At 35.3% G+C, this 119,493-nt stretch overlaps 2 protein-coding genes across 3 annotated transcripts; both read left to right on the top strand.

The window, feature by feature from the left end:
- The first annotated feature begins 2,830 nt into the window (after positions 1 to 2,830).
- On the top strand, positions 2,831 to 74,249 carry LOC124367896 (kinase suppressor of Ras 2). The gene is given in 18 exon segments (XM_046825093.1): positions 2,831 to 3,161; positions 16,904 to 17,044; positions 21,314 to 21,458; positions 22,247 to 22,483; positions 24,967 to 25,135; positions 29,094 to 29,230; positions 30,477 to 30,617; positions 33,043 to 33,168; positions 48,588 to 48,688; positions 55,462 to 55,626; positions 57,300 to 57,431; positions 58,557 to 58,730; positions 61,686 to 61,871; positions 63,634 to 63,767; positions 64,522 to 64,565; positions 64,568 to 64,658; positions 66,512 to 66,641; positions 71,536 to 74,249. Coding segments are annotated over 18 exon segments (2,556 nt in total). The 5' UTR covers positions 2,831 to 3,011; the 3' UTR covers positions 71,689 to 74,249.
- A 7,960-nt stretch (positions 74,250 to 82,209) lies between these two features.
- On the top strand, positions 82,210 to 96,444 carry LOC124367895 (lys-63-specific deubiquitinase BRCC36-like). 2 transcript variants are annotated; one of them, XM_046825089.1, is made up of 6 exons: positions 82,210 to 82,468; positions 82,691 to 82,907; positions 84,221 to 84,309; positions 88,721 to 88,858; positions 94,707 to 94,812; positions 95,877 to 96,444. In XM_046825089.1, the coding sequence occupies exons 1-6, from the start codon at positions 82,364 to 82,366 to the stop codon at positions 96,050 to 96,052; spliced, it is 831 nt and encodes a 276-aa protein (XP_046681045.1). In that variant the 5' UTR covers positions 82,210 to 82,363; the 3' UTR covers positions 96,053 to 96,444. The 2 variants fall into 2 exon arrangements, with proteins under 2 accessions (XP_046681045.1, XP_046681046.1); XM_046825090.1 differs by having other exon boundaries at positions 82,214 to 82,317.
- The last annotated feature ends 23,049 nt before the right edge of the window (positions 96,445 to 119,493 follow it).

Below are 119,493 nucleotides of genomic sequence, written 5' to 3'. Positions count from 1 at the left end.
TGTACCAAATTACTGAAATGTGTTTAATTCAGAGTAGAAGCTAAAAACACAGTGGTACATTTTAAGAGGCTTGTCACATTGATTGCCTGCAATAATTAAATTGTGCTGCATCCTGCAACATCCAGCTTTGAAAATGTAATTTAAATATATGTATGCTGTACTAAACTACGGAAAGGGGTTTGAAAATACAGTGATACATTTTAATAGGTTTGCCAGGTGCTGAACTAAATTAAATTCAGATGATTACAGATTCTGTAGTTGGCAGGAGGGGCCCTCCATCCCCACTCTTTCTCTCCGCCTCGGTTGATCACCCCATTAAATTCCAGGCGTGAGGAGCTCGTTGTGCAAGCAAGCCCAAAGTTGATCCTTTTTATTATTCTTCTTTGCCGTACGCTTCGTTACATTTACATTTACATATAGAAAGTTCTGCGGCCATAGACGTGATATTCTGATTTGGTATTGATGTCTGCTTTGACTCAGTTACATAAAAACGAGAGTACATTTATGTTTTAAGAAACGCAACATTTTGATAGCAAAAGAACTAAAATCTCTTTGTTCTTACTGTACAATAATTTAATATAGAATAAAAATGAATGCATCTATAGTAATAGTAGTATAGTAAAGTTTTCAAATAAATATTTTTCTTTGAGTAATTAAAAAACTCGTAATTTTTGAGCAGCCATAGCCTCTTGGGGAGTGACTGGACGGACTGCATCAATTCTTAAATAATATGTATATTTATTAAATATACATTTGCGCACTATTTATAACACCTCAGATTCATATGGCGGTGATAGTTACGTTCTTATGTGCTTTCCTAAGAATTTCGCCAAGGAGTAAGTATGACTTACAAATGAGCAGGTCGCGTTTATTACTTCTTCTTGCTGTCCAAATTCCTAATCAACCAAGGAAGATGGTTAAACATTCTTACTGCACAGCCGAGTACAATCTGTCGCTTTAGACAGTCCACTTCGTTTACTGTTTAATTGTCTTACATTTCTGATATTGAAAGATTGTAGCTGCCATTCTTCACAATCACTTTTCTTGCAGCTTGATGTGCCAAAGGCAGCTGAAACTGCATTGGCTGAACAAAATTTGAATACCCAGTCTTCTGAATAAGAGCCAACAATGTTCAAGCCTACTTGATGTTGTTAATAAACTATCATCAAGGTATGACAAATCGGAGGTTTTAAATGAGGCTGAGCGTAAGTTTGAAAATTGATGAAGTAACAATAATTAGGTAGTTAACATGAAATATAAACTGTGAATGGTTTGTTGGCTTTAAAGTGCTCGTTAAACTTATTCATTAAAATAATAATTTGGAGATTAACTTTGGTTTGGATGTATTGGGTTAGAAAATTGTTATTTATGTACAGTATGTATATCTTTATATCTGCCTGTCCGCTCGATAGCTCGAAAACGAACTGATATTTGAATTTGAAATGTCGCATGAAGCAATTGCACATATTTGTAAGAATGATTAGTAAAACTCTTAGATTTAAATTTTTGATAATAATAAAGTAAGTAGTTACTGGTAACTATGATTTAACAGTTTATGCTATTACATTATTAACTTCCTTTTCGTATTTGACCACAGTCAAACATTTTACTCACAAAAGCAGACAGAATTTCTGCCAAAAGACAAGTTATCACCAAGGTAGTTGAACGATCTAACATAAAATCATATTGGACGTTGGAAAATAACTTATGCCTTTCAAAATAGTTAATCATATCAGACTTTAGTCTGGACTCAAAAAGCCTCAACAGAACAGGTAAAATGGCTATAGGTATGTAGATCTCTGGCATGTTAGAATCGCTCTTTTAAGAATGGGAACAGTTCTTATTACCTTTAGTTGGTTACGGAAAATTTCTTTTCTTGAACAGTCATTCATTACAATGAATAAAGAAACAGCTATATCATTTATTATAATCTTCAAGGTATGAACTGTTACACCATTTATGTCAGGACTGTGAGAATTGCTTAGAATAATTTAATTTATTTAGTTTAGAATAATATCAATTATGTTTACTGAGCTGAGAGGAATCCAGATGGATTGAACCATAGTATTCCGAAAGGATATCAAGAGAGTCCTTTTGTGGGGCTGGAATTTCATCCAAGGTGCATTTTACCATATTTACAAAAACTTGCAGGTGTGAGTACTGATCTTTCCAACAGTTATACAATTATTACGGCAGAAATGTATTTTGTTCCAGGCTGCCTTACACTTGTTTTGTGAGGTTGTTATGCACTTTTTTAAAATTTATCTTGGCTATCTAAACTGAATTCATAACGTTTCTTAGCTCAAATGCATAAATTGTAACATTCAAGTTTTCATTCGTATATGTAATAGCGTGGGAGGCGCGTACTGCGTTGCTGGTATTTGAATCTGTCATTGAATGTTTTAACAAAATGTCTAGTTTATTGAGTTCGGGATTGTATCAGGTATTTAGAAAAGACTTATTCCTGGCAAAGTTACGCTCTGACATGCCTCGGGCACACAAACCCTACTTTTTAATGGTAAATTATTGTTAAAACACTCTTTGTGCCTTAATCGATCGAATTAAATTCCGCTTCAGGTTCCAGGTTCAAGTTTAGTAAGCGTTTCCAGACCACCTCTCTGATTAATGAAATAAAAAAGTTTATTAAATGAAGTTATGGCCTAAATTATAATTAATTAAGAACCTTTTCTTACGGAAAAAAGTTAGCGAGCTATACCAATACTGAACAGAGCTTTTAAGTTATAGGGATATTTGTCAGAACTGCATGATGTCACCGGGCCAGCCTGTCCTTTACATCCCCCTCATACCTCCCCCTCTCATCACCGCCTTTCCCTTTCCACTTCCAAAATCCAGTTCTTATCCCGTTTTCATGATGGCTGCTGTATTTGATAGTTGTATTTTTGCTGGAAATATTTATTTTTGTGTCGGCGTTTGTGGTTTATTTCAGTGTATCACTGTGAGGAAATTGTGTTTTGAAATGTAGATATTTACTGTGGTTATTATCTACTGTTATGGCAGACGAAGATCCAGAACTAGAAGTTCGTCGTGCCCTAGATGTGGTCCAGTCCATGATTGACATTTCTGCAGATAGATTGGAAGGGTTAAGAACGCAGTGTGCAACTAGCGCAGAATTAACACAACATGAAATTAGAACTCTTGAGGTGAGTGTTTTCTCCCAAAACTATGCTATGTTAAGAATAACTCACATAGTTTCTTACAGTTAGGCCTATGCTTTAATTTTCTGTATTGATTTAATTAATTTGACCACTTTATTTTAGCCTAGCCTATCTTTCAATATTATAGTGATTTAGATCCATAATATCTGCTGTTTGTATACATTCTTGATAACCCATGTTTAAATATATTCTAAATTAATATTAACTTTTATGGCTGCTGTATAGTAAACAGCCACCACTAAGAAAAAATCTAATCAGGGTATCAAATTATCAATTAGAAATACCCGAACTATAGAATATTGAAACATGCTAATTATAGTTAAGTTATTTACAATAAATTATTGTCAGCTTCCTTTTTAATCTATTTAATGGCTAGCAACATTGTTTCAAGTAAATTCGAAGTAAAATCATTTCTATGGTATTTGAGTAACGGCCCCAAGTAGAATGGTGATGAACATGCGTTGTGTATGTCTCAAGCTTTCAGATACGTTTTTATCTCTAAATAGTAAAATATTAGGCTGCAGTAAGCGGCCAATACCACAATCGAATCATGATTATCAAAGTTCAGTATTCATGATTATCTAAAAATACTGAAAATAAAATGTCAAACCAAATTACGTAATAAGTATTTAAAATAACAAAAAAAAATAACAATATAGTTCTGCTGGTTTTTAGTCTTAAAAATTAATAGGTACTTTGGGATTATACCGACCACACCAGTATGAAGAACACAAAAATATAAATTTATAGAAACAAACATGATAGAACGAAAAAACAACTCTTTAAATACAAAATTACAAACACAAGCATTTCCAGGTATTGTGATCGGTATTGTTGTCGCTGTTATCTTATCTTTCTCGAGAAATCCCGATTACGGCAGGCCGTGTGGCATCACATGATTATTTAAGTTTTTGCACGGTACATAATTGCCTTTCCATTACAATTCAATTTATACTTATGATCAGCCTCTTTAGAATTTGATATTTTACTGATAGGTACTATCTCGAGGGATGTTTTTCTTTCGTTGACATCAGCGCGGCGCAGCACCATGCTGCCGAAGCCCGCGCTGATGGCCGGAGGCACTCGCATTTTGGGTGGCAGAGTGTGATCAAGAATAAAAACAAGTTTTGAGTGTTTTTTTCAATAAAGAGTTTAATTTTTGTTTGGTAATGTTTGTTTTTGTTGAATTTTTGTGTTTGGAGAAATGTAGGGGTAAAACAGGGAAGTCACAACAAAGCGACGCACCAGCTGAACGGGCGGCGACCCTCTGCAATCACGTTATTTACTAGACCGCTCGACTTTGACCTCTGTCTGAGGATGGGGAGGGGTTTGCGATAAGACAATTCCTGTTTTATATTGACGAAATATTGTTCTATGCTAATCTCTTAATCAGTAGAAGCAAAATGTCAAATAACGATTCATGTCTGGGTGTGGTCGGTATAATCCCAAAGTACCAATTAATATATTAACATTGAATAAACACTATCTATTCTATCTGTATTTATAAAATTTTTTTAAACAAGACACGGGTAGAGTATGGTAAGTGGAGCCAGTTTTTTTATTTAACAATTATCAAACGATATTTTAGTTATTATACCCATCGATATAGTCAGCAATAGTAATTAATTTGAACAATAAGTAAATCATCTGCACCAACTGTACAAACATTTTCGTATTCTAAACACAATTTGTTCTATAAATATCTTCTTTTCGATTAAAAAAAAAGATAGTTACATTTAAAAAACTACAACATAACACTAAAGGATGATTTACGGTTTCTTTCTTGGTTTCAAGATGTTTTATTTGTTATGTAACTTTATTATTTAAATGACATTTTCCTGTCATCTGTCTTAATTTTTCGTTTGATTAGGCTAATGGTTATGGTATTTTTATTATTTAATGACATTACTTAATTATTTAAACTATTTCAATTAATTTGAAACACGTGACTTTAGGCCTAATTTCAAGTATTTTATATACTTTGATATCAATTGATAGTTCTGTTAATTCAATATATATTGTATCGATGATTGTAATAAGCGATATAGAAACCAGGTTCGCTTATCTCACTCTGCCCCAAAAAACTGTATCATTTACTTAAATTTTACTACTTGCAAGGATAAATGTGTCTGACTCCTTGTGACACAAAGAACACACGTACATCGTCATTGTACTTGCCGCTTTAGTCAAATACCAAACACATGATTTTACTTTGAATTGATTTGGAGCAACAATGTCGAAATGAATTACGATTTAGGTTCTTAAAATTGTACTATAGTGAAGCTGTAGGCTACTTTAATATTAAAATTTCAGAGTGTTTGTATTTATTTTAGATTATATAAAATAACTAAGCTTTATTTGAACTATGTTTTATATAAATATAAAAATTTAACACATGTTCACGTGATTTGAGTTTAAATTTAGGTGATATCTTGAGGGATAAGTAGTTTACTTTTGTTGCCAGAAGAGCAAGGTAATGCCTCGGCACCATCCCACACTTCTGGTTACAAAAGAAAAAACCTCCTTTGAGATAGTACCCAAATTCCAGCTCAGAACACGTGAGCACTTGTAAAAATTATCTATAACTTTGGTACTACTAGTATCATATAATAATCTAATTCATCCTATAAACTCTCACTACCACAGTACTATACCTAGACTAATGAGAACTGGTAATGCCGTATGTCCTGAAGTTTTTGGTTCCTCTTTTGCTGCCTTCAAAAACAGATTAGCTACTATAATTATGATTGAGTAGTTGTCCTCTAAATCTTGGTTCATATAAAAATATTATGTTGTTATTATTATATATACTGTTATGTTGTTATTAGGTATAATTTTCTAATTTAATTTATTGTTATTGAAGTTGCCTTATGTTAATGATTTTACAGTACATAGTATTATTTTGTTATATTTAAAACTATGTGCTACATTGGAGTATTAGTATTTATTGTTATATCATTGTATCTGCATGTTAATCAGCCATTCTCCTCAATTAATTAAATGTAGAAAAGTGAATTGCCATGTACAAATAAACAAATAATTTAAACCTACTTATATCACAAAATAACAGTAGTAAATAGGGACAAAGTGGCCTCCTTCTCACCGACATTGCGTCCTTTTGGGAGGCAGAAAACAAGAACCGATTGTCATAATGACATGTAATTTTCACAGTAAACCAAATAAGATCTGTTCTTTCTAATAACGCATTTTGCAGTTTCCCGATAAGAAAAACTCTTCCAAAAACAGTGGCCTCCGAATAATTTAAAGTACCAAATGCCTCAACATTTAAGTAATTGTTTAACACATTAAATGTTGATTCCATAAATAACAATTTAGGGGTAGGGTGCCAAATGTTTTGATATACATTTTTACAACTTTGTGGAGTTTTTTCCTCTTTACTGAGGGACTAATAACTACAATTTGATCATTTATTTATCAATAACATGTTTATAAAGCTTCATGTATTTAGCCCAACACAACTGTTGTTATGTAAAAATGTGACTAAAAAAGGTAACAATTGGGCCACTATACTCGACGCCTTATAATTAGAAAATTTAATTTTTCACCTGCTACAGATGCATCAGCTGTTGTCACGTGATTATTCTACAGCGAAAAAGTTGTTAGTCATTCTCCAAACTGTTTTTTGCCATTTTACGGGTACCTCACATACAGTGTTTTCTTTCTGTTAAGAGATGTTACTCTGATTGTACGTGTGAAACCGTGGGCAACAGCTAGTAGTAAATAATAAAGATTTTTTATTTACTTTAATTTTGAATTCACTAATTTGTTTATCTTTAAACTTTAAGCATAAATGTCCTTTGATCTATGCCCTAATTGATCAGATTGAAAATTACATTATTGTAGAAATTCATGTAAATACTTCCATTCTGCCCTTAACCCTAGAACACTACCGTGCATAAGTTTTACGTATATGTGTCATGTTTATAGTCACACCTACTCTCCCCCCCCCCCCCAACCTTCCGGTTTAAGCTTTGGGCAGTGCTTCTACTGATCAATGGTCGTTCGTCCTTCGAAGTTTTAGGGTGTGTGTATTCGTAGTTCTTTTTCTTATCTCAATATTGATTTTATTTAGACCGTGCGTCAATTTTACGTAGCGGTAGTATTGCTTGATAAAAAAATACGTATATTTTACATATAAGTGTGTATAGTAAAATAAGTAACTAAAACTATTTTAGGTTGTTTTTGGGTAAATAAAAGTCTTGGAGTTAGTAGAAAATTTGTAGGCTTTTTGGAAAGGATGATTTTCTATGGTATTGCAGATATGAAGATAAGGTTAGGAAAACACCATGTATCACACATGCACGCATTATACACACGCACACATGCTTAAACACACACATCATCACCTTAAATAAGCACATAGGCAAGAAAATACACAAAACACAATATACTGGCATGAAAATAAACCTTTACATAACCTAAAACACAAAAATAAACATGCTACGTAAAATTTACGTATCGGTAGTAACAAAGGTATATCAAAACACGGTAGTGTTCTAGGGTTAAACACTTGACAATCCTTCCTATTTAAATAGTCTTCAAATTCTCTTTTTCTAAGGATTTGTCTTCCAAAATAAAATGTCTTTAAATAGGGCAGACTGTGAAAAAATTAGAGGCTTTCTTATTTGTATAAATGTTGCACAAAGAACCGAGATAATTAGTGTCCTTCAGCCAAGGTTTGTAGTTTAGATTGACAAGCACTACACTAATCTTAATTGACTAATCGCACCAACATACGTGTTATCAGTGAGAAATTACCTGTCGCCAATGTCGAGGTACAGGGTCATGTTTTGCAAATGTTACAATGAGGTCCTTACAAGGCTAACACAGCGAGCCTGCAACACGGTCCACAACCTTTCCACCATTCCCTCCAGCCAACACCAAATGCAATTCTCAAATAAAAAGCAAAAAGTACAATTGCTCTTAGGCATACCCATAAACTGTATGGGACCGTTAAAGTCACAATTTCAATCTTTAATAATATTATATTTATGAAATACAACATATTGTGTGAGCATCTTAACTACTGTGTTTTCTGGTGGTTCAGTTTTTTTTGTTAGATTTTTATTGCATTTATCGCCCAATTCTGAACTTCACTCCTCTAGGTACGTTTTTTAACATTGTTTTCATCTTTTTCCTGTTTAAGTGTTGACGTACTTAAGAATCACAAAATGCCAATTTATGGAATAAATTACACTCAAAATCTAATTAGCTTTACTGTACTACGTAATGGAAATTTAGGAGGGTTTGCTTGTAGTTGAAATACGTTTTTAGGTATATACATTTAACCAAACGTTCATTACGGAAGCAATGGCAATTTGATGTAGTTACATCAAAGTGCAACAGGAAGCAATGGCAATTTGATGTAGTTACATCAAAGTGCAACAGGAAGCAATGGCAATTTGATGTAGTTACATCAAAGTGCAACAGGAAGCAATGGCAATTTGATGTAGTTACATCAAAGTGCAACAGGAAGCAATGGCAATTTGATGTAGTTACATCAAAGTGCAACAGGAAGCAATGGCAATTTGATGTAGTTACATCAAAGTGCAACAGGAAGCAATGGCAATTTGATGTAGTTACATCAAAGTGCAACAGATAGTAAATACAGACAGGGTAAGCCAGATAAGGTGTTCTAAACATATATATGAGAATGGTTAGAGCTATAGCATTTCAAAGAAACAAAATGCAGCTCTCCTAAATCATATGCCGGGAAACTATTTTAAATAATTTCATCCAATTTAACGAACAAGATGTGTCAAAACAGGAGGTTACGGTTTCAAATCTCAAAATTTTCAAACTTAAACCCATGAAATATAGTATGTTGTTTTAATGCTATATTTTAAAGAAATGAGGGTGCACCATGTTGCACCTACTTGAAACGTTTTTGAAAATGAAATATTTTTACATTTAAATTTTGTTTATACCACCAAACATTTTTATGTTTTAACTAAAAAAAACTGATTTTCAATGTTAAAAATGAAAATGTATCCAGTATTGCTGTGGATTATATATAATTATTACTTTTTTTAAAACACAGTTCTATGTCACATTGTATGTAGACTTAATAATACCTTTGTAAAAATAAGCATTTTTGTGCAATTTTTTAATCATTTCACGGTGGCAGGCTTAAACATAAAAAAGTTTCAAGATTAAAAAGTATCAGCTATTTCTGTATTTTTTATCTTCTTCAGATTCATAAATAAATTGCTTCTTTTTGCTCCACTAACACTTTTAATTTTTTTTTTTTCCATAACAGTTTATCATTTTCATTTTTTTACCTTCTTTATGTTTTAGTTTTTCTTTTAGCTCTTTGATAAGTTCGTCTTTTTTAATTATTTCCTCTTCAAGTTCAGATTCATGAGGTAATTTCCTATTTTTTATTTCGTACAATTCCTGTTTCAAATCCTAATTTTCATTGAGTAGAGCTGTTCTTATTTCCCCTGCCACCAATGTTAGGGAATGTTCCAGTTCAGGATTATTTATTTCTACCACATTACTGTATAATAATTCTCCTTTTGTTCATTCCAGCATACAAGAGGGAAATTTCCACACCTCTATTTCCCTCTTGCTCAAACTTTTAACAGCTGAGTAAGGCAAATTTATACACACCTCAAATGTAACCATTTGTTACAATTACCAATACAAAATACTTCTCAATACTTTACGATCCGTCCACATTATCCACAACTATCATATTTAGGATCAGCACTATCATATTTAGGATCAGCTTGATCCATTGCAGTATAAATATTAATTATATAATTATAATCACTAATTATTCTTCTCTTCACAATATTACAATTTTGCGTAGCACTTTATTTTTATATATAATAATGTATTTATTTATTTTCTATATTGAAAAATGAATTAGTCAAATGTAATTAAAGATTTACACTCAGTTCATTCTACTTATATGTGTGTATAAATACAAGGTGTTTGTAAAGTATGGGTACGGCTTAATATTTTAAAAACCATAGGAGATAACATCTATAAACTTTGCACAGTGTCATATGGCTATGTAAACTATTTTTTCTTGCTATTACCATGACATGCCAACCATGGGGGGACGGCCCACATAGGAAAACATGGAAATCTTAAATGAAAGCATGGGTCGAGAGATACCTCATTCGAAAGAGCTCACTTAGTAGAGTTGAATGCCGCAATCCGCATCTCAAAAGGTTTATCCAATCAGAAATAGCGGGTTGTTTTAGGTACACATTGTGAAGTACATTATGCGCTGCCATTTCTGACTGGATCGTCATATTCTGATGCTGTACGCGGCGTTTCACTCTACTAACCGATGTGTTTTCACTGACTTTTTGTTAATTAGCAAGTTATGTCATAAATTTATAACACAATAAATAAAACTAAAATGAATTCGTGGTCTTTATGTTTATGAATTAATTAAGTTCTACTATTGTTCTTTGTTGGTGAAATAGTTAACTTACCACTTAATTTTTGAATTAAATTTTTGTGTTATTTTTTTATAAATACTAATCAGTGAAACCATTAGTTAGTAAAACGCAGCTTACCGCATCAGAATACGACGATCCAGTTAGAAATGGCAGTGCGTAATGTACTTCACAATGTGTACCTAAAACAACCCGGCATTTCTGATTGGATAAACCTTTTGAGATGCGGTTTGCGGCATTCAACTCTACTAAGTGAGCTCTTTCGAATGAGGTACCACTCGACCCATGCTTTCATTTAAGATTTCCCCTCATGGTTAGCATGTCACGGTAATAGCAAGAAAAAAATAGTTTACATAGCCATATGACACTGTGCAAAGTTTATAGATGTTATCTCCTATGGTTTTTAAAATATTAAGCCGTACCCATACTTTTCAAACACCTTGTATATATTGAACCAGGAATCTTCAAAGTAGAAGTCCTCAGCTTTATCACTCAGCTATCAAGCCTGATATTCTGATACTTGATAATGTGCATTAGACTGATTACTGCAATGATAATGTTATGAGATAAGTTTAGTCAGATAAATGAGGCAAAGGTCAGTTCTGATCTATTCACATATCAGTCCTTATCTCAAGATCCTTTTTATCTGCTTTAAGATATAGATATCAATGTGAAAATAATTATGAAAATCTTAAATTTTACATCTTCTTGTGAAATTCTTCAAAATAAACAATGTATAAATGATGTGGATAAGACTATATGCTTGGTTAAAGTTAATATGTCGTTCCAATAAAATATTGATTACTTACCCATCATGTATTGGTCGCTTGCTTGTCAATTGTCATGTATTGGTTAGTGTGAGCAAAAGAATTGTGACCTATGATCTTTAGCTCAGTTTATAATAAGTGCCATTACTTATTAAGTGTATATGAGAAAGTTTAGATGAAAATTTGAATGATATGTTTTATGCATCAAAATATACCATTTTAGATAGCGCTGATAATAAATAGATAGATGTATAAAATAAACAGATTTTACAGCTATTCTTTTAATTACATTTTCACTAAATTGATTTTAGTGATTGGTCCAAACTTCAGAATATTTATTCACTTACAAATATCATGCAAATACGCTTATTCTGTGTATTATTAGAAAAAATTTGATGTTTTATCCACCAAATTGGTAGTTTTTATAAAACAATACAAGGTTTAAATCAGATCGTAAAATTTGTTGTGTCTTTTTATTTTATACTGTTCTTGTTTGTATAATTAATTTCTTTTCTCTTGTGTAGTTTAAAATTTTACATTGAGAAAATGTGTGCAAAGCCAAATATAACCTCTGGTTGATGTAGCATCCTACTCATTGACATCGTTTGTAAGTGATTGTTTTGATGTTTCAGTACAGGTTTTGAATATTTCATTGGTGGTTTGAAATACTTTTGAAATATATCCATAGTTAGTTTGCACCCTTAACAACAACAATTAATGTGACAAAACAAAATAACAATAACAACAACTTAATAACAATTAATTTTTCTTTTCAGTGGCTATACAATTATTTTGATATAAATAAAAAAAAGTAATCTACTTGATTTATCAATTAAATTGAATTAAAAATTGTCATTCAAGTTAGCAACAATTTAGGCCAAAAATACAGTTGTTTCGCTATCTAAAATAAGAGTTTAGAGGTTTCCATTGAAGCTAAGTGTAATTCAAGTCTTACAATAGCCATAGTTACCAGAGATAATTTAGCTCTAGTGCCCTGATGACCTCTGACCTCATTAGCTGGTGACACGTTTGTCTTCTTGGTAACGTGTCAGGTCAGGTCTTCTAAAGATATCTGTGACTTTGAAATTAACTTATATAACACTTCTATATTACACACTGACGGTATGTACCTCAGTTGTCAGTCACATATTCAGGAGGAGGGTCCCTTTGATTATTAGTCATGATTGAGAATATGAGTCATATAAAAATCTGAAATGGACATATTTTTATTAATAACTTTAGTTTTCATTTAAATTTCATGAGTTTAAAGTTTTAAAACTCATATAAAACATTATGCCAATGTAGGAATGATAAAATCGTATTTGTTACAGCCATCCAACACAGTCTAAAACACCCGAGGTTGTGTTTTGGTGGCAAGCGAGTTTGTGCTTTTTTCATGTCACCTACCAATTGCGACACTGTTGTAGTTAACTCTAATATTTGTAGTAGAGTAATTTAGAGTAACAATTTCAATTGTTATGGTTAGATATCCTTTTCTTATGATTAAAAAAAATGGTTAATTATATTAAAAAGCTGTAAAAATAAAATTATTGTTGTAAACCTTCAAATCTATTGCCGTCTTGAATGTATATGAATCTGAATGTTATTAAATGTCCAGGAATCGTATTTGGGGTTTTTCCTGGCATGATTGCCATTCATACAAGTTTGTGTATAGGAGTAGGAAAACCAAACGTGGTATCGTTTGAGTTAAGATATTGTACAAAATAGATACGGACAAATGCCACTCAAAAGTGAAATGGGACATATAAATTAGAACAAGCTACTAACAAATTTATAGTGCAATCTATTTTAATATTTTCATAGAGTTTTTGTAAACATTCTGAAAAGGTGTGAACTATAAAAATGAGTTATAGCTGAAGGTAAAGAAGATGACTTCTTGTCAAGTTTTAACTCCTTCAATTCTACTCATAAAGAAGACACTTGGATAATAAGAAGGCACTTGCTCTGCACACGATTAACATTAATTAATTTAATTGCTGTTTATTGTATTTTACAGATCAATAGTTATTTCCTTATGGTTGCAACATGTATGTCGTACCTCTCTTGACTCATGGTTGATAGCAAACAAGTGAATCATACTAAAAAAAAAAAAAAAAAAAAATGAAATCTGTGACAATTTTCTATATAATTATACTTAATGTGCGTTTTTTGAATGTTACTTTTTTAGTGTAGTACTGTAATTCAGATTTAATTTCTTATAATATATATATATATATATATATATATATATATATATATATATATATATTGTATTGACATTTAACTAGCTGTCATCCTTGGATTTGATCACGTTATCCATGGTATGTTTGTGGTATAGCCTCATTGACAATACATTTTTTATTGGATTCCACTGAAGTATTGATTAGATAGCATGGCCTTCAAAGGTATTGTTGGGAATTCCCACCTTGTCACCGAGATAACCTGACAAATTGGGTTCTTAATAATCATTCTAAGAAAGATGTCTTTACTAATGAAATCCTCCCATTTTGTTGCACCATGTTCAGGACCTTGTGGTATCCAATAGACAACCTTCAGCAATCTTTTATTTGTAACATTTTAATGTTGGGAAGCATGTCTGATGTCAGTAGCATTACAGGCCTGTTTTTTCCCAGTTGCATAATTACCAATTTTAGAAATTCCAATGACCATAAATCTCCAGGTCCACCTTTTCAGATCTGGATGCCGTAGATTTTAATAGACATCCAAACACAAGGGAGTTTGAATGCCTTATGTACCCAAGCATCATCTCCGAGATTAGTAATTAATCATTGGATAGCTTCTAATATATCTAGAAGTTTAAGGCCACCAATAATATGAATGCTTATTATACATAAAGTATTGTAGGAAATTATAAATTCAGTTTTCTTGAGATCAGTTGTAGCTCTTGTGACTACTTGTCGACATCTGCTCTGCTTGCACCAGAGCCTGTTACTTTATGAAGAGTGATGCCTAGTGGTTTGTGGGATCCTTTACTAATTAAGGAGTTGTCCAAAAGACTAATTTCTTTATAGCCAGAATCTCATGGTCTCCAAAAAAGATCTCATGATAATCCTCATTTGAACTACAAAACATACACTCAGTGACATATTATTTTAGATAACTTTTACAGATTGTTTCTAATAATTCAAAAGTTTCAAAGTTTTTATTTATTGAACGTTGTATTTAATATTCTGCATGTATTTGATCTTTTCTGATTGGTGAAATAAATTTATTTTCATCAACTCCAATGTACTATTTTCGTTTGGAAACGATCTGAAGCTGAGGATACTTTAATCCTATAAGGATCCCAGTACTGCTTCTGGAGTGACAGGATATTCAGGATGAGTGAGAATGGGGTTTGGGACCACCTCCTGTCGAGATTTCTTGTTACATTCTACATGAGAAGTGATAGGGAAACTATCTTAACTCTCTCCCGCTCGCATTGTTCCCAGGCGCTCACGGTGCTTCTAACCTGAATTAATTCGCTCTGCCGGTCGCGCTCGGTCAAAACACGCGGCGTCTCAACTTACATACGTTCTGTCATTGTAATTAACTATAATTGTATATATTAATTATTTCACTATATATTGATTCAATGAAGTTAATTGTACGAGACCAGGGAGGGGGCACACGGACAGCTGGGCACCGGGTTGTTTGTTGCGCAGTTACTTGGTGAAGGTCATTGTCTGGCTCGCCGTCACTGCCCCTGCCACTGTGATCTCTCCGAACTACATCCGCAATTCCAGCAACCACTTCACAAAAGCTCTGGTACATCACTACACTCACTTGAATCGTCACAATCACTACTAATAACGAGATAGATTTTACTGTCACAAAGTGCACGACTACAACCCGCCATTGTTTCCGCACAACTAATATAAATAGCAAAATAATGGAATAAATCTACTGTAAAAGTAAAGTAAATGGTCAGGAGCCCTTAAATATGATTGGTTTTTGCAAAAGCCTCGGTTTTTGAGGGCACAAATTAAAGTAAGGGAGGCGCAAAGGTCCTTTTAGGACTAAGTGCGGGGACAAAGTGTCCTCTTCCCTCAGAAGGGGAAAAAAAAAAAAAAAAAAAAAAAAAGTAAATGTTCTCCTGATAGCAAACAACCCGTAGTAGTACAAACTATTGCTACTCGATCGAGAGCAGCACTTATCGGCTCTAGTAGATAAAGCAGTGCTTGCCAATCTGTGCCGTTTAGGCTGCAGTGGCTATGTTGTGGCCCTGCCGATTCATGCCTTGCGAGCGGGAGAGGGTTAATCATACCACCTTGAAATAAGGGGAAGCTAGCTCTGTTTCAGCTTCTAGTAGTCAAAGCAGGCAAGGCGAGACTATCCCTCATGTTTAGGCTCGCTAAAATCTTACACTCTCTGCAACCATTCTTCATTAGTAAACTTGACCTAGTGATTAATCGTTTTTCCTCTATATTTCAACATTTGTTGTTAATGGAATGCTGCTCCTGGACATCTATTAGTTGTTCAGTTGTAAGTGACGAATTAGTTTTTGCTGTACCCATTGTGGGTTCTACGAGCCAGAAGTAAACTTTTCTGGAAGATGACCAAAACTTGTATGAGGTAGATACTCCAAGTTAATCCACAACTGGTTCCATACCCTGACTAATATAAACAATAAGATGTGTACTTATTTGAAGAAATGCACTGTCAAACACAGTTAAATGTTTTGCTAAACATAGTTTTGCTAATACAAAATTTCTCTTTATTTTCTTTTTTTCCTGAGTCTAAAACATTCGATATGAAGAACGATAAAAAAGAAGTTCTTACAGAGTCCAAAGATAAGAATAGAGGAAATACTAGAAGAATTAAACTTATGAACTCGGGAATTAGCTGTCACTAGTAGCTAAGTGGATATTGTCATAGTTGATTATACCACAGACATGGGTTGAATTCCACTTTAAACACTGCACTTTCACATGTAGACAAATTTTCATCTGGCGCAGCCTGAAATAATGTGATAAGCAGTTACAAAATAGAGCTTCCAATTGGCAAAATAGACAAAGACCCAGTTGTATAAACTAGAAAGACAAGAAGGAATTGGGCACATATGCAGATATAAACCACATTTTTGTGTGATGTACATTTCATTGTGTAGTTTAAAAAATGCCAAAATAAAAAAAATGAAAAATGATTGTGGAATTAAGGCAATGTGATTAATTTCCAATATGAATTTACAAAATAAATTTACCGTAATCAGTGTACTTATGATAATAAACCGTAAAACTCAACATCACAAATAATATTTATGTGTACTAAAAAATCTGTTAGAAAAATAAATTTAAAAGCGATTTGTATGTTTTATGATGAAATAATCATTTTAAGAACAAAAATATCATAAATGGATTAAGCCCAAGCAATATGTGCCATTTGTCTAAAGTGAGCGGACCAGATTTAAAAATGTTTAGGTACACAAGCTTTACTCAGTTTACTAATTAAAAATGTGTGTATTGTTTGATGTTGGTATTACTGACTTGTTTTCTCTTATTAAATAAATATGTGGTGTCCACAGGGTAAACTCATTAAGCTGTTCTCACGACAGTTGATGCTCAAGGCAAGGCTGAAGGATGACGGGACGCCGCCAGAGATCAAACATGTGCCGTCACTGCGCCAGTGGCTACAGGTCGTCGGCCTCTCTCCTGACTCGGTCCAGGTATCTCATTCATTTAAGTGATGTTTTGTGTTTATGTTCGCTTTTAGTCGGCAGAAAAGCTACGTTAGAGATGCAATGTGGTGATTGATATTTTCGCATTGTCATAGTGCTAGAAGTGTCTGGCGTATATGAGTTGGATAACAGATACCTTCATATAGGGCGAGTAATTTTTGTTGATTCTTAAGTTGATGCAAGGCCTTGACATCCTCAGTTCCTCAATAACTTATTACATACATTATATTTCAATACACTGTATATAGCAAATCTTCGATCAAAACAACAAAATTCCACTCTCCTTAGCCCGGATCATCTTCAAGAAGATTATGGACTGGGTGACATCTGTAAAATCTAATTTTGTTTTTCTTAGTTATGTTCTGTACTGAAGACTTTGAAACACCAGTTTCAAGTTTCAAGTTTAACCTTCCTTAGTGATTTCGGTTTACTTGGAGAGCGGAGCTTAAATGCGCATACTAGTACTTCTCTTTCCTCATTTGATCCTCTAGAGTACTTTTTTACGACACTTCCAGTTAAAAAAAAAAGATTTTTCCACTTAGTTATTGTCGGATTGCAAGGTGGTTCAACTCCTGGGTAGGCAACCTGAAATTTGTGTGATTGCTTCTGTATGATTGCTTCTGTAATGTTGCCAACAGCAATAGCCCACTCACAACACTTCACTTTTTGTTCAACATTAAAAGCCATTTCTCGAACTTCAATATCAGTAAAACTGTAATGGAGAAGGTTAGGTTATGTTTTTATAGTACAAGCAATATTCTTCAATCAAACAGCTGTTTTCAACAATGAGAGTTATTAAACAGCCGTTCTTTAAAACTGCAGTAATCAAATGAGGTAATTCAAGAAAAAAAATTGTTATAGGAAGCAAAATGGTAAAATTTTCAATATGTCACCATTTTGTTTCTACAGTTGTTAGGGACCTCAGAATATTTTTAAAACCTACTTTATTAATTATGTAGAGTTTGAAAATGTTGGGTGCATAAATTGGCAAGTAATATGAAATCAAATGTTTAAACCTCTTCGTGGGACACTCTGTATATAAACATGTTAGTTTCAAATTGTATAATAATTTCTGAAAAAAAAAAAAAATAAAAATAATGGTATACAAATAATTAAATAACCGAATTAAATTTTAACACAACTAAGTTTATTCTAAATAAAAAAAGAATATAAATAACTCAATTGTTTTATGTAACAGGAATGTAAATGTAAAGACTCGGTTTTCAAAGTAGCTTTTAAAATTTACAAAATATGTTTGATAATGCATTTGTATTACACACATCCTTCAACACTGTGTGTTATTCTGTGTGTATAAACTTGTTGGTGATTTATTCCCATATAAAAAGAATCAATAGTGCCAAGTGTTGTGAACTGCAGGCCAGCAGAGTTTTATTAGTTAAGAGTAAAATAAGCTGTGTTCAAATTTAATTAACTTTTTTACTTATTTTTATATGATTATTTTATTTTTAGTTTTTATAAAATTTGAAACTAACATGCTATTTTGCTAATCAATTACAAAAATGTCAGTAACAGTCATATTTAGATTGACCTTGTCTGATAATCTCTATTTTTTTACTAAACAGCTGATTCCAACACTGTGTGCAGTGAAATATCAATCAGGTCTATCAACTATACAAATAGCAGAATAAAAATTCCCTTCAAAAACCCATACAAAAATGAGATTTTTAGATTTATTTTATAAAAACCACAAGTATAACATATATGGTATTTTTGAAATTATTAAAAAATGTACTTTCTTTTGATTCATAAAAAATGGGTTGTTGCGTTTAAAAAAATCAACTCAAATCCTACACCTCCTGCTTGCTGGTATTAAAAAATGTGTAATTATAATATTTAAAAACTATAATATTTAAATGTCTTGCAAAAAAACATTTAATATAGGTACTAATAAGAGAGCTGTAACCGTTTGAAAGTTGTGACCAACCTCAGCGAGTGAACGACGCAACCAATAATCAACTTGACCACATTACTTTGTATATATACATATAAAAAAAGATATCTCCTCTATGCAATAACTGTTTACAAGAAGATTGTGGACTAGGTGACATTGAAAATTGATACACAACACTTCATAATGCATAATATTTTGGGATTTTTGTTGGCACACCAAATGTTAAACCATTACTCACTAAACATTTCAAGAATGTTATCACTTCATTGTTGTGACATTTATTTGTCTAGACCTTTGTTGTTCCAGGAAAGTTGAGACAGTTGCTATTATCTATTAGTGGAGTTTATCTTATCTTCAATTTCTGTTGCTTGATTACATTGTGTCTGTCTGAAATAGGCCAGTTGATGTATTTTAAACTGTTGTTTATGATAAGGGTCTATTTTTGCTATTAAAATGTATAACATTTCAATAGTAGTAATGATAGTATCAGTAGTTAGTTTGAACATTCTGCAGATACATTTCTTAGTCAAGTACCAAGTTGTACCTTTTAAACATTTTGTTTAAAGTTTTGTTAAAAACTTTTTAAAATATGATTTAGTTATACAGCCCAATGAAACACTCAAATATTAACCCTCCAGGTGCTGACATCGCGTAGCGCGATGTTAGCGTACCTGTTTCCAGTGCTGACCTCGCGGAGCGCGATGTCAGAAACGCGATCTCTTTAAACCACGCTAGTGGCTATATATTACGGAATATCACGAAACTATTTTATATAGTATTAAACTAGAAGAAATGCGGAACTCGTTATACTCTATGGAGCACGTCTTTGCTCAAAGACCGGCGCTATACGACAGCTGTTTCTAAGCGTATGTTTATTTCCAAGTCATACGGTTCGGTCGTTCTGTTTATTGCTGTTCCGTCGTTGTTTGCATCATACCTTTGGTGTTGTAGTTGACTATTACTGTTTTATATTGTGTTTTATTGTAAAAATGAGTGAATTAAGTAGGTCTAGTGCAATAAGGAATGTGAAAGGTGTTACAATGTAGTACACAATGTTTCAAATATCACTGATTTTTTACGTGTTACAATTTATCGTTTTTTGCTCTGAGTGAATTCTGTCAATATGTAAACCCATAAGATGTATATACTTTTGGGTTCATTATTAAATTACCTACAACTTGTATATCTTGGATTTTTATTTTCATAACTTTGGTGAAATGATATCTAAGCTCAAAGTGAAAAAATAAAAACTTTTTTTTTTTTTTTTGTCAAGATTTACATTCAGCAATATTTTACCATGTAAAGGTAAGTCATATAAGTATTATTATCATATTCTGTGATCTTTCCTGAAAATAATGATATATAATATGTAGTATTTACATTAAGGTAACAGTATATAAAAAAAAAACTTTCTAAACGCTTGCAAACATACTGAAAAATGCCCAGCACTTAAGGCAGTTCTAACCAGCACTTGGAGGGTTAAACTTATTGTATGCATAAATAAATGCATAAACTTTCTAAATAAATAAATAATTATGTTATTTCATTTGGTGTAAAAGAAATAGTGAAGTGTATTACTATGTAAAAATCAGAATAGTTTTATACTTTCACTTATATTAATTTTAAACTAAGAAATACCTTATTTTTCATCAATAATGCTTTAATCTACTATCCCTCCCAAGTCAACCAATTCATCTTCATTGATGTGTTCATCTTCGCAATTATGGTAGTATCTAGATATTTTTCTCTGTTGTGTACAGGTATTCACCAAGACGTCATCATCATTGTTGTTATCTCTATGTCCTGTGTCGTGTTGTTTGCTCCTCTAATATGTTTCTTCACTCTTAATACTGTCCAACATCTTCTTTCTCACTCCTCCCATCAACCTTTTATTGAGCCTTCAACAAAATATTCTAATAATTTTCCTATTATGTATGTCATTTTCCTTTTCTTTGTATCTCTTTCCTTCACCACTCTCTTCAGAACTTGAGAATCATTATGGACATGAGCGGTCTAAATATATTTTAAATAGAAGTTGTAACTCGTAATCTACACCTTTACAATTGTATATTATTTTATAGGATGATTAGTATTTGTTTGGTATTCGCTTGTAAAAGAAACAAATCTATCATATGAAAAGTAAAATAAAATGCCTATATTAAAGAGGCAGAGATAAGGCTCTAGAACTCTCTCTACCACTCAACCTCTAAATTTTTATTCTCTTTTCCAATATCATCACTTCCATTACCATCAAAAGTCATATACCCATTGCTTCCAGTTTCTTTTCATTTTCTCTTCTAAATGAATAGAATGTTGCTGAGGCTATAGAAAACTGTGGTTTGCAGATTGTGACGTATAAAGTTCGCTCATTGGAAGCGCTGCAGGAGAAGACTGAGAGGGAGTTGCGCACCTGGCTGTCTGAGAGGCCGCAGAAGGACGAGGAGCTGCGTAGATTGAGTCATGCCCTACATAACCTCAAACGTTACACAGGTCAGTTATTGTGTAATTTTCACTGGAGTTATCAGCGTAACGAAGTACAAAATAATCTTAGTAGTTTAATAAAATTACTACTGTAAGAACAGTGGTTCTTAAAGTTAATGTTACAACTAAGTTTGTAATGCGTGGCTCTTTGAAACACTTTTGATAAATTATTAAATATTGATATGGGGCAGTAGTTTATTCTGTTTTATGCCCATTCTTATAAATAGATCTTATTTCTCAATATTTCAACCTGTCTGAAAATATCCCACAGTAATTTCAAAACGTATCGGTGTTATCATGTCAGCATATAATTTTATTGATACTATTGAAATTTCATCCTGACCAACAAAACTGTTCAAGGATCACGATCAAATGTAACACCTTTTTGGCGAATTCATAAAATATTAACTGTATTTCTCTCAGTTATTTTTTTTAATTAATCCAAAATATGAGATACAAGATGTGTTTTTTACCTATATTTAGCCATATTTTTATGCTTTTTAAATATTTTACTTGAAAAGGTGTAGGTTTGTTTAAAATTTGACATAAGCACAAATTTAAAATATTTATTAAACAATCAGATATTTAGTGAGTCACTAGAAAATTGCAAATGATTCATTGGTGATATAGAAAAGGAGAGGAAAAGATGTACACTATTCAAGAATTGTAAAAAATACAATGGATAGGAATTTTTTTATATAAAGGAATGGAGTAAGCAAACGCAATAAACTTAGAAGGAATGGAATGTTATTTTATTGTGTTATCAGACAAATACATGTTCTCTTTTATATTTGTAGACATCCTGGTGAGAGGTGACAGTGAGACAGTAGAAGCACTCTATTGGGACTCATGGGATCGCCACCGGCTAGTAGCGGGAGGTGGGGGCTCGTCCCCTCGACCGCCGCGTTCCAGGGCTGGACGCTGCTCCGTGCCATCAGAGGAGTCACTACATCCTATGCCCCCCTTGTCACCCCCACTGCCTCCTTACCATACCACCACACCACCGTCCACCCCGCCAGTCGCCAAGGGAAAACGTAAGTCCTGCTTGTAATCAATTACCTCTGTACTAAAATAGAAGTGGCGGTTCTGCAGATATTTATATCACGTTTTTCATTGATCCCAAACTACTTTTTAAGTAGGAGTTTAAAATCTATCTATATATTATAAATGAATGTTTGTATGTTTGTCCTTTATGGAATCGTGAACTATTGGACCGATCATGATGAAAATTTGTACGTATATGTATTTTTCCACGGAGAAGGTTTATAAGCTATGCCCATCCCTTTCCCGATTCAGGATTCCGCCCCACTGGTTACAGAAATACCCATAAGAAATGCATTGCAGCAAACATATGTTAACGTCTTTTCAAATTTTTAATCAGCTGTTCTTTGTAAACATATATTACACTTATAGTTTTAAAGCATAGAGTAAGCTTAAGAGAAACGACAAATTTTGTTTAAACTGTTTTTGCAATCACTGTTAAACATAGACTTTACTATCCAGATAATACAATTCAAATTTGACGTAAAAATTCACCTTTAACTGCAATATTTATTTAATATAAACCATGCTCATGCTTGATCAGAAGAGTAATGCAGATATCATAATTACTATCTTACGTTGGCTACAAATATAAAGAATGTTATAAAATCAACCTTAGTTGTTTTTTTTGACAGAAGTATGGTTCTCAAAACTCCGTGTGTACATATTCTCTCGATTGAGACAACAAAGCAAGCTCAATCGTGGCATCGGAGATATAACTAATTTAATCTAAAATTTATTATAGTAAAAAAAAAAATTTACTAAGTAATATAAGGACTTCGGTTCTTAAGATTTGCGTGCGAAGCCGTGGGTAACAGCTAGATAGAGGCAGGAATATGGTACATACCTTCATAATACGCCCAAGAGGCTCACGATGGAACGACTATCAATTATCTCAGCAATGTTTAGAATGTGATAGAAAAAGAATAAGTGAATATAGTGTACTGTTTTCAACGGGAAATTGCGTGCGAAGCCGCGGGCAACTTTTGCAAAAAATTATTGAAATGCGCAGCAAAGCGCGCCGGGCCCGCTAGTATATAAATAAAACAAAATAAAACATTGGTATAGATTCCACAGTAAAGTTTGCACTTGTTGCATATTCTTTTTGTATAATATCTTCTTTAGTTTACTGTAAATGACACCAAATATAGTTAGGTGTACAGTTTGTAACACATTTTACTAATTTATGTGTTTTTGATCACAACCCCCCCCCCCATGCTTCTTTACAGATTTTAGAAAGAAAGCTTGCAAAACTGGGGAAAAACGGCTTTGCATTTAAGGAAAATACTAAGGGCAGTCAGAGGGTTAAAAAGTCAAATTAAATCATTCTCACTGGTAAAGATTACATGGCAATTTGTTATACATTGCCACAATGGAAACACATTATTGTACAACTCAATGTTAAGAGCAATGCAATCCTCCAGTTCAACTAAAGTTCTAAAAGAAGCAATGCATTAAATAAGTAAAAAATAAATTAAAACAAACCTTTATAACACCGATTTTACAAAGAATTTACTAATATTACAATAATTGTTTAATCCATCACTAATCCCAAAAAATTCATCCACCTCATAAAATGGTGTTCCGAGAAGAAAAAACCAATTTGTCTTTTGAATATACCAAATGGCAGTGATCTTAATCTATTTGGCAGTGCATTCCATAATTTTGGCCCAAGAGATAATTTTGGTAATGAATATTGTATGGAAGTAAGTTTTTTTGTTACAATATTGTTTGCGCTCCTTGTGTTATAATGGTGGATGTTTTGATATGTTAAGTTGTTGTGACGTAGCCATATAAAGCAACAGTTTATACACAACTAAACCAGGGACTGTCATAATATGAAGTTCTCTATATTTTTGTGTACATGAATATTTTTAACCAATACCAGAGATATAGTGTACTGCTTTTTTGTATTAATAAAATTTTATTAGTCTTCTTTTTAAATGTATTTCCCCATATTTCAATGCCATAAACCAATTGAGAGTAAAAAAATGCATAATATACCGTTTTAAGAGCTTTTTCAGACAGCTTTCTAATCATAAATATTGCTTTAATAATAAATACTTTCAAAACGTGGAACTTTAGATACGAGTTACAGATAGCGCAGGTTCAAATCCTGTCAGTGCCCGTACCATTTTTATCAGTACCATCAACCTTCTACTGTATCGACTCGCCTCCTTATTATGTTTGATAAGATCTTTGCATCAGTGGCTCGTGAGGACGAGCAGAATAAGGCTTAAAAGGGGATAGGCCGTGAAGAAGATATGTAAATTTTGCTCAAATAATACATTTGTACAATTAACAAAAGTAGTACAATATGGTAAGTACAAAAGTCAATCAAAATGAACTAATCATCTAAATTCAGTCAATATTAAACCAATCAATTAAATCAAAGATTCTGAATGCTTACAAAAATTACACATTATGCCTGATGATGAATTTTGTATACTACGCTAACACATTGTGTTGTCTACAGAACTGGTCATGGCCAGCGAGAGAGTGAGGTTCCCTACTACGCCGCCACCACGCCGGAAGCACCAGACAGGGTTACCAACCTTGCTGCCTGACCCACAGCCCCTCACTAAGTCCAAGAGCCATGAGTCACAGTTGGCTAACAAAGTGGATGGGGAAACCAACAGTATAGGGTAACTTTCAATGCAGTTTTTATACGGGGGAAACTAACAGTGTATAGTAACTTTCAATGCAGTTGTTATACAGGGGAAACCAGTTGTGAAGTTGTTATACAGGGGAAACCAACAGTATAGGGTAACTTTCAGTGCAGTTGTTATACGGGGGAAACTAACAGTGTATAGTAACTTTCAATGCAGTTGTTATACAGGGGAAACCAGTTGTGAAGTTGTTATACAGGGGAAACCAACAGTATAGGGTAACTTTCAGTGCAGTTGTTATATGAGGGAAACCAACAGTATAGGGTAACTTTCAGTGCAGTTGTTATACGAGGGAAACCAACAGTATAGGGTAACTTTCAATGCAGTTTTTATATAGGGGAAACTAACAGTGTATAGTAACTTTCAATGCAGTTGTTATGCAGGGGAAACCAGTTGTGAAGTTGTTATACAGGGGAAACCAACAGTATAGGGTAACTTTCAGTGCAGTTGTTATACGAGGGAAACCAACAGTATAGGGTAACTTTCAGTGCAGTTGTTATACGAGGGAAACCAACAGTATAGGGTAACTTTCAGTGCAGTTGTTATACGAGGGAAACCAACAGTATAGGGTAACTTTCAGTGCAGTTGTTATACGAGGGAAACCAACAGTATAGGGTAACTTTCAGTGCAGTTGTTATACAGGGGAAACCAACAGTATAGGGTAACTTTCAGTGCAGTTGTTATACGAGGGAAACCAACAGTATAGGGTAACTTTCAGTGCAGTTGTTATACGAGGGAAACCAACAGTATAGGGTAACTTTCAGTGCAGTTGTTATACGAGGGAAACCAACAGTATAGGGTAACTTTCAGTGCAGTTGTTATACGAGGGAAACCAACAACAGTATAGGGTAACTTTAAGTGCAGTTGTTATACGAGGGAAACCAACAGTATAGGGTAACTTTAAGTGCAGTTGTTATACGAGGGAAACCAACAGTATAGGGTAACTTTCAGTGCAGTTGTTATACGAGGGAAACCAACAGTATAGGGTAACTTTCAGTGCAGTTGTTATACGAGGGAAACCAACAGTATAGGGTAACTTTCAGTGCAGTTGTTATACGAGGGAAACCAACAGTATAGGGTAACTTTCAGTGCAGTTGTTATACGAGGGAAACCAACAGTATAGGGTAACTTTCAGTGCAGTTGTTATACGAGGGAAACCAACAGTATAGGGTAACTTTCAGTGCAGTTGTTATACGAGGGAAACCAACAGTATAGGGTAACTTTCAGTGCAGTTGTTATACGAGGGAAACCAACAGTATAGGGTAACTTTCAGTGCAGTTGTTATACGAGGAAACCAACAGTATAGGGTAACTTTCAGTGCAGTTGTTATACGAGGGAAACCAACAGTATAGGGTAACTTTCAGTGCAGTTGTTATACGAGGGAAACCAACAGTATAGGGTAACTTTCAGTGCAGTTGTTATATAGGGGAAAACTAACAGTATAAGGTCACTTTCAGTGCAGTTGTTATACGAGGGAAACCAACAGTATAGGGTAACTTTCAGTGCAGTTGTTATATAGGGGAAACTAACAGTATAAGGTCACTTTCAGTGCAGTTGTTATACGAGGGAAACCAACAGTATAGGGTAACTTTCAGTGCAGTTGTTATATAGGGGAAACTAACAGTATAAGGTCACTTTCAGTGCAGTTGTTATACGAGGGAAACCAACAGTATAGGGTAACTTTCAGTGCAGTTGTTATACGAGGGAAACCAACAGTATAGGGTAACTTTCAGTGCAGTTGTTATATAGGGGAAACTAACAGTATAAGGTCACTTTCAGTGCAGTTGTTATACGAGGGAAACCAACAGTATAGGGTAACTTTCAGTGCAGTTGTTATATAGGGGAAACTAACAGTATAAGGTCACTTTCAGTGCAGTTGTTATACGAGGGAAACCAACAGTATAGGGTAACTTTCAGTGCAGTTGTTATATAGGGGAAACTAACAGTATAAGGTCACTTTCAGTGCAGTTGTTATACGAGGGAAACCAACAGTATAGGGTAACTTTCAGTGCAGTTGTTATATAGGGGAAACTAACAGTATAAGGTCACTTTCAGTGCAGTTGTTATACGAGGGAAACCAACAGTATAAGGTCACTTTCAGTGCAGTTGTTATACGAGGGAAACCAACAGTATAGGGTAACTTTCAGTGCAGTTGTTATACGAGGGAAACCAACAGTATAGGGTAACTTTAAGTGCAGTTGTTATACGAGGGAAACCAACAGTATAGGGTAACTTTCAGTGCAGTTGTTATACGAGGGAAAACCAACAGTATAGGGTAACTTTCAGTGCAGTTGTTATACGAGGGAAACCAACAGTATAAGGTCACTTTCAGTGCAGTTGTTATACGAGGGAAACCAACAGTATAAGGTCACTTTCAGTGCAGTTGTTATACGAGGGAAACCAACAGTATAGGGTAACTTTCAGTGCAGTTGTTATACGAGGGAAACCAACAGTATAGGGTAACTTTAAGTGCAGTTGTTATACGAGGGAAACCAACAGTATAGGGTAACTTTCAGTGCAGTTGTTATACGAGGGAAACCAACAGTATAGGGTAACTTTCAGTGCAGTTGTTATACGAGGGAAACCAACAGTATAAGGTCACTTTCAGTGCAGTTGTTATACGAGGGAAACCAACAGTATAAGGTCACTTTCAGTGCAGTTGTTATACGAGGGAAACCAACAGTATAGGGTAACTTTCAGTGCAGTTGTTATATAGGGGAAACTAACAGTATAAGGTCACTTTCAGTGCAGTTGTTATACGAGGGAAACCAACAGTATAAAGGTCACTTTCAGTGCAGTTGTTATACGAGGGAAACCAACAGTATAGGGTAACTTTCAGTGCAGTTGTTATACGAGGGAAACCAACAGTATAGGGTAACTTTAAGTGCAGTTGTTATACGAGGGAAACCAACAGTATAGGGTAACTTTCAGTGCAGTTGTTATACGAGGGAAACCAACAGTATAGGGTAACTTTCAGTGCAGTTGTTATACGAGGGAAACCAACAGTATAAGGTCACTTTCAGTGCAGTTGTTATACGAGGGAAACCAACAGTATAAGGTCACTTTCAGTGCAGTTGTTATACGAGGGAAACCAACAGTATAGGGTAACTTTCAGTGCAGTTGTTATACGAGGGAAACCAACAGTATAGGGTAACTTTAAGTGCAGTTGTTATACGAGGGAAACCAACAGTATAGGGTAACTTTCAGTGCAGTTGTTATACGAGGGAAACCAACAGTATAGGGTAACTTTCAGTGCAGTTGTTATACGAGGGAAACCAACAGTATAAGGTCACTTTCAGTGCAGTTGTTATACGAGGGAAACCAACAGTATAAGGTCACTTTCAGTGCAGTTGTTATACGAGGGAAACCAACAGTATAAGGTCACTTTCAGTGCAGTTGTTATACGAGGGAAACCAACAGTATAGGGTAACTTTCAGTGCAGTTGTTATACGAGGGAAACCAAACAGTATAGGGTAACTTTAAGTGCAGTTGTTATACGAGGGAAACCAACAGTATAGGGTAACTTTCAGTGCAGTTGTTATACGAGGGAAACCAACAGTATAGGGTAACTTTAAGTGCATATTTTCAGCTGCTCAAAAGTGTTAACCTTGTCCCAACATTTCCTTATTTGGTGAACCTAAGTTGCCTCAGTTTAGAATTATTTACCCATTTCAGTATGGTATTACAGCTGGAAATATGTCAATAACGAGAAATGTTTATACCAAAACAGCCACTTTGTGTTTAAGTTTTTAACACTTAAATGCTGACATTTTCATGAAAACCATTCTTTTTTACCTTAATGATCGCAAAATAAATATTTTCAGTATAGCAATTTTTTCATACCGTACAGAGGAGAGATTGGAAAGGAACAATATACTTCAGGTACATGATGCAAGTTTGTTGCTTGTGGAAGAATCACTCTTGATGATTCTAGGAGCAGCACTGTGGAGAGGAGAGGTAGACTGCCGACGGAGCCGGGCCCAGGGGGTCACACATCCCCACTGCTCTCCAGCCCTATCAAGTCTCCGCCTCCTGTACGAGATCCACCCCAGGAAGATATCACGTATAAAAGTAAGTTAGATGAGCTTTTCGTAATTATAGGGCTCTCTAATAACTTCAAGTAACCATTTGTACTTACCATTTGTTAACTTCCATGTTGAATCACTCTACTTAGACTAATTGCCAACTAGGAAGGGTAATTAAACTAACTATACTTTAAATAGGTCGGGCATAATGCAGTCTGTTAACCAACATTTTCCTGTTGGTAGCTAAGGAAAAGGAGTAGTACACCCATTAATTTTATTTTCTCTCTAAACATAATGCTGTGGAGCACACCTTTTGTATTGATATTACATTTTTATTTGTGATATGTAATCTGTGGTTTATTTTATTATTGTAGACCTAACATCTTGTAACGTACAGGAGCCTTAAGTCATAAATTCATACAAAATTCATGTCTCGTATAAGTAAAAAAATTTATGGTCCTTTAACTCCAAAATTTTAAATCTATTTTACAATATTTATTAATCTTAGTTGTTTTCTGTTGGGGAAGAATAAGTTACAAACGAATAGGAACAGGACATCCTCAGCTAAATGCTGGCAGCACAAAACTCCCAATGTCTCCTTATTCCAATGTCTGGTATGAATCCGTAGGAGCGGCATAGATGAAGTTTTTTATTTCACTGGTTTTTCTGTATTATTAACACTGGAACTGACAAAAACCATTAAGACTTTCAATGATAAGGGTGACTTTAAGATCAACTACTGTACCTATGAACTAATTCACTGCTAACAAGAGTACTTGGCCACTAATGAAATTGGTCCCATTCCACTTGGTTTATTCAGTCACTGTTACAGCCAGCCTGCGGGTACCAAAGTCTACTAGAACACCAACCATCTCATGAGCCATCTTACTCGGCGTGATTTGTAACCACAATTGTCTGTTACAGCCAGCCTGCAGGTACCAAAGTCTCCTAGAACACCTACCATCTCATGAGCCATCTTACTCGGCGTGATTTGTAACCACAATTGTTTGTTACAGCCAGCCTGCAGGTACCAAAGTCTCCTAGAACACCTACCATCTCATGAGCCATCTTACTCGGCGTGATTTGTAACCACAATTGTCTGTTACAGCCAGCCTGCAGGTACCAAAGTCTCCTAGAACACCAACCATCTCATGAGCCATCTTACTTGGCGTGATCTGTAACCACAATTGTCTGTTACAGCCAGCCTGCAGGTACCAAAGTCTCCTAGAACACCTACCATCTCATGAGCCATCTTACTTGGCGTGATTTGTAACCACAATTGTCTGTTACAGCCAGCCTGCAGGTACCAAAGTCTCCTAGAACACCTACCATCTCACGGGGCATGGGGCACGTCATCGCTCACCGGTTTACCAAAACATTCAAGATGATGACTACCTGCGATTACTGTGACAAACAGATGTTCATCGGCACAGGTAATGTCGTGTTTACATATCTCATTTCATCTTTCTTTTCACTCCACTCTACATAGGAACATCGATCATTTGATGATGCCAAAGCAAGTATAGTGCCCATTCATCATAATGTTTGACACAACCGCAATGGACTTGTGGTTCCTTGAACTACACGAGTGGTAGTTTCCAACATGTAATGACAGTGGGCTAGGACACGGGTTTCATTGGATATGGAAAATTTCATCTTCCACTGGTCTTATATACGATTTTTAGAATGCAGTTGATCCGATAATACCTGCATAATCTAGTTGACGGACAAACTGAACCTTATTGTGACACAGTATTTAAAGGAGTACAGAGTTGGTTCAGTTATACAATATAAATTAGTATATATTGTTGTAGTTATAAAATGTGTATGTTAAAGGTGAAGCAATTAATCCAGTTATCATATATTATAACTAGTGATTTTGGTCAAAGTGAATAATAATTCTGTATTTATCCAGACATTATACATGTTATCTGACTGAATTTGATCAAGGTGATTAATCAGTCTGTATTTAATATTTTTTTATCTAACCACTATGCATACTGATAAAAATATATGTTAACCTAACCTAAAAACCTAACATCCTATCATAAGTTAACCTAACCCAAACTAACCTAACCTACCTAATCTATAATGCTAGGCTATTGTTATTTCAGCCAAATCGTGTTAGCTATTTTGTAAAATTAATGACTGGTTAAACTAATTAATTTATCACTGACTATATTTATATAATACCTATTACATAAATTATATATTGTATATACAGGGTGTTCAGTAAAAGTGTTCCAATACTTTGGGATTTTGTTCTACACATAAAAATGAGCAAAAAAAGTTCATACAAGTATCCTAAAACCTTTAGTTTTCTATCAATCTGTCCAATGTGTTTTTTTGTTTAAAAAATTATATATTTCAATCCGTTAATATAAAGTTAATAAAACTTCAGAATTGTAATAACTTTTAGTAGACCTTTTTGAAAATAAAATATTAACAAAATCCTTGTATCCGATTTAAAATGGCAGATGTTTAAATTATTCCATAAAAATAACTCAAAACAGACTAACGTGCAGTTGTTTTTAGCTATTAAATAAATACTGCTCTTTTTTTTGTTAAGAGCTCAGGTAAGGAAAGGTTTGGTTTGACTAGAGAAGGTATGAAGGGAAGTTAATGAATGGGACACAACTTTTGTGAACCTTATCCTATTCTTATCCATCTTTTATATTCCGTCTATCTAGAAGTTGTACAAAAGTAATCTTAAGTTATAATGTAAGGGTCAAGAGCCAACTTGCATCACCAAAATGCACACAACCCGGTTATATTTGAAATTGATAAGGAATTTCTTCTAAGAAAGAAATTGAACATCAGCCATTAGATCATCATTAGAACATCAGTAGCTTTGGTAATTAGATCATATTTTTCTTAGCTTGACATACTTGAAACCGATCGTCATATACGTACATAATAATATCTTTATTGTCCTGTTAATATTGTACAAATGTTGACAAAGCCAAAGTACAGCAAATTAAACAGAACATGCTAAATCAAAATATGATCTCCGGAAGGCATAATAGATAACCAAATAATCAGTTTGTTTATGGTTAGCTGATGCTGATTTAACATTTTCTGGCTGCTGATAATTGTAATATGAGAAAAAAATAATTGTTTCGTATTTTTGACTCTTTTGAAACCCTCCCATTTTGACCTTCACCAAAAGTAGCGTGGCTGACAATTCATTTCTTTTTAAAACAAATTTCTCCATCAATTTAAATAAAAATCATTGTGTGCTTATACAATGTGAATCGTCTCTCGTTTCTTGGAATTTTACAATTTATCGAGTATTCCATTTGAAATAGTCTAAAACACGGGTTAAAATGTGAATACGTTTGGTTTATGTTGCAGGATTAAAATTTGAATACGTTCGGTTTATGTTGCAGGGTTAAAATTAGTATATGGCACTCTATAATTCTGTTTCAACTATACCTTTTTTTTTTTCTGTTTTTACTCGCCTTTTTTTAGTAGTACTTTGTTATATATTATAGTCTTTGCATTGAAATTGTTCGATATTGTTGTTGTATTTTATAGTTTATTGATTATTTCATGTACATGTATGTAATGGTATTGTAAAAGTGGCGATTGCCGTGGAAATAAATAAAATAAAATAAAAAAATAAAATACGTTTGGTTTATGTTGCAGGGTTAAAATGTGAATATGTTTGGTTTATGTTGCAGGGTTAAAATGTGAATACGTTTGGTTTACGTTGCAGGGTTAAAATATGAATACGTTTGGTTTACGTTGCAGAGTTGAAATGTGAATACATTTGGTTTATGTTGCAGGGTTAAAATCTGAATACGTTTTGTTTACGTTGCAGGGTTGAAATGTGAATACGTTTGGTTTACGTTGCAGGGTTGAAATGTAAGGAGTGCAAGTACAAGTGCCACCGGGACTGTGAGCCCAAGGTGCCGCCGTCGTGTGGCCTGCCACGGGAGTTGGTGGATGAGTTCCGGCGGACGATCACTGGGAACCAGGACGGTAAGATAGGATTAACCCTTCCCGTTATGATACTCCCTGTGTTCCCATCTCAACAGATTTAATGTAAATTGGACCAACCATCCATGTTGCAAATCCCGCATAATATTGTTTTAACATATTCGCTGCTAAAAAAGATTTGACAGGTCATTGTAAATGCAGGAAATTTTTATTTAACTTCCCCAAAATGAAGGCAGAGCAGCCAAAAAGGTTGTACAAGGTTGTCCAGGTAACCCCACTGCAAGATTTGGTGACATCATAATTGTGACAACAATTGTTGTCAGTCGCACCTGGTGTCGGTCCCCGCTTAGTCAGTACCGCAGGACTCTGGGTCTATTACTCCCGAATGGCACTGTCACTCGTGGAAGACATTGTCAATTGCACAAATAGTGAGAAAAAAAAAATTATTTTGTGTAAAAAATTTAAAACCGTCCAGAAACATGGATAAATAGTCAAAATATAGCTTGAATCGGAATCGTCCTGTTCACTCATAAAGTCTTTCACTAGTTCATTGTCATCGACCATATTGCCTGAATACATTTTTTTTTTTTTTTTTTTTTTTTTTTTTTTTTTTTTTTTCCTTCTGAGGGAAGAGGACACTTTGTCCCCGCACTTAGTCCTAAAAGGACCTTTGCGCCTCCCTTACTTTTATTTGTGCCCTCAAAAACCGAGGCTTTTGCAAAAACCAATCAGATTTAAGGGCTCCTGTTCTTTGATGTCCTTGGGCTGAGGAGGTATGCTCCCAGGTATCTTTTCCTAGTCTCTACGATGGCAGGACAATCCAACCAAATGTGCTCCGCTGACTCCTCCTCCTCTCCACAGAGTCTACATTCGCTGCTCCGACTAAGGCCTACCTTCAAAAGGTGCTTTCTCAGAGGGCCATGTCCTGTCAACATTCCTAATATCAGTCCTTATATCCTCCTTATTCTGGTCTAGGAGAGCTGTCCATCCTTTTGCATAAGGAGAGATAAACATTTTGGATATTCTTAAACCCGAGGCTCTGCTCCAATTCTTATATCTTGTCCTCTTTTCCCAATCTTTAACCAAGAGCTTTAATGCTGGAGAAGGATATTCCACATCCTGGCTCTGGCTCCACCAATATGGATTCCGCTCCCTTTTTGGCGAGGATGTCCGCTTTTTTCGTTTCCATGAATTCCTTCATGACCCGGCACCCATCCGAGTGTTACTCTATTACTTGTTGCTAGCTCTGCTAGGGCCTTCCTGCATTCCCAGACCGCTTTCGAATCAATCGAACAGGTATCCAGTGCCTTCAGTGCAGCCTGACTATCAGAGAGTATAAGGTATGATAATCCTTTAGTCCCCAACTGTGTGAGTCTTCTAGAACATGAATCTATTGCCATGACCTCCGCTCTGAAAAACTGAGGCATGTCTTCCCAGGGGCACAGCCATGTCAACTCCAGGTCCATGTATTCCATATCCTGCCCTTGAGTCTAGGAGTGAACCATCGGTTGTAAAACTTCAGGACTTCCTTTTTTTTGGGTAGGCCTCCCTTTTAATCCATTCCTCCCTACTTCCGATAGAGACCGTGGTATGGTTTTTCAAAGGAGTATTTCTTAACCATAGTATCAGATTACTTTGGTTAGCATTTCAGCCTCAGGGAAATTTTCCAATATCTTCATATGGCCTTCTAGGGAGGTAACATTTTATTACCTTTGTCCCTAGAAGCTTCATTGCGCTCATCGCAGCTGTTCTCATCACTTCCTGGCCAAGAGGAGTATAACCCAGAACCGCTTCCATTGCTAGTGTTGGGCAGGAGCTCATTGCTCCCGTGATGCTTAAGCAAGCTAACCTCTGAAGACTCTGTAGCCTTTTTGCAGCTGTTGTTTGTTCGACCTTCGGCCACCATACTAAAGCAGCATATGTGACCATTGGTTTCACTATGGTTTTCGTAAATCCCAATAAATCATTTTGGGTTTAAGTCCCCATTTAAATCCAAAGAGTCTCTTACAGGCCCCAAGGGCCATTATTGCTTTGGATATCTTGTTTCTAATATGGGAGTTCCAAGTGAGCTTCTCATCCAAGATTAAACCCAGATACTTCACTTCTTTTGTTTGGTTTATGCTGATTCCCTCCAGGACCGGTTTAGCTAGCTGGAATTTTCCTTTTCCTGGTTAAAGGTAATCATGTTTGTTTTTGATGGGTTGATCCGCAGACCTTCCCCATGACACCAGTTGCTTATGAAGTTCAGTTCTGTTTGTAATTGGCGTTCCAGCCTGCCAGTGTTTTTTCCCTTTAATCATAAGCACTAGGTCATTCCGCATAACATAGTAGCCTTATCCCCCTCTTTCTCTGCTTTTCTTAGGAGATCATCCACTACCATCGCCCACAGGAGAGGAGATAAGACTCCCCCCTGGGGGCAAGCCTCTTTGGGCCGTGATCGCAGCCGATTCGTCCCCGTACTTTGGCTTTCACCTGTCTGCTTTTTAGGAGGGCTACTATCCATTTGACTACGTCTGAGGAAACTCCAAAACGTTCCATCGCAGTCTTCAAGATTGATATGCTACTCGGTCGAAAGCTCCTTCAATGTCCATGAAGACGCTGACTAGGGCTTCCTTTTTTTCGAAGGTATTCTCCACCTCTCTCACTAAACTGTGGAGAGCAGTGGTGGTTGATTTTCCTTCTATGTATGCGTGTTGTGTGGGACTAAGTGGGTGTTTTCCAGTAATATTGCGTCCCTTATGTGTCTTTTTATTATTTTTTCCATAGTTTTCACCATGAAGGAGGTTAGGCTTATGGGTCTATACGAACTGGGTTTGTTGGATCCCTGTCATTTTTTCCGCAAGAACACCACTAGTGCTATCCTCAATTCTTTGGTATATATCCTAGGGCGAAACTGCTTCTAAATAGAATGCTAAGGGTATTTAGTAGAATGTCCAGCCCCTCTTGAAGCAGGGCTGGAAAAACTCCATCCGCCCCAGGAGATTTAAACGGCTTGAACGATCTTATCGCCCATTTAATTCTTTCGTGTGTGAATAGTCTGTTAGACACCTGTCTGGCTTTTGCCACCTCCCGACTGGATCCCCCCCCATATAGAGAATAAGTATCCTCATTACGAGTTAGTTGACCCCCCGGGAAGTGTGTCTCCAGAAGTAGTTCTAAGGTCTCCTTCCTGTTCATTGTTAGGTCACCGTTGTCCTTTACTAGAGTCCCCCATAGGATTTGTATGCTCCGTTTGGAGAGTTTTTTGAAGCCTGGATGCCTCGGGAAGACTGTTGATATTTTTACAGAAATTCCCTCCAGGTTCTTCTTTTATTTGTTCTTAGTTCTTTCTTATATTCATTTTGGGCCTGTAGATAAGGGAGCCAGTCGTCTGTCCTTTTTGCCCATTTTAATAATTTCCTCGTTTTGTTTCTTAATGTTTTCCAACCTCCCTGTCCACCACGGCACATCCCTCTTCAACCGGTTTTGCCTGGGAGGACAGTTTTTCTCGTAGGCCTTTATTATAGCTTGCTCTACTATTTGTGCAGACCTTTCTAATTCCAAAATTCATTTCTCTGCAAGGGTCCTATTTCTTCCAACTCTTCTGCCAGGGACTCTCTGTAACCTCTCCAGTTGGTCGATTTAGGAACCCTGTGGGTCACGTATCTTTCCCCTGTCTCCTCTATGTCGAAACCTAATTGGACAGTGGTCCGATAGTGAGGCCTCCTTGGAGACGTGCCACCTTACTAATATTTATGTTTTTTAGTCCTGTAGATAGTGTTATGTCCAGGACTTCTTTCCTATTTCTAGTTATAAAGGTTGGGCTTGACCCTCTATTCTCTAACACTAGATCATTGCTGAACATAAACTGTAGAAGTTCCTCACCTCTCTTGTTTGTGTTCGTACTTCCCCAATACGTGTGGTGAGCATTGCAGTCGCAGCTGAGAATGAGGGCCGAGCCTCTGTCTCTGCAGCTCTGCAATAGTCTTTCTAGTTCTTTTGGTGGGCAGCTTGTTGACGGGTTGGGGAAGTAAGCTGAGGCTATAGTAACCTCTCTGTCCCCCTTGCAGTGAAGTCACCTTCACTGTAGCCGCCACCAGATCCCTTGTTATTAGATCTGTAATCGGAAAGACTGTTATTAGTTTTGAAGTTAGAATACAAGTTCTTGGGTTTTCAATTGTTCGATCATAAATGAGATTACCTACCTGAGTTGTCAGTCCTCTGATGCAACCTCTATAGATCCAAGGCTCCTGGATTAGGGCGATATCCAGGCCTGTTGAGATAAACCTTCTTCCAAGATGTCAGTTGCGCCCTTTGCATGGTGTAGGTTTTATCTGTATTAGGCGCATACTTACGCCTTCTTCCCCACCTCCCCCAGGTTGGTCCATCCCCGTCTCTTCTTCTGGATTGCTCGGAGACTTTTATCCCCTTTTTCTTTCCTCGAGCCGAGACGGATGGTCCTTTGAGTGAAGGTCCCTTCTTCAAGAAGAGAGAACAGGTGGGTCTTTCTTCTTCGACCGCTGCTCTGGCTTGTGGAGTAGACCTTTTAGGTAAGGTATGTACAGATTTGCTCTGACACCTTCGTGGCCTCCTCCACTTCCATCTCTTCAGCGGTCATTTTTTCTGTAGTCCCCTCTTCCCTTGTGGGTTGTTCTATGTTTTCTTGATGTTTTTTTCTTCAGTCTAAGCTGAACTTTCCCAAACTTGTAGCCGATCCATGGACCTTCCTTCTCAAGTTTGTTCGCTGTAGCGCAGTCGACTGCCAGGGTGAGTAGGACAGACTTCCCCTCGTCGCTTCTCCGCAGAACATTCCATTCTCCGACAGATAGCTCTTTGTTTTGTCCTTTTAAGAGCTTCATTATCTTTTCGGTTGTGTCAAGTATGCTGTCAGGAAGATAGACAGTCGCGATTCTCGCACGAGGGATTTCTTCCTCTGGTACTATCCTTAGACTGGCCTCTTCCCAAGGCTTTAGGGAGTCTTGCTTTCCTTTAAGCCATTCTGCTGTTTCAGTGTTTTCGCAGGTGAAGATTAGAACCCCTTGTCTCTGTTGATACCGTTAGAATCTTGGAGAGTAGGGACCCTCCTGTTCCTCCACGATAGCTTCCATGGATGAAGCTCTGGATCTTCTCCATCTGTTCGGTTGTGAGTAGTGTCTCGGGAAAATTGGAGTGCAAGACCCCTACCCTTATACCAGCTACCGCTTGTTTGTATGAAGGTTTCTGGGGTTGTCCAGATTGCTCCTTGCGTTCCCCTTGATTTCCTTCGTTCTTTGTTTTCTTCCTCTGATGGGCCTCCGGAGTGGATCCATCAGAGTGAGGTCTTTTCGGTTTCTTTCCCTCTTTTTGTTTGTTCAGTTTCTTATTTCTTTCTTCTGGGATTGGTTTTAAGGCCAATTCCCTGGCTTCTTCTTGGGAGTACCCTCTTTTTTCGGAACCAGACCATGCGTTTCCTGGCGGTATCCACATAACTTAGGCAGTGCTGGAGCTGTCTCTCGACTTTTGCTCCCTCTTCCTTCTGGTGATCGCCCTCCAGTATATCGCATCTTCTTCATCTGTTTCGACTCTGACCGAGTCGGAGGCTATTGGACTTCTACTAGGAAGTCCGCCCTGTTTTTTTGGGTTTGGTCAGGATTGCTAGGGTCAGGAGCCCATCATCAATCCCTCTGTGTTTCGTGAATTTTCATCCACTTTTTTGAGTGCTACAAGAGCTCTCTGGTTTTGTTTGTTTTCTTGTAAATTCTGTACTCATTGTGTTCCCACGAGTAGCGGAGATCTAAAGGTCACCCCAAGCATTGTCCCGCTCTACTTGGGGAAGGCTAGGTTTAAACTGGAGGTTGCCAGGTAATCCAGAGTTCGCATATTTACGACCAAGCTCTCCCTTGATCACGCAACCCTCGGCATATGCTGTTCCACCTTGGCTTGGATTAACAGAAGGAAAATTAGAATTAGAATAGCTTAAGATAGATTGTTGGGAAGATTACCCGACAGGTGAGAGTAGTGGGAAAAGAAAGTTAAAAATTTGGATAGTTCACAGAAAGCCCGCCAGATCAGCTCAGCCTGATCGGAATTATAAAAGAAGACAAGATTTGGATCAGGCAGTTCCCAGGTGCACGCGCACGAAAAGTACAGCACTCAAGAAGAGAGAAGGTGGCTGTGCGTGTGCTTCGTGGACGCTCTGGCTTGGCACATGTGTTGGGGTATGAAGACCCCGCCACTTCGCACCCGCCTGAATACAATAATAAACACACATACACTACACACAATAAACAATACAGCACAACCAGCGAACGAATATTGCGATCCACGAACGGATTGCGAATAAACAACGTATGAAACAGGCACAACATGTGGCAAATGACACAACGTCCACGGCTACTGCTAGGCTCACACTGTGGCAATGGTGGCAAAGCAAGCAGATGTCTGCTATTGTTGACATCCGCATGGCGCGCAAATATTGCATGACAACAATTGTCGTAACCCTCAACGAATGTGTTAAAGTGTAATCATGAAGTAAAACCTAAATAATCCAAAACTCAAGGAACGTTAAAAATTTCAAATTACTTAAGTGTTCTAAAAAGGGTTGAAACTTCATATGATATTGCAGCTCGTAATTTCGAATATCGTAGTTGCTGTTTATTAGATGTATTTATTATACTGTAACGAGTAATAAGCAAAATGTCCTGTCACACATGACAAGAAAATCTTTACAAACAGCTTGTGAGTATCATCTTGAGTAATATCATAATAATGGAAACAGAAATTGTGATGAGGGAGAAAAGGATTGAATACAGACCTTTAAAGTAGCAAGGACAGGTTCAGATCACCCACACTGCTAAAACAGCTGATCTCCAACATGTTAGATGGAAACGAAACGAGATAAACAACATGAGATTTCACCCTTATGCAGCCATGCCCTATTTTTAGTAGTCCTAGATAAAAAATAATTTACAATCAATGTAAAAAGCCAAACTAAACAAAACAAATTTGAAATAACCTAAATAACCACACTGTTATAACATTATACATAATACAAATTGTAAAGAATGGGTGATATGTTCTAATGAGGTACTGTGTTAAATTAAAAAAATTTTATTTAGGGCTCGCTTATTTATAGCATAACAATGGAACATTTTACAATTATATACTCACGATGGGAGACGGCTTGAAGAAAGAAATCAATGACGTCTTTTATGTAACATGGGTTATAGCTGTACTTGATTTATATATCTCAGTCAATAGAATTTTGCAGGGATTGATCCACTGTGAAAGAAAGTGGACATCTCTGTGCCAAAACTGCTTCTGTTTCTCGAAACGTGAGGGTTGAAAAAAATGAAAAGGCATTGAGCATATGGATAGAGAATCAAACCAAGAAGTTTCCCTAAGCTCTTATACCATCAGAGAAAAAACTAAGCAACTGCACAACCATTTTTCGGAATCATTAGGGGAGTGCACAAAATTCCACATCCACCACAATTCCTGGCTAGTAAGGGAAGGTTTGAAAGGTTTAAGCTTCGCTTCAGCCTTCATAATGTGAAGCTCGTAGGAGAGACAGCCTCTGCAGACCACAAAGCCTGGTCCGTAGAAGAATTCCCAGCCAAGCTCAAAGCAGTCTTATAGGAGGGAGAGTTCTGTGCTGAACATGAATCAATGCTGATGAAAGTGTGCTCTTTTGGAAAAGGATGCCTTCAAGAACATTTCTGGCACAATAGGAAAAAAACAGAGCACCGGGCTTCTAGGTTAGTGCCAATTAAGGTGGATTCATGATTAAGACTATGCTTGTTTATCAGAAATCATAAATTCTTTATTGATAATCCTTTAAGATTACAAGTAGCGTCAATTAACAAAAAGTTTACATAGTTATAAAATATAAAAGTTCATGTTTGTCTCTGTCAAGTTGTCAGTCTCCATAAGTAAAATTCCTCCACTGTGTAGATGGTTCTTTGCAAGAGCCAGTTCTTTATTGCAGTCTTCATGTTAATGTGATTGTTTCCATTTTTCTTAATTTCTTCTGGCAGAGCATTAAAAAGTTTTTTTTCCCGGCATAGGTTGGTTTTTTTTTTCTCAAAATACAGCTGTTCTGTGAAGAGGTAGTGGAAAGTCTTGACCATGTCTTGTGTTAGTTTCATGAAGATTACTATTTTGAGGAAAGTCTTTTAATAAGCAGTACAATATCATTCCAGAATATATAGAGAAGTCACTGTCAGTATATTCAATTCTTTAAAAGTAGCTCTGCAGCTTTCTCTAGGTCCTAGCTTCCCCATTAACCGGATTGCTTTCTTCTGAATTTTGAGGACTTTTTAGTAGGTTAAATTGAGTTGTGCCCCCCCATGCTGCTATCCCATACCTGAGATGACTTTCAAATAGGGCATAGTACGCTATTTTGGTAGATTCAAGAGTGCTTGTTGCATGGGTCCTTCGCAAAGCATAGAGTGATGAATTTAGCTTCAGGCATAAGTTGTCAATGTGATTTGTCCATGTCAATGTATTATTTAGTGTTATTCCTAAATAATTCATGTCCCTGTTTCTTGAATACCAGGGATTTCGGACACATAGTTTTTTATTAGTTCCTAGAGTGAGTTGTTTAGTTTTCAAGCTGTTTAAGACCAGATCATTGTATTTGCAATATTGTTGGGCCATATTGAATGAGATGTAGGAGTTTATTTTCTAGCTGTTCAACATCCTTCTGGGCTGAGAGTAGTACGGTATCGTCTGCGTACATGATGGAATTTTGTGTAGTTTTCCAAGAATATTGGCAGGTCATTGGTGAATAAAATATATAACACTGGTCCTAAGACGGAGCCTTGGGAACCCCTCGAGTCATAGGTAGTTTTTCAGATTTAAAACAGTACAGGTCTCTCCCATTCTTCTCTGTTTAACCTCTACAACTTGGTATCTTTCGTTCAAATAACTCTCAAACCATTTTAAAGGCTGACTGTTGGACGCCAAGAGTTTGTAGTTTGGCTAGGATGAGCTTATGGCCAAGACAGTTGAAAGCTTTGCTCAAGTCCCTAAAAAGATACTAGTGATGGTGTTGCCCTCTTCCAGGTTGTCTGTAATATATTCAACAAGGTCTATTATTGCAGTTGATGTAGATCTTTCTTTTCTGAAGCCATGTTGATTATTGGATAGGAGGTTATTGTCTTGTAGGTGAGTGAGTAGTCTAGAAAGAGTGATCTTCTCTATTATTTTTGAAACAGTTGGTAGTAGTGAAATGGGACGGTAGTTTGTTGCTTCATCTTTGTTTCCTTGTTTAGAGGGGAGAGTAGGGATACTTGAGCCCACTTTTTAGTATTTGATTTTTATAATTTTTCTTTTTTTGGTTTATTAAATGTGTTGTCATTGCAAAATGAACTTTGATATTTCCTGTATACATAAAGTGTTATGGGTAAATCAGTTTGTACATTCATATGTGGTGATAATTTGGTTAAAAGGTATCTGCATTGTGTCTCAAGTATCCCTCGTAGAGGGACACTTGAGACACCCCATGGGGATACATGAGACACACCAAGAAATAAAACACAAACTTTCTTGGAACATATTTATGTACTCAACTTTAAGAACTAATACACTGTGTGTAACTTACTATAATCTAATAAGAATAAGCAACATTTTTAACAAACAAACTTGATATTTTTGACATATTTAAAGGTAAAAAATATTCATTACTTGTATTGAGTCTTAAACACCAGAAAAATAGAACGTTCATTCAATTGAAAGTCCACCAAATCCAATTTTTAAAAGAAAAGCTGGTCACCCGATCATTTTTTGTTATGGTTCTTGGAGGCTTTCAACATGATTTCAATTTGAGATTCATCAATTGTGGCAATGTCTTCTCGTGGTGGCCATTTAAACCTCGAGCCTTCTATGTGCCGTGCAAACTTTACATGAAAACCATCTTCTGTAGGGTTCATTATCTGACCAACAAATCTTCTAAAACAGATTTCTTCCCCTCATATCTCATCAAGACCCAGTCATTGTTTTTGAGGTCGCCTGGACTGGATGCTTGCTTCATCATCACTGTCTTCAGTAATACACATTTCCGAGCTAAAGCTCTTCACTGAAAAGGTATCTGAGGCACAAGATTCAGAATCAGACCCACTAGCTTGCTTTTGCCTTTTCTTTCCAAAAGATTTTTTTTTACTACAATATTTTTTGTATTTTTTGGCTTATTAGTTTTATTTTTAAGTTTCGCCTTAGTTTCTTTTTTCAAAGCTCTCTGGATCAACTCTTGCTCCAATCTAGTTTTCTCTGGTGTTGATGTGAGAATACTTGACTTTAATTTTTTTTCTTCCTCCTTTTCCTGACCCGAGGTAATGCCTTTTGGGGTACGGTCGAACAATTTTCAGGAGACCACAATTAAACTTGGTTTGGCATTAATGTTTGTATCTTGACAAGATGGCCCAGGTTGACAAACTTCCTGTGGTGTGGGGAACATGATGATGTTTCTGCTGTTGAGGGGCCAGTCTGCAATACCTCAGTTGCCTCTGCTTCTTTTTCAGCATTACCCTGGCTTAATTCTTGTATATCAGAACGATGCAGTTTCTAAACCTTCACTAGGTCTATCTGTCACATAAGAACTGAAAAAGTCCTCTTCTGTGAATTTATGTTCATCCAAAGGCACAATACCTGTCACTTCAAAGCCTTTGCAAATATTAGAAACTTGTTAATGCACGTGGATATGCTTTTGCCCAACAATCTCTGCAATGTCATAAAGCGATATGGGCCGTCCTGGATGAGACAACATCCAAGAATTTGCTGAGACATTGTGTAGTATGTTTTCAAAGGGCCATAAACTGTCGATCAAGTGGCTGTAACCTGTGGCTTGTGTGGGGTGGGAAATGTTAATAAGACAATCCCATTTTCCTTGGCCATTTTAAGTGAAGCAAGGGAAAATGTGAGATTCGTGATTATCAAATATCAAAAGGACCATGTTGTTTGTACTGCAACGAACATGTTTGATAAAGTGTTTTAAATAAAGTTCAAAGTTAGAGGCAGTCATCCATCCACTAGGATTTGCTGCTCCATCACATCCTGTCGGTCCATTTTTTAAAAAAATATATCTTTCATATGAACTCTGGGAAAGATAAAAAAATGGGGGAATAGAATTGTCCAATTGCATTGATACCACAGCACATAGTCACAAGTGTTCCCCTTTCAGCTGATTTCATTTGACCAACCCTGTTTTTCTTCCTTTTAACGCCACAACTTTACCTGGTTTGTGTACAGTTGTGATACCAGTTTTCGTCTACATTCCATATAACTTCTGGAGTAAACTTATACTTTTCCAAGACCTGTTTGTAGTTGGAATAAAACAGGTTCACATTGGTCTGATTAAAACTAGTTGCACGGGACAAACTAGTTGGTTGGGATTTCTCTAAGGGAAAGTGTGGGATTTCGCTTCATGAACCCCCTGAACCAATCAAATCCTGCTGAACAGTTTCCTGTCCCAGACTGGGGGAACATCTTTATTATTAGCAGCAGCAAAGTCATAAGCCAACTTACAAACTTCTCTACGGGATAGACCATAGCACAGTTTAGATGCTTTAATTAAATAAACTTTAAGCATACCCTCCTCTTCTTTCGAAAAGATTTGTCTCTTTTTAAAATCAGGGCAAAGTGCATCTTTGTTGACTGGATTAGCTTTGTATTTCACCAAATACCTTGAAAGTGTAATCCTGTCAATATCATATTGCTTTGCTGCACCTCTAAGGGTATTTTCTCCCTTCGGACACTTCCTTGCAGGCTTGGTGCATGATGTCAGGAGGAACTACCTGTCGTGGTTTGGCACCATCCTTCACTTTGTAATGCTGCGGCATGTCTGTAACGAAACAAAATTGCTGTAGCCTAAGATTGATAAACGTCAATTTATAGAGGTGCAAGCTAGACTCAGTTTGTACAGAAAACAAATGCCAAATGCATGTAGCCTACACAATGCTTAGGATTTATGTTAAATCATAGGCTACAATAATTCTCAGAAATATAAGCTTATCAAGCTATAAAATTATCTTTTTTTTGTTTTTGATAACAATTTTTTAATGTAATTTTTATAAGTTTAAGTGGAAGGTATTCAGTTAAATATGTCAAATATTATAAGTCTATTTTAATATTTAGCTATTTTAAGATGTATTTATTGTATAAAATTACTATATAAATCCTGCTATCTGCATAGTATAAATAAATATCTTAAAGGATTTATAATGGAGGGATACTTGAGACATGTCTCAACTATCCCATTTTGACTGTCTCTGAAAGTATCCCTGCTGCTACCATTTTAATTGTTTACAGAACTGGCTACATTGTAGATGAGTATTTTTAATTCCTTGTAGTGTCAAATTAAAGTTTAATTATAACTCTTTTTTTTCTAAACTATAAACATTATCAATAGACTTTCATGTAACTTAGTAAAAAATAGAAGTTTACTCACCTAATTTTTTACTACAGATGAAGGAAAATGAACTTTTGATGATAGACTCCAGTTGTGACCATCTAAGCAACTGGTGTTTAATGTAGGAGCTGAGAGAACAAAAAAACCAAGTCAGGCTGCCAACACCTTGCACTTAAAATTCCCCCTCTGTCAGCTATAAATGGAAGTGGCTCATGTATCCCATATGCTCAAGTATCCCCACTCTCCCCTATATTTAGGGTATACTTTTGGCCTGTTTTTAAGTTTTTTGGAAATATGCTCTGTATAAAGGATATGTTAGTGATGTGAAGTTTCAGAAGTTCAGCTTCGCAAAATTTTAATGATTTTCGATGAAATCTCGTCCAAACCCGAGGAGGTTTTTACTTTTCCAATGAACGGATTGTTTGTTTAATTTCTTTGGCTGTGGTTGGGGTCAATTTCTGTCATTGTGGTATCTATATTGTAGCATGGACTATACAGTAAGTTGTCATTCGATATTTGGTGTTGCTTTAGCGTGTTTTCTGCTATATTTTACAAAGAAGGTGTTAAGGTGGTCAGCGATTTTCTTTGGGTCCGTTTCACAGAACCCCTGTCCTGTCACATAAGTCACAGAATCCAAGAGCTCTAAAAGTAAAGGATTTGAATCATCTGCCAGTATTTTGAATGTCTGACAAAAAAGCTTGGGTCACTGCAGATTTGTTTTGTGATTTGTTTGCCAACTGTTTCGTTCCTGAGGTGAAGGCCTACCTTGAATCCAAAAACTTGCCTTTCAAAGCCTTACTGGTGATTGACAACGCCCCTGGACACCCTGTAATTCATCATCCAAACATCCTAGTCATATTCCTGCCTACCAATACCACATCGATCCTACAGCCATTAGATCAAGCTGTGATAGCTGCTTTCAAGGCTTAGTATGTGATTAGAACATTTCAACTTCTCTAAAATCTATGGGTGACACCCCTGAACAACATTGCAGATTGACCTATTAACATTAAAGAATCCATCGATAAAGTGAAGCCATCAACCATAAATGCAGCATGTAGGCAAAATTTATGGCCTGAAGCTATAAGGGTGATTGATTCCGAAAACAATTTGAATGGAATATTATATACATCAGTGGTGAATAACAATTTAGAAATTGCACTCAACGTCGAGAATGAAGGTTTTTCTGAAATAAACCATCAGGTTCTTGAAGAAATGATCCAAGGTTATGATGAGGAACTAACAGTGTAGGAGTTAACGTAACATCTCCAAACGGGGTAGCCAAACAGCCTAAAGACGAAAATAAAAATCCCAATAATCCTGAAACGAAGCTATGATTTTTCTTAAAACTGCAATGCAGCTCACAGATCACGAGTAGGAGAAGTAGGAGACGGATCCCCTCATGGAAAGGGCCCTTTGGTTGAAAAGAGGACTCCAGGAACTAGTTATCCTATATGAAGAAGTCCACCAGGAGTTCGAAAAAAAGAGTAAACAAATGGATATAACTAAGTATTTTGAAGCTTCCAAAATTTTGCTTTCATGTACTTTACAGTGTTCCTAAAATTGATAAATACACACTTAAGACAACTATACTGTGCAGTTATAAACACAGTATAGCAACAGTTATAAATTATCCCTAAGAGCCTAACCCCCAAACTTTCATTTAAATAAGGTACCGTTATCGGTGATTTCATGACCTGCGGCAAACCTCCAGAACGTAACCCCTGTGGATTCGGAGGGATTACTGTAATATGGTTAAACTGCCAGCTAATGTAAACTGTTACCTTTCTTTCATGTGGTAGCATTCTTCTTCTATGAGGTGGCCCTATTGCCATGCACTTAAGCCTCAAGGGCCTTTTGCGTACTCCGAAAGTACACCATGAGGCCTACTAGTCTAGGCTTTCAGCAGTTCCACAAACCATCGAAAACAAACTATCAGGTCCTCCTGGGGAAATTCACCACCCTTGTCCAAACTACCAAAGATGGCATACTGCTCCCTTGCTATTGCAGGACAATCAAAGAGCAAGTGTTCAGCAGTTTCCTCCTGCTCATCACACATTCTACAGAGCGGATCTTCCCGAAGGATGCCGACTCTGTGAAGATGCTTCCTCAGCTGGCCATGTCCTGTAATCAGACCTATAATCCGAGAAGTCATCAATCTACTTAGTGAGAGAAGGTCAGACACCACCCTGAAGGAAGGCGTCTGTAGTATCATTCTGCTCATTCTCATTCCCGGATGCAACCTCCACCTTCTCTCGTGTTCAGCACGAACCCATTTCGAGACAGCCCCAAAGGATTCACACCTTGAAATACTGCAGAACGGTTGAGGACCCAACATAATTGACACTGAGCCCCGGTTGGCCAGAGTATCAGCTTTTTCATTCCCAGGGATCTCCTCATGACCAGGAACCCAACAAACAGTCACATTGTTGATTCTGGCAAGGGAAGAAACGACTTGATAGCAATCCCAGACAAGTTTGGATTTGAACACACAAGAGTCCAGCGCCATCAGTGCTGCCTGACTATCCGTGAAAATATTGATAGTCTTACTCCTGTACTGCAGACGAAGATTCTCTCAAGCACACTCCATAATGGCTGCGACCTCTGCCTGAAAAACTGTAGGACAAGAACCCATTATCCATTTGGTAGCATTAAAAAACTATTATGTTCCATAGAACATGAATGAGAGATGAAAGTTGTGAATTTTGTTATAAACATATATATGGTATATGGTACCATTTATGGGAGCAGCAATTCGGGAAAGGGCGTAGCTACAATCTGAAACTATCAAACTCTGCCATTAAATTAATTTTTCATCATGTACCTTTTTTCATGTATGAATAATCTGTCTATATATGATTATGAATATGTTACATGCCAATTGCATCAGAGCTTACTATGGGAATGGCATTGTGGCGCTTGAAGATTTTGTTTGTATTGTTACAACAGTAGTTTTTATTTGTCTGTAGGATTCATACAAGTTACTGACAATATCAAAATTACAAATGTAATGCTATTGTTAAGAAAAGAACTCAACCAAATCATGTAATAAATGTTCCAAAAGGCACATAAATGAGTTCCTTGAATGTTGTTGCAGTGTTTGTGCCGAGTCAATCTCCCAGTCTGAACAGGCCGTCGCCCAGCCACGGGTTGCTCAGTCGACGAGAGAGGAAGACCATCAATGTACCACCATTTCCAGTAAATAATCAAAATGTATCTGTTCACCCACGTCTCTCATCTATTTTCTATCTCTAATCAAACGTGAAGAAAACTTCTTGTTGAAAGTAGAGCTATAAATAGAGATTAGCAATTTGCCAGAAGTAAAATTCGAACCCGAAACTTGTTTGATGGTTTAGAAAAACGTTATTATATGTTGTCAGTTAATTAAGCTCTGCAGTGCAACCTGCTCAGTGTGCACTTTACAAAAATCTGGACTTATAAAACTTAAGTGCCAAGTTTTTTCAATCATGCTGTAACATCTTCTACCAGGTATATTTTACAACACACAAAATTATTACTGATATTTAATTCATTACGATTGGTAGTTTCGTAAGTATGATTGATTGGATCCATATCTCCAATTGTCACTTAACTCAAAATAGTTCTGAATTGTTCCGTACTCAAAGCCTAACTCAGAATTGGACAATACTTAATTTAATACTATATCTTCATCACTATTAATTTTTCAACTAATCATTGCTAAATCAATGAAAATGTAAAGACAAAACACGTTATAGAAACTGTGTTTATTGTACAATATAAACAACCATTAGTTGGCTTATAATAGCTTCACAGATGCCATTCAGTGAGTGATAAACATAAATGGCTAGTCACTTAGATTGTTGCCATTGCGAAATTATTATATTAATCAAATATACATCTTTGTCTTTGAAGATGCTATTTAATCACTTATTTTGAAAAACTAATATGCACATATTGAAACTTATTGCCTTGCCACGCATGTTTTACTTCATTGCATGAATATTTGTTCATTTTCTTATTGATGAACCTCTAAAAAAATTATGATCAAGCAGAAGTTTTCTTCATGTTTTTGAAATAACTACTGTATATTAGTTTATCTTTTGTTAAAGTAGGTTGAAATGTTTTGGTATGTGCTCTTCTCTTGTGTTCCACCAAATGTTTTGGTGTTCTTTTTTTGTTCAAAAAGAAAATCATTTGAATGTTTAACTAATACTGAATTCAGATTAAAATAGAGAGAGAAAATTTTGACAAGTCCAATGTATCACCAATAAAGAGGAAGATAAAGAGCCTCGCTAAATTTGAAAACAAAATCAAAAATATATATAATAAATGCTAAAAATAAAAGAGTTCATTTCTTTTTTCTGACCATTACATGTCATTACTAAAACTGGACAAAGGAATAAATAAAATATAGTACTCATTAATGTTAATCATTATTTGCATTTCTCATATCAGCCTGAATATTTTTCAGATACCTAAACTTTTATTTCTAAGGTAGATTTTGTAAAATCAAGGCTAATTATATTTAGGTGTTTCTAGTGACATGACTAAGGGAGTTGATCAAGAGATAAGTCCCTCCCTCACAAAGAATCCTAAAATAAAGTTATAAAACAGCAATATAACTTGTTTTAAGTACAACAGTTTTACAGTTTACTTTTAACAGTTTTTACTTTTAATTGGGGCTATGTAATCTATCCAAATTTAGATTTATTCATATATTTTTCCCATACCCTTCGTTGTAGTGTGCTCTTCAATTAGATTCATACCTCCCCCAAAAGCCAAATCCTTGTTACACCACCACCACTAGGTGTTTCATATTGATATCAAGAAAAATAAAGGGATTAAGAAAAATATTTTTGGTCATTATTGAATTCTTATAAACATTGTTCAGTATAATTTATTTTAGTTCAGTAACATTTCATGGAATTCTTTCATTTGCATTTTGCTTAGTTATTTGAATTCCGGTTCATTTTCTTTTTGCTTTGTTAATTGAATTCTGGTTCATTTGAATTTTGCTTAGTTAATTGAATTCTGGTTCATTTGAATTTTGCTTAGTTAATTGAATTCCGGTTCAGACCACACTCCTCATTCTCACTGTAAGACTTCATATTTTTAATTCAATTAACAAAATACTGCAACAGTCACTTGTGATTTTCTTGGTTTTTTTCTTCATTACATTGTTTCCCATGTTTAATCTTTCAGAACTTGTGTAACAGAAGTTACCTCCGAGAACAGATTTATTTCTTGTTACTTAGATGCTGTGTACAGTCAGCAATATATTTAGTTATAGTTATATTTTGAAAGGGATAGAGAACTCCTAGTTTCCAATGCTTCAACCTAAGCTTATTGCACATCTCAGGTTCTACTAGTAGGACACGAGATGCAAGAGTTTCTGCCCATTACTGATGCTGAATTCATCACCTGGCCGTGAGGTTCTAAATGAGGTTCTTCTGCTAACCCCAAGTCTCTCACAATCCAAAATAAAGTGTTTAACAGTCTCCTCCAACTGATTACCTAGTCTACACCTGAGATCTTGGTAAGCAGTTGATTTTTTTATACCACAAGCCGGTTTAGTTCAAAGGAAATGATTCTTCGAGTTATTACTAGCAAATTTATTAGTGAGTTCATTGCCTTTAAAACCGGCATGTCCAGGAATCCAGTTGAGATTTATTGAATTACGACTAGCCAGAACGGATAGTCTTAATGGATTCCCATAACACTCTTGAAGTAAATTTCTGTGAAATACTTTCACTATCCGTTGATGGACAAAGTTCCTAGTCAATCCTATATTGGCGTCAGCTGAAATAGTGTAGATTTCATCCCAAAAGACTGTGCAATGCTCACTTAGACTTTCACTGGGTGATGAACCGCACACCTCTTATCTTTAGTTACTTCACATTTCTCTTTCTTAGAAGATTCATCAACCCTCAGTTGCTTGGTTTAGTTTTTGCAGTGTTTTCATTTGCAGTGTGTATAATCAAGGGAACCTCACGTTATGGAAGCTCTGCATATACATATATTAATTGTATACTTTCATTCACAGTAAGGCAAGTGCACAGAGAGGTGCTCACATATCCTGAATGGTTTTATTTTAACCCTTTAAGGAGTAATGACGTTCTGGAACGTCACTACATCATTTGTTCATAGGAGTAAGGATGTGAAACATAATACACTCCCAAAATAGTAAGAAAAATTATGTTTGATTTTTTAATGAAAATCAGATATTATTACTTTAAAAAGCTAACATTTACTTTTGTTGAGAAAACAAAGGCTAAAATTTGTTTTTTGTGTAAAAGTGCTTGAAACATGGATGTATACACAGTGGCAAACCACACTCTTTACATTCAAACGTCGTATCTTTCCTCTTCTTTTCTCTGCTTGAGGAATGAGAACAGACGTAGCATCTCTTTTGTGTCTTCCTTGTCTGACCTTCTGGCGTCGGCAGTGTGCGGGGGAAGTGTCTGCCGGTCAGGCGGAGCGGATGTTGGTCTCTGGTAGCGGCTGGCGGCGGCACGACCCTCGGCGCCACGGCTACCAGCCTTCCTTCTCTTGGTTGATCGAGTGTGATATGTTTCCAATATTTGTCGGATGAGGTTTAGTCTAAAGTCACAAAACCCACTTTTCTTGTTTTGTTTGATTACAATCCTTCACTCCACTCATACAGCCCCCTTCTTATGTCGTCACTATGTAAGTTACGTTCTGGATCCATTTCACAACACAAAAGGAAACTGACTTGAGAACAATAAACTACACTATTTCATCATTGTAGAAGAAACTGCACAAAGTTAATGTTTACAGCGTAACAACAGAATGCGACTGTAGAAGTTGTTAGCGCCAATTGCTGTTGACAGTAGAAATCGCGGGAATCCGTGTGCCGAAAAAACCTTTACAGCCGCTCTATAGTTGAAAGTAGCTGACAGTATTTACGCGGGAAACTGCGCTCAGTTATTTAAGGTTAGGAATAGTGGGCGGATTTCTTCCATAGAGGAAAAACATAAGAGCTAGTACTTGTAATACAAGTCATAATTCATTGACGTTCTAGAACGTCCTTACTATTTTCACATGATTTTTAATATGACGTTCTGGAACGTCAATACTATTTTGTAACAAACACCTATACTCGTTAAAGGGTTTTAGTATTACTGTTAGAATTAAATCAATTAAGATGATCCTGCCCATATTCTCGTCTGTATTTTACTAACTATCAGAAACCTCAAAAATACAGATTAATATCTTGCAGACATGAAGTGCTTTATGCTTCACAACATCCTCAATATTTTCTAAACAAATAATTATGTCTCAGCCTATACATAAAGTTAATACGTACTTAAAGAATATAATGTTGTAATTATGGATTCAACATGAATAAATTAAATTAAATCTTGATTTAAATCCAAACATCAAATATTGCGACAAAGTAATAATTTAATAAATATCAACAATAACTACTTAAAATATTATAACTTAGTGAAAAATGTATTGAACTTGACATCATATCTGACACAAGTTTTGAGTTCACATAGACACAAGTAAAATGCGGTCATATTATTTTTGTGGACACGTTTTTTAGCATACTTATTGCATGCATCTGAGAGTTTTAAATATGCTTTACAAGTACTTGCAATGCACCATTTCATATTTCACAATCTTCTTTCTGTCATGTTCTCTGTGATTGTTTATTTCGTACTTTAAATTAGTAACCACTTTTATTTGTACAAACATAATGCACCATACTATATCTATGAGGCGCGTCCAGAAATTAAGTGTACTCAATTTATGTAGGGTTAAAAAAATGTATTAATGAAAAACATACTTGTTACACTTGTACATATGTAAGTTATTTTTCGACATAGTCACCATCCATCTCGATGCAAGTGGTGAGCCGCGGGATCAATTTTTTGATGCCTGCCTCGAAGAAGTCTCCCACCAGCTCTTTCGCCCACTTCTCCACCTCCCCCTTCACCTCAATTTTTTGGCAGAGGGCGACAACGTGTGAAGCCATTGCTGAGACTGCCTCTTAGTTTCAGGCGTGTAGTGAGCAACCCAAGTTTCGTCTCTACTAAAAATAGAGTAGAGAAAATTATTGCCTTCGAGTTCGTAGCGTTCCAAAAACACTGGAGCTCTGCACTCGATTCAACTTGTGCTGCTCTGTCAGCTGGTTTGGGACCCACCTCGCAGACAATTTCCGATATCCGAGAGTTTCTGTGATTGTTTCGTGTATCAGGGATCTGGAGATTTGCGGAAACATCGCAGAAAGTTCATCTATCGTCAATCTGCGTTCATCACGGACCGTAATCTCGATTTTTTCCACAAGTTTGTCAGTCACAATTGAAGGTCTTCCGTTCCTCTGATCGTCATGCACGGAAGTACGGCCATTTTTAAACACGCGACACCACTTGTACACACTTGTACGATTCATAGCTCCATTACCATAAACAGTTTTCACCTCATTATAAATTTCAACTGGAGCTTTTCCCTTCACAACGAGGTAGCAATTGACGGCACGAATTTTGCACTTGGCGGGAGATACGATCAACATTTTTTGTGAGAGATGCTATTGCGTCAAGAGTTTTCAACACACTAACCTCGGATTGGTCCCGTTTTGGAGGGGAGGGGTCAGGCCTGCGCGGCAGTGTTGCCAACATGTTGAACAAGTATTTCCTTCAGCTGTGAGAGTACCAGTACACTTACTTTCTGTACGTGCCTCATATTTACTGTAGTGTATCATTGATTGTATTGTCTCTGTTACATTTTTATTATTACTATTTAATTGAAATGTTGATGTTATAGACTATAAAAAAATACTTAGTATGTAAATTATACACTGCTTTAAGAGGGAAAACTAGACAGCTACCAACTGCACACCTGAGCCTTTGTTTTTTTAACATGGAGCTGAAGTTTAAAACTGCGTTATAAATAAAAACTCGACTCACATCCACACGTTTCACTTCAGAAACAGATTTTACTGTCTCATCTTAAAGAATTGTTACAAATATGATGTGACTACTGTTACTACTAATTGTTTATCATTTATATTCATTGAAAGATTTATCATATGAAACTCTGTTTTGAACATAAATTATACACTATTTGTATCAACAGATAATCGTATTTTTAACAACTCATCAGCATTGAGACAATAAAATCCAAGTTTCTGAAGTGAAATATTTAAATGTTTGAAAAATATTTAATGACACGATATATATAAGTGAAAGATATGGGTTATGTAAGCATGAATGTCAAGGGACTCAGATCTAGAATTGACAAAAAATAGTACTTTGGTATTATCTGGAGGCTACTAGTTTTGCAAAAGTTTTTCTTACCGGGGATGTAAAAAAAACAACATTATTAGAAAGAAAAGTGTTGATGTGATCTGAGCTTAAATTTGAGCATTATCTCAAGGAATGTTTTTATTTTTTTCACCAGAAGTGTAGGATGGCGCCACCAAAACCACTGATAGCCAGGGGTGTTTCCAATCGGTACTTTCCCGATCTTAGATCATCCAACATGATCTGACTTTGGAAAAGTCGGTCGATCTGAGGTTGGGAAAGTACCATTCGGAAATGTCTTTGGCCATCAGTGCGGGCTACGTGACTGTGCAATTATCATTTCTCAAGACAGTACCCAAATTCAAGTTCAGATCACGTCATTGCTTGTAAAGGCTATCCTTAACTTTGGTAATATTAGTAACATATTGGTGATAGCCCAATCTAAACCTACTTGTATAGCCGAATGATAACTAGTAGATATGGACAGAGTGGGCTTCTTATCGCCTCATTGCTACCTTTTGGGAGGCAGAGAACAAGAACTGGTCATCATCATAATATGTAATCTTCAAAGTAAATCAAATAAAGACTGTTCTTTCCAATAATGTAGAAAGAAAGTGCCCCAGTAAAGCCAAAGTATTCGAATAAAGATCATAGCTGTTTGTTATTTGTGATGTTTGTAAATTGATTTTAATGATAAAAATGTGTTCATTTGTGTTACAGGGGGGTCTGGACTCCAGCTCCAACACGTCCAGCTGTAACAGTTCGACTCCTTCCAGCCCCGCTCTTGTGGCTAGTCACACCCCTGCTGCAACCCTCACCAAGCATCAGCAATTCCACTTCCCTGATGTGGTTACGCTGCAAACACATCCACTGGAAAGATCTCAGGTATGCTCTTGATCACTTATCTAACATATACCCTGTTCAGCTTTGTTGCTCTGTTGGTGGTTAGAGAAAATTCATGGAGTGACTCAGGGATCAGTCCTAGAGCCAATTAACTATCATATGTCAACGTTTAAACAATTTGACTAATATTTGAATCAATCAAAAGGGAATAAAAAAGATTTTATGGCACAACCTTTTGATTTAGTCAAGTCCACCATAGAAAAGCTTCATATCAAATTGAGAAATCCAAAATTCTTTTTATGAAACATTAACAAATGTAATAGTGTCGATTTGGTCACACTTTTTTGTGCACAAACTAGAAAAAAAATTTTGAATAAGTTTTTTTTATAATCTGTAGTGGTGGATATAATAACCTGTTTTCTCCATTCCTTAGATAAAAAATACATAGGGCCTGTACAAAGTCATGCCATCTCTATCTGTCAGTTACCACTAATCTTTATTTCAGTTCAAACCTTGCCCATTTTTCTCATTTCCTTTAGTTTACATCACCGAATCTCTACTCGTGTAAGCAAAACAAAAAAGGTTTTTTAATCCTCTCCTCGAATGTCTCGGAGGATTCCAATCTAATTGTGTCTAATCTGTAAAGTAAGGAAACCTGTTTTCTCCAGCCATATCCTTCGCTTTCTAGACCATTTATATCTGTCAGTTATCACTAATCTTTATTTCAGGCTAAACCTTGCCCATTTATACTTTACATCACCGAAGTCTCTACTTGTGTAAGCAAAACAAAAAAGGTTTTTTAATCCTCTTTCAAATGTCTCAGAAGGAAAGATCAAATCTACTTTTTTTTTCTCTTAGGACAAGAAGCTTATAAATTGCACTTAGTCCTGTAAGAACCTTTGCGCTGCTTCCGGAGTGACAGGATGGGTAAGGTTAGGGAGTAGGTGCCGCCTCCTATCGAGATCCATGAGGAAGAATTAGGGCACTACATCTCAAAGTCATCCCGGAAGAAGGTGAGGCCAGCTCTGAACCAGCCTCTCCAGTCAAAGTAGGCAGGGGGTGGCACACCCTTGTTGAGGTTAACAAGAACCTCTGGGGTAAGGGAACAAACCCCACCAACTCCAACAGTCATCTTCCACAGTAGACTAAACTTATTGAATTGCCCATGAACCCCAGAATCTCAACATTTGCGGTTAGTGATGTGCCGCTACTGGACATCCATAAGGTTGCCCAGATTGAAGTGGCACATCGGCTTTTGCTGTGCCCAGTGGTGGGTTCAACTGGTAGGTATAAACCAGCCAGAAGTGATCCCTGCTGGGTTCAATCTAGACCATGGTTGTGTCTAATTAAGTAAGGAAACTCCACTCACTCCAACAGCCATATTTCGCTTTGGACTAGACCTATTGATCAACCTTTACACCCCAATATCTCGACATTTGCAGTTAGTCATGTGTAACTACTTACATACATAGGGCTGCCCAGATTTTAAGTGACGCATATGGTTTTTGCTTTACCTAGTGTAGAGTAGAAAGTACAAACCATCTAGAAGTGAACCCTCCTGGAGCAGTCGGGGTAAGTTGTTCACCCTCCACAATAACGGTGTACAATAAAGTGTTGGAAACTATGTTGAAAAATACTTTCGTTATGCTCTTGGAAGTAAAGATCAAATTGACTTTACTTACTGGACACAGCTGATGTGGTTGTATCTGCTGTAGGACTCAGACCGGACAGTGTCGGGGAGTGTGAGCACGGACTCGGACCACACCCCAGTGAGGGTGGACTCCCAGGACAGTCAGGTGTCTGACAGCGAGATCGTGGACAACCGTGCCTGGCCTCGCCAGAACAGTGTAAGTATAATACTATCATCCTGGACCTATTAATTCACAGCCATTCTCCAGAGCCAACTTATGATACTTCCTTGAATTCCAGGGCTTTATTGGTCTATTTGATTTCTTTTAACTCTTCGCACACTACTAATAAGTCCATTGATTTTCCCTATAACACCAAGACATCACTATAAAATTGTTTTTTTAAAGTTCAAAGCTAATTTCTTATTATTAATATGCTTTAAGAGGTTAATGCAAAAAAATATTAAACTGGGAATTTTAGTTAAAATTAGCGTTTTGTATTGATACAAATTTTAAAATAACAATTTACCATACTGTGAATTGAACTTCGCCAAAAGTGTAGGGTGGTGTTTTCGGTTCGAGCAACTTCTGGCCGAGGGCATTTCCAATTGGTACTTTTCCATGCTCAGATCACATTTCATTGGTATGGAAAATACCAATTAGTTAAAATGACTGTAACATATATATAGAACAGGCAAATCTTCAACTAATCGTAAATAAATTTGTACGACTAGTTATCTTCATATCTGTAAATGCTTATGTAGTATTTAAAAAACTTAAAGATGTTAGATAGATGTGATTTGGAAGCCAGCCAGGTTTGTCAAAAACTTAAATGACCACCTGTTTTTGTAATGTTATCAATTTTTATTATCTTATTGTATGTGTTTCATTGAGACATTTAAATGTTAAAAACTTTTACGTTGACGAGGTGAACAGTCAGTGATGCACAACACGGTAGTTGTTTGTGTCCAGTGTTCATCTGTGCAGCATTTAATTTTTAAGAATTAAAACCATTCAAAACGTATTTCCATACATAACAGTTGAAGCCATAGATTAATTCATTTACAATGATAATTGTTAGGTTACTAACAGTCAGTTGATATCTTTATAACCTTTGAAACATAAATAAGTAAACATCCATATTGTTTACAGTGATAATAACAGTCTACTTAGTTCAAAATTTAAGGTTGAACTACCAACAAATTGTTAGTTATCTGGTAGTGGACCATGAAGAAGGTTGCTTGAATTAGAAATATGTAATACTTTTTTTCAAATTAAATCGTTAACTGCAAATATTTTTCTTTGGAAATCTGATAGTGGTACAGTATTATGCTTGATTTACAGCTTTCAATGCGCGAGTGGGACATTCCATTTGATGAGCTGAAGATGGGCGAGCCTATCGGTACCGGACATTTCGGTACTGTGTACCGCGGCAACTGGCACGGCGACGTGGCCATCAAGGTGCTCAACATGAACTACATGGATGACGACAAGACCTTCGAAGCTTTCAAACTGGAGGTTAGTGGAGGGAGTTGTAGTTACCGTAGGTTAGTGGAGGGAGTTGTAGTTACCGTAGGTTAGTGGAGGAGTTGTAGTTACCGTAGGTTAGTGGAGGGAGTTGTAGTTACCGTAGGTTAGTGGAGGAGTTGTAGTTACCGTAGGTTAGTGGAGGGAGTTGTAGTTACCGTAGGTTAGTAGAGGGAGTTGCAATTACCCTAGGTTAGTAGAGGGAGTTGGTTACTCTAGGTTGGGGGGGAGTTGTAGTTACTCTAGGATAGTAGAGGGAGTTGCAGTTACCCTAGGTTAGTGGGGGGAGTTGGTTACTCTAGGTTGGGGGGGGGGAGTTGTAGTTACTCTAGGATAGTAGAGGGAGTTACAGTTACCCTAGGTTAGTAGAGGGAGTTGCAATTACCCTAGGTTAGTAGAGGGAGTTGGTTACTCTAGGTTGGGGGGGGAGTTGTAGTTACCGTAGGTTAGTGGAGGGAGTTGTAGTTACCGTAGGTTAGTGGGTGAGGGAGTTACAGTTACCCTAGGTTAATGGAGGAAATTGTAGTTACACTAGGTTAGGGCGTTATAGTTAGCTGTGAGTTTTTGGGAACAGTAAAGTCAGGAAATTACTGTAACTTAATTACGAATATAGTTTAGATGTATTTGATTTACAATGTAACAAACCTGTATGGTTTGTATAGTTAAAGTTTTTATTGAAGATTACTTTGAATACAGATTAACGATTTATTATTATGGTTTGCTTTACAAGACAAGATTATAATGAATTTATAACAGATTTATATGTTCCAATAATCAATATTCAATAACACTAAAATATAAAAGACAGATTACAAAACGTTACATTACAAAAGGTTGTCTTCACAGTTAGTTTCCATTACAGTTTGTATGCTATTTATTAATTATTTATTTCAGTGTTATATCCTTATTTTGATTTTTTTGTCATTTGGGTCTACACTATCAACCTTAATTTTAGATAAACTGATGCTATGAGGGTCATTCAATGAGTAATGAGACAAATCATTACTGCCGAAAAATGGCTGAATTTATCCATATGAAACTTTTAGGACATAAAGTTGGCAATCTTGCGATGACATCTGATTAGCTGGTCAATCATATTTTGTAAACATAGCCTCAAATTTACTCAGTAATTTTCTTGAAGGCTAAAGAACAATCAACAGCCAGTACTACAGTGACATGCTGGACTACAAGATAAGACTTGCTGTTCAATGAAACACAGCGTGTTCTTGACTAAAGGCGTGATTTTTCTTCATGACAACCCCCTTCTACATACGGCACAGCTGACGAAAGAAAAGTGTCCGAAACTTGGGTGGGAGATCCTTCCGCATGCCACCTACAGCCCTGACCTCATCTTATTAGACTTCCATCTGTGTGGATGAGAGTTTCCTTAAAGAGGGTCTACGAGGGAAACATTTTAAATCCAATAAGGTGTCAAAAATCAGGTGCAAAAGCGGCTTCGAGATCAACCTAAAGAATTTTATATAAAGGTATTTATAAATTAACAGAAAGATGGGAGAAGTGTAAAATGTGTTCCTGGGGACTATGTTGAAAAGTAACCAAAGTTTTGTACCGATTGAATAAACCGTTTTTTAGCAGTACTAATTTGTCTCGTTACTTATTGAATGACCCTTGTACCTTAATATGTATTAGAGTATACTAATTTGTGCCAAACATAATTTAAATATTAAAATTCCACAGTTACATAGTGAAACTTTCCTAAATAATTTATATTTCATCAAAAAACTAATTAGCCCAGGCAGTGAGCTGACTTTTAGGGTGCTTCTGAATTTAATAAAAGATTTGTTTGCTTTAAGCTATGTCAAATCAGTGGATGATTTTATAGGAGTGCTATTTATTACTTTTTTCTTATTATACTTGTTCTCAGGAAGTATTGAAAAGCTATAAGGTTTGTAATAATATAATTACAAAATGCAAGGACCACATTGAAGAAGAAGAAGAATTTGAATTTATTCCAATAGTAATATGTACAGTTATTATTATGATACAATCTTTGGAAAGACTGGCCACTTTTACAAGTAGCGTGGCCAGTGAGAGTACTTTTAATTACAAGTGTCTTATCTGCATCCAGATAAAAGTTCAATTGTTTCAGCAGGGCTGCTCTCTGTGGCACAGTAACAGGCACAGCTAATAAGGCCGATATCACTATTGCCGATCCAAAACACCACCAACTTAAACTTTAACTGAGAACTACAACTTGTACCTTTTACTCTAAAATACTTTTTTTATTTGCACAAAACTACTTTTCCTTTATATAAGATAAAATAAGTTTCTTTTTTGAAAATTAACTACATAAACTAAAAATAAAACTTAGCTAGCATTTCAAATGAAATTAAAATAAACTTTATAAACAAAAATAAATCAAATTAAATAATAAATAATAGTAATAAAATAAATTGCATTACAAACTTAAAATTTAACACTTGCTTATTTACATGATTTTTAATTAGTTTTATTTATTTTATTCTTTACTCTATATTTTTATAAGCAATTTTAGTTGAAAAAGAATATACAATCCGCTATTGACAGTAAAAAGTCATTGTGTCCTTAACACTCCTGTTGATGACCATTTTACCTGTAAATGACAGGGCCGTTTTTTTTTAATTGTATTTGAGCATATTAGAAAAGTATTTTTGACTTGTACAGTATCCATTCGTAATAATCCTTGGCTTTCAGCACTAGTCATTCAAAATGAATAGTCAATTTTGTGTAGATGATATTTTTACTAATATCAATATATTAAAAAAGGAAACTGTAGAAAATATTTGTTTAAAATGATGACAAGCACTTGTTTCTAGAATTCAACATAAAAACCTCATATCAACTATTACCACTGTCCTGATAAGTTGCAAGTAATTTTTAAAACTCCAATAATGCTTTTTACAGTAGAAGCGAATAGAAATGTATGGGCGTGTTTGCACTGTGCAGGTGGCGATATTCCGCAAGACCCGACATGAGAACGTGGTGCTTTTCATGGGAGCCTGCATGAAACCTCCCCGGCTGGCGATAGTGACCAGCATGTGTAAAGGCATGACCCTCTACACCCACATCCACCTGTGTAAGGACAAGTTCAACATGAACAAGACCACCTCCGTCGCTCAACAGATCTCTCAGGTCAGACCACCAAGTGTTGCGTAAAAGGCTCTGCTGAGATTGGTAATAAAATTTAAAGCCTGTAGCTCATTTCAGTCTCGAGATGTCCTGTGGACAGATAGCTCATTTCAGTCTCGAGATGTCCTGTGGACAGATAGCTCATTTCAGTCTCGAGATGTCCTGTGGACAGATAGCTCATTTCAGTCTCGAGATGTCCTGTGGACAGATAGCTCATTTCAGTCTCGAGATGTCCTGTGGACAGACGATTGTTCAGAAGAGGAAATTTTACATCCTCTCAGCAAACAAAGAGAAATTGTGTCAGCCTAATTGAGTGATGAACTAAAGTGACACCCAAATTCCATGGTTGGTCATACACCATCATAAAACTCATCCTTGTCTATGAAAAATGAATTTACGTGCAAATTTTAAAGTCTACAGATTACATCCTTTCTCAAGGCTTCACTACCAGCCAATAAATTAATATAGAAAAACGGTAGAGCTTCCTAAGCTAAAAGTACAACTTGCAAAACATTTTATCAGGAAAAATGAAATCATTTACTGTCAGTCATATTTTAAATTACGATCAGGTTTTCCCCACATTTAAAAATCGCTAACACAACTACATTTTGAAATATTTTTCTCGCTAATCATGTTTGGTCACTGTACACTAATATGAAAATGTCTTTTTTTAAGTTATTTTATTTCTTAATATTTTCCAAGGTTTCTCTTATTAAAGTATGGAACTTTTGTTTTGTCGAATTCTATTGCATGTTTGTTTGTATAGTTGAGTTCTACTATGGTCAATTTCTGTATCCTGTTGTCTTATGTGCCTAATGTGTTCACAAACTTGTGTTGATACTAAAAATTGAGTACGAACAAACTTTCATGATGAAGATGAGCAAATTGATGAGATATTATCACTCGATACAGTCCTGTATTGGAACATTACTTTTAGATACATTTTGTTTCCCCAAAATAGCTTGAATATTTTTGTCAAAAAAACTTAGAAAGTCATTATGACACCTTGAGTTTAAGAACTAAGCATTTTTTTTTAATATACAACAATTATCAATATCTATTTTTTTTAAATAACAGATATTACTTAAATTATTACGTTTTCAAGGTATCAATCTAATTTTTTTTTTTTCTGGACAAAAAGTTCTAAAAATTTATTTTGATTCAATTGAAACACATAGACAGAAAGTAAAAGAACGTTTTGTGATTAAAATAAATTAAATATTTATAAAACATTCTTTTGAAACCAAACTTTATCTTTTTCACTTTTTTGTAAATTTCTTGGCTTTTAGTTTGAAAGGATACAAATTGTTTAATGCTGATTAAAATTTAAATCACCCACATAACCCAAACCAATTTGAAGTTATGCTTACTTCTGTGCTACTATCATATTTTGAATAACTATGTTAATTATTGGAACAGGTAAAATACACAATGTTCCAATACAGGACTGTATCAAGTGATAATATCTCATCAATTTGCTCATTTTCATCATGAAAGTTTGTTCGTTCTCAATTTTTAACATTTTACATCATTATCACACGGATAACTTTTTCATTTTTTTATGAATTTTATTTTAAATGCTGAATAAAACTAGGGTTTTGAAATTTTGCAGACTGACCATGGAAGAGAGTAATTGATAAAAATCCGAAAGAGGATCTATGCACAGTGTAGTGTGCAAACGTTCTTTACTTTTTGGTGAACCCTCGTAGTTAAATCTGTTACTAATTTTATTTTATTCATATTGCTAATTTGTTGTTTGTTTTAGGGAATGGGATACCTGCACGCCAGGGGGATCATCCACAAAGATCTAAAAACGAAAAACATTTTCCTGGAAAATGGAAAAGTCATCATAACAGATTTTGGACTGTTCAGTGTCACCAAACTGTGTTTTGCAAACAGGTAAATCTCTTGGTCCACTTGGTGTAGCCTTGTTTCAGACTTAACTCTTTGCCTCTTAGTTCTAAATAATTTATAAACTTGTTTACCATATAAAGACCAAAATAGTGGTATTACCAAGATAGGACTATCTACCTTGTTCAATAATGTAATGACCCGTTTTAATGATCATTACAGAAACTACTGTAAAAAAACATTGGATTTAACTTTTGCCGTCGTTTTGATATGCATTAATAATTTTTAGTGGAATTCTTTACTTGCAGTTTCTCAGCCCAATTCTTTGTCCGTAACTGTGAAGGTACCAAGACTTTATAAGTTCAATTTTCAGGAGTCAGTACAAATTTGCAAGTGGATTTGAACAGTTCTTTTGTTAAAAATGTATATCAAAATCAATTAAAATTGTATTGGCGTAAGTAGTATAATAGCTAGTAACCAGTACTATCCAAATTTTCTAGTACTAAAAAAATGTTGGTCTTTTTAAAATTAATTCCAAAGTATAGGATTTCATTGTTAAACCTAAAAATGTTTAAATTCTTTTTTCTAATGTATTTATTGTACTATTCATTGAATTTCAAAATATGACCATATCCTAAGTTAATCGGCTTATCCTGATACAAACATTTTTTTAAATAAAAAAATTCTATTTACCAGGAAAATTTATCAATACTGTAATACTGATGTTATTTTGTAGTGTTATTATTCTGGATTTGTGTTTTACATGTAGTTATTGCATTGTTCTGTACTGTCATGTTAACAGGAAGGTGGATGGCCTCAGCATACCCAAGGGGTGGCTTTGTTACCTGGCCCGGAGATCATCCGGAGTCTGCGAGCTCACCAGAAACCTGACGACGAGGAACTTCCGTTCTCCAAATCCTCAGATGTGTACGCTTTTGGGTGAGTGAATTCCCTCAGTTTTGTCTGGGAATACAATGTGTAAGAAATCCTCCAATTACACTACAGGTGTTTATATAACTTCTTAGTTTAAGATAATATTACAGTCCTTATAATAAACTACTAAAAAATTTTAAAAAAATATTTTTTTTTAAATCTTCAATTAAATGTTATTTTATCTTTTTATTAGTTCATTATTGTTTTGGTTTGTATCTTAGATTAAGAAAAAATTATATCAAATCTTAAAATCAATTATTTATTCCCCATGTTATTTACTAATCTGGGAATCATCTAGTATAAGGGAAAGGAAAAAGATATCAGTAAAATTTTGTTGAATGCCACCTAAAGTAAGTTGATTAGGAGTTTGAGGATATGACTGATATTAATTAATCATCTCCCACGCACAATGATTCCAGCACTCACAGTATTGTGCATTTTTAATTTGCTGGACAAAGATTAAGCATACATATGTGGCACAAACAGCTTTGATTATTTCACAATATTGAAGCTAACCACTAATAATGTATCATTAACAAACATATTGAAGAGAAAGGCGACTAATGACGATAACCGTTTAGAATCTTTAACATAAAACATTTGCTGTGTCTTTTTAAACAGCACCAGTTGCTTTGTTCCTATAACAGGCAATTGGAACATAAAACATTTTTGGAAAAGCAGTATGTTATGGATTTTGATTTGCCATGTACAAGTGGAGTGGTACCTTAGGAATATGAGCATGTCCATGAAAATATTTTCTAATGGCAGGGAGGATAATTCCATAGTAGTTACATTACTACACTGCATTTAGTCATTCTTTAATGTTCTGGGAAATTAAATTAGTTTGAAAAATAGTATATGTTTATCATGTGTTCTGAACAATTAAAAACTGGATATTCATTAGATACGTATCTTTAAATAATTATACCATTAACTGCATCAGGCCATGTTTTTAACCCTTTGAGGACCAACCGTCTGATTTATTGCTGGCGGTTAACTATGCGAAAATAACCAACTAATTTATCACCAGCTTCCTTTAACATCCTTTAAGAGATATATTTATTTTCTATCAGAGTAAATATAATATTTTTCTGTTGCATGTATATCCCTTACTGTGGTTTCAAACTTTAAACATCTTTGGAATTGTCAGTAATGAGAAACAAATATTTACGGCAATGTTGCTTTGCGTTTGTTTGCTTCAGGCGATGTTGAGTTCGAATGTAATTTGTTGTTTTGTTTTATTCAGTGAAGTGACTGTTCTAATGTGAATAAGTTTTCATTTGAAATATGTCAGAACTCTTATTTAGGTACAATGAAGTTGATCGGAAGTTAGATAAAGAATTGAAATCAAATATTTCTTTTGATTAATTTATTTAATGATGATAGTAATGTAGACCCAACATACGACTCTTCAACTGCTTCTACTTCTAGAAGAAATTCATTTGTTGGTAGACCTAGTATTAGGACCCATTAGTAGCCTTCTGATTTATCTGAATATAGTTAGTTATATAGGAGAGGTTGGTTCTAAAAGGCATATGCTAGTTAAAACTCAAACTAGGCCTAACCTTGCTGCCAAACAGACAAGAAAAGTTTTGAGTGAGAACTCTGATACTGAGGACGAGAATATCAATATAAATAATCAGTCTAATTATGATAAAGAATTGATACCCTTAATGACCCTCTGATATCTTTGCTGAAAGGTCGTTGGGGAATGATGTATATCTATCACTTCTGGGTTATTAACATCACAATTTGGTATTCACACTATAGTTTTATTTCATGTAATATAAGTTCTCTTGTAGTATGTTTTATTCAGCAACATCAGTTATGGTTTCTTAAGTACGGGCTCATGTTGGTAGCACTGTTTGGTACGAGCTGTTGTGCGGGGAATGGCCGTTCAAGGGACAGCCCCCCGAACCCATCATCTGGCAAGTTGGTAAGGGAGCCAAGCAGCCTCTGGCAAACCTGCAAGCCTCCAGGGACGTCAAGGTACATACCAGTTGAAGTTGTAGTTCTCGAAAGCAAAATCTTTTAACATGCTTGTCTTGAGGTTTTTAGTGACTGAAATCTTAAGTTTCTAAGTTTTTCACTTCTTTCATTGTTAAAACCTGCTACGCATAATTTTTATGAAATTTTGATATTAAAAATCTGTAGATTCGTGTAAAGTATTTTTCACACATTTTATGCTTGACTCCACTATGATGATAATTTGTTGAATGAAAGATAAATGCCTGGTACTATGCACAGTGTATTGCATTTGTTTAAAAGCTCTTCGAGTTCAGATGATACCTAGTTCCTCTCTACATTTCCAACACTATAAAATGTAGTGTGTATTTATGAAGTACCGGGATTTCTTTGTAAACAACTAAACTATTTCTTACATTTTTCAAAACATTGTCTTTTACAGATGTAAGCGTTTTGCTAGGTCTGTTTAGTTACGTAAAGTAGTCTTTTTCAAGTTTATGGTTCTTCCTGTTGGGCAAAAAACTGAGAAAACACCAGTAGCATTAAAACCAATAGGTCTTTTAAATTTATCCAAGAAGGGCATTCAGGATGAGTTGGAGGAAGGGAATTGGGGCTGTGTCTTGTAAAGATTCCATGGAGAGCCTCCACAGGGAATATAAAGTACTCTATGCTTCAGACACCTTGGAAGAAAAATAGGATAGCACTGTTTTTTAATTCACCAGTCAGAACAGGCAGGGAAGAAATGTTTCCTTTGAAGTTTCTATTTTTCTGCAGGGAAATGCGTGTGAAGCTGCAGGTAAATGCTAGTTGGAGTAATATTTTATAACTGCCTCAGAAAAACTGCTCAGACCGTAAACATAAAACCTCTACTACATTCAAACTATTTAGCAAACACTAGTTTTACTTCTTGGAATGACAGAGGAGATTCAGTACCTCGGCTAAACAAAAGGATAATCGCACTTAGAACAAAAGTGGCCTGAACAGCTTAGGGAGTCAGACTGTGGACAATCAACACAATGTTGCATGATATTGTGGTTTGTCAACATCCTTATTTTGCTGTGCACATATTGGTTCATGATTTTTTTTATTAGATTTTTAACATGCTAGGACATATGATGTTAATAATTAAATGCAATTTTGAATAATGGGTACAATTTTATAATTTACATTTCAGAATCCATTAGAATTAGCGTTTTAAATGTTTTTGTTTTATATTTAATCTTTTGGAAAACTTTTCAAGTTGAATATGCATTCTGAAAATTTGGGTACCCAATGCTTTTAATATGAAAAATAGATTTTTTAATCTACTGTTAAGTTATATTTTTGTATGGAAATTTTGTTTACATGTAGACTATTGAGAATGAAATAAAGTTTTGTTGTTAATTTAAGTAAATTTAGATTGCTACAGATATAATTCTTATGAAATCTTATCAGCTTAACTGGTAGACAAAGAATAAATATATACTACATTAAGAAATACTTATAATATTTTGAAATTTTTTGCTTAATTTAAAGGAGCCAATTCAGGTAAGTGTGGCGTTTTTATACTTTAAATGTGTCCAGATTCTTGTACATATATGTTCCACATACGAGGGTCATCCGGAAAGTAATGTCTGTTTTGCGATAACTATTCGAGCAGTGAGCGAACAGCGCAATGCACATGTGCAACAATTCACAGCCTGCCTTGCATACGAAATGATGCCATTTGTAGTGAAATCATTTTAGAGTGCTGTTTACTGTGCGAATTTGAGATGTTCAACAAAATTGATCAACCCGTTGAATGCAAAATACGTTCAGCTGTGTGGTTTTTTCCACCAAAGAATGTCCCAACAGTGGATATTCATAGACATTTAAGCAAAATGTACGGCCCTAATGTGATGAATGATAGCAAAGTGAAGAAGTGGGTGGGAGCTTACAAAGATGAAGATGAACCAGAAAATGCCATGATTAACCGCAATCTGGCCAGCCATCAGTTATCACGGAAGACTTAGTCAATGTTGTTGATGAAAAGATTCGTGAAGATTGGCAATTTACCATGTCACCATTAGTACTGGAATTTCTGACCGTATACTTACGGTCATTTTACTAAATGACATTGCACAAAATTGTCTTTGAACATTTGAAATTTTGAAAATTGTGCTCACGTTGGGTTTCCAGGCTGTTTACTGAGGAACACAAACAAAATAAGAAGAGTGGGTTGTGTTCTTGAGTATTTGGTCCGGTAGCATAAGGAAGCTGAGATGCTTTTAGAGAACGATGTCACAGGTGACGAAACATGGGTTTCGTACATAACCTCAGAAACTAAACGCCAGTCAATGGAATGGCGTCACAGGTTAAAGTCAAGGCCAAAGAATGCAAGGTTATGGTGACCGTGTTTCGGGATAGACATGGAATATTGTTAGTTGAGTTTATGGAACGAGGAAGAACAATAAATGCAGTCACTTATTGCGATACTCTGACTAAACTTATACGTGCATAAGTGACATGGCCTATTGACATCTGGAGTTCACTTGTTGCATGACAATGCCAGACCCCACTCTGCCATCCAAACCCAAAATCTCATCATATCATTTTGTTGCGAACAAATTGACCACCCACCGCCATACAATCCAGACTTGGCGCCGAGCAGCTTTCACTTGTTTCGCTACCTAAAAGTTTCTCTGCGGTAAGCGCCTCAACACTGATGACAAGGTGAACGGAGCAGTTGAAGATCGGTTATCCTCACAGACGGACTTCTACGACATCGGCATTCAAAAGCTTGTAGAGCGTTGTGTCAAATGTTTAAACAAAAATGGAAACTATTGTGTTGAAAAAAAGATGTCAAGAATCAAATAAAACAAGTTTTTTTAATCTGTGAATATTTATTTTTTATAAGAAATCTGACCTTATTTTCCGGAAGACCCTCGTACATACAGAGTTAGTTTATTTTTTCAGTTTTGATCTGAAGTTATTTTATTTATATCAGCTGTTATTCGCTTGGGTGTTCTTATTTAGTATACAATGGAATCCCATTTTTACTTTTTTGACTATCCAGTTTGAAGTATTAAAAAAAATACTAAATCAATTTCCATGGTAAAAAAATAAATGTTATGAAGATTTATGGCTCTGAAAGTATCTGACTTTACATTTTATTGAACCGATATCATCTTGGCAATAAACATATGCCAAAGTGATGATTCTTTCTTCGTGTTACATGTAAAGGACATAATTTTTTTAATCCGTCACATATATTAATTACAGTAGGTTTCTGATATTTTCAGCTAATTTGGGTTGAGAGTATAAAAATACTCAAAGTACACAAAAATGCTTAGGTTCAGAATGTATAAGGCGGAGTTAACATGGATAAGTAAGAGTTAGCAAACATGTACAGTATTGTGTGAGGCATTCTGTACAATAGATGCTTTGTGTAATTATTGGAATCATTCCGAAATTCCCACCAAAATCCCTCCGAAATCTTGAATTGTGAGGGCTGTCCAGAAAGTAACAGGTATTTTGGTCTATTGTAGCGGTAGTAGGCCAAAATCGCAGCAAGGACTTGGTCAGCTGTCATCTTGTTACCAAAATGTTTTTACACTCAGTATGCATCCACCTGTAGTAGCATGTGGATTGTTCCCCTCTACTTTGCTTTCTGCTGTGTTGTGTTAAAATGTACATTGTTATATGTTATAAGAGTTAACTTACAATATTAACCTCCTCCTCTCCTTTTTTGATCTTGACAACACTTGAAAACTTCTGTAGGAAGTTTTATGTCTACGAAGAGGTTAGAGCAGGCGCCAAGTGATGCATAATGCATAACAGTTTACTCCAAAACTAATTCAATTTTGAAGGAAACAGGATTTTTCCAGACATTTGCCATCGTTCAGTGAAACAAGAAATCAGTATCCTGAACAACAAGAACAAGAAACAAGAAATCAATTCCTTCACAATCCTTCCATCGTCAAAAATAACATTCAAACAAAGAATTAATTCAATTTAGGGAGACTCTGTTTTATTGAAACAACAAAAATTGAGAAAAAACTGTTATTTGAATGTGTGAGAATAATTTTAACAGCATGATTCCTTGCTTTCATATTTATATTTCTGTTTAATATCCCAAGGGTACCCAAATTTTCAATTAGGATAAATATTTTAGCATTTAGCTTTGGAAATTTGAAGTTTGCGTCCTAGATTTTGTTAAAAATGTAGCATGAAAGTTAACATAAATAATAGGAATAGAGAGTATTAGATTTTGTGGTTGTTGGTGACTTGGCACTATTTATTGTTAGTCTGTTACGTCACTGACCTACAGCAATGTCACATGTACTTGTGGTGCTAACGAACGCACGTTTTTGTGAACAACTGTTCTATTGGTACATGTTTTCTACATTGCACCACAACATTGGTTTAATTTGTTCCATATAAAATCTTGTTATTTGATAACACCATGCCACATGTTTTTGAGCTACAAAGTACATGTGGAGTCATGGAAAAGTTTACATAACCACATTTGTAGTTCTGGTTATTTTTAACTGGTTCTCTAATTAATTACAAAGGTGAAAACTATATTTATAGTTATGTGTGGTGAATAACAAAACATTTTAGCTTATAATCAGTTTTAAATTGTCAGTATTCTGATTGGAATATTTTCGTATATGTTAATCATGTTATCATGTTGGCACTGTTACCTGCAGCTCCCCTCTCAAGCTCGCATTATTGTCGTGTTGAAGGCAGTATTGTGACTCTTGTAAAAGAGTGACTGGTGTCCCACCATCACCTCTGTCCTGTGTGATAGTAGTGAAATCTGTAGGGATTCTAATGTGAATATACTTCACGTATAAATAGTATACGATTGATAACATAAGAGGTAATATTTAGATCGAACCCCACTAAATTTATCTCTTACATTGTTATCCTTCTACTGAGTGATCGTATGTTGCAGGACATATTGATGCTGTGCTGGTCCTATCAGCCAAGTGAGAGACCAGACTTTATCCGACTGCTCAAGACTCTGGAAAAGCTGCCCAAGAAGCGTCTGGCTCGCAGTCCCTCTCACCCCATCCACCTCTCACGGTCGGCAGAATCTGTTTTCTGAGTGGTGCATTTACCTGCTACTCTCGAGTCTGTGGAGTCCGTCTTCTGAACAGATGACTGACTAGCCACGCTCGAGACTGCAGAGTCTGTTTTCTGAACTCAACAGCCAGCCACTCTTAAATCCACAGAGGTTGTCTTCTGAACTGTTCATTTGCCAGCCACTCTCATGTCTGCGAGGGTCTGTCTTCTGAACAGATGACTGACTAGCCACGCTCAAGACTGCAGAGTCTGTTTTCTGAACTCATCAGCCAGCAACTCTTAATTCCACAGAGGTTGTCTTCTGAACTGTTCACTCGCCACCCACTCTCGAGTTAACAGAGGTTGTCTTTTGAACAGTTCACTCGCAGCTACTCTTGGGTCTGCAGAGTTTGTCTTCTGAACTGTTCACTCACCAGCCACTCTCGAGTTCTCGGTTGTTGTTCTCTGAACTGTTCACTTGCCAGCCACTCTCGAGTTCACGGAGGTTGTCTTCTGAACCGTTCACTTGCAGCTACACTCTCGAGTTCACGGAAGTTGTTCTCTGAACTGTTCATGGAGGTTGTTCTCTGAACTGTTCATGGAGGTTGTTTTCTGAACTTTTCACGGAGGTTGTTCTCCGAACTGTTCACTCGCCAGCCACTCTCGAGTCCACGGAGGTTGTCCTCTGAACTGTTCACTCACCAGCTACTCTCGAGTCCACGGAGGTTGTCCTCTGAACTGTTCACTCACCAGCCACTCTCGAGTCCACGGAGGTTGTCCTCTGAACTGTTCACTCACCAGCCACTCTCGAGTCCACGGAGGTTGTCCTCTGAACTGTTCACTCACCAGCCACTCTCGAGTCCACGGAGGTTGTCCTCTGAACCGTTCACTCGCCAGTTACTCTCGAATATGCAAAGTCTGCTTCTGAACTGTTCACTCGCCAGCCACTCTGGGGTCTGCGGAGATAGCTATGACGTAACCAACATTTCTAATGTCAGTTCTCAGCATTCAAGGTACATCAGAGGATCCATGTGGTTAGTTGTGATACGTTGTGACCAAAGAAAAACATCTTTGTACTGGTACACCTTACTTTTGTTAATTATATTTAAGCAAACTAATACATTCTTGAAAGGATTAACATTATAGAAAGTCTCCAATAGAGATATATGTTGTGGTTTTAAAATCTATTCAGTTTAGATTGTATTTTCTCAGAATACATATTTTTCTATTGAGCTGTACACCAAAGATTGTTTCTAATACAGAGATTTTATTCAAAGTGCTGATAATAATTCGAGTTATAAAAGATCCATTCCAAAAAATGTTTAATATTTAATTTACCTTTTAGATCACACATATAAATTTATTTTCAAACAAAATACATATTCAATAACTTGTAAACTACAAAAAAATATAGTAATCTTAAAAATTCCGTGTGAAAAAACTTTAGTGCAAAAAGTTTTTGAGAAAAATGTTGAGGTATGTTAAAGCATAAACTAAATATGATTATATGATAAAGATGAAATCTTCTTGAAGATATATTGCCACATGACATATTCACATTTTTATTCATTAAATTGTGTTTCATATGAGTGTTTAAATAGTAAAAGTATACACACCAAAATGGCGTTGGATGTGTTGGGCTACATGTGTTAAAATACTTTGTCTAACTCCATAAACAAAAAAAATTAGATGATTCAATCTCTTATGGGTGTATTGAGTGTTTTTAAAAATTTATTCTGCAATTTTCTCATTGCCAGCATGGTTACCCATAAAACCAATTTTCAAATATTCGCTAACACTCAGCCAAATCCCATGGAGTCGCATGCAACATAATCGAACCCAGTGTTTTTTTTTTCATGTAGAAATGAAGCTTCATGCAAATTTCAAGTCTAGGTCAGTTTGTTCTTGAGATATCGTGCAGACAGACAGACGGTCATACAAACAAATTAAATTTTTCTAGCCTCACGAGTGATACGCTTTGCTAATGCTCAGCCAATAAACATTTATATATTATGTACATAACTGGCCCTGTAACTTCACCTGATAACTTACGTAAGGATCTTTTTCGTAATAGTGTTAGCCGAATTATATGTTTTAAAGTTTGAAAAGCAAACGATTAAAAATTATTATATCAGCATCAAATAAAAACTTTTTTGTGTAATTTTATCAGTAACAAAACCTAACATGTATTGGTGTTATACATATACGGAGACTTGTTTGAAAAGTGACAACTAGTTTAATTCAAATCTTGTTATTTAGTACACTTGGTGAAAATTTCTATTTATTTTTTGTCTTTACTCCGTAAGAAACTTCTGATGTTGGTGTTCTCACAATGCTAATTCCAAGAATGTATTTTGGTCACTAGGCTATCGCAAGTCCAACGCGTACGTAACGTGACGTACAATGATGTTACTCGACCTAACATAATGTAGCGTAACATTAGTTTAGACGTACAAAGATTGATCTCTCTGCGACAAGTTACCATATTTTGGCCACAAGTTGGACAAACTTTAAGCTTTAATTTTTTATATATGATTAGTTTTATGTTTGTACATATAAATAAATACATACATAATATAATATATATATATGGTTGCCTTCAGATCATACTGTGTTACTTCTATGTAGCCTGTTCTTGTGTGCTAGGAGTCAGCTCAGAGTTTTCCTGACCGTAATTTGAGGGTATTTTTTATCTTGTATAGATAATTAGTTTGGAATTAACGAACGTTAGAAACAAAATTGTGTTTATTTTATTTTATTTCCAAAACAAGCCTGTACTTGTAAAATATCTTGTAATGTTTATCGCCAACAAATTATTATTTGTACTATCAACTTTGTGTTTTTAATTTTATCTATTTTGGTCCATTGAACCCCAGAGCCAAATTTTTTCACTTCTAAAGATAGTTTTTCTTGTGTATGTGAGAAACCCCAGACTAAGGTACCGTGAAGGTTTGACAGCACCAGTACAACCAACTTAGCCAAACTACCCAAACCGTTAAGGTCTATTTTGATGTTTTTGCAGTGCATTAAGTTTCTACCTGAACTCTCCTCAGTTTCATTCAAATTGAATGGTTTTTGTTTTGTAGCAATTGCAAATTTAAAAGAGCACTACATATAAAACAGATTTTTTTTATAACTTGATCACTTTAGACCAAAACATCAGCAACAACAGTATCCCTTGTCCCCAGGAGGGTTCTCTTCGGGCTGGTTTATACCCTCCAGTTGAACCCATACTGATCACAGCAAAAACCGATGTGTCACTTTAATCTGTGCAACCTTATGGATGTCCAGGAGCGACACATCACTAACTGCAAATGACGAGATTCTGGGTTTGATAGGTCTAGTCTACTGCGGGAGATGACTGTTGGAGTTGGGAGGGTTCCCTAAAAGTCAAAGGTTCTTGCTAGCCTAAACGTAAGGAGGGCGTGCCACCCCCTGCCGGCTTTGACTGGAAAGGCTGGTTCAGAGCTGACTTCCCCTTCTTCCAAGGAGACGGAATTTCTTCAAAGAAATTCCTAAACCGTCTAAACACACTGAAAGCTATACATAATGTTTTCTGGACGGTGATCAATTGAGCAATGGTGGTTTTCATCTAAACCTTGGTTAACCAGATTATGGTGGCCATATGGTTAAATAGCTTTTTTATTATGACATTAATTATTGTTTGTTATTGACAAGATAATACCATTTTATGATTAATTCATTTTAAAAAATTATAATTTTTTTAATAAGTGCTTATTTGTTTATTAAATCAATAAACACTAAATAAAATAGAAATAAATGTTTTTTTTAGATTTATTTAGAAAAACAAAATAATTTTATTTTTTTATTTTATTTATTATCTTATCAATATTACTGGAGTTAGCCTTGTCAAGCCAACAGGACTTGATACCAAGGCTATAAGTACATACTTTAAAATACATAATTCAATTTTTCTTTATTAAAGAATGAAAGCAACTTAAACTAAATTAAAGCAATACATATGTTGTTATATTTAGTATAAAATACTTACGAACAATTGATTGTAACAAATAATTGTCTTAAGTACATTCAACCTACCAAATCAGTAGTGGCAACAAAATCATCGCTTGGACTTTTTTGCAAGTATATGAAGTAAAAGAGGAATTGTTACCTGTGGGTTTCTCTTACATTCTGTTGCAACAGTGAAATCATTATCTGGGGTTCATAAGGACACGTTGTAATGAACAATTTATTTTTTTACATATTTTGGCTCAGCAAGCGTTTGGTTTTACAATTTAAACTTTATTAAGGACTTAATTTTAACAGTTTTATTTTAAAGTACAGTTTTCCACGCATGCAAAGAGAGTGTATACTTTTCTAACAGCGGCTTCTAATACTACAAAAATTTAAGAAACGCAAAGTTAATTTCTTTTTTGAACATGATAACAGATTAAGTTTTAATTTGCCATCACAACTCTATTGATTATTTGCCTGTTGAGCGAGTGTTAGTGTCACTTACATTCCAAGCTGTTGTACAGCCCTTTTGTCTGTTTAGCCGCTGTTTCCGCACAAGTCGTGACCGGACACCTCGCCGTGCAATATTAGTTGTAAATAAATTGTCTTTGTAAAATTTCCTGACTCATTGCAAAAATCTGCTTTCTCATGAATACCATTGAAATCGGACACGATTTCTGTGGAAACGGCGGCGGTTAACAGGTGATGTATCTACATTCCCAGGTCTGTGTGTCAGTGTTCAGGTGTGTATATGGTGCATTGTACGATGTTGTTGTTGTGTTGCCATGATGTCCTTTTCTCGGTTTAAAATATTCATTTACTACTATGTTTCATGCAATTCTCTATTTGTGATGAAATTGCTGCAATACGAATGCAGGTTCTTAGTCTACTGTTAGTCACCATTAGTAGATAAATATTGTTAGATCTCAAAGCAACTGGTAGGTTTACAATCACGAGATTTACTTTCGGTGAACTTATCACAAATATCCATTACATTTTTTTTAATGTTAACATGAAATTGTCAAAATTAACAATGGTAAAATACTGATATCAATCCTTCAGTTTTTCTACTAAATACATACGAAGAATAATTGATATTGAAATTGTTTTCCTTCACTTTTAATTTGAAGCCCATCATAAGACAAATAATTATATACTGTACCTTATTTTTTAACGTTTATTCTTCTAAGATACTTTCCGGTATTCTCTCTTAAATTTGCTGTTATGTGCTTATTGTGTTATGAGATTTATTTGTGCATCATGGCATTCACTGGTATCGCAGAGAAAACAGGGAACTGCAGTTTATGCATCTGTATTCTAAATATGTGTCATCGATTTTCACTATCTCTTGTTTAACCAGTGTTTTTAATTTAAACTGGAATTTGTGACTGCATTTTTGTCATCTCTGTGCAATGTTAAAGCCTCGGGAAGAATGGTACTGTAAGTTAGACATATTTATTTATATGTAAATATTTAAGTATTGTTGATGATTAAATAATGAACATATTTTTTGGTTTTTTTATTACCTGTTGGACATATTTATCAATACAGTAGAACTATGAGGATGGTGTTAAAGTAAGTACCGTTTCATTGGAAACAAGTTGAACAGATTTTATATAGTTAAATTCTATTTATATTTATATACCGGGTGTCCCGCAAAGAGGTTTAAACGTTTGATTTTATATTACTTACCCATTTATGCACCGAATGTTTTCAAACTCTACAAAATTCAATAAATAGGCTTAAAAAATATTCTGTGAAAATTTCAGCTCCCATTGTTGAAATAAAATGGTGGAATTTTGAAAAACTATACTTTAAAAACAATATTTTTGGTTTTGTAAAATTGTTTATAGTCATATTCTACAGAAATAAAGCATTTCAATCAGAAAATTAGAACAGCCTATTAAAAAACCTTCAATTACAGTCCACAATTTTTCAAATTGTAAGCCATCCACAGCGACACACTGGTAACAGCGCAAGCAAATTAGTCGTAAGCTCTTACAAAGAAATTCTGCTGTATCTGGAAAAGTTCCTCTTCAGTGATTGTTTTAATTCCTCATCATTATTGAAGCTACGACTATAAACTTGTTCCTTTAAATAACCCCATAGAAAGAAATCGCACAGAGTTAAATGGGGGGTGGCCAATCTAAAAATCACTTTCAGGACCAATCCAATGGCCATGAAGGTTGTCATTTAGTAATCACTTGACAGGATTAATAATTACAATTATGCCTATTTACAGCACTATTGCAGTAGAAAGTGTCTAATTGCTTCTGTAATGTCGACAAAAGCAATAGCCCATGCACAACACTTCACTATTTGTTCAACATTAAAAGCCATTTCTCGAACTTCAATATCAGTAAAACTGTAATGGAGGTGGTTAGGTCATGTTTTTGTAGCACAAACAATATTCTTCAAACACCTGTTTTCAACAATGAGCGTTCAAACAGCTGTTCTTTAAAACTGCAACGTAGTAATCAAATCAGATAATTCTAGAAATGAATTTTTATAGAAAGCAAAATGGTAAAATTTTCAATATGTCACCATTTTGTTTCTACAATTGTTATGGAGCTTTAATTTTGACAGAATATTTTTAAACCCTACTTTATTAATTGTGTAGAGTTCGAAAATGTTCTGTGAATAAATGGGCAAGTAATATAAAATCAAATGTTTAAACCTCTTTTGGAACACTGAATTTTTATGTAGTTGCCACTATTGTAGAAGCATTTATCATATCAATCAAGAGACTTTAAAAAACATTCTTCATAAAAATCTACCACCACTAGTTAACCTTCCCTGTACAGACTGTATCAGGCCAGTCCACTTTTTGGGCAGGCTTTGACTTTTGCCTATTTTAAGTAATTTTTTATTTTAAATGACTAGTTACGCATAGTGCCGATGGCCGAGCGGCCTAAGTCGTTGAACTTTGGGTCCGAGTTAGAGATAACGCAGGTTCAAATCCTCTCTGTGACCAACGCACTTTTTATCAGTACCATTGACCTTGTACTGTATCGACTCTCCCCCTTATTCTGTTTGATAAGATCCTCGCACAGGCCAGTGACCCATGAGGGCGGACAGAATAAGGCTTAAAAGGGGATCGGCCTCTTCTTTAAAAATAGTTTTAGGACTTGTAAATCAAGCTTGAATAAAAAAGTATTTATTTTAACTAAATAATTAATTCTAAATTTCAAATAGAAACACACTTAGATAAAATATTGACTGACAAGCTGGTCAGAGAAAAGTACGATTAACGACTGGAAGAACTTGGTCTGTGTGGGCACAAAGAAGGCCAAATAATCAAAACATCGTTAACCTTACTGTACTTTGTGTTGTCCGACTAAAAAAAAACGTGTTAAGTTTAATATGAGTTAAATGGTTAAAAACCATTGTGTATACAGAAGCGCAGTGATGATGAATAACAGAAAAGCCAACTAACCATTATGAACCTTCCTCAGGAGAGTTTCTGGCTGGTTTATAGCTTCCAGTTGAATGTACACTGGTACAGCAAAAATCAATGTGTCACTTAATCTGGACAACCCTATGGATGTTTAGAAGTAGCACTTCACTAACCTTAAATGTCGAGATTGGGGTGCAGGGCTAGATCAGTAGGTCTAGTACACTGCAAAGGATGTCATTTGGAGTTAGTGGGTAGGGCTCCCTAAGTGTTAAAAGAAGTTGCTAGCCAGATATAAGGGCGCAACTCTTGCCCTCTTTGATTGGGGAGGCTGATAAAGAGCTGACTTTCCCTTCTTCCAAGAAGACGACCGATATTAATGCCCAAAATCTTTCCTCATGGGCCTCGACAGGAGTCCGATCTTACCCATCCTGTCGCTCACAAAAGTCCTTTTAGGATTATGTGGAATGAGAGGTTTCTCAGCTACTTGCCCTAAGGCATTATGGACCCATGTTGGCCACTAGATGGAAAGGGCAGTTTGTATAAAGTAGCCACTTTTGGTATCTTGGAAAAACAGAAAATGCATTTGAAACACTCACGTTTTCACAGTGCTTGGCCGCCTAAACCACCCATCACATTACTTGTTTAGGGATAAAGTGGTTGTGCCATATGTTCCCATGTGTTTGTATATATTAAATTACCACACACAAAAATCAAATCATCAAAGGTTTGGTTTGATTTGATAAATCTGTGGTACATGCACAGGTAATCTGATGATGCCAGCTGCTAAGAGTAGTGCCGCCGAATTAAATTCAACTTAGGACTATGGTTATAGCTACAGTCACTTTTACATGTCTTTTAGGTAATTAATAAAGCATATTTTATTTCTGACCAAGTTCCATAGTAAAAGAGATGCTACTCTTGGCTTTCTTAATAGAAAACGATAAGAAGGAAAGACGTATGCACAATATGATAATAACTAGTAATACTAATACTACACATTATTTAATAAGTTATGTTTGATTATAACATTGTTTTACAAATATTTTAGAATACCATAATCTCGCAAACACCGTGGTTCAGTTGACACCGTTATATGGTACAAAAGGTATAGGACAACTTTCAAGGATTGGAATATATCCTCTTCGTCAGGTGGAGGAGGTATTAATACATACAAAAATAAAGAAGGGGAAGAAAAGTGTTAAAAAAAAACCCAAAAGCTGCATGGAGTCCAGTCCAGGCGTTGTCACTGCACAGGATGCAAGTCCCGAGCACAAATCACAAGTACGAGAATCACCAACACAGACTACTGTGGGATGCTAACAAAAATGTTAATGCCGGCTCTTTCATCAGCACAGTGTAGTGACGTCTGAAACAATGGGACGGTCAGGAGAGGGAAGGGGTAAAAGCAAGCCGCTTCTGGCCCTAGGACTTGGTGGCATGGTGTGTACGAATTTTATTGGTTGAGGTTTGTTTAATTCTTATAATCTTTTTAGGTTTCCTAGTTAGTTCTTATTTTTAATATAAAAGTAGTCTAACCTCAACCGAAGGTTCACTTAGCGGTTGGTCTGCCAATGTATTCAGCCTCAATAACTTTGCGTTTTAAAAGATTCTCCTTGCGGTATATTATGTTGGCTCTATCCTATTTCATGTGATGATTTTCAGACCAGCAATGTTGAGCAATTTTAGACTTTACCACTAGTCATTTTTTCGTATTGTCTTGATGAGCTTTAATTCTCACATTTAGTGGTCATTGTGTCTCGCCTATATATTCCAAATAAAAAGAACATGTTATACTGCATGTAAACAGTGTTTTGTCTTGTGTGTCATTTTTTGGTTTGGTTTTACGAGACCTTGTCTAAGAGTGTTTTGTATTATAATTACGTTTATTATATTTCCTGCATATTATTTTCATTTTCTTCCATAATCCCGGCACATAAATGATCGACATGTACGTATTTTTTTTCTTTTTGTTTTAATTCTCTGACTTGTGTGTGTGTGTGTGTGTGTGTGTGTCTTTTCTCACGATAAACTGTTTTCTTAAGGATGTTCCTATCTTTCACTACACACATGACACATCCAGAAAGGGGAGTTTGTTTTGGACTTCTACCTCCATGGTAAGACGAATGGAAGGAGAAATGCGGTTAATGTGGAACAAAACCTCGTTAAGTTCAGTGTCTCAATGAGGGAAGACGACGAAAGTGCCATACACGTATCTTCACCAGATCCTCAGATTGAACTGAGTTGAAGCCAAGAGCATTTTGCTCAAATTCTTCTATAATGATATTGGCAAAAATGGCAAATTCATTAATACTGCGTTCCATAATTCAGTGAAGGAAACCGCCGAAATAAATAAAAGTTGGTGGATGTTGAAAGAGTTCTGACATGGTAGCATATATTATGTAAGTATGTGCTTGAATAGAGGTGTTCCTTTGGGTGCTGTTCATTGGACTGTAGCCTTCTTAAAGAATTTTCAAGTTAGAGCAAATTTTGGAAACTTGAAACAATTTCAGTCCTAGAAGGATGCTCTCAAAAAGGGATTCCGTTTCCATCTACGGGTCCTGATTTTTTATAATCTCTTCAGCAAAGAGATATGACGATACAATGCTTTCTGGCGGTTAGTTCTTATGATCAGTAACATATATTTAGTACTTTGAAAAATAATGACCAAATTACTTTAGATTTTATAAGTAACTGGTGTCGAAGTAAGTCTGAGGATCGACCCACCTGTAACTGTCCAAACCAAACCTTATAAACATTACTAGATAAATGGATTTAGGGTTAGAGATAGAAGGTGGAATAACACCTACTATCTAGTTACTATACTAGTTATGCTATATAGTTATTACGAGGCATTCCAAATATAATAGGAAATCTGCATATTGTAAGTATCAACAATTTCAGTGGCTTGTGAACAGATTCTAGGAAACAAATATATTTATCATTGGATTAGCAAGGAGGACATCACTAAAACAAATGATCACATTCGTAGATCTCATGTTGTAGAATTAACCTGTTACAAAGCATTACATTTGAACTGTATAATCGATAAGTTAATTTAAAATACTTTTATTAACACATTGAATATTATTGTTAATATACAAAGAAGTGCATATGTTATAGTGTTATAATGGGTAACTGTGTAGTTTAATATAAAAGACCGTGATTTGAGTCGGGAGATGAGTTTGGAATGCACATGTGGTGAAACTTGTTGCGCGGTGGAATGGAAGGTGGAATTGTGTATCATAAGTGTCAGAATACGTTAAGTGTAATAATTTGAATTGTAGGTTATCACATTTAGAGGTGTGTAGTGTATTTGTAATTCGTTGTTTTTATTTGTAATTCTAAGATGGCACTCGCAGAAGTTTATTTAACAAATGATGTATATATGGCTTGTCTTCAGTTAGCTTTATCTACTGAGAAAGAAGAGGTTATTTGTTTACTACTGGGAGAGGTTAGTTTGATACAACTGTCACTGATGTCTTGAATTACAAGTAATATTTTAATATGTATGTCTTTGCTTGTATAAGTTGAAATTAAAACTCTAGTTGAGGTACTGTAGCATATTACATTTTAAAATTCCTCACTTTTACAAAACAAATTTGGAATGAATCAAACCAACAGTTTCAAATAGCCTCTGTGTGAAAAGTGTATACAATTATTTTACATTTTCCAGACAAAAGAAGACAAAGGCAAGAAAACTGTGTACATTTACTCAATGAAAATTCCCCATCGATTGGACAAGAAGAAGGACAGAGTAGAGATATCAATAGATCAGTTGCTTGCTACAAGAGACTATGCAGAAAAGTTGTCTCAGCAACTGAAGAAGGAGGTCACGGTAATAGGCTGGTTCCACTCCCACCCTCATATAACTGTGTGGCCCTCTCACGTAGGTGAGGCTTTTAATAAGTTTTTTGATCATTCTACATTTCATTTCATTTCACACGTCATTCCACATCAGTTGAACTAGACCATTTCACCCACCAACTCAAATTTTTATGGATCTACATACTACAAAATATGAGTTTCACGTTATTAAACATTATTTCATGTTGCGTTAATTTTGATTAGTTATTAAACATACGTTTGTTTTACACACTATTTATTTGTTTGTTGAAAGTTTAGTTAAATTTGTTTGCATTATATTAAAATGTATTTTTATCCACATCGGTAATGAGATGTGCGCTATTAAACTATTGCAATCATCCTCCTATACAAAACAATATAAGGTTTCAAGGGGTGCAGATGACAAATAACAAAGTTATAGAACATCAAAGTGGAACTACTTTTGGTAATTTTGTATTATCCAGAGACCACTATTTTTTGAATTTTTTATTTTCATCCCATAAAACCTTATAATGCTTTGTTTAGGAGCACAATTGCAATAGCTTAACAGTGCGAATCTCATTACCGGTGTGGTTAAAAATAAATTTGAAAATAATGCCAAGAGACTGAACCAAACTTTATACAAACGAATAAATAGTGTATAAAGCAAACACAAGTTTAATAAATAATCAAAACTAACCTAACCATAAATGTATAATGTCTTATGTAGGCCTACGTACTATCTATTTAAATACCTTGTGTTAACTTCTGATCACACAAAAATAGCTTTTCCTGATTTAAAAATCACACACGATTACATGATGAACACACTCTCATTCTGAAAAAACACGACCAATTAAAAAGGAGTAAATTCATTTTCTAACGTTTTAACTGCTAACGTAATCCCCAATCAAACATGTAAATAGGTTTCAAAATTAATTGATGTTATTAAAGTAACGCAAGGAAGTTATCTATTTATGAGACAGTGAAGACTACTCATGGGATGCTTCTTGATGTTGCACTTAGCTGTTCTGACCACCGAACACTCAGATAAGCTATCGTTAGCAGATAACGCTGAAAAATCATAGATAACAAGAAGCACAATACACAAATATAACTACAAACTGACATTCACATTTCAATTATTAAAAAACATAGTTTTTTGTGAGTTGCATCCATATAAATTTTTGTTCAGGAGGACAAGCAGAATACGTTAATTACATTGAGATTTAGATTGGCTACCCCGGCCGTTAACCTCACTGATACCGTTAGTTGTGTAAGTAGAGATACCTATGTAACACAGTGGTATTAAAAATTTGAATTTTTTTTTCTTACTCTATTTTAGTAGAGGGTCAACTAATTTAACACTCTTTGCTTGTAGATGTTAACACCCAAGCCAACTACCAGACCATGTCCGGAAGTTTTGTGGGCATCATCAGTTCTGTGTTTTCAGAGGACAAAACCACAAAGGTGAGTAACTTGTATTGTAAATTTTTCGTCTGTATTGAAACTATTACAAAATCGTTTTACTCCTGAGCAGTAATTTTAAAAGCTGTAGGAAAGGTGTATTGAGATGTAAGTATCAGGACTTGAATTACTTAAGGTGTAAATACTTATAGGTTTTAAGTTGGTCCTTCTCACATTTCATTCTTTTCTGCTACTTTTTTAAATATACAGTTGAGGTTTTTCATAGGGGAACAAAAATTGATTAGGAGAAATACTAGATGAGCAAGAGAGGCATCTGTAGAGTTTAAATAAGTGGCACATTGTGTTGACGTGGAGTTGCCAGTACTCTTAATAATAAAAATGAAAACAAAGATTCTTTCTTTGTATGTCAGCAACAAGTAAATTTTATTTATTATTTTAAGGGATCATTCCATGCTAAAACTTTGGAAAAATACTTAAAAATACATTTTTGTTGTTGTCATAGTTAATTCTAAAGCTCTTCCTGATTAATTTGTTGTAGCACGTGTAAGGCCTTTACATAAAAATCTTATTTATATGGAATAAAAACTAAACAAGTACCTTTTTAAAATATGAAATAAACAGGATGTTTCACTATATGTTGGCACTTCAAAATACGTCCTATCCCACTTAATTTAGTATCTGTCTCTACATGTGTTTTTATTTTTATAATTACATCTCAAAAACGGTTAATTTGAATAACTTAAAAATTTATCTCAAGGTGATCAAAGATACAATAATAAAAAATTTAATTTATTAATATAAATTTCCATTTCAAAATGGTGGCATTTAAGTTTTCAAAATTAAATATCGCAAAATATGTTATTTCTACAGCAATTTCCCGATAATAATGTTTTGTTATAAATTAAATGATTACTTTTCAACCTATCCTATTTGTTTAAACCCTTTGGTGTGATTTGATGTTATATGAATCCGCCGACTTACAACCTGATTAGATGGTGTGATGACTATATAACGCACGGCATCAGCCCATCATGTGGTTCCATATTGTGAATTCTTGAACTATTCCGACTAAGTATCTGTAAGAGAACGTTTTAGACAAAAGAAGGGACACATGTTCTTATTATTTTCATTCTGGTTGTTTTATTTTGATCAGTATCGTCAATATCCAACAACAAGCTTATGTCAGCTGACTGCAGTGTTATGGTGGTGTGAGTAAACAAAGTGATGGTATTTTCCTACTAGGACATATTTGTGGATTACATAACATTAGTAAAATTTATTTTTCTTTAGAAAAGTGTTTGATATTGTTTTAAGATTTCCCAAAGCTATGGTAAGCTGTAAAAATAACAGCTCAGGATAGCTAAATCAACAGAGGGATGTGTGATGTTTCTTTGTTGTCTGTTATTAATAAATAAACTTAATCATACAAGAGTAATTAAATAACATTATTATATTATATTTATTGTAAGTTCTATTATTAGTATTTGAGTAAAAAATCTAAAAATATTTCAAAATTAGCTGATATAATATAGAGGCTTGACTAAACCTTTGTGTATTTTTATACTAGCTTTGTTTATGAAAGTCCTGTCATAGAGGTCACCACACGCTCTAGGATAACCAGTAGTGTTTAATTGAATGAAAAATAAAAAGATTGTGGTGTAAAAACTCCTTAGGTATGATATACGGTAATACTCACTCCTCAGTGCTTATCATTCAGATACATAACCAGCCACGACAAACAAGAAGTATACAGGGTGTAACAAAAAGATTGGACTGGCTATGTATTTTCGAATTCTGTGTGTGATTCCAAGCTAAAAATTAAGAATTACTTTTTTCCAATTTCCACTGCATTTAGCCGCTAGCCGCCATTTTGTATTTTTTATTAATAAATTATTATCCCTAAAGCAAGTAAAGCTAAAGAAACCAGGATTGAATAGGTAAGAGGAAAATAAGAAAAAAATAATTGTGTTATTTTCTTTAATATATTAACAAAATGGCATCTGTTGAAAATTTTTAAAGTCAAATAACAAAAAACCAGTATAGTTATAAAAAATGTACTAGACACCGACTATTTTGAGAATTTTATTGCAATTCCAGTGGTACTTGTTTCAACGGAATCCGTCAAGGCATAAGCGAGCACAGCCTTTAAAGATACGCTTGCACAAACCAGAAACACCAAACATGTCATTGTTGAGAGTTATCAGTTGTTTGTTGCTCTTGGCTTCTACAAGAGTATCTTTAAAGTGATCACTTATGCATTGACGGATTTTGTTGAAATAAGTACTGTTGGAATTGTAATAACATTGTCCAAATAGTTGGTACCGTGGACATTTTTATAACTGATGTAATACAGCTGATGTCTATCACAAGACAAAATGTTTACTGCTTCTGGCTTGTGCAAGCATACCTTTAAAGTGGTTGTGCTCGCTTATGCCTTGAAGGATTCTGTTGAAACAAGTACCACTGGAATTGCAATAAAATTCTCAAAATAGTTGGTGTCTAGTACATTTTTTATAACTATACTGGTTTTTTTTGTTATCTGACTTTAATAATTTTCAACAGACACCATTTTGTTAATACTAAAGAAAATAACACAATTTTTTCCCCTCTTACCTATTCAAGTTTATGTGTCAAATCTGGTTTCTTTAGCTACTAGTTTTAGAGATAATAATTTGTTAATAAAAAATACAAAATGGCGGCTAGCGGCTAAACAAAGTAGAAACTGGAAAAAACTTATTTTTCATTTTTAGCTCAGAATCAATCACACATAAAATCTGAAAATGCATAGTCAGCCCAACCTTTTTGTTACACCCTGTATAATACAGTAAAATTTAAAGGTGCAATTTGCAGTGTCTCTATAGGTACATACATGTAGTATATCTGGTGCATTGAATGAACATTGTGGTGCAACGAACCGAATAGTCTGTGAGGCGTTAAATTACAATGCTTTTGTTTTAATTTCTGTGACTTTCGATCAATCAAGACTTGAAAAGTCAGCCAGTTTTTATGACTAGAATGAGAGTAAGACTGTTATTAGGAGGCAACGAGAGATGAAGCAGTCTACATCCAACTCCTGGGTAGCTCTAACATTGGAGATGAACAATATTTGGCTTCATCACCAACAGTATATGTAATGTTGTGGAGTAGTTTTCCTTAGTTGCGCTAATATCTACAGCGATCCTCTTAACAACCTACTACGTTCTAATTTTCCCTTATCTTTCCTATGCGGTGACAATCTGGGGATCGGAAAGTTGTCGCACAAAACGGCTTTTTGTCTTGCAGAAGAAGGCAGTGAGAATAGTAGCTGGCATCCGTCGAATGGAGACTTGCAAGCCTGTTTTTAAGGAACTTAAATTGCTTACCTTCCCAAGCATTTATGTTTTTCAGACCTTGATTTTCTTACAGCAGAACCATGGTGTTTTCCGGTCCCTTGTTCCTCAGTCGGGATACAGTCTTTGACAAAAACATAAACTGAATATTCCTTACCATTCCACTACTTTTTTTAAACATCACACCTTTTACAATGCCACGTCCCTTTTTAACGCTCTTCCTGATGCTCTTAGAGCTGAAAAGGATTTATTTTGTTTTAAAAGAATGCTTAAAGCTTATCTTATTGAACACTGTTTCTATTCTGTAGATGACTACATTAATAGCAATACGTAATTTATTTAGTCCTTCCTATGTATTTTGTTCCTATGTAAATTGTTCTCTACATATGATTGTACTAAGTTGACGCAAACCAATGCATTGTAATATGTTATATGGAATAAAGGATGTTTTGATTTGATTTGATTTGATTGAAGCATAAGTTCGGCCACATTAGTCTGTTTACAAAGCGAAACACAGTGGTAAATAAATTAAATTTCCTATTTAAAATTGTTGTAATTTTGTAACTAGTCGTTGTAAATATAGATCTGTCTCAGAAATCCAGTGTTGTGACACCAACGTCATCTTCTTGTCTTGTGCGCTGTCATTTGGTGCCAGGCCCAATTGTCTGAAAATTCTGGATTTTCGGTGAATTTTTACACTTACATCTAGGCTACTTATGGGGTTGTGATTAGGATTCTCTGAGTTTGAATTTCAGTAAAGTCCTTAGACTTACAGGGGTTGTCCATTAATCCATTGCAGAGATCTGAGAGAGTTAAAATTGATCTGTATGGGAATAGCAATACTTGTCCCAGAGTCAAAATCCTTTTAATTTCTTGATTTACTCCGTTTTCTTATCGTATTTGTTCATATTGCAAGCAGTGTAATGAAAAAAGGTGTAATAAAAAAAGCAAAACTGACATATGTAATCAGAAGAGAGGTCCTAATCACCAAAAATAAAAGTTTTTCACAGATGTTTGTATCAATAAAAATTTCATAAGTGAAGGGTGAACTTGTATTGCACACTTAAACAACAAATGTAATATGTAGTAGTGTAATAAAAATAACCATATATGTTTGTTTGCAGGAATGTGAGGTAAACCTAACTTGTTTCCAATCTGAGAGCATCACCGATGATAGCGGCTCGATGCGGTATGTGCGCAAACCAATCCCATTTTTCGTTATTGCCAACCCAGTTCCAGTTACTACGATCAGCTGTTTAAAGGTGTGTAGTTAATATTTTTAGTAGATATTTTAAGGTAGACTATTATAATTATTATAAATATGGGTTGCTAGGGACTGTTACTCACCCATCACTGAAACCAATATTGGTCGATTGTTTTTGACTCTCAAGGAAGAAGATACTTTTAGGGTTCACGTTTGCTATTTCTTTAGGTAGCATAGTAACCTTGAGGCTTAAGTGCATGGCAATAGGCCGCCCCATAGAAGAAGAAGAAGAAGAACCTTACCAAGGTGGCTGAACATTTTAGTCTGTAAGTTTTATTTTGTGAGCTACGATTGTATTTTTGTGGCTAGCAGCAAGATCATTCTACAACTTAGGACAAAGTGTGAAAAGCTCTTCCTCCAGACTCTAAGTCTGACTTTGTGAAAATTTAGCAGATAGTTATTGCGGATGCTACATGCGAGACCTCCTCCCGAAGCAACAATCCCTTACTCAGGTACTGTGGTTCCTTTTGTGATAGGATCTTGTGGACCGTGCAGGACGTAAGCAGCCTGCAAATAGATTCCATTTGCAACAACTTGATAGCCACTCGACATAGATATGTAATTGAATCACTTCAGTTGAAAAATTAAACATAGCAGAGTTTTGAAGTTTCTGAATATGGTCCATATCACCTTGCGAGATGCTATTACCTTAAGCAGGGTATCTATATTAAAGAACCAAAAAGACAATCGACTGCATGAGCTGAAGCTTAACAAATTCCGGTGACAGATTTCTGAATCTGTATAGGCCTCTCAGTCTGCCAAGAGCAAACTGAATAGCATGAGTGACATGATCAGAGAATGTAAGGTCACTATTAAGCAAGATGTGAGCGCTTTGACTTGAACACATACTGTCAAGAGACATCTTCACTCCCTTAATTTATACGTCAGTTTCGTTCACACCTTTTTTACATAAACGTGCAGGACCAACTTGAAATAGAACTTAAAGGTTTAAGAAGTCAGATTAAAAATCAAACAGAGGAAGCCCAATCCACTGTATCAAGAAAAAACCCTAAAAATAAAGTTAGAAGGAATAAAGAAAACTGTTTTAGCACTTCCCTATAGCAACCTTGTACAGTTCCCAAAAAAAGACGACCTAGTACGGACTCCTGCAGGACGGCCAAGCTGAGTTCCATCCACAAGACGTCAGGTGAAACTTCAGCAACAAGACAGGAGGTGAAACTTCTGCAACGAGAAAGAAGGTTAAGCTTCTGCAACAAGACATAAGGTGAAACTTCTGCAACAAGACAGGAGGTGAAACTTCTGCAACAAGACAGGAGGTGAAACTTCTGCAACGAGACAGAAGGTTAAGCTTCTGCAACAAGACAGAAGGTGAAACTTCTGCACTCCCATACAATTTAGGAACATTTACTGAGAACACATGACACTTTGATAACTCTTCTATAAACAAGAAATGGCTAAATTTAAATAAAAGCAGTCCTCGTCAACAGTCAAATACTCGTACTTTTAAACAGGTCCCCAATTTCTGCCAAAACATTTGATGATGAATTTGAAATCTTAGATGAATTTTTTTAACAAGAATTTTGAAGAAGCCCATAGTCAAAGAAACTTTCTAAAGACATGTCCAGCCTTGCCCAATAAAAATAGTCATCCATCTACTCCTCCCTCAGACAATAAGCTCTCAGCAGTATAACAAAATGAACCTTTAATCAGTGATACTTTTGAGATTGGGAACAATTAAATTCAACAGAACCGTCCTTTGTAGTCTTACCTCTCCAAAAAAGAACAAAGTACAAAACAAAATTATACAAAAACACAGGTCCTAACCCAACTTACTATAATTCATTAACACATTCGGTGCGGCGCGTCGGGTATACCCGTCACGCGTGTCTACTGCCGCAGCCTGGCGGCGGGTTTACCCGGCGCTTGTCCCCTCCACAGTCACTGGCTCAGTCTGAGCTCGGCTCTTGAGTGAGGAGGTTGTTTTCACTGTCAGGCCCTCAGATATTACTCCTTTGTTCTTTGTGCGTGCCAGTCTAGGCTTCCATTCTGATATCAGTGTATTACCTATACTTTAATGTTTACATTGTTTTGTGCTGTGTTTAGTGATAAGTTTGTTTATTATTTTGAGTTCTTTGTTCATGAATATGGCGGAAAACTTCTGGTAAAAATTCAGAAGACAGTGAAAATGAACTTTCAAGCAGCGAAGACAGCGCGGAAGAATACGACACCGACTCAGTTGAAGAAGGTACGTTTGATCCAACATGGAGTCCTACTACATCTGGTCTTCGTAATATCCCTTTTACAGGGGAAAACAAACTTCTTTGGCCAAAACCAACACAGAATAGGCCAGTTGATTGGCTTTGGGTTTTGTTTGACATCATACTAATTGAAAATATAATACAATTTACCAACTTCTATGCCAGGGAACTATTTTTTGGCCCCAACTTGGAACCTCAGTCACGCATAAATGATTGGAAAGACCTGACAGTAAATAAATTTAAAACTTTTATTGGAATCTTGTTGCACATGGGTACTGTCAGACTGAACAGAATTAAAGATTACTGGAAGACTAATTATCTTTTTGATTTCAAGGTCTTCAGGAACTCAATGAGTCGAGACAGATTTCTTTTGATTTTGAGGTGTTTGCATTTCAATAATAATACTCTGGAAACCACTGACAAGCTGTCTAAAGTAAACCTGCTTATTGACTCATTTAATAATAAAATGTCCCAGGTTTACTCTCCTGGCAAAGATCTCTCTCTAGATGAAGGAATGATATTGGGGGGGGGGGGGGGGCAGGCTTAGCTTCAGGCAGTACATAAAAAACAAAAAGCATAAGTATGGGATAAAAATGTATGCTTTGACTGAACCTGATGGCCTTGTTACTAATTTTACAGTTTACAGTGGGAGTGAGGGAATCCTGTCAGGGAAAGGTCATACCTCCAAAGTAGCAAAATATTTGATGACTGGAAAATTGAACAAGGGGCATTCATTATATATGGATAATTATTATAACAGTCCTACACTTGCTTGGGAACTTCTGCAAAAAGATACTTATTGCACTGGAACTCTCAGAAAAGACAGAAAAAAGCACCACTAGACTTGAAAACTATTACACTCAAGAAGGGAGAAAAAGCAGAACGTTATACGGAGGGGGTTATGGTAGGCAAGTGGAAAGATAAAAGAGTTATCGATTATATATCAACAGAGTTTGAAAACGACATGGGTGAGGCAAGTAACAGGCGTGGACAAATGAAACAAAAACCCATTCCGATAATACACTACAATGCCAAAATGAAGGGTGTTGATCGCAATGACCAACTTTTATCTTGCTACCCGTGTGATCACAAGTCCCTGCGCTGGTATAAAAAGGTTTTTATTGGCCTTTATTGCTTTGCAAATCCTGAAGTGAAAATTCCCTTATACGACTTTAGGTTGAGTATCATTGAGCAACTTCTTCCACCAAAAGACGACATACCTAATGTCCCAGCAAAAAGACAGCGACTGACTGAACATGTCATTTCGAAAATTTCTCAAACTCCTGGTGGAAAATCCAGAGGAAGAAGGTGCAGAGTGTGCAGCAGAGAAGGGAAAAGAAAAGAAAGCATGTATTTCTGTTCGCAGTGTCCTGAAGAGCCAGCATTGTGTGTAGTGCGGTGCTTTGACAAGTATCACAAGGAATAAAATTTGGACCTTTTTATGGGGGTAGGTGGGGATGTAAATAGCTCTAAACAACATATGTGTGGTGTAAATAAACATTAACAATAAATATCCTACAGTGTTAACTTAAAAATGTTTGTTCTTCGTCTTATTTTTTGTGTTTAGCTTTTAAAAGTGTTAAAGAAATTAACTTCAATAAGAAAATCTGTGTACTTCATTTTGTTTAACTTAGAACTATTAAAATTATGTGTGTCTCATCTGTGGGCCTGGTGACGGGTTAGCCCGACGCCGAATGTGACGTCATTATCAGCACTATAGAATCTTCTCAGCTGACTTCTATCAACATTTCTAAGGTCCATGTATGTTAATATAAGAATTTTATGTAAAAAAATTTTAGGGCCGTACCACTGTTTTGCGATTTGGCATGCAGCACTCAACGTGTTAAAGTGATAAATATGTAATATAACTGATAAATTAATCAACTTTCTAGAAGAAAAAACAAAACATTTTGATTCTCACTGAATATGGCCTAAAAGAAAGAAATAGTGAAACACAAAGTTACACAATATGTCCTATTTCAGCAGGAAATATATTACAAAATATTTCACTATTTTTGTACATAATAGTTTATAAAATCGCTTAAAACCTGTAGTCATTAGTGAATGGAGCAAAGAACATTTCTATGAGACTACCATCATAAAACCATGGTAAAAGCTATTTTTGTGATAGGTGTCTGCAAACCATTATCAATCCATGTAGATGAGGCCTTTAATGTGCTGTTAGAATTGATAGAAAATACAAAAGCAGAAAACCACTCTATCATCATCATAGGAGAGAATCATCAAAATTGACTACTCAACACCAAACAGTAATACAAAAAAGCTTAACAACACGTTAGCGAGCCACAACATCCAAAGATTACTTCTTTCCCAAACTAGAATGACCCTGATTCCTCAACACCAGTGCCTATATCAGACTGTTTGAATTATAATGTGAAGAATTTGCCTACATTGAGCTTTAGACCATTTACTGACGTTTTCAAGGTCAGAATTAATATGGGTGATGGCCTCCCAAAACTGAGCTAGGATCATATGACAAGTGCAACTGGCAATTGTCATCGTAAGGAAGTCAGAAGTGTACAAATTGTATAGTACAGGAACAAAACAACATCCTTGAAGTACACCTCGCCTTCTATTTAGAGAGGCAGTTGTCTCATTCTCAACCTTCGTAACCTAGTTAGTCGTAACATAGTTTCTGTCTATCTTTTTCGTTTTCTATTCTTTTCCTTTTTTTATAGCTCTTAAAATAATGTTTCTTGCGCACTCTTTAAGCTCATCCCGTATATTGTCTTACATCTTATAGCCATAAAACTTCATATACTAGAATTTGTTGCATCTTTGTCATGTTGTTCCATTATCATAACTTATTAAATTATTACTTTTTACACTGCTTGAATTTAGTTAATATGCATCCAAACAGAGTATGTTACTATTAGTTATCTTTAATCATACAATTTTAATTTTGTTCTAAAATTTACATTGTGTATTAGTACTATTTGTGATTGCAAACTCGAGTGAAGATGGACTCGGTTCTCACACATAGGCTTTTGCCCATGTGGGTACCTTCTCGTGTACATTATTATCACTATATTTGTATTATATGTAAATGAGATAAATAAATGAAAATGAAATGAAATTTTCTCAGAGAAAAATACTTATTTTCTCTTTCATTTTATAAAACCAGAAACATAGGCTTTTATGTTATGATTTATTGTTCATTAGTGAATTTATAATTAAACATCGATAAAATAATAAATAGACTATAAAGATAATGTACAAGTGAAAGTAATTACATTTAAAATATATTTAAGATTTTAAATCAAACTAGTTATGTTGACATCATATACATAAGATGGCATTTAAAGTTACAGCATTAAAATGATTAATAATTACAGTTTTCTTTTTAAACAAGTCAATAAGTTAGTTGCAAAAGCAAGTTTGGAAGGTTCAGTGATGTTTGTGAAGGTACCTACCTATTCTGGAGGATTTTTTTGGGTTCTCCCTTGCCAATCCAAATTCTGAGATTTTCCCCTAAGAGCTTATACATTTATCTTCTCACCCTTCCCTACCCCACAAATTAGATAAAAGGATTCAGCTGAACACTGGTCAGTTAGATAAGTATGGAAATAGAACCACAAGTATAGACAAGTATTTTTTTCTTTCCAGACCATTTGTGATCTTCCCAATATTCTTCATCAAGAAGAAGAAGACAATTACAGAGAGTGTGCTGCAGAAAATTCTGATGTTTTGTGTTCTTTACACAATGAAATGTGTAAGTATATATTAATAGAGATCTAAAATTTTTAGATTACAATGCCTGACTTTTATACTTTGTAACTATTTCTATCAATTTCACATATGCTGAAAGCCTAATTGTCATTTGTTTAATATGCATAAGCTACTTTTCACGCTGTGAAACATTGTGTTTGAATGCGCACAGGTGACAACAAACAGTGTTTGAGTTGCTCTTTAATTGGATGTATGAATTATAATTTTGAGTTATATGTAAAAAACTATACAAAGTGTTAAAACCCCAAATGAACTCCCCCCCCTCTAGTGTGGTGAACTCTTCAGTCAGATTGACTGGCTGTACAATAGGCAGCAGATGGTTGGTTGACATTCCCATAATAAACGGTAAGTGGGCTTGAGAAAATTCCAATGCCAAAGAATTAAGTAATTAGGTAAATAACTTCTGTACTCTTTGTAAAGAGCCATTTTCTTATTACTTGTATATTTTTTTGGAAGACTCAATATTTATATAGCGTTTAACATGTGTATTTATGTGCAAGATAGATGAATCTATTTTTTACCACAATAAGCCATTTTGTGCTGTATTATACTTTTTTATTTTTTTTTCTAATGAGAGATTTGAAAGGGTACACAGGTTTTAGTAATATTTAAAATATAAATTTCATTATGAGAAAAGATCATGTGAAAAACCCAGTCTGTTAAAATTGTTCTTCACGGTAAAGATTACAAGGATCAATTGAAAAGTTATTAATTTGGTACCTGTTTCGTTATAACATGTTGTATGGCATATCTAATTACACATATAGTCATTCAAACTCGATTGTTTCAAAAACCATCTTTTTCTAAACTGTGTTATTTACAAGTTCAAATACTTTTATGTTTTAAAACCTAAGATTGAACATACAAACTGTATATGCCTTTGGTGAGAGAGGAATTGAATTAGGAACAAAATTGAAATTGATTTTTTGTAGTTTTTTCTAAGAATACAGTTATGCTACAAATTCAGAGATTCATAATAAAACATTCTATTGGAGAAAAATATGTGATTTTCTCTTATATTAATAATTGAATCATTTCCTGTTTTAGTGTTGACAAAATCCTTGCTCCACATTACCAACAAGATTTCAATTCCACTTTTGAAAACATTGGAATTGAGAGAGAGAATCTTGAAACAACAGCTGATTTACTTGAAGAAGTTCGATGGGAAACTTCGCTCAGCTTTTGGAGGTTGCCAAGAAGGGAGTCCCAACTCTAAACACTAACCTTAGTTTATTTTGTGTTTCATAAAAATTATATTTCTGTTTGAATGGAGATGATTGTTGTTATTGAATACTGATTCAAGATTTGTTTCCTAACTAACCACCGATATTCAATGGTAGTTCAGATTGCAGAAAATATTGAGCTGCAAGATTTATTTTTTATTATCTTGTGTTTGTCATACATTGTTAGTTTCTGAACAAAAGTGGGGTTTTTGATTGTATTTATACTTTTGTTTTTAATTGTAAATATCTTATCAGTCTGTAAAAAATTACTACAATATTTTCCTCACTGTAAACAATTGAATTTTATGTAAATATTAAATGCAGTATATAGTTTATTTATGTATATTAATTATCTTATATGATTTTTCAAAATAAAAAATTATACAGAAGTGTTTTAATTCTTTCTCTTGAAATCCATAATCCAAGACTATTTAAATTTATATAACACTCAGCATAGTTTATAAGTTAATAAAGTGGTTGTTATTTTGGGAATTAAGTCTTTGTAAATTAATAAATTTGTAGTTCATTCAAATAAGTTGCTGTTATCCCAATAGAAAAATATTGTAACATTTTCCTGTCCTCCAGAATATATTATGATAGTATAAAATTTATTGCTATACTTCGTACTGTATTGAATGATTATTTAAGTCTTGGGAATTATTTTCATATTATTAAGCCCTTAAATGTTTAATTAGCTCTCTCTCAGGCAATCCGCGATGGGGAACCTGATGCTAATGTTCGATCACCCCCGATCTCCAACTGCTTCATAATTGCTCTCTGCTTTGTGCTGCCACCATACGACTAAATTTGGAACTACTAGTGGAAATATCTGTTGACAGTAGTTTGGTTCTCGTTTATTGAATGTTTATATGCTTAGGGATGCTATCTTAGAGTAATATTTGAAATGTTCTATCTACATTGACATTAATTTAGTAATTTTTCACCACAATTTCTTCCAACTTCAGCTGCTATCTTACAGAACTATTGGATCAATATTTAACTCTTTTTAATGAGATGTTTGATATTACCCCTGGAAACGTCGACCGACTCATTTGCTTATTTTCGTATTTTACCGGTAAAAGCATTATTACTGATGAAAGACTTAAAAATTATACATCAATTGAAAGACTGTGTTTTTTAATGTTTAGTGGTCTTTGATTTTCTTTTATCCTGTCTGTAGTTACCATATGGTGTGGTTTTCCCTGATTTGATTTTGTTGTCTACCTTTGTGCAGTGGAGATTGTTTGTAAACAAACCATTTTGTTCTTTGTTTGAAAGTCTTTTTATCCAAATTCAGAGCAATGTTTTATCATGCACTCTTAATTATAATACTTCAGAATGGATTATCGTTGTAGAATAATGCCTATCTATATTGCCTATATCACTATATTCATGGCATTATAATGGAATAGGTTGTGACTGACTTTGTTGAGTCTGAATTACAAGTTGCTGTATCTAGTTTTATTTGTTGTTAATTTTGAAATAAAAAAAAAATACTTGTACATTGTTCTACATCAGCTAACTTCACAAAAAGGTAGAAAAGCCCATTTAATTTACAGATGGTGATTTTTATTATGCTTATTTTACTGTGTCTCTTATCAACTGAAAATTTTTTTAAATGAGCCACTTTGTGCTTTTCTCTGTAAACAAAATGATCATTTAGTTCCAATTATCCACTTGATGAGTTAATGAGAAGAATGCCTCTTCACCTAGATGACACTATATTTTAGTCAGGTATCTATGATGTCTTTACATACATACATTACATATAGATAGACTGATAATGTAAAGTAATGAAAGTAGAGAGAAGGGAAGGAAATGACAAAGAAGTGTTAGTTGAAGGAAAAAGACTTGAAAAGGTGAAGGAATTCTGTTATTTAGGAAGTATCATAACAGATAGGGGCACAATAAGAGAAGAGATAGGAAACAGAATATGGAAGAGTGGAAAGTTTTTCAATATGGCGAAGAAGATTGTGTGGAGTTGGAACATTGGGAAAGAATCAAAAGTATTGATGTATAAATCTTATTTCCAACCAATTTTATTATATGGAGCAGAGACGTGGACATGAACTAAAAATGATTTAAGCAGATTGCAAGCTGCAGAAATGAGATTTTTAAGAGGGATAGAGAAGACTACAAGAAGAGATAGAATAAGGAACGAAGTAACCAGAGAAAGATTGAAGGTAGTTTCACTGCAAGAGACAATGGAAAGAAGAAGAATACAGTGGATGGGGCATGTGAAGAGGATGGGAGATAATAGAATGCCTAGAATAGCACTGGAGAAGGAGGAAAGAGGAAGAAGACCAAGAGGAAGATGGGAGGACCAAGTGTGGAAAGACATAGAGAGAAGGGGACTACAGAAAATACAGGTGGAGGAAGAGGAGACCTGGAATGACAAACAAAAGTGGAGGAGGCTGTGTACGACGACCCGTGATAACGGAAACGTCGGATGATGATGATGATCTATGATGTCGAAATGATGTAAAGAGTTCATTTTGAGCATCTTCGTCACTGGCTACTTTTTGGATCTCTTCAGACGAAGATGATTCCAGGATTCAGGTGTGTGACAGCGTCAGGTTCCAGATGCAGCAAACTACCATCATATATTGGTATCAAATACTGAAACATCCTTCCTGATAAAATCAAAGTTCTTCGCTGCCACCAGCAATTGAGGAAGACCATCAACCAATGGCTGTTGTACTGGCCATGCTATAGTCTGGAGGGAGTTTGTACATAGCTACTATGAATTTTACACTATGACTTTAAATTAACTGTATGGATGACATATTGTAAACTTTTTATCAGCTCATGACTAGGGAAAATACTTCGGTTAAGCTGACTCATCTATGTTCCCAATAAATATGTGAATAAAGATTTATGATTATGACTACAGATATCCCCCCCCTCCAGGAGTAGTAATAACTACTGCAAAACAAATTTCCCACCAGCGAGTGCACTGGGTTTATATTTAAATCAATTCCAGAAACTTACACTACCTTGTATAACACTTTATGCATATAAGATTTGTTTGAAGTTTGATTTTGACGATAGAAGGATTGTGAAGGAAACAGAATTTTTCCAGACATTTGCCATCGTTCAGTGATACAATACAATCAGTAACACTATGTTTCGAGATCTGCAATCCGATCTCTTCTTTATGTAAATTACTAAACTAATTCATCCTAAATTAAAGTAATATGAAAGAGTAACATTAGAGACATCTAGTTTGCGCCACTCTTCTTATTTTTATAATACCTTTAAAATGATGTATCACTTGTTAGGGGTTCTTTTTTTTCCCCTTGGGGCGGCCTACTGCCATGCACTTAAGCCTCAAGGGCTTTTTTGCGCACCCCGGAAACACCATGAGGCCCACCAGTCTACAACTTCAGCAGTTCAACAAACCGCCGAAAACAACCTATCAAGTCCTCCTGGGAAAATTCACCACCCCTGTCCAAGCTACCAAAGATGGCATACCGCTCTCTTGCTATTGCAGGGCAATCAAAGAGCAGGTGCTCAGCAGTCTCCTCCTGCTCATTACACCTTCCACAGAGCGGATCCTCCTGAAGGATGCCAACTCTGTGTAGATGCTTCCTCAGGTGACCATGCCCCGTAATGAGACCAATGACCTTAGAAGACATTGATCTGTTTAATGAGAGAAGGTCCGAAGCCACCTTGGAGGAAGTTGACTGTAATACCATTCTACTCACTCAAACCCGGATGCAACCTCCACCTTCTCCCATGCTCCGCGCAAATCCATTTCGAGACAACCCTAGAGGATTCACACCTTGGAACACCGCAGAACGGTTGAGGGCCCGTCATAATTGTTGCTGAGCTCTGGTTGGCCAGGGCATCAGCTCTTTCATTCCCAAGAATCCCCTCATGACCAGGAACCCAACAAACGGTTACATTGTTGATTCTGGCAAGGGAGGAAACGGTCTGATAGCAATCCCAAACCAGTTTGGATTTGATTGCGTAAGAACCAGCGCCATCAGCGCTGCCTGACTGTCCGTGAAAATGTTAATCGTCTTGCCCCTATATCGCAGACGAAGATTCTCACGAGCTCATTCCATAATGGCTGCGACCTCCGCTTGAAAGACTGTCGGATACGGACCCATAGGAACCACCAGCTCCCTATATGGTCTCACTCCCAGAATTCCAGCGCCTGTGCCGCTTTTTGTTTTGGAGCCGCCTGTGTACCACTCGAGCTCCGCTGGTGGGAAGAGGTTTCTTCCCCTCTGACCAGTCATCCCTTGAGGGTAAAATAATCCTAAAGGGTTTGTCAAAGGGAAAACTTTTGTGGCATCTGATCAGAGATCATGTGCAAAACATCCTCCTGTATCAGAGTGCTAATTCTGCAGTGCCCACCGCTGCAGACCGACCAGAGTCCCATCTGCTGAAGACAGTAGGCACTCCTCCTGGCCATAGCTCGAATAACAATGTCCAGGGGGGGGGGAGATTAAGACAACAGTCCAGAGCCGCGCCTGGCGCACTAGGAAAAGCCCCAGTGATAGCAAGGCAGGCCATCCTTTGGATACCCTCCAGACGTGCTACCACCGTCTTGGCTTCCGTTTTTTGGCCACCATATGACAGCTCCGTACATAAAGCCAGGTCTGACCACGGAAACATAAAGCCAGTACAAGAGCCTCGGCTTCAGTCCCCAGGGCCCACCTATCACACGTCTGCATTGCATTAGAGACCACTTACCCCTGGCAATGACCCTTTCTAGATGAGGTCCCCAGTTTAGAACCCTATCTAGGATCACGCCCAGGTACTTGACCTCAGGCTTCAGCTCAACGGGTGAGCCTTTAAATAGAAAGGGACCAATGCCCTCCATCTGTCGCCTCCTGGTAAAGGCAACCACGGCAGCCTTGGTGGGGTTGACGGTGAGGCCAACCTTATCACACCAGTTTCCCACCATGTTCAGAGCAGCATTGGTCAGTTCCGTGATTGTTGTGTTGAACTTGCCACTCACAAGAATCACAATATCATCTCTTACTTAAAAATTTTTACTTACCCCCAAAATACCCCATTTGGGGGGGGGGGTCAAAAATTTTCATACATCAAAAATCTCATCAGTTGGTCATATCATCCCCCAAAGTACATAATTCCATCTCTAGTCATAAGAAAGTTAATGGAGGGGTGGGGGGACTTTTAAAACCCCTGGTACATATTCCATTCATGTAATTGAAATAATCGTAAGTGGTAGGAAGATTTGGTTCTTGAAGTCTCTGGTTAAGTAAATGAAACATTTAATTTGTATCCTTCAACCACTTGATTTTTTAGCACATATTATGACTAACAACTTCAAAGATATAGTCATTCTAGTAAAATTAGTAGAAGGACTAATCCTTTTGTTTTCAGTCGGAAGAAGTAGGTAGATTTTGTGACAACAGAAATATTAATAATTAATTTACTACATCTAATCAATATCTTGAAAGCCCAAGTACAAAAATATTGTTTATTACAAAACGTGAAGGAAATGTCATTATTTTACTTTTACATTAGAATACTTTTCACTTCTCTAATTCCTAAATAATTGAATTATGATTGTTTTAAAGTCCGCCATATTGGATTGAAAATTTACTAAGCTGACTAATATACATAGTAAAGATACATTTATTAGATATATTTTTAAACCAAGTTTCAACTTGCTTCAGCATTTCACCAGTTCTTAATTATTGAGATATTCTGATTGGATTTACATGTAACTGCTATCTTGAAAACAGTTTGAGATACAAACAATTATTAGTATCGAACAGTTTTAAAATTTCTAAGCATTCTAGAACACTATTTTAATCTAGATCCATTTCTTACAAAGTTATGATTTTTTAAGTTGAAATGAGTACCTGATTAGAATGTAATCGTCTACCAAGTTAACCAATGAACATGGCTGAGATACTGAAAAGATAAATTTTGACGTGACAACGTCTTAAATTAGGTTGCGGCTCGGAGTCACTCATGAAAAAGTGTAACACCCGGTAACGTTACGATGCCCGTCCAGTGGGTCCGCCGCACGGGATAAAGCAGATAACTGTTGGTCCGCCGCACGGGATAAAGCAGATAACTATGTTTATTCGTCAAAATGTGGAGTGCTTAGATTCGTCATTTACAACAACTACAACAATAAAGGTAAATAATTGTACACTGATATTTCATTATCGTAAACTATGATTGATTGATTAATTGTTAGATTGACACAAAAGTTGAGAAACTGAGTTTATAGGTTATGTCATACTATTGACAAATGTTGATAGTGTTAAGTAAATTATTAGTTTAAATCACTCTGCAATCAATCGTAATTCAGTCGATTGAGAAGAAACAGCGCGTATTGCTAGTCAAACATTTAAAATAACAAATTATAACCTCTAACCTATCATAATAGTGCGACCAAACAAACGAACTAAACCGACCAATCACCACGCGCGAAGTTAGAATTTAACTGTGTTTAGCAAGAATTTCAAATTCCAATTTTAGTAAATGTTTTATTCAACTTTACCATTTACAATAACAAATTTTAATTAATTTCAAATTATGTACAATGTTTTAGTAAACAAAATATATTTCTATAGTTAAAATTTGTGCAATTCTTATTTTCATTCAATTCCTTGTTCCTATTGTGCAATTTAATAATATTCATATCAATAAATATTCTACCGAGAAAAAGACGTTGTCACGTAAAATCTTCGCCCGTAAAACCGACTTTACAGGCAACCATAATTTTTTTGTACAAGTTTGAACTTGTTTTGGCATTTGATGCGACAATTCTTGGTGATCGAGAAATTCTTACAGGGTTCACATATGTAATTGATAGCTCAATAACAGTTTGTTCGAGATTTTACCTTATTACCGCTCCTTCGTCGCTGACCGGTTATCTCGGACAGACTGCATCATTTTTCATATTCTTTGCTACTTGGGAAAAGAACAAATAATCAACTATTACCATGGATTAAAAATTTTGTAACATCTTCCATTGACGGTGGATGGCCTCCCCTTGATGGTTCATCAAAGTACTCTTCGACGCTGTAGAGCACTTTCTGGGCTAGAATATTCTCACTTCATTCTTAAATTTGGATCTTCCGTATTTGCGGATCTCAGTGGCATCGTATTATAAAACTTAGAGGCTCTGGTTTTTTTCTGCGTTCTGGTCAACCTACACCTCAGAACATTCAGGTCAGCCGCTCCTTTCGTACCATAATGTGTGTTTCACTACATAGTTGAAACTTGGCCATATTTTCTTTCACGAAAACATACAAATTAAAAAATTGTGTATCTATGTGTATTTGTTTTTTTCTTCACTGACCTCATTAATTTTTACACAATTTTGTAGTTATAACTTTAAACATGTGATTAACAAAATTTATACTGTCTTCAGTGCTATCCTTTTACGTATACTTACCAAAGAGAACATATATTTACTGGCGTATACTATATCCTCGCTATAACGTAATGTACAAGTTCAGTATTTAAATAAATATCCATTGAGATGATAGTAGTTTTATATAGTATACGTTTTCCTGGTTGACCTGGCTGAATCTGGGGATGTTGTTAAGTTTTTAACAGCTGTTTTATACAATTCTCGTAAAATCTCGTTCTGAGCTGAGATCTCGGTATTTCCGAGAAATTCTTGCAGTAAGCTGTTTGGTAACGATTCGTAGTAAGTTGTAAGTGCGGTGTGTTGTTTTTGTGATTGGAATTTCATTTTCAATTGTGTGTTTCAGTGTTGGTAAGTTAATGTTATACAATTTTACTATAAGTAGGTTAAACATTTAGTTAATTCTAAAGTACATTTTAGCACACTTCAATATTTCAATAAATTTTGCTTAGTAATCGATCAAAGATGGCAGTTGTTTCATGTTCCATCAGGGCATGAAAACTAAACGCCAGAAAATTACTTCTATCTAATATATTTAACCAAAGACCTTCGTTTAAATTTACCAATTAACTTAGTTCAGAAATTAAATGAACATATGTGGCTATTTATGGAGAGTATAAAGCTACTTGGCAGGGCATAACATTTGACATTTCTTAGTTCATCAAGAGAATCTTTTATTCAAATGAGCTCTAAGGGTTAGGCTATTTAGTTTTATAAATATAATGCCTGCAATTTTGTGAATCTTAAAATAGGCTATATGACCTATTATTGTAATGATTACAAGATCTTTATTTTCATTGAATGCATGTTACCCTATGTTACTGGAAGGACAGAACTACAATTTTGCCTTTGTGTCTTATCATTTATGTCTAGGTCTATTTTCCATAGATTAGAATACATCAGGGTAGGGTACAATAAGAGAGTATCCGGTTTTTTATATAGATATTGACGAATGATATTACTAAATTATAAACATCGGTATATCAAACCAATACTGCTGGCTAATTAATTTGAAAAATAATTAACTTATATCATCTGTAAACACTTTTAATAAGTGACTTCGAATTCAAAATGACAGTCAACTTTAGAAAACTTAATCCAATTGCTTTAAGAGATGATAAAATATATGATTTTATTGGCTTCAAGATGTTGGTGTGGTACTGAAAACCCCTTTATTTGGACAACCTTAGTCTCAGAAAATTTGTAAGGCATATCTTGGGTTGAATGAATGTGGTTTTGTTCATTTTACTGTCAACCATGGTGACTACATTTTAAACCTGGCAGCTGGTGCTAATATTCACAGTCAAAAGCTCGTGGCATATCCACTGACCTGCTTGCAGATCATCTCTGTGAGTATTTATACAGAAGAGAGGTAGGCATGGTTTTCTGGAGAGGATGCTTTTAACAACTACTTCTTAAAAGTAGTTTATAATTGCTACTCGGAAGAAAATATATAAATAGTTTCACAACATTCCTATTATCTGTTATAAATGTTTGTTGTGTTATCATTTTGTTACAGTACTATTTATAAGAGTTTCCTATTTTCTGTTCTAATCGTTTGTTTGGTCATTATGGTTCCTTTATTATTTATGAGGGACAGAGTACAATAAGCAGATCCAGTTTTTATATCGCTTATTGCAATCATCAATATTTTATATATAGAATAACAAAATACTAATTTCACGTCACACGTTTCAAGTTAATAGAAATAGTTCAAACAATTACGTAATGTCATAAATAGTACAGGAACCATAACTATTAAGAAACCAACAAAATTAAGACTGGTGATAGGAAGAATGACCTTTAAATAATGAAGACAACATAACAACAAAATAAACATCTTGAAACCGAGAAAGACACAGTGAAAAATCTTTTAGTGTTATTTTGTATAGTTTTCTGAAGTTACCTATCTTTTAAGTTACTTATAGAACAAATTGTATTTAGTATATAAAAATATGTGTACAGTTGATGCAGATGATTTAGTTATTGTTCAAAATAAGTACTATTGGTTGATTATATCGATGGGTTTAATAATTAAATATTGTTTGATAATTTCAATATAAAAAACCAGGTCCGTTTATCGTACTCTACCCTTTATGAGATTATCACTGTGTATACTAAACTAATTAATTATTTTAATTTTAAACATTATTGTTATTATGACTGTAGATATCGATTGATTGTCTTGTACTTGACATATGAATATATTTATCAATGATTGGGCCTATACTCAACCGGATCCGTTTATTGTATTCTTCCCTACATTCATATGTAGGGTTTATTAACCCTATTCATATGTAGGTTTATTAAATAAGTTGTGCAATTTAATCTTTATCCTATTGGGTTGTTGCACAATGTAGGATAGTTCGTGGTTTATTATATGGGCTCAGAACTTTAATTAATTCTATTGAGTCTCTGCATAAAAAGTAAAATACCACATATTTATAATCTATTTAGCCTTCTAGGCTATTATTAGAATAATATGAAATAGTTCTATCAAAAAATTAATACTTTTAGTGTTATGGACATTTGCCAAAGTTATACGTGTAAAGTACGAAGTGTTATCCTTGAAATTTGCAAGTGATTGTAATGAGCTACTGTATAACAATCGTCCAAGAGATTCCCATGTATATATATTGTTTTTTTTTGGAAATAAAGTGATGAATGTGACGGATATCTTAGGCTAGTTTTTAACTGTTCGTAATCAAAATTTATTTGTAAATATTTAAAATAATTTATATGTTTAATAAATTAATTAGGTAGCTTACTTTCTGATTAAACAGGGGCCACCGATAATAAACAGGATTTAGCATCTTTGGGTGGGCAGTTACACAATAAATACTAATGGTTAGGTTAGTAAACCTAAATCGTCTAACCACATCAGCCGCAGCGTGCTTTGATTAGGTGGCCTCCGTTTAATCAGAAAGTACCATTAATTATAATATAATAACATTTTGGTGAAAAAAGTTTGTTTTTCTTATAACTCTTTTCATAAAGTCCATGTACAGGCCACATAAAATTATCTGTATGTCTGACTAACCTTTTTTTTGTTTTTTGATAAAAATGAAACGTAATGTAGAGTGTTAATATGCAACTGAAAGTAACATTTTACTAACCCTCCCCTGTTCGCCAAATTTCCTAAACCGCTAGGTACGGTTTAAATGGTTTTTTTAACTCTTAAAAACTGAATTAATGACACCGATGGCACCTCTACCAGGTTTACCAGTGTACATAAATGTACATCAGACCGTAAAAATCCTATCGTCAGGCAGGGGAATCGAACCTGCGACTCCAAGGCTAACTCTCGTGTCCTTGAGTAGTGCCTTAGGCCACATCTAGCCATTCTAACTTAATGTCTTGAACATGCAGGTAGCTCACTTACAATTTTGATTCAGCAGCACTCACTCATTTTCATTTTGGCAGCGCTGTAATATGTTTGCTATTGTGACTGATAGAGCTTGTAAAAGTAGGGTTAAAATGCAAGGGGTCGGAGGACTAATTTTTGTATAAAATAAGTTAGTTATTGTATTATTTCTCTGTTAACAATGGTTTATATATTTAATAAACCACAAAACATACCCAGATGTACAGCAATTTTGTTTTCAACCAAAAAATCAAAAGTTACCGAAACAAAAATAGTAGCCTACTTCAATTTTTATGACATTTTAAATTTGAACTAAGCTACTATTTTAAAAATTGAAGGTATATAATAAAGATATCTATAAGAATAAAAAACAACTGTTAGAGTAGTTTACGAGAAAATAGTCTAATGACTTCTTTGTTTAAAGTTTGTTTTTGTAATTGGAAGGATTGTAATAATTTTTCCGAACATTTGCCATTGTTCAGTGATACAATACAATTAGTAACACTACGTTTCGAGATCTGCAACCTGATCTTTTCCTCAGGTGAATAACTAACCTAATACATAACTACAATGCAGGTTAAAGTAAACAAAACATACCAGACCATTGTGACACATTGTAAATATACCAGTCAAATGACATTGTTGCTGAACCATCAGCTGTTCTCGCTATGACGTGGCGATATTCACTTACTGTCTGCTTACAGTTGAGAGGGATCAGTAGGCCTAAGTAATGGTGAACAATTTTTGGGTTAAATTCAATTTTTTCATATTTCAGAATGGCGATCACAAGCAGTCCTTAGAAACTAAGAAATATCATAATTAAGTTTCGGAAAGCTATTGTTGATGCTGCCAAGCAATAAGAAGATTCGTTGTCCAAAAGCTGTGTAGTTTTTAATCTCGTTTAACCTGAGAGAGGGTTGAGGTACACGAGTTATATGAGCTTAATTTTTAATTCTCTCTCGAGGGATGTTTTTCTTTTTCTGCCAGCAGTGCGGGTTGAAGCCCGAATGCTTTACCTACATTAAATACCATTAAAAACTGCTCCTGGCTATCAGTGCGGGGTTTCAGTAGCACTCTAAGCTCCATCCCACCTGCTGGCAGAGAAAAAACATCACTTGAGCTAGGACCTAAATTCAAGCTCAGATCATGTTAGCATTGTAGCTCAATGGGTATTGCATCGATTAATTAAGTAAAATATATATATATATATATATATATATATAATAGACTCACCATCATGTACAGGACTGATTCTGTATGACAGTAATAACGTGTAGATGTTGATCACTCGGTAGCGTCAACAATGGCTTGTCGATACTTAATTTTCATGTTTCTTATTTTCGAAGGACTGATCATTATACTAAAATATGAAAGAAATTGTACTTAACCAAATCATTGCTCAGAGTTACTGATCAGTAATATTCTCTACATGTAAAACAGGTAACAGTGTTAGGTGTGAGGGCATTCAGATACACCATCCACCATCAGATTATTTTCTTGCAGGACAGTAGATGAGCAGGACGAAATGTCCTGCAAGAGCAAGGGAACGATACGCTATATTTGGTACTTTGGACAAGGGTGGTGAATTTCCTCAGGAGGACCTGATAGGTTGTTTTCGGCGGTTTGTGGAACTGCTGAAATCATAGACTGGTAGGCCTCATGGTGTGTTTCCGGGGTGCGCAAAAGGCCCTTGAGGCTTCCAACTAGAGAGGCAGATGTCAACCTTCGTAACCAGGCTTCTTCTTCCTAAATAAATGTCACCCACTCAATCGTATTTTCACTAAGATCATATTTGTACATCTTAGCCAATCAATATCTTGAGACTTATGGAGTCGAACGCCTCCAAATAACCCAACATGATAACTAAACTATACTTTCTGCTGTCTTTAACATCAATGAGATCACAAAATAAGAAGAAGCCTATACTTTAATTTCTGTAGAAAATTATGAGGTGCCCACTAATTTTTGTAAACAAAATTATTAAAACGTATCTGAAATATTGGATTTCTTGCGTTGGAAATTACAGTCATATGAGCTTATAATATTTTTTTGCTATCTGAAGCATTCATGACGACCTCTAGAAATTTCATCTGTTGCTGTAGATCTCTTGCTACTATCTGAAGGAATGTTTTTTGTTTGCAGCTCTCAGTGTTAGTCTGTTCGTCTTCTAATTAGTTCTTTAATTCAGGTTTTTTGTTTTTAGACTTCTGCATTTAATTGTTTTCAATTTTTAATTAAATTATACTGAAATAATGTAAAGTGGGTTAAGCAAATGAATTTTTATGCATGATGCCATACAAAACTAAATGAAATTTTTTTGCTTTTTTCGTTTGAATATTGGCATCCCGATTACTCCCTCCACCAATGGCTTCCTCTCCTTAGCTTGTGGCGATGAACGAGAAACATCCATTAAGCTAGTGCAGTTACAGTAACAGTTCAAAATTAGGGTTAGCTGATGAATATCAGACAAACAGCAATGATGGTATATTAGCTGTTATGTTAAGTGAATTAAGCAAGGATGTATGTAAAAAAAGGCGAACATCAATTTTATAAAATAATACTCAAGCATATGGCGGTTGAATTATTGCCTCCATTTCAAATAGATCGGGTCTTACAAGCTGACTAACAAGACGCTTGTATTGTGTCACATTCATGTTCTCAGACTGTAAAGTATTTTGGGTTAATAACGGAAATGTGCCATAAAAATGTATTGCTACTCTGTAAACTACTGTTAAGCCGCAACGCTTTATAACCTTACTACATGTCCTAGTACCATAATTGTGTTGCTGATAGGCAAACATGTCTTTTATTATTTTAAATATAAATATGTAGATGTTTTTTTAAAAAAGTCGCCTGATAGTCAGTACTGGAAATATAAAATAAAGTAGCTGTGTAGGAAACCGTGTGTTCTTTACAATATAATTTTTATTATAATTCTCCGAGTTATTGCTAGCCGCTTTAAAACTTAAGGGAAGCTCCCCCCCATGTCTGAGCACCGAATGAAATAGTAAGTTATAAATATATTGATTCCACTAAATAATGAAACATACACCATCAATGTTTTATTGAAATAATGAAACCAATATTTAATGTATTATTCATACGTCTGGTTTGTCAACAGCAATAAAATACTTTTATTGTTCTAAGTAATGCTTGCAAAATAAACCCAAGCGCGTTTTACGTATTTATTATTAAACGTAATTTCAGTTGTAAATGCCAGTTTAAGTTTTGTAATAAGAATGATTATATATTATTTTCTATTATTATATTCTGTTATTATAAGTGTTTAGAGGAATTCTTTATCGCCTAACTCCGCTTTTATATTAAAGACCTTTATTTCAATAGTAAAAATAAGTTTGCCTTACAATATTGATTTCAGTATTTCTATATCACTTAGTAAAAATATTTCAAATTTTTTTGCATTCATATAATTGAATTTATTCATTTGAAACTAATTTTTTGCCATAAAAATTATTGCATAATGCTTTAAATGTATGAAGCAAATGTTAATGATGCATTACAATTTCAGTATTTTTGCAATATTATTTCTGGATATCGCATCATAGGAAAAGGCTTAACACGTTCTTATTTACGGAATAAACAAGTTTTTAAGGTGACGCATTTAAGTTAATACACGTCAAAAATAGATTTTTATGTGAAAAAAGGAAAACTTACTTTATCTATATATTAGATTTTAATAGTTTCAATTTACAGATTGTGCTTATGAATCAACAAAATGTTGTATGTAGTGGTTTTCAACATGTTTGTAATCTTTTTGTACTTGTGCCTTTGAATAAATAAAATATTTTTAAAGCCATTTTATATAACAAATTACCTCTTGTCTTTGAAAATAAAATATTAAACTCGTTTTTAATGTTTTAACATGCGAGAGGTGTCGTAGTTTCCTGCAACTTTTGAAATTCTGTAATATTATTATGATTAACTATATTAGCAGCCAGGAAACTCATCTCTTCTTATATATTTCTTCACAAGACCTTGATATACATTAGTCTTTTCAAAAAGACTCGCTTTGTTTTTAAAAAAATTGAAATTTTGTAGTTTCCGACACTCAATTCAGTACTATTTCCTGAGACAAACACTTAGATTTATGAATACAATCACTCACTTATAATAAATCCAAATTTCAGTTTTTTGTGTTTTATTAGACATGTTTTTCTTTTGAAGTGCTAACAAAATATTTATTTGTATGCTTAAAAAAGTTCATGCTACGATTTGCTCACGTGCGAACCCCGCAAGTGAAATTTTACGTTACATTGTACAGTACTTGTAATATGTTTTTATTGACAGTTTTATATACAGATTATTTAGAGTGGTATGTTCTGTGAACAGTGTTCATTAAAGTAACAGGTTTTGTTTACAAGAAAAGTTCTTACTGAAAAAATAAAAAGTAAGTGTAAGCAAATTACTTTTGCTCGACCACTTGAGTACAGAATGTATGTACAACCTCTTACATGTATAAGTAATTTTCTTCACCTTTCATATTTAAAATTTTGAGCCTGCCTTTCATGTCTTAAAACCCAAACAAAAAATTCTCACTTTAAAATTCCATGAGTCGCCTGTCCAAAGGAAGTGAAGGATGGTAACAGTACTGTATGGTTTAATAGAATGTGAAATTTTGGATTTAGTAAGTTCTTATAAATCAGTTTTCAATCGTAACACTCCTAGAATCTGTACCACATGGCAGTGCACAAAGATTATAAAAAAGCATCCATAGCAAATTATTTCAAAACAAAATTCAAATTATTTTTTGTATTTTCAATTGTTATTACTTCATGTATGCAAGGATTTGTGCCAATTATAAACCAGGGAATAATAGAGGTGGATTCAGTAATAATTTAAACTCCTATGTAAATGGATTTTGAGTTTTATGATGGAAGAAGTACACTCATCTGTGTATTCTCAGTTAACAGGCCACTTCAACAGTTTGGACTGTGAAATAAAGCTTAAGTGGAAAACTCTACAGACTAGTAGTAGTCAATCAGATAACTAAGTGAACCCTTAACCTCCCTTCCCTTCCCTCCCCTCCCTCCCTTCTCTCTCAACCTCAACCTCTACATCGATTCGTCTGCCTCCCTCCCCACCTCTTTATCCTTATGACGCCACCCCCTCCCCCAATTCTATCTCTGGGGTGGGTAAGGGCGACTGTCAAATGTGTTATGAGGTCAATAAAGTGTAGTTGACCTACTAAACATTATAAAAATGAAAATCCATTAAACGTATTATTTAAAAGTTGTTCGTATTTAATGACCACATACTGGTTTTTTTTTTCTTTAGTTATGTAAAGTGATTCATTATTATTAAAAATCAATAAATATATAATTAGTAAGTACAACGTTAAAATAATATCTGTTACTTATGCAAATTTCGTGTAAAGCGTCATTGGGGAAAATTATTTTAATTTATTTATTTGGTTATACATAAGTTTTTATGTGACAAAATAAAAACCTTTGAAATAGTAAAAATTTAAAAAGTTTCTGATCAAACGTTAGACGAATACTCTAATAGAACAATGAAATGATTCCTTTCAACATATGATTACTGATAACCTAAATTAATTGTTTTCACTTTTTAATTTTACTTAAGTGAAGACAACTTAAACTAGGTTGCCTATTATTACAAGATAACACATTGGAATTTAAGGGAGTACTAACATATTGGCTTATTTTTACAAGCATTTAATTAGTAAATCGGCCTACAATGAAGAGCAAAATATTAATTAAACATGCGTGGAGGCCCAGCTAGAATTCTTGATTTTTTGACAAATTAAAAATATGAATTGTGTAAGACAGCTTACTGGATAGATACCTCTAACACATTCATTGCTTATTTAATATAACAACACCGATATACCAATTGCCGAATTTAAGGTAAATTAAAAGTATAAATTTTAAATGACATGTAACCTTGGTACTAGCTTAGATAAATTTTTAGTACCATTTGATTTTAGCCAATGATCAATTGGCAACAAGGAAGTCCCTATAGATTGGCTAAGGCAGTCTTTTAAAGCCATTACAATCCAATTATTAAGCACTTAACTAGGTCTTATAAAATCATGCCGTAGTCTGTTCGTCTGCGCTATATCTCTTAATAGAAAGTTAAGGGTTTTGAAACTTGATACGTCAATTTTCCTTTTGGTCTAAGGAAGTTCCTCTATAGAATTTGGGGTGAAAATGTCAAAGAGCAGTCCATCTATAACTCTTTGGTAATGTCCTGTTGAATCCTTAGATACTTCGTCGTATCGGTTTATAACTCGTTCTACTCAACAACATTGGCACTTTTACAAGGCTTTGAAAGAGTGTAAATGGGGACATCAGGAGGTTTGATTAGGTGCCTTAAATATAATTTCCACAATAGAAAGGTAATAAAATGTAGTTTTATTGATATTGTTCAAGAGAATATTTGTACTATTCACAAGCCCAAACATTAATTGTTTCAAGCACATCTCCTCCTTCCGGGCAAGAGTGACTCACTTGACTTATCACACTCTGAGTTGTCGAGCTCACTCAGTCTGGCCAAACAGCTTGTCACTTGTCACATATAAGCTCTTGCCAAAGCACTCAATTGTTGTCAGTGATTGAGTAAGTATTGTCAGCGCAGTTGAATGTCCAGTAGTAGTTCAATGACTTCGGTAATTCATTTCTTCTTCCAAAAGAATTGTTGGCATTCAAATAGAAGCTTGTTTAATGTTATGAAAAGTCGTCAAAATAGACATAGGTAGTAGGTATATCTGTCTCTAATGTAGATAGGATGCAGCTTCATAAAAGTCATTGCTGAACATTAGCGAAGGCTATGTTTCATTTACTGGAAAATTTCACTTCTGTCTGTCTGTCTCCGCACGATATCTTGAAAACGAAGCATGACGCTTTATTTCTATATAGAAACATTGAGTTCAATGATGGAGCTTGTCGCTACGTAATATTTGGCTTAGCGCTAGCAAATATTTTTACATGGGTCTTATGGCTAACCATGAGGGAACGTGAACTTCAACAAAACTTTAATTTTAAACACTGTTATGAAACCTAACTCTTAAACAAAAATGTTAATTTATCATGTCACAAGGATCTGTGCTAGGCCCAGTTTATCTTATCTCAACTTTCAGTGACTTTCCAATACTAGCACAAGATTGGAATATAATATGTTATATATGCAGGTGACTCAGCACTTCTTTTAGAGTGTCACACTGTAGAAGAAAGGTCCAATTGCATATTAAGTTGCAGATAAATGAACTTAATTATAAACTTGCTAAATAGGATACAAATTAGTTTCAATAAGAAAGAGACTAAATTCCCAATCCCGTATCAGTTGAAAATTATGTAATATTTCGTGGATTTACATTAAATAAAAAACTAACCTGGACTAAGCAAGTCAGTAGTGTTTATAAAAGACTGACATCTTAGTTTATTTGTCGCATTAATTGGATCAGCAACGTAGTCCACTAAAACATCTAATTACTAACTGGTGGAATCTTAAACTGTACATTTCATTATTCTAGGACTAAAAATAAGGACGTAAAAGTGCATGAGGTTTAACATCGTCTTATGGGGCTACACTCTAGAGGCCCCCAGTGTAGCCAGCTCTTAAGAAGGAACTAGATAATTCCTTACTAATCAGCCTTTCTACACCACTGATGAATCCAAAGGTCATCTTGGGAGTCGATAATATCCCCTTATTTTACATGTCACTATTCTTAAAGAATATGATAATAATGCGTGTTCTCTGATATCTACTTGTCCCAACCACTTCATAGCAAAATTGAGAATACTGGCTTCCCTGCAACCCGGGGTCTCTAAATTTGGACCGTGACAATGTCCTTATCTTACGCTTGCACAAACTAAGTTTTTATTTTCAGGGAATATGGCTTACAAATGAAAGAACATGCTTATTCGTCTGATATGGCTGTATATGATGTATTTATTCTTCAACCAAAAGAGAACATTGCATGGTGTTTGCTTTACCTCGGAAACTGACATTGATGACACAATTACTAAGTAATTTGTATTTTTACTTGATTCAAAAAAGCAAGTGATCAGGTACTTTCAACACTTGAAAAATTCAACTTCAAAAGTTATTGAACCTAAGAGTTACTTTTAATATGCATGAAGATTTATAAGTCACCACATACAACATACAATAGGTATTGTCTGTAGTCTATGGTTTAACATAAAAATTGTTTTAATGGAAAAGACATTTTTTATATACTTCCACATTAAATTTATTAAAAAAGCGCTTTCGCCGGTTAAGGCATCGTCAGTTTGACATTGTTTACAGAAAAAAAACATATGTGTAAAATAGAATAAACATATGATAAAATAGAATAAAATTTAAAACTAACTGTAAAGACTAAAAACTAATAAATTATAAAAGAATTATGTAGAAAAATATGGTTTGCAATTCATAATTTTGGAATGGATTTCTTTTTTCACTAATGGTATAAAAAATATCACTGAAATTTTTTATCTTGGATGGGAAATACAATTATCTTTTTAAAACTGTCATACACGCACTTTCAATTTTATTTCTTTTAGTCCAGGAAGATTCTTTAAACACTACACTAAACGATTCAAAATTTTTATGATGATTTTCCTTTACTGCATGTTCAACTAATTTAGATTTTTCAATGTTTTCTTTTTTATAATTATAAATATGTTCTTTTACCCTAATTTCCACAGGTCTTGATGTTTGGCCGAAATACGTCTTGTTGCAACCACAGTCAATTTTATATATCACATTCTTGGTTTCATTCTTTTTCATATCACATATTATAGTATATATAATAAAAACTATATATATGTATTTATAGTATTTATTACGGATCATTTTTATTAAACTTGAAACAGATTGAAAATAATGCATTTTATCCCCAATTTCAAATTTAAGATTTGTTTTCTTTTAAACCAAAATTTTCGTAGATATGTACATAAGTGAGTAGGAGTTTTTATCTATTATCTTGGTTTGCTAATGTTCATTTTTATTAATTCGTAGAAAAAATTATTAATCTTTTTCAATATATTTATACAGGGTGTTTGTTACTTTGTTTTTATTTGAAGGAATGGTCACCTGAAAACTGCTTGTTCTGTATTGCTGCTAACATGACGTGTAGGTGATTATTTCTGAACCGCTCGAGGTAACAATACTGTAGAACTAAGAGGGCGAAGAAAGAGGAATATGACGTGTCTTTGGCCACGCCCGAGAGTCGACGTTTCGAGAGGTACAAGTCCGGTCCCCCAGGGGCTGTCTACACGGTGCGAGATTTATCGACCTGCCATGCTACCGGCGATATTGGATAACAGTTAACGAGTAATAAGCGAGCGAGCCGGCTTCAACATAACTTGTATTGTATTAAAGGTGTGTCTGTCGTCTCAGTGAAGGGATATTAAATTTATTGCGCAAGAATTTCAAGTTTGGTTACTAAGTAGGCCTAATAGGAACGACAACCTCCAAAAATTTGAGGTTATGAAGAACTGAACACTAAGTTGTTGCGTAAGACAAGTAATAATACGGTAATACGGGTGCGCCGAATGCAAAGGACCCTTATTGTTTCCAACGGAAGGTCTTTAAATTTACATCTTGGAACTTGCTCGTGCCGAAGAAATGAAAGACGCTGCCGGGAAGAAGTGAGAGTTGAGTCGGCTGAAATGGCAGTGGACCGAGAGGAGTGACCTGGTGTATGACCCGCGGCTCGCGATTATTTTCCCGCCAACCGGACAGATCGGTTGCGGGCTCGCGGGTCGCAGCTGTAGCGCGGTAACCTTGGACAGCTGAGTCACTCGCAGCGCGGCCAACAGCCAGCTGATGTTACGTCGCGGTCGTCTAAATGCGTCACCACCGCTGCTGACTGGGACTGGTGTCGCGATTGTGCGCTGCGTAGTGTAGAGTCGTACAGCCATGGTTTGTTGAAATCGTCTGTATCAGTTCTCGAAACAATGTGGAGATTGTTTTGTTTCACTAAAAGTCACCTCTTATCTCCATCACAATCAATCACAATTCTTTATTGCCAGTAAACAAATACAAAATGTGAATAGCAATCGTCATAAATACGTGTAATTCTATAGACTTACCAATATATATATATATTTTAGAGGAAGCCGATTCCCTTTTAAGCATTACTCTGCCCGTCCTCATGGGCCACTGGCCTGTGCGAGGATCTTATCAAACAGAATAAGGGGGAGAGTCGATACAATACAAGATCGATGGTACTGATAAAAAGTGCAGCGGTCTCAGACAGGATTCGAACCTGCGCTATCTCTAACTCAGACTCAAAGTCCAACGTCTTAGACAGCTGGCACTCCCAAATGTGTTTAAAATGGTTTTATTTAGTCAATTGTTGCACCTAGTAAAAAAATACTAAATAATCTTCATCGAAAATTGACAATGTCAACATCAGAATTGACATTTCAACACTCAGTGAGAGATGCGCAATCAAATTTTATGTTCAATAAACTCGCTCAAACTATAAAACTCATTTAATATTAAGCAGCGCTTGAGTAATTGTTTAAAATGCAAAAGGTTCGTCTGGTTCTTTATATGGTCAGGAACTTGTTCAACAAATTTTACACCAACTTCAGATGGTAGGCTCTCGTAAGGTGTTAGTCTTTGTTGGGCAACTCTGAAATTTTCCCGGCCTCTAGCATTGTAGTTATGAACGTCCCTACCCTGCGTCAGCACACACTTCGAACGGCAATGTATTATTGGTTCAGATATCTATAAGCAGGGCAGTGACAAAAAACTCAAGTTCCCTAAATTTATGTTCCGTCTACGTTCCGATCTGATTGAAGGAAATATAAGTCCATAGTCTAGTCACGTTGCTGAGATTAAGTAGGTTTATCTGCGTGTTATCTATTCATGAAATCTCTTAATTCTCCTAAACGGGTAGGTATTATTGTTCGCAAAATCAAGAGCAACTGGTAACTGCAAGTGGTTTCAATTTTCGAGTGACTGACTCTTACAAAGAACGACTTATCAATATGTTAGATCCCGTGTACATCGAACATCTCTGTACTGTACTCGCGTGTGTGGTACATTTGGTATGTAGGGCGAACCAGTCATGTGTAGGAGACACGATGCTAATGCTCTGCCTGTGAGGTCATTTAACAAATGACTAATGGCTGAGCAGGGCTGGTGTCTTGTTATACGCGCATCTCTCCAGCAGAGGGTTGGTTTGGTAAGACTGGCTGATTGATGTGTTTGCATCACTCTACTGAAGAACTATTCAAAGAGGGATGGACTGTTGTGCTAAAGGACGTTTTGTCATTCTACACCCGTTTGGCAGGAAGTGATACGATGTACCGTTATTTAGTTGTATTTTATATAATACATATTTTCGCAACCCTGTTACTCGTTACTGGTTAGTAAAAGTTACATCCGATGTTCTTGGAACTAGTTTCTTGGCGGATTAATAACCTAATTGGAACGCGTATTGATTTTTCTCTCGAGAACTTGGTAGCTGACCATCTTGTCCGCGAGTTCAAGTTCAACCGAATCTCTGATTTTCTGATTACAACTTCGAGTGCTTTTAGACTTATAATCTACTAATCTTCACTTTTCCCGAGTACAGTCGCAATGTCGAGCCAAGATGCTGACGCCCGCGCTTGTGAGTCGACATCAACGTGAAGGGAAGTCGATTTTAAAGTTCTTAAGTTCGTATACAAAATTCCCACTTTGGAACTATTAGACCCATCCCCACGATATCATTTAGTTCATGATCACTGTATTTGGCAGCAACGTGGCAATACATTATTTTATGTTTAACATCCAGAAGTGGTGCTTTTATGCTTATTTGCCACAATTAAACATATAAGTAAACGTTGCAAATCGAGCATTCGTTACTACGACCTCAGCGGTATCCAACCCCATGTGTTTCGTCCATTTGGTACAAAGATCAGTTGATTATAGGGGTCGAAAGTTCTTCAACGATGGTATTTAACTAGGTTGGTTAGGTTGATCTATCCGGTGTGCTTTTCTCGTCTCGTTTTTGGCGCGTTGCAGGATTTAACCGATTCATCGCCCTGGGGCTGAAGGTAGCTTTCTTCAGTCCTTTCCAGATCCAGTCTGCACGCTATGGCTAACCGTCAAGACAGTAATTATGCCAAGACAAGCACTGCCGATGTACGGAACGGAACAGTGGACTGGACTAGGGTGTAGCGTACGAGAGAGGAATGTACGCCCCGGCTGCTGCTTGGATATGCGTGGTTGGTTCCGGTCATTTCCGCCATGTACTGTTGCTGCCGTGCCCGTGTCGTATCATCTTGTCCCGTGCGGCGTGTAGACTAGCGTCGTACAGTTCATCTCTTGCCGGATAGTGTCGGCTAACAAATTCATTTCATCGCAGAAAACGTTTAGACGATCAGAAAGAATTGTAGGTTATGTAGGATCGCAGAGCCTAGTACCTATACTGGTGACAACCTCTACCTCCTACCTTTGCCAGAGATTATGATCACTGATGAAAGACGCCTGTACACTTAGTAATGACTTCAGATTGATTCTAATTGATGTATCCCCTTATAGTTTTAAGTAGTCAGTAGGTAGGCAGGGTGACCAGACGCAAATTCCTTCAAGGAGGACTTTTGGGGCGAAAAAGGAGGACAGTATTAAATATTCTTACAAACATTGCTGAAACATTTATTTGTACATTATTAAAAACGAACATTATAAATTACAGTAGTACTGTATTCTTTGTAATGCAAA

The sequence above is a fragment of the Homalodisca vitripennis genome, chromosome 8 (assembly GCF_021130785.1).
Source record: "Homalodisca vitripennis isolate AUS2020 chromosome 8, UT_GWSS_2.1, whole genome shotgun sequence".
Classification (NCBI taxonomy): domain Eukaryota; kingdom Metazoa; phylum Arthropoda; class Insecta; order Hemiptera; family Cicadellidae; genus Homalodisca; species Homalodisca vitripennis.
This window is presented reverse-complemented; position numbering and strand designations above follow the sequence as displayed.

Excerpts from the sequence above, each read along its gene's own strand:
- LOC124367895 (XM_046825089.1), top strand. The coding sequence starts at position 82,364 with ATGGCACTCGCAGAAGTTTATTTAACAAATGATGTATATATGGCTTGT. Across the intron at positions 82,908-84,220 it reads TGTGTGGCCCTCTCACGTAG|ATGTTAACACCCAAGCCAAC; the intron begins GTGAGGCTTTTA and ends CTTTGCTTGTAG. Across the intron at positions 84,310-88,720 it reads CAGAGGACAAAACCACAAAG|GAATGTGAGGTAAACCTAAC; the intron begins GTGAGTAACTTG and ends GTTTGTTTGCAG.